The 144,179-nt window shown below is 37.2% G+C and overlaps 2 protein-coding genes across 2 annotated transcripts; both read left to right on the top strand.

The window, feature by feature from the left end:
• The first annotated feature begins 64,170 nt into the window (after positions 1-64,170).
• LOC141502159 (dynactin-associated protein-like) lies at positions 64,171-71,324 on the top strand. The gene is made up of 3 exons (XM_074206755.1): positions 64,171-64,246; positions 66,471-66,632; positions 69,909-71,324. The coding sequence occupies exons 1-3, from the start codon at positions 64,190-64,192 to the stop codon at positions 70,377-70,379; spliced, it is 690 nt and encodes a 229-aa protein (XP_074062856.1). The 5' UTR covers positions 64,171-64,189; the 3' UTR covers positions 70,380-71,324.
• An 18,553-nt stretch (positions 71,325-89,877) lies between these two features.
• Positions 89,878-124,290, top strand: MUC22 (mucin 22). The gene is made up of 6 exons (XM_074202005.1): positions 89,878-90,064; positions 92,600-97,233; positions 97,430-99,104; positions 99,188-100,180; positions 113,169-113,248; positions 123,553-124,290. The coding sequence occupies exons 1-6, from the start codon at positions 89,878-89,880 to the stop codon at positions 124,288-124,290; spliced, it is 8,307 nt and encodes a 2,768-aa protein (XP_074058106.1).
• Positions 124,291-144,179: the final 19,889 nt, after the last annotated feature.

The following is a 144,179-nucleotide window of genomic DNA, read 5'->3' as shown; positions in this document are numbered from 1 at the left end:
TCCTCATAGAGTGCAGCACCCTCACGGATGAGGACATGCAGTCCTGCTAGGGTCTCTCATGCTGTACAATCAGTTCTAAAGTTCTTCAGACTGCCAGGCTGTGTCTCAGTTTCACTTCTTTTGACCCCCTTGTGAGCACTTGCCCCATGTGAATTCTCCATAAACGTTTTTTTTGGCAAGCTTATGTCTGGTGTTCTAACAATGTGCCCAATTCATTAAAGTTGCACTCTATGTAGTAATGTTAGAATGCTAGACAGTTTAGTTGGAGAAAGGACCTCAGTGTCTGGGTGATTTAGTTTCCTGACATGGTACTGGTAGACTGTCCAGGTTTCACAGACATGTAGCAATGAGGTCAGCACAATGGCTCTGTAGACCTTCAGTTTGTCTGTTTATATTTCTCCTACTCTAGGTCCAAAGTTAGCAAGTAATATGGCAGCACATTTATTGGCAGAAAGTTTATTCTTTGGAATTCTGGTAATCAGGAATAAACTTTCTGCCAATAAATGTGCTGCCATATTACTTGCTAACTTTGGACCTAGAGTAGGAGAAATATAAACAGACAAGAGTAGAAAAATGGAACCCACAAGAAAAAGCCTAATCATATGATTATATATTTAGAAAGAAAATATTAATCAATAGTGAAGTTGTCCCTAGATTCATGACAAGGAACGTGATATTACAATAAGGACACACAGCATGGCATCAGAAGGCATGAGGTTCTTTTTTTTAAGGTTTTTTCAAGGCAAATATGGTTAAGTGACTTGCCCAAGGCTACACAGCTAGGTAATTATTAAGTGTTTGAAACCGGATTTGAACCCAGGTACCCCTGACTTCAGGGCTGGTGCTTTATCCACTGTGCCACCTAGCCGCCCCAGGCATGAGGTTCTTACTAAGTTAGCTGCCTGATCTTTAACATATCATTTGACATGGTTATATACACTTCAGTCTTTTTATTAATTGAGACTAATGTCTATCCTACTTACTTTACAATTTACTTTAGAGGATAAAATGAAATAACAAATGTGGAAGCCCTGTGAATAACCAAAGGACTATTCTATTATATAGGTAAGCCAAGTCATTAAGTTTAGAATGTAGCATGAAGGAGTTGACAAAACCTAAAAGGAGGCATTAAGAGAAAAGACCATCATAAAATAGAGAGAAAATCTTTGAATTTGTGTGCCTAGATAGACCTTATGTAATTAAATCTAAAATGTTATTAGATTTAGGGCATCACCAGGGCCATCCCCTAGAGAATTCAAGGTTTTGACCAAAATATCATGGGGAGAAAGATAGATGGAGAGTCAGACCCATCCAAGCCAACATTTTTAATACTTATGTAATCTAGTTAAGATGAATCTTTGGTTGCCATAGGACAGCATTGTAACATAATCATAAATATTGACAGAAATATTTCAGAAAGAGTCACAAAAAAGTAAAATTATTTGAATGAATATCAGAAGAAATCTTTTGTATTTACAGAGAGAAGACTTCCTTACAATTAGAACTGTCATCTTTGGGATTGTTACAAAGAACTGGAAAGCACATGGGTAGCCATTAATTGGGAAATGGCTGAACAGATTATGTTATGTGAATGTTTTGGAATATTATTGCATCAAAAGACTAAAAAAATGTCATTTTAGGAAATCCTGTTAAGACTTGCAAGAAATGATATAGATTATAGTGAGCATAACCAAAACTATTTAATAACATAACAAATAATTTTTAAATGAATAAATTTGATCAAGGAAATGGTCAAACATAACTCCAAAGGATCAATTCTGATGCCTACCACTTACCTCTTGACAGAATGGTGATGGTTTCAAAATGAAATTGTAGAGTTTTGGAGCTAGTCAATGTGTTAATTTTGCTTAATAATGTAAAATAAGACTGTATGTAGTTTCTACACTTGGAATGGCTACTTTTATTCTATGTCCCTATCCTTTCTGGAGGCCTTCAAGTAGAAGTTGGAACCTACTTGGGAAAGATGCTATAAAATGTTCCTTTCATGAATTGAGTGGACTTGACAACTTCTAGGGTCACTTTTCCCCCTGAAATACAATGATTTTATGGGAAAGATCTAAAAGCATTCTGAAAAAGACAAAAGAGAAGATAATGCTAATTATAATTCTTTTTTTCTTTCTTTTTTTTAAAGGCAAAAGGGTTAAGTGACTTACCCAAGGCCACACAGTTAGGCAATTATTAAGTGTCTAAATTCAGATTTGAACTCGGGTCCTCCTGGCTCCAGGGCCAGTGCTCTGTCTACTGTGCCATCTAGCTGCCCCCTTTTCTTCTTTCTATATCTGACAAAGAGAGGGCTTACAACAATCACCCAATATGCCATGCTCTTTGGATGCTGCACACCATGCCCAAGTGTGTCAACAAGATATTAAAGGTCTATGTGACACCCTTGATGATTTCCTCATTTATACACTCACTCTTACATAACAATGATGTATTAAATTCTTTTACTGAAATGTGTTTTCATTGTAGTTCAACTAGATGATCCAAGATACTTTCTGAAATTATCAGTATTTCTTTTTTTCTTTGGGAAAAAAAGAAACAAACATAAATGTCATCTCTTAATCATGGACAATTTTCTGAGAGGCTAAAAATGAAATATAGTTATGCCATGGCAAGACCTAACAGTGCTTTTGGTAAGCAGATGAAAACTAGCTTTAGTAGTATGGCCCCAGCCCCCAGGATACACGCATGGATGCTAAGGCTTAACTTACCTGGAGACTAGGTGTTTCTACCTACTCCTTCGCTGCTTGCTGTGTAGCACAATTAGAGTGAAGTCCTGGGAAGCTTGTCCCTAGTTCTCATTTCTTATTAGACAATTCAGGGAATACTTTCGTGTCAGTGGTAGAGACTACCCCCACTGCCTTGATTCACTGGCAATGGAACAGTCTCCTATTAATGACACATCATTAACCTGATATAAACTTCAATGGTTTAGGGACCTTGTATCAGAGTGCTCCTTTTGCTACAGGTTTGAACTGTTAGCCTGCCTATAGGTTGTGGAAGAGAGTCAGGGTATGAACCTGGGCTGTTCTCCATGGCATTTGTTTGCTTCTTATGGCTTCCATCCCTCTCTAGCAGTGACATTCTTTGGACACAGCTGCCTCCCATTTTGCTCTGCATTTTAGCCCAAAAAAGGAGAAAAAAATGATGCTCAAAATTTGTTTACTGGGAGTATCTGAAGATTCAACTTAAGAGAAAACATTGTCCTCTGTTTGACATTTAAAATTCTTTATGATCTTGTTCTATTTTGTCTTTTAAGATTTATTTCACATTAATTCTGATCACCTGTTCTGTGCTCCAAATTGGTCTCTTTGTTGTACATCATTCATGTCTCTGACCTTTTTTTGCAAAGGATGCTCTCCAACTTTTGGTAAGGTCTCTCTCCTCACCTTTTCTCTCTCCTCACCTCTAACACTGTTAACAAACCCCTCCTTGTGATACCTCTTACAATAGGTCTTTGCTAATGTCTCAATTGTTCTTACTCTCACCCTTCAATTATTTAAACTTTTTTTTTCTATTTACTTACCTGTGTACATGTTTATTTGTTTTTTCCTCCTAGCAGAATTTGAGGGAAAGGGCTGTTTTCATTCTGTAACAATGATTACTAGGTACTCAAAAATGCTTGCTGAATTGAATTGAACATGGGCTTGTAAATTTGGGGTTGGATAGAAACTCAAAAGTTACTCAAAATATAACTCCATCATTTTATACTGGAGGAAACAGAGACCCAGAGAGAGTAACAACCAGCATCCTGTCATCATCTATGAATTAGAAGCCATAAGTCCTCTATATTTAGCTGATATTTTTTTTCAGAGAAATAATTTTGACATTCTGACAGAAAGTAAGGCTATTCAGGAAAGGAATAGCTTGGAAATCCAGAAAATGATTTGCAGCTTGCATGAATTCTAGCACAACGATCAAAAGAAACTTAATAAACATACTTAAAAAAATGCAAAACCTAACGACGATAATAATAAAAAACCCTCACATGATTCTAAATTAATTTTCAAAAGGGTCCCTAGTTTGAAGGGTATTTACTGATAAAAGATCTTTCTCTATAAGCAAGGGCTTTGGGGCTGCATTTTTGATTAAAGGTATACCCCGAGGCCTTATTCTTGGCAAGAGTCAAATGAAAAAAGAAAACCCATTCCTTCTAGTTAGCTCTGCTGGCCTTTTGATAAGTTCTGCCATCTTTCTTCACCTAGGGCTAGACAAAGATAATAACTTCTCTGGAGAGCAGACTAACACAACAACCGATCTAAGTGATTAGCCCAGGGCACATTGGGACAAATAACTGCCTCTTTAATCCTTCCAACTTCTCTCTCTAGTCTGTTTAAAGCTGACTTTCTTGCCTAGTGGACTGAACCCCGATAGAGAGCAGTTACTTGTTCTCCCTTCTTTCTTCCCAAAGGCTTCAGCTAGGCTGTCAAAGAGTTCTGAGTTCATTATCTGGGGGAAAGAACAGGCTGCTTCTCAATTTCCCCAAATCCATCCCCCCTCACCCCTACTTTGGGCACAAAAGTTTTTTTTGTTTGTTTGTTTTTAGGTTTCTACCTGTCTAGTCAACAATGTGGGTATCGGGAGAAAAATGCCATAAATTTTGGCCAGAATGATCTGACTTGTTTTCTTCCTCTGTAGGTTGTTGTCCCCAAGAATTCATTCATATAACAAATACTTATTGGGCATATAAGCTGAATTATTCAGATACTTTCTATTGCCAGTAATATTTCCTCAATGAAATGCTCATAAACAAATATTTTATTCTTGTCTTATGAGGACCAAACTGCCTCAGCTAGACACATACACCTATGAAAAACTTGTTGTGAATGCAAGTCATCTCTACCAAGGAGTGCCCAGAAAGAGAAAGACATAACAGAAATAAAGGACAACTACTACTAAGTACTTGATTTGTAGAACTGTGCTTAAAAAGCACCAGAAGGGAAAAAAAACACCAGAAGAAAGAGCAGACAGTTATTCAGAGAATTTAGATTATTACAAAATGAAGCTTTCTGTCTTGAGAAAATAGATAAATCTGGTTGAGGTGATTTCCCAAATCTACAATTTTTTTCTTCAAAGTAAAACAAGATTTAGAGCTCAGTTTCTCATCCATCAGATAAGAATTCTCAGGAAAACCTCTATCATTCATTGCTTAATCCACCCTGCAGAATATCTCCCCCCACAACCGAGGGCCTTTCTGAAGAGCATACTTGTATCTAGTCTCTTTGGGCCTCACTAGCCTCAAGTGAAAAAATAATAGGATAGGAATGGATGACCCCTGGAATCCTTTCCAGCTCTAAAATATACAATTCTAGGCACCTTTCTCCCAAGACACCAGGATAAAGGCAAACAAATTACAAAGCTGAACTGCAAGCACAAGCAAAAAGGAAGGTGGTAGTAAGATTTCTGTATGCTTTCTGGGATCCCTATCACTGCTTAGTGTTGTTTTCATTTTCATTAATGTTCTCTCTACCATTTCCACTTCTTCCTCCAAAGTCCAGAAGTCTGCAAAATTTTTTTTGCTAATAGGTAGCAGTCACATAACACTTGTAAACCCATTAAGTATTATATGAATGCGACCTATTAAAAGATAAAATGAATTTACATTATTTTGAGATAGCCTTACTCTCAGAATAATAAAGGCTTGGTGTGGAATTTAAACAGAAAAAGGAAACTGGGTGCCTCAAACTTGATTGCGAAATTATTACTTTTGAACTGGGAAAATGGAAGAGACAGAAGCAGTGTGGTACAATGAAAACTCTGGAGACAGGCATCCTAGATTCAAACCCAACATTGTAAAATGAGGATGTATGGGGGCGGCTAGGTGGCCTAGTGGATAAAGCACTGGTCCTGGAGTCAGGAGTACCTGGGCTCAAATCCGGTCTCAGACACTTAATAATTACCTACCTGTGTGGCCTTGGGCAAGCCACTTAACCCTGTTTGCCTTGCAAAAAAAAAAACCCCTAAAAAAATAAAATGAGGATGTATGAAATAGCCTGTGAGATCCAGCTCTAAACCCATGTTTCTATGGATAGGATCCTATGGATAAGGATGGAAGAGCTCTAATGTGGATGGCAACAGTGGGCAATAGAAAGAACATGATGACCATGTGATCAGGAAACCTGGATATGTACCTAATTACCTGGGGAAAAATCATTTAATTTTCCCATTAAGCTTTTTCTTTGACATAAAAATAATGGGATTGAACTAAATTTCTAAGGTGACTTCTAGATCTAAAATTCTAAGATACTGCAATGATTCCAAAAACAACCCATTCAGGAATTAAAAAAAACAAACAACAATAGAAACAGAACCACAGGCTTATTCCTTCCCCTCTCTACCTCTTCTTAAATACTGATCCCGACTGAAAAACAGTCGGGAAATTGGCAGCAACTAGGAAGAAGGCATTTGGATTCAGTTCTCCCTCAGGGCAGCAGTCTTGCAAAGGGAAATAAGTGTTGGCCTTAAAAGATAAGGTTCAGACCCTGATGTAACCTTGGGACTTCCAAGTCATAGAAGAGCTTTTTAAAGAAAATATGAGGAGAATGAAACTTACAATATTGTTCTATAGAAAAAACTATCGTTAATTTAGCAGGTTATATTTATTGTGGCACACAAAGTATTTTGTTTTGTTTTGTTTTAGATTTTGGCAAGGCAAACGGGGTTAAGTGGCTTGCCCAAGGTCACACAGCTGGGTAATTATTAAGTGTCTGAGACCGGATTTGAACCCAGGTACTCCTGACTCCAGGGCTAGTGCTTTATCCACTGCACCATCAGCCGCCACAGCACACAAAGTATTGCACAGAAGTCCAGGATATCTGATACCATGTCCTGATTCAGGGCATTGTGAGGATTAAACAAATGCTTAGTAGTGATTTTAATTGCTAATTAGTGAGGCAGCAGGGTGGTGCAATGGAGTGACTCAGTTTCCTCATCTGTAAAATAATATTAAAAATACCTACTTTTCAGTGAGGTTATGTGTAAAACTTATGGCTAGTGTTACATTCTTTAAGATGGAATTAATATTTCTTAAGAAATATATTTCTGATCAGGAGTTAGCCTCAACCTTTAACCAGGGTTATAAGATACTAGTCTGCTATGTAAAGCCTATCTCCCACAGTGCTGACTTCACCTGTGTTAATATCTATCTGGTTACTATGATTTTAGTACCTTGATCAACCAATTTAGGGACATCCTGGATGGACAGAGAGAAAATCCTATTGTTGTTTGTAAACATTACTCTTCAGCATAAGTGGAATTCTTGTCCATAGGAATTTTCAGTAAATATATTAAAATTTGAGGGAATTTTATTTGTAAAACCATGTCATCTATGTGAAATCTCATTGGATGATCATCTAAAGTTTTATGGCTCTTTGTATAAGTTGTATAAAAATCCCCCAAAATGTTGGGGAAAACATTGACATTAGAAAGAATGTCATCCACAGGGCAGCTAGGTGGCATAGTGGATAAAGCACTGGCCCTGGAGTCAGGAGTACCTGGGTTCAAATCCGGGCTCAGACACTTAATAATTACCCAGCTGTGTGGCCTTGGGCAAGCCACTTAACCCCGTTTGCCTTGCCAAAAAAAAAAAAAAAAAACAAAACCTAAAAAAAGAAAAAAAAAAGAATGTCATCCACATATGGGTTTTCTGGTAAGAACCTAGAGAATTAAATTTCATTTATAAAACTAACTTTATTGTTTTATTTTAGCTAAAGGGAATTAATGGTTAACACTTAATATATTAAGTGCTAGCTAGTATTATTCCAATAGTTAAAAATAATACATTTGAGTCAAAGGATATGTGGAGGCAATTTACAGATAAGGAAATCAAAGTGATCCATAGTCATATGAAAAATTGCTTTAAATCATTACCTATTAGAGAAATGCAAATTAAAGCACCTCTGAGGTAATACCTCACACCTCTCAGACCAGCCAATATGACCAGAAAGGACAATGATCAATGTTGGAAGGGATGTGGGAAATCTGGGACACTAATACATTGTTGGTGGAGCTGTGAACCCATCCAACCTTTCTGGAGAACAATTTGGAACTATTCTCAAAAGCCAACAAAAATGTGCATACCTTTGACCCAACAATACCATTACTGGGTCTATACCCTGATGGGATCATGAAAAAAGGGTAAAAACATCACTTGTACAAAAAATATTCATAGCAGCCCTGTTTGTGGTGGCAAAGAATTGGAAACGGTGAATGTCCATCAGCTGGGGAATGGCTGAACAAACTGTGGTATGTGTATGTCATGGAACGCTATTGTGTCTTTAAAAAGTAAAAAAAAATGTCTCTGCTTTCTTTTTCTTCCTTAGTATTCATCAAAGATTTCATCTTTCCCTTGGTTTTAGGTTTCATGAAGCTATTAGGGAACCTAGTCAAGCTTGTACTTATCCTTAATTAACTTCACCATTTTCATCTCTTCTACTTTTCATCTCATCTACTTTTAAAAATCTTCATTGTTTTATATTCTGTAACCTACTGGTAGAAGGGACTGTAACAGACTTTTAAGGGAATGCTTTATATTAAAGTGTTCTTACTGTACTGCCTTAGTAAATAACCCTGTCCAAAGGCTAATTAAATTTAGCTGACTAATTTTTAACAGTTAATAATTATGAGCACATTTGTAGGAGCTAAAGAGTCACAATATATTCCTGAAACAAAGAAAAGTTAAGCAAAACTAATGAAATGAACCCTCCTTCCAGTTCATAAAGAATTCTGCCCTGCATCTTTCATCTTCCAACCAAGGAGAAGGAAACTGTGTTACATCATCTGTTCCCTAAAATTAAAATTGTTCAATGCAATTAATTTGAAATTTTAATGTTTTCATTGATACATTTAGTGAAAGCATTGTTTTAATTCATACTAGGCTTCCTATGATCCTCTGAATTTTTCAAATTCATAATTTCATGATAGTATTCCATTATGTACATATACTATATCTTTTTCAGTCATTTTTCAATTGGAAAGTTATTACACTTCAATTTTATGGAAAGGTCTGTAAACCAGATAGCCTGAATCCTACTCCCTATAAGGAAGGATAACTTTTTCAAAAGCTTGGAAAAAAAATGTGTGTGTGCACATGTGTATGTATGTGTGTACATGCCTCATGCAATTTTGGAGTAATGTTCAATTTAACTTAGCAGTTTAAAACTGGTCAGCTAGGCAATTCAAGTGGATAGAGTGCCACTCTATCCTGAGTTTTCCTGAGTTCAAATCTAGCCTCAGACAATAGCTCTGTGACCCTAGGGAAGTAACTTAACCCTGTTTGCTTCAGTTTCCTCATCTGAAAAAGGAGCTAGGGAAGGAAATAGTAAATCAGTCCAGTATTTTTCCAAGAAAAACCCTAACTGGGGTCATGAAGAGTGGTACACAACTGAAAATTATTCAATAACAATAATTTAGGTCAAATAAAATATTTTCAATTTTCCAGTTATAATAAAAAACAAAAACAAACTGTAAATCACTATGAAAGTTCACTTACTCTTACTTACAACTCCTAATTTTGCAAGCTAGTACATGCATTATGGTTTTCAGTTTATGATTTTTTTCCCTAGTGTTCTGATGATCCCTAATAATTAGTGGATACAAATAAAATTGCATGTTGGTAAAATTGCCTCAGATGGTCAGGTTTTAAGAACGCCAACTTTTAGCTTCCCTGGAGTTGACATAAATATTATGGAAGCAAAAAATTATAGTTATTTGTAGGGAAATTGTGTGTTTAATTGCCAAGTGAAACAGAGGAAAAATAGCAGTAGCACTCATCACATATCAGTTAATGTGAGTGCATTATTGTATGGTACAAAGGGGTCTAAAAGGACTTCAACAGCAAACTAGAAGCAAAACTATTGTAAAGGATACCATCTGTGAAACCTCCAAATATGAGGCTGACTTGCTCATTTCCTTTCAAAATATTCTATACATGGTAAAATGTGTTAATAGTGGATAGAAAAAAAACACAAAGTCAAAATGGACCTTGCCTGGTGAAATTGGGTTTACAATATTGAGTTTGCCTCTAAAATAAACAGATAAAAAGAGAGAAAGAGAGAGGATATTGAAAAATCAGAGCTATATCTCCTACAAATACCTGATTACACATTACGTTATTATATACAAATGATCTTTTGCTTCCATATTAGCATTCTTTATAACTGCTTAAATACCTGCCCCAAGAGTAAAATGACTTATATGGATATTTGCTTCTATGAATGTGATCATTTTAATAATAATGATACTCATATGGATAAAAGAAAAAGTTTCTTTCTTCAAAGGTCATCATTGCTTCTTTGTAACAGAACAACAAGGTGAGTTATTTTTTTCCATTTCTATTCTACTTATTAAAGAACTGCTATAAGCAACACAATGTACTAGGTACTAGCAGGGAAATGGAATTCAATAATAGAGTTCCTGCCCTCATAGAGTTCATAACCTAGTAGGAAAAGAGACAAGACATTTAAACAAAATTGAACATAATACAAATTAGAAATAGTACATTCTTAGGATTATAAAATTCTTAAGCAAGTCAGATGAGGGAGGTATAACTTATATATGGGGGATTAAGGAGAAGGCTTCATGGGGACAATGTGGAAATAAAGGATAGGTAGTTAGGATGCTAATAGAATGAGGAAGGACATTAGGAGCAAAGATGGAGAAGTCAGAAAGCACCCATGATGAGTTTGTGAGACAGCATGTGATCCATGACTTGAGTGTAGCATAAATAAAGAAGGAATTCATGAAATCTGTGAAGGAAGTTAGAGTAAGATTGCAGCCCATTTGAATGTCAGGATAAAAGCCATGATTTAATTTGGCAAGGAATAGGGAATCATCATCAGCTCTTGAAGAATGGAGATTCGATCGTGTTTGTCTATGAAGGACAATCTGGCAGTAGCATATAGGATGGAATAAAGGGTGAAGAAATTAGAGGGAGATTTATCAGGAGGTTATTCCAAAACTCTAAAAATAGAGTTGGAATAGTGAAAATCCTCCTTGGAATAGTGAAAATCAATCAACAATTATTTATTAAACATATGTACTGTAAGATAGACACTGGGGATTTAAAATACAATGAACAAAACAATCTCTACTTATAAAAAGCTTCATTCCAGTGAAGCAAGCACATTGTTGTTGTCAGTGGTTCTTGATCTAATACCAATAAAAGTAATAATAATAATGGCTAGTATTTAAATAGCAGTTAAAGCACTTTATAAATATTATTTCATTTAATCCTCACAGCAACTCTGGGAGTTAAGCATTATTATTATTATTATTATGACCCTTTTGTTGGTGAGAAAAATGAGTTGAAGTGATTTGCCTAGGGTCATGTAGCCACTAAGTGTTTTAGGTTGGATTTGAGGTTAAGGTCTTCTTGACCTTACTTCTTGCACTCTACATACTCTGCCATTTAGCTGATATCCTTGGGATATATGTACTAATAGTAGTATTACTACTGTTTTAGAGACTTTCTGAGTATAATTCCAAACTATTTTCCAAATAATTGAATCATTTCATAACTCCACCAATACTGAATTTCTGTGTATCTTTTCCAGGGGTATAAATGTTTAATATCCAGCTCTCTGAAAACCCAGAATAGACTTCTAAAATAAATATGTATTATTAAAATTTCCTTTAGCACTTTATCAATCAAGTCCTGATTTATAGCATTTTCTGATGTACCCATACTGAAAATTTAATAATCAGCTCTTTTGAGCTGGTATGAGTTGGTAAACAGCACATTATTACTTTTCTCCCACAACTACTTCAATAATTTCTATTTTCCTCTTGTTATCTTTGGCAATGTTAGCAACATGAAGTAGAACTTAGAGATCTTTTATTCTTTTATGTTTAATATTCTTATTGCACTAGTGGATATGATAGAACTAACTTTTTTTAGTTTTATGAAAGTACTAGAATGTAAACTAGTACTTCTCAAGGAAAGTATCCTCAGCAAAACTACTGGCAGTTGGTGACAGGAAGGACATGTATCTCATCCTGTTTTCCCATAATTTTTATCTCATTTATCTCCATAGACACATAGGTGTCTATGTTTTGAAAGATCTTCAATTCATACAATTTTGATATTATGAATACTGAGCCCTATTAAAAAGCTTTATCCCTATTTATTACTGATCAAAATTATGTCTAAGTAATGGTGATTACCAATCAGTGATAATGTTTGCAATCAAAGTAAGATCAATTCTTTACTGTCAAACAAATTAACTCCTTATATCTAGATATTTACCTCTAGATAACTATAAATCATAAAGTGACATATAAGTATGTTTATATATATGAATATAAACATAAACATGTCAGTTATTATTATCATTATTATTCTCATTTCTCTCATCTTTTTTTGATGGAGTTCAGATAGAGTCTTGATATTACTCCAGTTCTGGTATAGTATATTGATTAGTTCTCAATAATTTTAGTTACCAGTTCATATTTTACTAGATATTCAGTAGGTGTTTAAATTTTTCAGCCTGTTAGTCATGTTTTAAACAATTTCTACTGTTTACTTGTATAATTATTTACTACTAGGTGGCATAGTGGATAGAGCATTGACCTTGGGAGTCAGGAAGACAGGAGTTTGAATCCAGCCTTACATACTTGTCACTTACTAGATGTCTGATGTTGGGCAAATCATTTAACCCTGACTGCCTTGCATTCTGATTGTTGTCCTGATTAATATCTAATTAGTAATCTAATTAATATCAGATTAATATCTGATCACTGGATTCAGGTGACTCTGGAGGAGAAAGTGAGACTGGTACTCCAATTCAGGTACTTGTCATGTCATCACCTCTTCTGATATCATGGTCTTTTTCAAGAATGAAGGACAAAAAAACCACTAAATTTGGGCTCCTCAAAGATAATTCTTTGGTAATTTCTTAATTGTCATCATGATTTTGTCCATTTGTGTAAACAAATCTGATTGACTTGGACATTTAATTAATATTTTTGTGAACATATTATTGGCTGAACTTACGTGGATGTCACCCAAGGTGAGTTTTTAATCTCAATCTTGGGTCTTATTGGTTTTATAGATTTTATCCAGAAGACTATGTTCATTTACTTGGAGTACATGGGTATTCAAGGACCAGTCCCTCTGGATATAAAGTCTTGCCCAGTCTTATTAAGGGCTATTCATTTACCTTTGGTGTTCATCTAGCACTCAACTCTTATCTATGGCTCCAATAACCTCTTTCATGCCCAGAAGCCATACCTCAGTAAACTGTGAAGACAAATGGACTAAACCAAGTAAGAGTAGCCCATAGGCTACAAGTCAGATGGTGAATTAGGGTCTGTCTACTCTATGCATGTGAAGACATCCCCACCCCAGTAGAATGAATGGATGAGAACAATTTATCCTAACAATCATGAAGGTGGCTGAAGACAGGGCCATGGAATGCTTTAGAGCAATCAAAGATGTCAACCCAGTGAATGCCTTCCATTGCACCCCAGGCCATGGCCAATGGTCTTAATTTTTACTTTTTCATTGAATACTGATAAATGACTGTGGAAAAGAGTGAGGTTGAAGACTGTGCAACTCTGCCTCACTTAATCTATGTGATGGATTAGTCCTCTTTCGAGGACCTCTGATGTCAACGGTCCTCTTTTGAAGAACAAATGACACATTCAATTACATAATGCAATCCATGTTATTTACCTATTTGTTACTATTATTTGATGAAGTAATGTACTTAAATTAATTTTTTTAAACATTTCTCATTTACTCTGAAAATGTCTATCAATCCTTTTTTGATGAGAAAATAATCTTTCAATAGTAGTCTTAGAGCAGGGTTTTTAACTTGGGGTCTAAGAATATATTTTAATAATTGTATTTCAATATATTTGATTTACTTTGTAATTCTTTATGCTAAATTTTATACATTTAAAAAAAACTTGGGGTGGCTAGGTGTCACAGTGGATAGAGCACCAGCCCTGGAGTCAGGAGTACCTGAGGTCAAATCCGGCTTCAGACACTTAATTACCTAGCTGTGTGGCCTTGGGCAAGCCACTTAACCCCATTTGCCTTGAAAAAACCTAACCCCCCCAAAAAAAACCCAAAAAAAACTTATTCTGGGAAGAAGGCTTCCTCAAGAGGCCCATGATAGAAAAAAGTTTAAGAAGACTTTTATTTGGGTGATAGGCACTATATTTTCCATTCAGGTATTTGGATAATTTAAATTTGTTATGGTCCATCTTACGATTCTCAAACATATACAATGTCTGGTATTGTGAAAGTGGTTTTATTGTTTTTGTTGAAAACTAATAAGAATTTAAATAAAACTAATAAAATTAGTTTTAGCTTCCATAAAACATCTTGGTTGACAGGAAGGAGTCTGGAATAAGACATTTATCAAATTTCAGAGCTATTCTTCACTGGGAATGGGAAGGGGAAGCTATCTAATTTCTTCTGGTTTGAACAAGTAAAACCAGAACACCCTTTTGGAGGGAGGTGTTATTTGGTGTCAGAGTGACATTTTTCTACCTAATCTAGTAAGTAGTTCATACATACCATACCTGATGCTTTGTAATCTATCAACATTCAATAGAATCTAATCTTACCTAAATCTAAAACCATAAACTGTATCAAAAAAATTCTGGAGTTGTTTTTTGAGATATACAGAACTGAAGGTATATGGAAAACACCAGAAAAATACTGTGCATGGTCAACAACCTAAAGTCCTTTCAATGAGTTTAATCTGAAATATATGCCAGAATTTTGTAGCCATTATCATTTTCCCCCTCTCTTCTCCTTTGTCATCCTTTCTTCTGTCTTCCCTTTTCTCTCCCTCCATCTCCCTTTCCCTCCTCCAAAATGAATAATTTAACACTTTTTCAAGGAAATAAAGGAGGGGCATGAAATAAATTGTACCTTTGTGTGTTGGAGGGTGGAAGTGGAGAGGAACACTAAATTGCCTTACTAAGGAGGAAGCAACTTTGTAACCTATATTTCTTCTAAAATATATTAATTATAAATCACTATGGAACACTTCTTGAATAATTAACACAATTCTAAGCTATGCTAAATGTTTAAATTGTTACTACATTAATGATAATATCCTTATGAATAAAATGCTATAAATCAGTTAAACATTTATTTAAGCAATGTAAAACACTGAAATCTAAATTGACTGAGTTAGGGAAACCAGGGAAACATAATGAAAAATGTTTTTAATACATTTTTAGAAAATATAATTTTTCTTGCAACTAAAAAAGTTGCAAGCATACATATCATCTGTGACAGAGTAGTCTCTTTCCCATTATACTGAGTGACTTGAGGCAAGAGGTTCTTGTAATTTACCTAGTTTTTACTATTATTTGATAAAGTAATGTACTTAATTTCTAAAAGCATTTCTCATTTGCTCTGAAAATGCCTCTTTTGTCTTAAGTCACTACAACATAGTAAGTAATTAAAGGTTACTGATTGTTATCTATATTAATATTATTCTGTACAATAGGCCAAAATTATGTGTCCTGAGACATGTTTTATATTTAATATAACCATAGAATAACCACAGAAGTATAAACACTATGCTCCTTTAGCTTCAAATATGGTATATGCATCTTAGCCTTGATAATTTTTCTGATACCTCAATAGATCTGCCATCTCAATGATGTGGGTATGCCACAGAAGTAAACACAACTCTTCTCCATAAATTTGTAAATTCTCCATGGAGGCGTTCCACTCTGGATGAGAACCTCCCTAGTGTTCTTTTAACATTGCATAAATAGCAGTCACTCTCATGCTAGTCATTAGTTATTCTTCACTGTCACCACTTGACTTGCCCACTTTTTAAAAAAGAGATTTTATTGATATAGACAGCCCTTATGATAATGAATTTTTAATAAAGAAAAAAGGTTTCTCAAAGCAAATCAATTTAGAAAAAAAAGTCTAACATGAAATGCAGAGTTCTATGCTCCAGTTTTGGTACTTCTTCAAAAAAGTGTGGAGGGAATTCTCCCACATGTCTTTGGGGGCTGGATGTCAAAGCATCCACAGCCTCCTCTCATGCTGGTTCTCCAGTCTAGGCCTCTGCTCCCAGTATCTGATATATAGTCTTACATAGGGGTGATTCTCCATAAATGTTTGTTGAATTAAATAGTTAACAAAGACAAATAATTGAGGAAAGAGATTTCTTTCTTGATAACATCATCAGTTCCTCCTGGGTAAATTATCTCTAGAAGATGACTCAAATATCAATTATTCAGTCTGTCTCTCCATTGAGAGTCAGACCCACATCACCAATAGCTTATTGTACATCTCAGACTAAACCCAGGGGAATTGATGTCATCAAGAAAGAATATGGAGGGAGAAGATAAGGGGGCTTAGGAAAAAAAACCACTGGAAAAATTCAAGACTAAGTATACAGAAAGTGATCAGAGTGGTATGGTATAAAGGTTGGACATGCCCTTAGGAAACGTAGGTTAGATTACTGTCTCTGATGCTTAGTGGTTTCATGATCACACATAACTTTTCTAAACCACAATTTTCCCATCTATAAAATAAGACTAGTAATATGTTTGGAAGACTGTACTCTATACCTATTTCAGTAAAAGTATTATAGATTTTCTATAATTCCAGAATCTTGTGATCATTGGATCTTGAATTGAAGGGCACTTTATAAATATCATGTATTCCAATTTGTTTTCTTGTTCAAGAAATTAAGGTCCAGAAATGGCAAGTAATTTTCTCAAAATGACACTGTAATGCTTTAACCTTCAGATGCTTTGTATACAGCAGACACTCAATAAGCTTTTTCCTGAAATACCCCACTCTTCCTTTGAAACAGATATAGGTCATTCCACACTTACTATAACTTAAAGGAAAATGCTACCAAGTATAAAAGAATGCCAAGATTCTTTGCCACATCAGGTTCTTAGAAATGTTCTAGCTAAAAGTAGCTCTCCTCATAGTTTTTAATTGTTGTAGCCACTTCAAATTTTAGGTATATCCAACACACAGGTCCCTGGAATTTACATGAGAGGTCACTGGTCCTCTTTGAAAATAAGGGACAAATATCACAGGACGACCGTCCCTGGCATGACAGCAATTTGGCCTCTGTCATTTGTTAAAGAAGTAATCCTTCATGCTCATAATTTATGTCCTCCCTTTTGCCTCCTCACCTGAAGGATTACCTTGCTTCCTTCAAGGGCCACTCCCATATGTTTTGCCCAATTCCCCTCAGTTATTAGATCTCCTTGCTGAAATTACTTCAAATATCTTATTTAATTAGTACATATTGAAATCCCAAGTAGACAGTTAAACTTCTTGACATGTCTAACCAAAGCACCCTAAAATGAACCACACACCTGGAGACAAACTGACAACTTTCTTATGAAGAGTAATTATTTCATTAATTGCATTCAATCACTTTCTAAAATAAAATCTGAAATTGAACCCCATTTTGAGAACCATCCCATTATGTGAATAACACCTCCAAGTCCTCTTGAGTTTCTGTTGTTAAAATACTCCTCAACTTTTCTGGGGATATTTTGAGTAGCATAAAACAGCAAAATATCAAGAGAATTCACTCTGTAACAATGTTAATTGACATTTTACAATTTGATTTCAAAGCTCCGTTTTCAAAAATGCTTCTCAGATTCCGTTACAACACCTGTTGACTATCAAGGTGTTCAACTTATTTTGGTTGTTTTTCTACTTCTGAGATCACTATATTCTACCATTATCTAATTCATTTCCCTTCCTTCAGTATAGGGTTTTTCCCCTTTCAGTATTATCTTCCTTAATCTTTTTAACCCCTATATCCTACCACTACTACCATCCTTTAAAGAATCGCTCCTTTATTTTATCCTTTCCCCTTAACTTTCTTCCTCACAATCTGTCCACCTGAGTCCCTCATGTAACCTGTCTGTCCCCTTAGCAACTAGATGACAAAATTCTAGAAATAATAGCCTCTTTCCTTCCAATTACCCAAGTACCTTCTACCTAAGGAAACAATTTTATCTTGAATAGATATTTAAAATTAAGATTTACCTCAATTCTCATAAAAATGTTCTGTTTTTTTTTTTGTGACAAACAGCAGTTCCCATTTGGGATTACTCTCTGCTCTGCTGAATATTTGATTGCAAATCCCAACATCAGCAGTACAAGTTGCTAGGTCTCATTAAATATTACATAGCATTTTTTTCATCCCAGGTATCTTTTAGATGGTCAAATCTAATAGCATTTCCTGAAAAATAATGTCAAATGGAGAAAAAAATTAACCTGGAAAATACACTTGAAACTCTTACAACTATTGGAAAACTGTTTTATATGTAGTTGAGGAAAAAACTCAATTCTCTGAACTCTTTCCTGAGTAAAACAGGTTATTTACATAGACAGAAAATAATAAAATAATTCTAATTTAATTAGGGTATATATGCAACCACTAATTTAAAGATATTTATATTCATCAATGCTTTTATTCCCCAACAAACCTTATTATACATATATATATATATATATATATATATATATATATATATATATATATTCTAGGTTTTAGCAATTATCCATGGTTCTCTGGAATAAAAATTTTCTAATTTTTTAGGATACCTAGAGATTTATAATTTTTCCTCTTGCTTTCCAGTCCAGAGCCACATACCATTGATTCCTAACTAGAAAGTAAAAATAGAGGAATATTCTAAGCCAGTACTCCTGAGGATACTATGACCTTGAAATGCATAGGCTCATACATGTATCTGATTAAATAAAAAGAACACACATGAATATACCCATATACATTTTTAAGTTAAATCAATTTTGCCCTTCCTCCAAATGCACTAGTAGACCATGAGCAAGTAAAATCAAACACCACTTTAAAATCTTATTTATTCTTTTCCTTCATTTAAAAAACATTTTGTAACTAAGTAACAAAAATGACTAGAAAGATTGATAGCTATATAGAACAACTTTTATTTATTGTGAGTTTTATAATTTTCCCCTAATCTTACTTCCCTCCCCCACCCCCCACAGAAGGCAGTCTGTGTTACATTGTTTCCATGTTGTACCTTAATCCAAATTGAATGTGATGAGAGAGATCATGTTCTTAAGGAACATAAAGTATAAGAGATAACAAGCTCAGACAATAAGATAGCAGTTTTTTTCCTAAATTCAAGGGAATAGTCCTTGAAGTTTGTTCAAACTCCACGGTAAAACAGCTTTTCAAAGGGGGGAGAGAAAAAAAAAAGTGAAGCATAAGGAACTTAAAGAGATAGACAAAAAGCAATTGGGGGGAATCTAAGAAATCAAAGTGGAAAAAAAAAATAAATGATCAGGAAAGAAAAACCACCCCAAGAAAACAAGAGGAAAAGCTCTTGCAAGAAGGCAGAAGGTTTCGGTATTACGTGCCCGGCTGGAGCTCCTCCTGCAGCATCTGTTGATGGGTTTGCCCCGCCTCGCCCTCATGACCAAGCTCGCCGGCTCGGAGCTCCAGGGGCTTGGGGACCCCAGCTCCGGACACCAGCCAGCTCGCCAGCCTCTGCTCCAGAGCTCTTGCTTCTTTTCAGGCTGGGCTCTCCGCAGGACTCTGCGGGCTCCGGCACTGCTATTTATACCTCTCCAAAGGTAGCAGCTACACGTGAACTTTTGTGCCACAGGCCTCGGTGGCCGAGGATGCCCAGGCACGGGTATGGAACTCCAGATTTCACACTGACCGAGGCACTGTGGAGGCTTGGGAGCTAGCTCGTGCCACCTGAGTGAAAGTTTGTTTTTTTTTTAGAGAGACATGAATTTGTCCGTCTCGGACCCCTTTCAAATGAAATAGTGTAAAGATGAAAATGGCATAGAGGAAAGGATTTATTTTTATAAGTATATATACATGTTTTAATACCTAAGAGGAGTGAAAAAGGACTTAATTATTTTATCTGTTTATGTTTTTTAATTTAACTAAATATGGCTTTGGTTTTAACGTAACATTTAACTCTAATATAATGACATACCTTATTATTTGTGAAGGGAAAAACAGATTTTGGGTGGGAATTGGATCGTTTTAGACACAAAGTAACATGTCAGATACATATAAAATGCATACCTTTTTGCGAATGACACGGAATAATGACTCCTTTGTATGAAAAAGATTTAATATTATAAAGGGGGGAAAGATCTTTTATTCATTCAGAGAAATGAGTGGAAAGAGACACAATTTTAAGTGTCTCAAAGACTTGCAGACCCTGTTGGGGACTTCAGAGCTGCAGACTATTGTTGTACACAGCTAATTTGCATAAAGATATTTCATGAATTAAAAGGCTCCTGTGATAGGACCAATCATGGAAGATACAGCTTTAAGTGAAAGATGATTCGCCGAGAGTCAGGGAGCTGTTAAGCTGCTGCAGTTACAAGAACTAGGTCTAGGAACCTGGAAAGTAGTAAAAAGCTGTCTTTGTGAAGCGGCGGAAGTTTAGAAGCAAGGCTTTAGCCAAGTCTTTCTCGATTGGTCAAGAGAAAGAATTAACTTTATTATTTAATATGAATGTATTACTTTCCACAGTCATCTGGATTTGGAAGGGGGAAGGGAAAACTTCTAAAAGGGCTTGATTTCTTTTTTTTTTCTTTTCTTATTTAAAGATTTTATTTTGAGTTTTACAATTTTTCCCTTAATCTTACTTCCCTCCCAAGGGCTTGATTTCTGCTGCCCCTTCTTGCCGGAGGGTTTCAGCAACTTGCTTTGGTAGTCTGGTGAATTAAAGTGACAATGTCCATTGGATGGCTGTGAGGTCTGTTCTGATTGGACAAGCTAGCATCCTTGTGATTGAATAATTAATTGGTTGAGTTCACCTCTAGAGCCCAGAGTTAGTTTGATAGATTTTTCATTTCTCTGGTGTAAAGAGAAGTTAAATCACGTTAAAATCTCACCTTCTCTAAACTCCCCTTGGGTTGTTGAAAGAGCTTACAAAATGCTATGTTCATATAGAGAAGATTCACTTAGCTGGAGAATGAGCAAAATACAGAACAAGTGAAATACAATTATGTGTAATGCAATTGAAGCTTGATCCAAAATGGTGTGTTTATCCCAAGCCCATACAGTTTCCTCCTTTGTCTGCTTCCCTGAAAATTTCCTCATATATATATATATATATATATTTTTTTTTTCATCACTTCTTACATGAGGTTTCATATAATTAAAAATTATGTCTTTGTATTTATAATAGGTCACATACAGTCTCAAACTGTTCAAATTCAGTCTGGAAGTTGTTTCTTGATGCACATTTAGTAGATTATGGAGTGTATCAAGAGATAAGTTTACATATATAATATATTATATATATATATGTACATTGTGATTTACTATGCCATTTTCTTTAATGTTAATATCTGTAGAATTTATTTTGATTAATTGTTAAATAAATGGTTATGTCTGAGATCTAGAGGTATCATTTTTGTGAGTAGCTGGTAGTATATTGAAATGCTTTGCCTAGAGACTCAAAAGTTCTAATGATGAAAGCAAGAAAGTGCCAGATTCTTTAGAAAGTCGGGAATGAATACCACACATAGACTCAACTAGGGGGTATGGGGACAATGAAAGTTTATTACATGTTACTGTGGTTTAAAATTAGCAAGTACAGAAGCTTAGAAATTAAATAGTAATGAAGGCTAGATTTCTTTTTTTTACTTTTTTTAGGTTTTTGCAAGGCAATGGGGTTAAGTGACTTGCCCAAGGCCACACAACTAGGTAATTGTTAAGTGTTTGAGGCTGGATTTGAACTCAGGTACTCCTGACTCCAAGGCTAGTGCTCTATCTGCTGCTTTGCCTAGCCGCCCCAAGTCTATCTGACAAAACTAAGAGGGAAGATCAGGTCCTTTAAGGAATAAGACCAGGTATTTTGTTTCTTCATTAGTAGAGTTTTGGGGAGGGATTTGATGTAATTCCTAGTTATCTCAGTGGTTTACATCTCAGTATCCCTTTTTCATGGGTAACCTTTGGTGTGAGTTTGGAATAGTAGCCCTTGAAGTTCAACTTCAAGTATCATTATTAACATAAAAAGATTGGCAGTAGCAATATTCCTCTCTAGTAAAATATTTTCTTGTATATAGGTTCCTAGTAGCCCAATAATGGGAGCTGTTCTAAGATAACAATGGGATAGACATCAGATGCATAGAAGGAAATAACATATGGTATAACTTTTTTGTCATTTCCTTTATCAGCTCTTTTTACTAAGGAGAAAACTGAGGCAAACAAGGTAAAGTGTCTTTTGCCCAGGGTCTTGGCATTCTATCCACTGTGCTATCCAGTTGTCCCTCTGTCTTTGTAGCTCCTATATTTAACTAAGAGTGAAGAGAGGGTTACAAATTGTAGGCACTTAAATCTTCTGGAATTGTAATTCCTAAATACCCCTTAGAAGATTTTCCCAATATTTTAGGGAGCCTTCCTTCTACGACATGTTAACTTGTCAGGGTTTTGGTGTAGAGATTTGGGGCTGTCTATTTGTCAATTCTTTGCTATCCTTTCACGAACCATTTCCTTTTCTAGGTATACATTTCCTAGATAATGTATTTTATCCCACTTCTTTCATGTAACTCATCTTTAGATATTTACTTCAGTATCTTTACAATCACCTTATTTTTTCATGACCAATGTGGTCATCAGTAGAGAGTAGTTTGGAAAGAGTGATTTTCAATGAGTCTGCCTTAGAGCATTATTAAAAGAATAATGATGCTAAAAATGGTAACTGCTCTCTCTGGCATCTTGGAATTTTTAAGTGTTGTGTGAGTTCCCCTTCAAAATTTGATTGTTATCATTATTTTTGTAATTTTTAATTTGCCAAATGCCAAAAAATGTGAAATTTTTCATATCAGAAGTGCCAGAAAACCAGAATCATATAGGAAACTACAAAAATCTCTATCCTATATAGCTTTTTAAATCATATAGTAAATTTTACTTTAACTCTAAACCTGTTCTGCTTGTGTTTTCCTCTGGAATTCTTTCTATACATTTGAAAGAATGCTTTTATGACCCTCTTTTTTGTCTTTTCTTTTTCCCTTTTTATGATTAAACCATACCCTCTGCTTTCCTTTGTAACTAATAAATACAATCAAGTAAAACAAATTTAAACTTGAGAAGCTTTTATCTCCTGTGATCCTCTGTGATCAAGAATTCAGAACAGAGTACTGTGACTTCTGGCTTCCTGTGGTTGTTGTGAAATGAATATTCTGGCTCTGGGCTCCCTAGTTTCCATGGTTAAAGCTGGTTTTGGACTTCTTTGGAGTTGCTTCCTCATGTGAACTCAAAGGGTACTCCCTTCCCTTGGCCTTGGCAAATGTAGCCTCAGCTTTAGATGCCTCTGTAGCTTCCAGCTTGATTAACCTGGGCTTATCTTGGCTTTTCTAGCAGGCTGTATAGTTTTAGGTTGAATGAAGGTGCAAAACTATAGTTCTTTTTAGATATCTAGATTATAATTTGATTTGGTGCCCTATTGTGACCTTAGAGGGAATATATTGTGAAACTAATTTTTCTATGTTCTTTTTACAAATGAGAGCCATTTTAGACAATAAAATGTTCCTAAAACTGCTCTCCGAATTCTATTTATATCAATGGAAAGTCATTGAAATGAGGAAAAAATGTATATACCCTGTCTAAAAGTTGAACTTGGATTGATGTGCATAATTTGAGGAAAAAGCAAGTAGTAAAGTCATTAATTATAATTACCTCTATATTTCTTGTTTTAAATACTATTAATTACAAAAGTCCCCCCCCCAAGTCTTCATTTCTGTCTCAAATAATAGTGGAACCAGTATCTCATCTCCTTTTGGACAGGTCTTATTGCTAGTAACTTTTTCTGTATGTTGAGTTGGTATCAATCTTTCTACAATTTCTTTTTTATGTTGTTCTTTTTCAGGCTTCTGTGGCCACAAGTCTAATTCTTCTTCCTTAGAATACCCTTTCCAATAGCTGAATGTTTCTTCTACGTTGTCTTCTCTACATTAAACATCCCCAGGATTTTTTTTTAACAAATCCAGCATAATGTTGTTTTTAACTTTTTGATAATTCTAATATGGAGGTTCTCCAAATTTTTCAGTATTTTTTATAAAATGTGGCACTTAGTGCAGGCTGCTTCTTAAGATACTATAGTTGTGGTCTTACCAGAGTAGGATACAAGAAGCTTATCACCACCTGTATTCAAAATATTATATCTCTTAATTCAGCCTAAAAATTGAGCTAAAAATGTTTCTGTAGTCTCTTATTGAGTTTGCCATCTGCTAAATCTCCCAGTTCTTTTTTAGGTAAACTTTGATCAAGACACACTTTCTCCATTTACTCTAAATATATCTTAACTTATTAGTGTGAGTCATAACTCCCTAAGACTAAACATTGCAGAAAAAGTTTTAATATTTATTGGTAGAAGAAGTTTCCTTCCCCTACCCAATTATGTAGATGATCTCCTTTCTTCTCTTCTTTTCTCTTCTCTTTCCTTTTACTCCCTGCTCCTCTTGCTCCTCTTTCACCTTGTGGAAATGTGGGTACACACAGACACATAGACACACATATATACACACACACATTGAACAGATATTGTTATTCTGATCAAGAGGAAGATGGAAAAATCATCTCTTTCTAATTCTTTATGTTCTCCAAAGGGTCAAGGTGGCATTGACATATTAATGAGTATTTGAACTTTGAAATTCACCTAACTGAATTAGTAGGTTATTTCTAATCTAAGTCTGAGAGACTTTATCAAATCCTTTTTTCTGAGGCTATTCATGCACAATGATGTAAAACATATTTCCATGTTAATCATGTTAAGAAAGAAGAATTAGTACTAAAGGGGAAAATGATGAGAAAGAAAAAAATTAAAAATTAAAAATAGCATGTTTTGGTCTGCATTCAGACTCCATAGTTCTTTCTCTGGATATGAATGTCATTTTACATCACAAGTGTTTTAGAATTGTCTCTAATAACTGTTCTTCTGAGAAGAGCTAAGCCATTCACAGTTTTTCACCGAACAATATTGCTGTTACTGTGCATAATATTCTCCTGTTTCAGCTCACTTCACTCATCATTAGGACATGAGTGTTTTTCCAGACTCTTCTGAGATCCATCTGCTTATCAGTTCTTACAAAACAATAGTACTCCATCACATTCATATATCACACAACTGGTTCAACTATTCCCCAGTTGATGGGCATTCCCTCAATTTCCAACTCTTTGTCACCCCAATGAGAGCTAATATAAATATTTTTGGATATGTGAATCCTTTTCCCTTTTTGTGATCTCTTTGGGATATACAGAACTAATAGTGATATTGCTGTATCAAAGGGTATGCACAGTTTTATAACTCTTTGGGCAAAGTTTTAAATTACTCTCCAAAATGATCTGATCAGTTTACAGCTCCACCAATAGTGCATAAAGAAGTGTCTCAATTTCTCATATCCCCTCCAACAGTCATTATTTCCTTTTTCTGTCATTTTAGCCAATCTGATAGGTGTGAGATGGTACCTCAGAGTTGTTTTAGTTTGTATTTCTCTAAATCTATACTGTTTGAGAGCATTTTTTTTATATGACTATAGATAGCTGAAAACTTCCTGTTTTATCCTTTGACCATTTATCAATTGGGAATGACATGTATTCATATAAACGACTCAGTTCTCTATTTATTTTAGAAATGAGGTTTTCATCAGAAACACTTCTCTGTAAAAATTCTTCCCCAGTTTTCTACTTTCCTTCTAATGTTAGTTGCATTGGTTTTATTTGTGTAAAAATTTTTCAATTTCATTTAATCAGAATTATCCATTTTGCATTTCATAATGTTCCCTATGTCTTGTTTGGTCATAAATTCTCCTCTTCATAGGTCTGACAGATAAACTATTCTTTGCTCTTCTAATTGACTCCTTGTATTACCCTTTATGTCTAAATCTTGTACTCATTTTGACCTTATCTCAACCTTATCTTGGGTGTGACTTTGTTATAGACAATGTCCTTAATACTTCTCTAGTCTAGAAAGCCTAGGAAAAAGGACCTGGCATGACCTGTTCTTAATGAAGACATTCTGACTCTCTGTGATCCCAGCTTCTTTTCCTCTCTTTTGTTATGGTCTAGATATATGACCACATTCCAAATGCTTCACGGACCTGGAGTAGATTTTGTTTTCTGTTTTCCTGATTGAGAGGAAGGGGGAAAATAATCTTTCTAATTCTTTATATTCTCCAAAAGGTTGAGTTCTTTCTGGTGGCCAATCTATATGCTATCCTATGCATATAAATTCTCAATATACTGAGAAAATCTATCCATAGATTTTAAAGTCAATCATACATAAATAGTATTACTAAAGAAAATCTGTATTTTTTTTGCATTGACCTGGCCTGGCTACAGTGATTACTGACTGGTCTGCTCTGTCATAGATAGCTGGGTAGCATTATTCAAATCAATTTTCTTACAGACTAATCCGATTCTATTTGTCAAAGATTCTTATTAATGATCCAGCTACTAAACCTCAAATTCAATAGATTTTCTGCATAGACTTTTCAGATAATTAAGTTAATCTGAAAGTCCGACATGTCTTTGCTAACCAACACTCAGTTTTTCAACTGAAGGTCATTTAGAATTCATTTTTAAATTTTTCATGGAGCCAGTACGTTTTAGAGGAAGATAATATTCATACATTTATAAACAGTTTGCACATTATTTGAATATGTTTTAACCTATATATTTTGGAGTAGAAATGTTATATATACATATATATATGTATATATATATAATATATATACATATATATATTATATATATATATATATATATATATATCCTGTAATTAGACTTAAAGAGCATTTTTAGATTCCAGACAGATGCATATGTCTGACTTTGTAGCACCCATTGAATCTCCAATTTAGTTCACCAAACAATTCAATAAGCAATAAAATTAGTTTGTAAAGTCCTGTCTTCCAGTACTTAATGCATTGCACTATACTTTCACCTCAATCATTCTTATTATAATTAATTTTTGTTTTATATGTCTATCTATATGAGCTGATGTGGAATGGATATGAAGATCACATAGGAGTCAAAACCTTCACATGATGCCAATGTCTGTTACTTTTTGAATTGTTTGATGAATTGAAATGGAGATTCATTGGGTGTTACAAAGTCAATCATGTACATCTGTTTGTTCATTTAGAATTCATTTCTAGTTTGTTCATGGAATCAGTAAGTTTTAGAGGGGAAAAAAATACTATATCTTTAGAAATATATTGCATGTATTTCAATGCGTAGAACTTCATGGGGAGGGGAGTGTAACCAACTGGAGAAATGAGAAAAGAATTGTATGGGAGGAAGCATATGAACTGAACCACAAAGGGAGCTGAGTGGTCCAAAAAGTCAAATTTAGGAAGAAGAGAATTACATTACCAAGAGGACACAGCCCATGACAAAGTAGAAAACCAGGAGTTGGAAGATCAATTTGGTTGGAATGTAGATAGAGTTAATTTAAGGGGGGTGATGTTTAATCAGACTGAAGAGATAAGCTGTAACCAGATTGTCAAACAGAAGGTTTGACAGGTCCTGTAATATGTCCAGTTAGCACTGTTTCTGTAGCACTGCTTCAAAGAAGAAGGAGGAGGAGGAAGAGGAGGAGGAGAATCTTTAGTCATATCAATTTGGCAACTTTTCAAAGGACAAGCAAGAGAGGGAGAGGCTGGATCCAGGAAGATTACTTAAGAGGCTATTGTAACAATTCAGGAGAGATACTCCAATTTAAGGTAGAAATAACTTTTTTTTGGCACAAAAAAGTCATACTAGGGAAGAAAACCAGCTGATCATTTGGATAAATCAATGCTATCAAAAGGTGGGATAAAAGAGGGTAAAGTTTCCCTTGCTTCATCATTTTGGCATAGGTTGCCCCTATTTAACTTCTTTGGGCAGTTGACAATTGCCCCTTGAGCCACACTTTGAGACTGGAAGCATTGCCAACAATTGCCAACAAAGTTTAGCTGGCTTAGCTTGGCTGGTTTAGTTTACCAAGAAGCTGTCCTAGCTGTGCCTCAAGCTTGGGTTGGTCCTATCCTCCTCATACAAAGGCCAGGCTTTTGTTTCCTGCATTTTTAGAATTGTATTAAGTGTCTGTCATCCTCTTCTCCTTCTCTTGTATTTTTTAAAGTAAAGGAAAGGGTCTTTCATCAGAGGAAGAGTTATGTTTTCTGTCCTCTTCTCTCACCCCCCACATTTAGAGAGCTGTGCTGCTAAAACAAAGAGGAGAACTTGCCCTAGGGAGAGAGAGAGAAACCAGGGAATATTCATGGATGGGATTACAGACTAGCCAGGGGCATCTGCACAGCTACACCCTGCTTTCTGGTCAGGGAAGAGACCTGAAAAGGAAGAGCATCTACTTTTTAGCTCCAGATCTTGAGGCTCAAAATGGAGATTGTCAGAGAATTCTTCAGACCTAGAGAAAAACAAATGGTTTCAGTCTTTCTTAGTCCCATTCATTGTTCAGTCATTCAAGTTGTGTCCAACTTTTGGTGACCCTATGGAACCTGGCATAGCTGATGCTTTTGTCCTCCACTATCTCCCAAAGTCTGTCCAAGTTTATGTTCCTGCTTCCATGATACTCATCCTCTGCTGTCCCCTTCTTCTGTTTCTTGCTCAGTACCATAGTAACCACAGAATTAGAGACTCCAGGGGGCATTGGTAACAAAACTGACAGGTCCTGTAATATGTCCAGTTAGCACTGCCTCTATACAATTATAGACCAAGCAGGATTGTTGTCAACAAAGTAAAACAACAACAACTAAATTAAAAAACCCACCAAAACAAAACTTCTTTGACTTGTTTTATTTTTTTGGACAGTCATCATGTTAGAATCAAATCCTAACATGTTATGCCAGGGTATCTGAAAAACAAAAAAAAACAAAAACAAAGCCATCTAAAATTTTCATTCAGTTCTGGTCCACTTTCAGAATCCTAGGTACCTATTTAAATTTCCATGTACATTATCTAAAATGATCCTTGCCATAACTTTGTGAAATCTTGCTATGATGGATGAGGAAACAAAAGTTAAGAGAGAGGTTAGATAGCTTGACCATAATTAGCCGCAAGATTCAGACCTATGTTTCTCTTGAGTTCAGGTCCAATACACAACATTATTCAACAACAATTCTGGATGAAGATTTGCTAGATGACAGGGTGAGGTGACAGTAGGGAAGTCTCGTAAAGATTGATTTGAGGGCAGCTAGGTGGCACAGTGGATAGAGCACCAGCCCTGGAGTCAGGAGTATCTGAATTCAAATATGGCCTCAGACACTTAATACTTGCCTAGCTATGTGACCTTGGGCAAGTCACTTAACCCCATTGTCTTAGGGGAGGCTAGGTGGCATAGTGGATAAAGCACTGTCCCTGGAGTCAGGAGTACCTGGGTTCAAATCTGTTCTCAGACACTTAATAATTACCTAGCTATGTGGCCTTGGGCAAGCCACTTAACCCCGTTTGCCTTGCAAAAAAAAAAAAAGATCGATTTGAATGTGCTGTTGGCTGTGTCTTTCTGGTAGCCTCGTAACCTTTCTTTAAACTGTCCTGGCAGCTATGTATACACCTGCTACTGTTTAATACATTATCTACCTGTCTACAACTCCAGATCTATAGGGTTAACAGTCTTGGAACCCATGACACTATAGTCTATATATATTAATTTTTAAGAACAATTATTTATTATATATCTGGAAATCTAAACCCTATGTTCATGATTGAAAAGTAATTGAATTATTTGAAGGAAATACTGGAATAGAGCTGAATAAGATCTAATTATTCAAAATAAAATAGAATATAATTCTAAAAAAGAGCTATCATCTTATATAATGAGGTGATAGAAGAATATTAATAAAGAGGAATTAGATGAAGACTACAGATACACACACATATATATGTATATACATATATATATATAAAAGATTTTTAATTGTTTTCCACTTATATGCAAAGGATATGTTGAACACAATTGTGCATATACAAAATTTACCAGTTTGTTCCATGCTATGGGGTGTAGAGAGAGTAGGGAGAGGCTTAGAAAAAAACATAGAACTTATAAATTTATAATTGTATATAAATTAATTTTTAATAGAGATTTTAGGGCTCTAGGCCAATTTCCTCATTTTGCAGATGAAGAAACTGAGGCCGAGTGGTTGAGTGACTTGTCTCAAGTTACTTAGTTAATAAGTGCCAGAGGAAAGTTTTATATCCAGGTCCTCCAGCTCAAAAGAACAGTAGATACTCCAAAATGTTCAAATCCATTCATTAATCAACAAGAATCAAGTCAGTGTGGGGTGTCTTTAGGGATATTAGATGACACAGTGGATAGAACACTGGACCTAGAGTCAGGAAGATATAAATTCAAATGTGGGTTAGGATACACTTGTTGGGTGACCCTGGGCTAGTCATTTAATCTCTCTTTGCCTCAGTTTCTTCATCTGTAAAATGGGAATAATGATAGCACTTTGTTGTGATGATCAAATGCCATAGTAATTGTTTCTTTTTTAATTTTTATGTAAGGCAATGGGGTTAACTTACTTGCCCAAGGTCATACAGCTAGACAGTTATTAAGTGTCTGAGGCTGGATTTGAACTCAGGTCCTCCTGACTCAATGGCTGATGCTCTATACAGTGCACCACCTAGCTGCCCCATAATGTCATAGTAATTGTTAAGCACTCAACATAGTATCTGATATATCATAGGCACTATATAATAAAAATTATTATTTATTATTGTTGATAGTAGTAGAGGTGGTAGTAGTAGATGAAGTAGAAGATGAAGAAGGAGGAGGAGGAGGAGGAGAATGAGAAAGAGAAGGAGAAAACTCTATACTTTCTCCTTATCACTCTCTTTTTTGCCATTTGAACCATAGCATAAGGAAGCTGTGCCTTCTACATCCTAAGACTAGATTTGTTCACCAGAAGGGTAGAAGGCATTGTCTGACAACTGGTCCTAAAAAGATCTGAAGTTTATATGACTTTTACTCACCACATCTATATACTTAGGCAAAAAAAGCTGGAGCTATGGCTTGCTTAATTAATGAAAGAACTTCTTTCTTTTATTATTCTTTAAATCTACTGCATAGATAAAGCCTTTGAATTTTAATTTTCTCCATTTAAACATTTTGACTTATATGATAATTTTGAGGGATTCATGGCTGATGTGCCTACCAAAAGTTATTCTTAAGGCATCTTCACAGTCATAAGATTACCTGAAAATTGTAGCTAAAATAATTTTTTACTGTGCTTCTTAATTGTGGATTATTTAAAATGTTTAGTCCAAAAAGAGAAACATATGCTTAAAAACATCACAATAATGTTGCTTTTATTGTTTGATCATATCATTCTTCATGACTTCATTTGAGGTTTTCTTAGCAAAGACATGGGAGTGCTTTGCCATTTCCTTCTCCAGTTCTTTTTACAGATGAGAAAACTGAGGCAAACAAGGTTGATTGACTTGCCCAGGGTCACAGAGCTGTTAAGTTTCTGAGAACAGATTTGAATTCATAAAGGTGAGTCTCCTGACTCCAGACTTGGCACTTTATCCACTGTACACCTAGCTGGTTCTTCTGATGAGTAAGGTTTCCTCAATTCTTTCGGGGGAAAAAACCCCACTAGTTTCTGTTTTACCAAGCCCTCAAGGTATCATACAGCTTTTTTCCCTTTTACAGTCCCAGACATGGTGTTTTCACCCATTTTTTGCCTCTCATTCAGTTCTTTGAAGTCTGGTTTCTTGCATAATCACTTCAACTCAACCTGCTTTACTCCATAATTTCTAACAGTCTTTTAATTACCAGTTTTCTTGACCTCTTTGTATCATACCCCACACTCTAATCCTGGATACTTTTCTGTCTGGGTTTTCATAGCATGCTCTCCTAATTGTCTGACCACTCCTTAATCTCCTTTGCATATGTCCTGACTTTTCTCTTTGTTTCCCTCTCTACTTTCTTTCTTTTGGTGAATTTATTGACTCACATGGAGTCGATAGGTTTAATTATTTCTATGCTGATGTCTCTTTTTTCTAGCCCTTTCCTGAAATACAATCCAGAATCATGAATTTCTTACTGATCATTTTGAATTGGATGTCCAATTCACCTCAAACTCAACATTACCAAAACATAATTAATCATTTTTTCTCCAAAACCCATATCTCTTGGTTAAAGGCATTCACCCTCTTGTCATTTGCTCAGATATGTAGCAATAATGTCATTCTCAACTCCTTATTCTCATCTATCTCATTTATCTAATCCATTACAAACCCTTGTCTTTTCTAAAATTCCACATCCCCTATTTGTGTCTTCTTCTTTCTCCTTTTCCAGAACTTCATCTCTTCTTGCTTAATCTATTTCAATAACCTCCAAATTGGTCTCATGATTTCGCAAGTCTCTCTTTATTCCAATCAATTCTAGCAAAATGATTTTCCTAAAGTGAAAGTTTGATCATGTCACTCCCCTACTCAGTAAATTGTAGAGCTCTCTAGGCCCTCTGGAATTGAATATAAACACCTTTTGCATTTAAAGCCCTAATCTACTTTTCCAGCCTATTACACATGTTTACTCTTAGAGTACAGAACGGTCAGCCAGATTAATTCTTATGATCATTTCTCAAACTGTAGCACTCATGTTCACAACTGAACTCATAGGCTTGGAGTTGGAAGAGACTTCTGAGACCACCTAGTCCAACCCCTATATTTTATAGATAAGGAAACCAAAGCCTGAGGAAGCAAAGGGATTTGTCCACCATTACATTGATAGTAGGTTCTCAGTAGAGGTATTTGAACCCAGGTCCTTTGCCTTCAGAGCTGCTACCCCTACATCTTTTAAAGAATGGCAAAAGTAGAATTCCCAGTAAGGTGTCCACATTCTATGGAGAAGATAAACAGACAATCATTTATATACAAGACACATATAAGTTAAATTGGATGTAATCTCTTTGATAAGGCATTAACTGGGGGGGGGGAAGATCCCCCAAAAGGCCTCTTGGGGAAGATAGGCTTTGAACTGAAAAATTAAAGGAATCTAGGTTATAAAAATGGGGCAGCTAGATGCTACAGTGGATAGAGCACCCAACTTGGGGGCATCATACCCTAGAATTCTGAGGTTAAATATAACCTCAGGCCCTAACTGTGTGACCCTGGGTAAGTCATTCTGTTTACCTCAGTTTCCTCACTTGTTAAATGAGTTGCAGAAAGAAATAGTGAACCACTGCAGTATCTTTGCCAAGAAAACCTCAAATGGGCTCACAAAGAGTGAGACATGACTGAACAACAACGAAAAAGGAAGCCAAAAATAAGAAAGGATGCAGTTATGGACTTGGGGGGCAACCAGTGAAAAGGAATGGTGTGAGGAAATAGAGTGTCCCATGTGAGAAACACAAGAAGGCCAGTGTTATATAAATTGAATTATTTGGAGGGGAATAAAGTATAAGACTGGAAGGATAGGGAAAGGGTCAAATTGTGAAGCCCAAAAGAAGGTTTTATATGTGATTGAAATAAAACCTACTGTAGTTTATTGAGAAGAGGAGTGACATGGTCAGATTTATGCTTTAGGAAAGTTACTCTGGCAACTGTGTAGAGGACAGATTGGGCAGAAATAATACTAATTACAATGAATAATAGCAGTATATAAAGTCTTTTATGTGCCAGACACTTTGCTAAAATCTAGCAAAGGGGGCAATTAGATGTTGTAGTAGATAGAACTCTGGCTGTGCAGTCAGGAGTTCATATATGGTCTCAGACACTTACTAGCTGTGTGACCCTGAGTAAGTTACTTCACCTTGCTTGCCTCAAGTTCCTCATCTATAAAATGGACTGGAAAAAGGAATGGCAGTATCTTTGCCAAGAAAGCCCAAATAATGCCACGAATTGAACTTGCTGAAGCAACTGAATAATAACAAAATACTTTTAAAAAGTTACTTAGCATTGAGGTGAAATTGCCCAGGAGCACATAGCCAGTATGGATCTGAGGTGGGATTTGAACTCAGGTCTTTCTGGATCCAGTCAGGTCTCAATTCATTATGCCATTCTGTCTCTTCTGACTCTTCATGACCCCATTTGGGTTTTTCTTGGCCCAGATAATAGACAGGTTTGTCATTTCCTTCTCCAACTCAGATAGGGTTAAGTGACTTGCTCAGTGTCTCACAGCTAGCCAGTTTTAAATTCAGGAAGATGGGTCTTTCTGACTTCAGGGCCAGCTCTCTAGCCTCTCTGCCACTTTGTTGTACCTATTCTGTCTCTATCAAGAGAGAAAAGTGTCTCAAATAAAAAGAAATTAATTATATAGAGTGGGAGTTCCCAAATTATAGTACAGAAGTAGGCAGAACCAGAGTGAGAGATATTGTGAGTAGTTGAGGTAGATGGGAATGAGTGAGCAGCTATCTGGAGCTGAGGAACATGGGGATTTTGTATCCCTGGGATGATACTGAAGAGAGTTCTTTGTCATGAAAACCCAGGGAGGGGGTGGTATACAGGAGGAGAGGATGATCAATAGTGTCAAAGGCTGAAGAGATGTCAAGAGAGATAAGGCCATTGCTTTTGGCACTTAGAGAGATCAATGTTTTGGAGAGTACAGTTTTAGTTAAACGATCAAGTCAGAAGGCAGACAACACAGATTTGGGAAGTGGGTAGGAGAGAAAATGAAAGCAAGAATTTTATATTCCTTTTTCTGGAAATTTGACAGTGGAAGAGATGAGACTGGTGAGATGAGGTTCATTCAAGGCCTTTTAAGAATGGAAGAGATTGGATAAATTTTGTAGGAAGAAAAGAGCTAGGGGTGAGGTGTGTGGGAGGATTAATGTAAAAGCAAACTTATGTTGGAGGGGATGAAAGGGGTTCTGAGCGATAGCACATATGGAGAGGAGTGGACGTGGAGAAGAGAAGGATCACCTATATTTAGGAGGGAGAGAATGGAATTAATGGTCAGTAGTTTTTGAGATTTATTAAATAGTTCTGTTTTTTAATCTCATGAAAACAAAGGTACAGGTGGTAGGAAGGGTGATTTTTGTTAGAAATTAGTTAATCTGGGACAGTTAGGTGGCATACTGTATAGAGCACCAGCCCTGAAGTCAGGAGGATCTGAGTTCAAATCCAACATCAGACACTTAAGTACTTACTTAACTGTGTGACCTTGGGCAAGTCACTTAACCCCATTGCCTTGCAAAAATTAAACAAAAAGAAATTAGTTACTCTGGGGCTCAGCCCACAAGGAATCAATGAAAGTTATTGACAAACTCCTTCAACATCCACCGAGGATGTGACAAACCAAAGAGGAGAGAATATTTGATAAACCTTAGACCCTCTTATCTAAGACAGTATAGAGTTTTCTCCCTTATAGTCTAAATTTTCACATTCCCAAGCTTCATTTTAGTGCTTGCCTGTGGGTAAAGATATTTTGTTAAGGATAGGAAGAGAGAACTCAGAATGGTCTCTATTTTTCCAATAAATCATGAGATGAAGGTCTTTGCTGAGAAGAAGGAAAAGGGATAATTGGGAGAACAAGACAGAATGATAATTTTGGAAGAACTGCTATTGCTGGTGAATAAATCAATTAGGAAAGAGTCAAAGGATTGTTTTGGGTCATTAAGGGCTTAGTTGACAGTAAATGACATAATATTTATATATTTGATAATACTTGTAGAGAACCTAGTCAGCATGATTGTGTGACTTCCACCAACAGTTAACATCATCTAAGTAAGAATTGATGAGTTGGATGAAGAGGATAATTCAGATTTTGGGACTGTCAATGAGTAGGGAATGGACCATAGAGACAAAATATTTAAGCATTTGATTGACTGGTTATTTATAAGATGGATGAAGGAGGAAAGTTACTTCCCCAACTGCTAATATGCATCCTTCTTCCCTAATTATTTTGTATTTATTTTAGGTTTAACAAACACACACACACACACACACACACACACACACACACACACACAGAATCTGAAAGTTATAAGCTCCTTGAGAGCAGGGATTACTGCATTTGGTGTTTGTAATCCTAGAACCTCGGGCACTGGCTGGTACAAGACAGGCTCTTAATAAATGCATGTTGATTGATTAATTAGAAAGGTACCAAGAGATGGAAAAGTAGGTAGTCAGAGTGAGGAAAAAGGATGGGCTTAAGAGGTTATGGTTAAATGGATGAGTTTCAAAGTTCTCAATCATCAAACACTTTGGGATGATGGTAAAGGCAAGGGCATGACCATTCCCATCTGTGAACACTTATGCTGGATATTATTAAAGGAGAGGAAGGAACATTTCAAATATGGACTTGATTCTTTGATTCTTGAAGTTGCTTCGCATTCTGGAATATTTGATCTGTGATAATAATCTTAGTCATTAAAGAATGGTTTAGGTTGCTTCCTAGAGAAATTCATTCACTTTCCAAATTTGTGATTTGGAATTTCACAATACTATAAATTTTTTGTTAGGTAAAGATATTTTAATTTTAATTCAATATATCAAATCAGAACATTAATTGTTTTTAAACTAGAAAGTTTTACTACCCTTCATATATATTTGTGGGATAGACTCTTGAGCTAATTCTAGCAAGATAAACTATAAAAAGGATAACTGTTTAGGGTAAGTAATGCTGCATTAGATAGAGCACAGACTCTGGACTCAGGAGGACCTGAGTTCAATTATGACCTCAGATACTTGATACTTATTAGTTGTATGATCTTGGGCTAGTCATTTAACCCCATTGCCCTACAAAAACCAAAAGAAAAAAAAGAGAAAGAGAAAAAGAAAAAAAAGGATAACTACAGTCCTATATTTTGATTTAAAAAAATTAGCTGTACAAATGCAGTATAGGGTAAAAGCATAGTCACAGTCAGTGATTCATTTGGAAAAAGACTTGGGGAGTTGAGTGGACTAAAGGCTCAGTATGATTCAGTAGCATACCTCAGCAAGCAAGAAAGCTTAATGTTCTTTTAGGCCACATTAATAGAATCTTTGAAATGTCCAGAACAATGGAAGTGGCCATCCCAATTTTACTCAGGCCTGGACAGACTGTAGCTGGAGTATTGTCTTCAGGACTGGGAGAAGTCATAGTTTAGGGAAACCTGTAAAATCAGAAGACTGGAAGAAATAACCACGAATGTTTAGCTGGGAGACAGAAGAGCTAATAGGTGTTTACGTGAATTTGAAGGGCCTTCTGTGAAAGAAGGCTTAGATTTGTTTTGCTTGGCTCCAGAAGGAATGACTGAGAATAATGAGAAAAAGTTGAAGAGAGACAAATTTCAACCTTCCAGCTAATCAGAATCGTTCAATTGTGGAACGGGAGGTGGGCCACCATAGAAAACTGAATTCTCTCTTCAAGTGAAGGCTAGATTAGTTCTGGGATGGGGAAATCATGAAGCTGATTTCTATTTAGGGATGGGTAGGGCAATTAGGTGGCTCCATAGTGCATAGGAGCACCAGGCCTGGAGTCAAGAAAACTTATCTTCCTGAGTTCAAATCTGGTCTTAGACATATACCAGCTGTATGACCCTGGGAAAATCACTTAACCACAACTGCCTCAATTTTCTCATCTGTAAAGTGAACTGCAGAAGGAAATGGTCAACCATTCTAGTATCTTTGTCAAAAAATACCAAATGGGATGTACTGGGGCAAAAGGTGTATACTATATAATGGACTACTGTGCCAATATTTAGGGTCCCAGATGCAAGATTTAAAATACAGTATCCATCTTTATCAAGATTAAGGATTTTCTTTGTTCATCCTTAGAAATTTAAGCCTATCCTGGATATTTTTTCCTGGATCCAACACAAAGGGTAGGAAAATGAGCATTGACGAGCCATCTAGTATGTGCCAGTCATTTCACTGAGCAAGTTTGCAAATATTATCTTATTTGATCCTCATAATAACCCACTTGCAATAAAAGTAGAAATGAAAAATATGACTTTTGCTTCATTTCTTGTATTTTCTTTGCTTTACAGATTAAAAACAGTTCCATGTATACATCATGAATTTATAAAGCCAGTTATTATTAAATAGTTCTTGACTGTTTTCAGAATTGTGATCAATTCAGCAAAGTGCAGGAGCTGCATTGGACAATTCAAAAGACAAAAGACATAGTATAGAGGTACTGTTCCCTTATGGGAGAAGCCAATTAGAAGGTTGGTTGAAAATAATATATTAGCCAAGTAAGGGAAGTCATCACAAGTAAAAAATATTATTACAAAAAGGATGTGAGGGGAAATATGCAAATTTGATGGATTGTAACTTTGTTCCTGTTGCAAGGGGTACCCCTGGAAAGTGACATTTAGGTCTCTTCTGGCTCTAGAACTCTATATGTGGAAATGCCTGACTAATTTAATTTATTTTATACTATTAGTGAGTCATTTTTGACAATTTCTTAAGATAATGGTAAATATAGATTTTTTCCAAATATTCAGTCATATATATATATATTTATACACACATATACACATACACATGCATAACTATATACACCTACATGTACAATACATACACACATATATATCTATGTACACCTATATATGAATACATACATACATACATATGGATATGCACATGAGTATGGACATATATATGCATGAGTATGCATTCATACCCACATACACATGTGTGCACACATGTATGTCTTTAAATTGTATGTGTATGCATCCATATGTGTGAAAATGTATATATGTGTGTATACATACACACACACACACACACACACATGAATGATTGTTTGACTGGATTCAGAAATTTGAAAATAAAGGTTAAAGGACCTTTTTCCCCCTGCTTCATCCTAGCTGTTTTGACAACTTGTTGCCGGATAGAAGGTTAGCTGGTGGTTTGCAACAGAATTCAGCTTCCTCAAAAACATAGAATGAATCCACACAGTTCTGTGATACAGAAGAGTAAGGTTATACATTTTATTTTACATATCATTGCAAATGATTAGGCAATAAAATAAGGAGAATTGGCCAACTAAATTTCTTGGGGGAGGGGGTCTTAGAAATCCTTAAGAAATATAGCTGGGGGCTCCTGGCTTTTCTCCTTATTGGCCCCTTCTCTGAACCTGGGAGCCAGAGTTTAATCTTTCGTAGGAAGTTTGTTTCCTCCAGATTACAAGTGATACATCTCAATCTAGGGGCTCAGCAGAATATCATCCCCTATTGGAATCTGGGAGCTGGAACCCTGGGATGCTACCTCAGCCTATTCTTGGATGCTCCTACTACTTCCCCTCAGATGAGACCTGCTAAGCAGGGCAGCTCTATGTCCCTTTTTCAGCTGGAAGTAGCTTCAGAAAAAAATAGACCTCCACTCCCAACTCCCAAATGAATTTGGTCCTAAATTTGAGTGGAAAAATTTAGGGCAGAGAAATATCGTTTATAATTAATCTGCTCCCTCTATACTGATCATATATCTTTCTCTACCTTCATGCCACTGTTAAAGTAATTGAGATGAGGTCAATGAATTTTTATGAAAATACCTTGTCTGTCCCTGCCTATCAACAAAACAACAGTTAAATTGTTTATCTTTCAGTGAAGTTAGCCTGCTCTTGGGGAGCGTGATTCTGTCTCTCATGCTCCTATACCTTCCATATTGCTCATTCTTTCATGATATCATATGTCATTGATGTTGCTGATCCCCTTCATAAGGTTCTGCCTATAAGGGGCTGAGACATTTCCCATAACTTAAACCCAAGTTTTTCTGGGAAAGACCTTAGAGGTGGGTTTGGGAAAGACTAAGAGATTTAAATTCCAGTAGTGTCTTTGTGTCCCACCATGGGGCTACTTACCTTGATAACAATGGGATGGGAATGAAGCTGACAGAACACGTGAGGTGAGCATGATATTTTCCTTAATATTTCCCCTACTCACAGGTTATTCCAGGCAAGCACAGATAATAGTTCCCTTTAATATTTCATCTTCATCAATACCAGGTGGTGTCACTGTTAACAAGATGTACATGCCTGGTGTTAGCCCACTCCTGGCCAGTGTCATGTACAGAGTGGTCCAGATGATTTCCTATCTGAAAAAAGTAAAGATCAGTGAAGATCATGATTTCAATAGTGTATACAGTCTTTCCCATCTCCACAAATCACAGATAACAATCACTTGATGCCTTGAAGTTACATGATTATATGAATTTTTTAAAAAACAATTTTTAAAAACAAAATTCATTACCTGGAAACCAACCGTATCCCTCCTTCTACTTAACTAATGCAGATAGTCCAGTACCCTATGCCTAGTGGCTTTCAAGCCTACTAGAATTTGACAGATCTTGCTTTCTTCAATTATAGCATTATGCATGTATATATGTATTCACATATAGCATACATGTATATATGTACTGCATATACATACATGATAATGCAGATGTACCTACCTACCTTTCCTACCAATTCTCTTTTCTAAGTACTAGAGAAGAAGCCCAAGTTCTAGCGATCTTAGCAGTTTTGAAAGGTATTAGGCTTAGGGCATTGAACTCTCTCTCTCTCTCTCTCTCTCTCTCTCTCTCTCTCTCTAAATATATAAATACAGATATAGATTATAAATATAGATAGATACAGATATAGATTTAGATATATGCATGCATACACTCATAAGCACACATTCATACAAATGCTGCCAAGAGCAGCTGGGGCAGGGAGATCTGAGAGAGACCCAAATGTGTTACTACAATTCACTACAAAATGTCACAGGTTAAGTTCTTTGGAGAATCAGCAAGATATTAAGTGAAGTTAAGCAAAGAAAAAACAGCTGCGAGCTGGGATGTTGACAACAGCAGAGATAATTAAGAAAGGGAAAAATGGAAAGAGAAAGGAAACAGCCACAAGATGGTGACTGGTCAGCAGTGGTCCAGCATGGAGATAGGGGTGTGTGGAACTCTGACTGGAAGCTAGCCTACCTCCTGTGCAGGGAGGAGTCAGGGGGAGGGTCAAAAAGTGACCCACCTGGATGTGACTGGAGACAGGCATATACCTGAAAGGCTAAGAGCCAGACACTTGGAGGAGGGGTAGAGGGAAGGGGGCTGGGGAAGCTCTCTCTTATTTCTCTTATCAAAGGAGAAGGAATAAGAGGGCTGCAGAAAATGTCAGACAAGCACAGATCCCTTAATATCATAGAAAAGACTAGACAAATATTTTTCTAACATTTCTCCTTCAACATATGTAGAAATATATATATGAATAGAAAATATTTATAGTTCATATTAAATATTAATATTTATTCATTTTAAAATTCATGATTTAATTATTTATTTTTAGCATTCCTTGTTGACCAGTTAAAGGAAGGATCTTAACCATGCAACAGATTTTTTCTCTTCTTGTTTTGGAAGTGGTCATTCTTGGCGTCTTCTCATCTCTCTCTCTTAATAACTGAATGAGTGATGCCTCAGTCAAACTGTGGCCTTTGGGCAGCAAGATGACACTGTAGATAGAGCACTGATCTTGGAGTCAGGAGGATGGAGAGTTTAAATGTGGCCTCAGATACTTGCCACTTATTAGCTGTGAGACCTTGGGCAAGTCATTTAACCCTTATCGCTTCACATCCAGGGCCATCTCTAGTTGTCCTGATTCTTATTTGAACACTGGATAGAGATGACTCTGGAGGAGAAAGTGGGGCTGGTGACTTAGCACAGCATCCCCTCACTCAAATCCAATATATGTGATTGTCAAGGCATTACCATTCTGATGTCTTGATCTTCTTTGAAACTGAAGGACAGGGATTGAATCTAATTTACAACTAAATATTCATTTATTTCTTTTTTACTACCACCCACCACAACCCTTTATGCAATATTTTGAAGTCTGCAAGAAATTAGAAAATATTTAACTGATTTTTGTATGACAATAATGATAATGATGATAATAATAACACTTAGTCACTTTAAAGCCTTTGCATATCTACAATCTGACAGTGGAAACATGCATGCTGAGCTAGGGTCTACATGGTCTCATTGGGATTCAAATAGAGCATTTGACCTTAAACCAAATCATTCAGGCTCTCACTGCTAGGCCAATAATAGGCTCCAGCTCAAACTGGGCCAAGTTGGTCATTGTTTGGAGTTTTTCTTGTCTCAGAGCAAGTATAAATAGCAATTGTTTCTGTTCTGGGCAGAAATTTGGGAGGATCTTCCCTTCCCAAATTGATTTTTTTTTTTGAATAGGCAAATGATCATATTTTGACTCGGTTTTCAGCTGGCCTTTAATCAATGAAAGACTGGTGCCTCAGACAAACAGACCTGGGAAAGACCTTAGCTTAAAAAATGCTAAAGTCTGCCACTGCATCCAGGACCATTTCCAGTTGTCTTGACCTATGTCTTGCACCTGGACTCAGATAACTCTGGAGGAGAGAGTAAAGATGTTGACTTTGCAGAGCTCTGTCTCACCTAAATCCAATTCCCTTGCAAGTCAAGGCATAACCATCCCGATGTGGTCATTGGTCCTCTTGAAGAGCAAAGGACACACATCAACCGGGATACAGCTGAGCTATTGCTAATTGTCCCTGGAGAACAGATAGCATCCCTAAACTCAAGGGATAGTTCGTAATTGCCCTTCAGCACGTCTAGAATGGAAGAAGGGTGAAGATTTTCATAAGGACTTGTTGCTCTCTGCTGCCATCTCTAGGTTGAGAAGGAAGATTAGGAGGAAACTGGTAAAGACTGGGCAGCTAAGTGGCACAATAGAAAGTGCAGAACTTGAAGTCAAAAGGACCTGAGTTCAAATCCTGCCTCAGACATTAACTTGCTGTGCCTTTTGCCCTTGGTCCATTTAAGGCCAGGTTTGCTTAAGGTCTGCTTTGTCCTATACTTTACATGAGAAGGAGGATCCATTCTGCCTGAGAACTTAATTACTTATTATCAGCACCTGGCCTGCCTGGCGTTCTTAATTATTGTAAGTTCTAATTGTTTCAATGAAGTCATACATTCCTGGGGCAACTTTTGATATCCAGAGTCACCTTAAACAGAATTAATTAACCACTGAGAACATTTCCCCCTTTCCTTTCTTTTTCTCTATATAAAGAACAAATTATAAAATCTTTTTTGCTTTTTGAACATTTCCCAGCTCTGAGCCCACTGTGTCATTGCAAGTTTCAAGAAACAGTCTCTTTGGCGAGGAGATAGCTTGCCTTTCAGAATTCTTTTCTCGGACATCATTATATTTACCACCAGATACCAAATCACCAGCGAAATATTGGCTCACTATGCATAAATCAAAAGGATCTTTGTGTTTAGTCTGCACAGCAGGGCTGGCAGTTCATCACCAGCCCACTCTTAGTCACATAGAATTCTTTTTTTAGGATTTTGCAAGGCAATGGGGTTAAGTGGCTTGCCCAAGGCCACATAGGTAATTATTAAGTGTCTGAGGTGGGATTTGAACTCAGGTGCTACTGACTCCAGCATCAGTGCTCTATCCACTGCGCCACCTAGCCACCCCAGTCACATATAATTCTAACTGCTAACTTGAAGACTCTCCCCTTAAAATTCTTTTAATATGTGAAGCCTAAGGACTTCTCCCTTGAAATCCTAGTTCTTCCCTATGACCTGCTTGCTCCCTGGTAATGTGCACAGGTCTAGCCATACTTTACCTAGGAGGTTTGCTCATCTTGCTTGTACCTCTGACTCTCAGGGTCCTAGAAGTAATTCTGGTGTGGGAGAAACAAACAAAAGAATAAACAAACAACTAAATAAATAAGTGTATAGTTGAATTTAAAAGAAAGGCTTATACCCACAAGTACAACTCCTTAAACCCCTTCTTCCTCTGCTACACAGAGTAGTCATGTGGTATCATTAATTCTTAAATGTGAAACATTTGCTTCATGAAAGATGAAAGCAGAAATGCTCCAACAGTCTGCTCTCCTAACCAGTACAGTGTCTGTGGGATAAGACAAATGAATTAGGAAACTCATGCTTCTGGTGTAGTTCAAGACTGTACTACATAGTAGGAACTTAATAAAACAAAATAAAACAAAACAAAAGCTATCAACAGACTGACTAAACAGTCTATGCCGCTTGCCGCTTACTTATTTTCTGTGAGCTTGTCTGTTCTCTTGATGGCCAGTTCATTTCTCTGCTATTCTATGACTGCTGAAGCAGTTGTAAACTCATTGACCAATAGTTAAGATAGTTCAATATCTAGTCAGATATTCTCTTAGTGAAAATTAATTTCTTTTCAATCCTGAAATCTTCAAAACTAATTAGATTTCTTCTTAAAAGAGGTTTCATGACATTACTTGACTGTAAATTGGATCAGAATTGTTTCCCTATAGAAAACCTACAGCTTTGGGAAGATGGAATTTCCTCCTTAAACTATAGAAGGAAATGAAAAGACAACAAAATCAAACCTCAGGGAAAAAGTTTAGAATTCCCCTCACTTAATTGTAGATGGTTCTAGAAAGCAGCAGCCTGTTCCCCAAACAACTTTTACCCTTAAAGTATAGGATGCTGCTTTGTCCAATTAAATGCCAGTTACAATAGTTTGCTCCAATCAGATCATACTCCTTCATTGAATGCAGGTACTGCCCTCTGATCCCTAAGCAACCACCCTTTCGGTGGAAAGCAGTTCCCTTTAATGCTGGCATCTGCAAGATTATTCAAATGTCCTTTTTATAGACTTTGAGGGGAAATCCTTCTTGAATTATATGAGGAAGGGAAAATAAAGAACATAGCAAAGATTTGGGGGGAGAATTTCTCCTCTCAACTATAGATACAGATGGTGCTAGAAAACAAAACTACCTTTTCCCAATCTGTTCTTATCTCATCTTAGGGTATAGGATGTTGCCTTCTCCAATCAACTACCAGTATCAAGTTTTGCTCCAATAAGGACAACAGTCTTTTCATCAAATTAAGATATCTGACTGTATGTAGTTGGTTTTAATTAACCTTTAAGTGAAAAGCAGTTCCCTATAATTCTGGAATCCGTAAAACTATTCAGATTCAATTCCTATAGGCTTCGACATGATTTACCCTCTTGAGTTATAAAGAAAAATAAAGGACAATGTTGTCACTCCTAGGGGAGAAGGGCTCCCCATTTTGGACATAGATGATGCTGGAGAACAAGCTTCCTTTTCCCAACCAGCTCTTCTCCTAGAGCATAGGATGTTGCCTTCTCCAATCAACTACTAGTATCAGGTTTTGCCCCAACCAGTACAAAATTCTTCATCAAAGCAAGAGTCCTCTCCCTACTCCAGCACTTGTTTTTAGCCAACCCACTATTGACAGGGAGTTCTCTACAATCCTGTGATCTGCAAAGCTATTCAGATTTGCTTCTGTATAGGAAGTCTTTAACTTTGAGATTTTCCCTCTTAAATGATAAGGGAAATAAAGAGTCAAACTTCTGGGGATTTTCTCCTCTTAATTGTAGATGGTGTTAGAGAACAAGCCTTTCTGTTTCAACTGGCTTTTATTCTAGAGCATAGGATGTTGTGTTCTCCTATGAAATTACAGTGTTAAAGTTTTGCTTCAATCAAGTTAAGTTTTTTCATCAAATAAAGAATCAGCCTGTCCTCCTGAGGTTGGCTTTAATTAATGGCCTTTCAGTGAAAAGCTGTTCCCTAAAATCCTGGAATTTATAAAACTATTCAGATTCAATTCCTATAACCTTTGAAGTGATTTAGTCTCTTGAACCATAGAGAAAAATAAAGGACAATATTGTTAAACTCCTCCCTGAAGGAGGAGGGCTCCCTAAATTTTATGTAGATGGTTCTGGAGAGCAAGGTTTCCTTCCCAACTAATTTTTATCCTAGGGTATAGGATGTTGTCTTCTTCAATCAACTATTAGTATCAAGTTTTGCACCAATCAGGATAAAATCCTTTATCAAAGCAGGAGCCAGGCTGATCCAAAACATTTAATTTTAGTTAACTCACTTGCAATGAAAAGTAGTTCTCTCTTATCCTGGACTCTGCAAAGTTATTAAGTAAAGGGCAACACAGTAAATCTTGAGGGAATGTAGATTCGCCACTTTCTGTTGTAGGTAGTGCTAAGAAGCAAGGATTCCTTTTCCCAACCAGCTCTTATCTGTAAGCACAGGATGTTGACTTCTCTAATCAACTACCAGTATCATATTTTGCTCCAATCAGTACAAAATTCTTCATCAAAGCAAGAACCCCACCCCCACCCCCAGCATTTGTTTTTGGCTAGCTCTCCATCAAAGGCAGTTCACTACAATCCTGTGATCTGCAAAACTATTATATTTGCTTCTCTTTAGGAAACTTATAACTTTGAGGAGATTTTTCATCTTGAACTATAAGGGAAATAAGGAACAAGGTAGGCCAGTTTCTGGGGATTTTCTAGAGCATAGGATGTTGTGTTGTTTAATACTGAAACTACAGTATAAAATTCAATCTGTTCAGGCCTTTTCATTAAATAATGAATTGGTCTGTCCTCATATAGCTGGTTTTAACTAATATTCTTTCAGAAAAAACAGTTCCCAACAATTCTGGAAAATGTAAAATTATTCAATTCAATTCCTCAAGCCTTTAAAGTGATTTAGCATCTTAAATTATAGAAGAAAATAAAGGACAATATTGTCAACTCTTGGGGGGGGAGGAGGGCTCTATGTTTTTAACATGGATTGTGCTGGAGAGTAAGGTTTCCTTTTCCCAACTAGCTCTTTTCCTAGAAAGCATAGATGTTGCTTTCTTCAACCAACTACCCAGTAAAAAAAGTTTTGCTCGAATCAGGACAAAACAGTTCATCAAAACAAAAGTCCTCCTGACTCATAGGCATTTAATTTTAGATAACACACTTTCTTTTTTTTGGTAATTTTATTCTTTTTTTTATTTATTTATTCTTATTGTGTACAAATAATTTTTTATACATTACTAAAATATTCTTGTTTTTTTTTTAGGTTTTTGCAAGGCAAATGGGTTTAAGTCGCTTGCCCAAGGCCACACAGCTAGGTAATTATTAAGTGTCTGAGACCGGATTTGAACCCAGGTAATCCTGATTCCAAGGCCGGTGCTTTATCCACTACGCCACCTAGCTGCCCCTAAAATATTCTTGTTTAAGAGTAAACATAATACCCCCTCCACCCAAAAAATAAAGACCTGCATGAGTGATAAAGGGGAGAGAAAAAAAAATTAAAATTAAAAATTTTAAAATAATAATAATGATAATAATAAAAATAATGATGATGATGATGATGATGATAATAATAATAATAATAATAATAATAATAATAATAAGTATGGCTAGGTGGTGCAGTGGAAAGCACCAGCCCTGAAGCCAGGAGCACCTGAACCCAAATCCGACCCCAGACACCCAACAATCACCCAGCTGTGTGACCCCATGCAAGCCACCCCAACCCCATTGCCCTGCAACCTCCCCCCAAAAAAGACCCAAAACAAAATAAAATAGTAATAATAATAGTAGGGGCTACTAGGCGGCAGACAGAGCACTGGCCCTTGAGCCAGGAGCACTCAGGTCCAAATCTGGCCTCAGACACCCAAAAATTACCCAGCTGTGCGGCCCCAGGCAGGCCACCCAGCCCCGTTTGCCCTGCAACCTCCCCAAAATAATAATAATAATAATAATAATAATAATAATAATAATAAATAATAATAAATGTGCTTCAGTCTGTGTTCCAACACCTCCAGCTCTGTTGCCGGTGGATCACATTCTTTATGATAAGTCCATCACAAAAATTACTTTTATATTTTTCCACCATTGTGATTGCTGATCGCAACTCCCTCCATTCGTACTTCTCTACTACCATGTACTCTATTTTCTCTCTCCTTTCACTCTGTCTCTGCTATAGGGTAGCTGAGTGGCACAGCAGACAGATCCCCCGCCCTGGGGCCAAGAAGCCCCAAGCCCACATACCAGCCCTTAAGCCCAACATCCACCTGGTCTTATGGTCCCAAACAGGCCATCCAATTCCAGCCCTTTGCAAGGAGTAAAAAAGAAAATGTGTTGTCTGACCACTCTCCCCCCACGATCCATCCTCTCCTCCATCACTCACTTCCCCCACTTCCCCCTATCTCCCTTCTCTCCTTCTTACTCTAGATGTCTATACCCCATTGAGTATTGAGTATATATGCTGTTTCCTCTCCTAGCCACCTCTGATGAAAGCAAAGATTCCTTCATTCCCCCTTGCCTTCCTCCTTCCATGTCATTGCAATAGCTCATTGTAATAAAGAAAAATCTTATTATATGAAATACTTAGCCTATTCCTCCTCTCCTTTTTCTTTCTCCCATCACATTTCCCTTTAATCTTTTGACTCCATTTTTACTCCACAATATATCTTCAAATTCAGCTTTCTCCTGTGCTTCATCTATAAAAAACTCCTTCTACCTGCTCTATTAAATGAGAAGGTTCATATGAATATTATCAGTATCATTTTTCTATACAGAAATATATGTAATTCATCATCATCATTAAGTCCCTCATATTTTCCCCTTCTCCTCCACTCTCTATGCTTCACCTGAGTCCTGTATTTGAAGATCAAACCATCTGTTCAGCTCTGGCCATTCCAACAGGAACATTTTAAATTCCCCTGGTTCATTGAAATCCCATCTGTTTTGAACACCCGAAGAGGGTGTTCAATTTTGCTGGGTAATTGATTCTTGGTTGCATTCTAAGCTCTTTTGCCTTCCGGAATATTATATTACAAGTCCTATGAGCCTTTTTTTAGGTTTTTTTTTTTTTTTGCAAGACAAATGGGGTTATGTGGCTTGCTCAAGGCCACACAGCTAGGTAATTATTAAGTGTCTGAGGCAGGATTTGAACTCAGGTGCTCCTGACTCCAAGTCTGGTGCTTTATCCACTAAGCCACCTAGCCACGCCCCCCCCCATGAGCTTTTAATGTAGTTGCTGGTAAGTCCTGTGTGATCCTGACTGCAGCTCCACGATATTTGAATTGTGTCCTTCTGGCTGCTTGTAATATTTTCTCTTTGACCTGGGAGCTCTGGAACTTGGCTATAATATTCCTGGGGGTTTTTTTTTGGATCTCTTTGTCTGAGAGATCTGTGGATTCTCTCCATTTCTATTTTGCCCTCTGCTTCTAGGATATCAGGGCAATTTTCCTGTAGTAATTCTTTGAAAATGATGTCAAGGCTCTTTTCCTGGTCATGAATTTCAGGTATTCCAATAATTTTAAAATTATCTTTCCTAAATCTGTTTTCCATAGCTGTTGTTATTTTCAATGAGATGTTCCACATTTTCTTCTAATTTTTCATTATTTTGGTTTTGAAGTATTGTGTCCTGATTTCTCCTAAAATCAGCAACCTCCCTCATTCTTTGTCTGAAGGATTTGTTTTCCTCAGGGAGCTTTCTTATCTCTTTTTCCATCTAGTCAGTTCTGCTTTTTAAAGCATTCTTCTCCTCAATAACTTTTTGAACTGTTTTATCCATTTGACATACGCTGGTTTTTTACATGTTATTTTCTTCAGCATTTTATTTGGATCTCCTTGACTAAGCTGCTGACCTCTTTTTCATGTTTTTCCTGCATCTCTCTCTCATTTCTTTTCCCAATTTCTATCTCCCTCACTTGATTTTCAAAGTCTTTTTTGAGCTCTGTCATAGCCTGAGCCCAATTTCTGTTTTTCTTGGAGTCTTTAGATGCAGCAGCTTATACTTCCTCATCTTCAGATTGAGTGTTTCGATCTTTCTTGGGATCACAGGCAAAGAATTTCTCAATGGTGTTCCTCTTTTTTCTCTGCTTACTCATTTCTCCAGCCTGTGCCTGCTTTTGGGGTGCTTCCTGAGCTTTTGAATATTAGTGGGATACCTCCCCACAAGGAGCTCCATGTGTGAGGTTCTTTCTTCCCTCCTGGTCTGTGAATGACCACAAGCGCACCCCTCTGCCATGGGGCTGAGGTGGGGGGGCCCTGCTGTTCTATGGGGGGCCTAGACTGCTATCAGGATCTGAATGTGGTCAGAACCCCAGAGTCCTGTTCCAGGGACAGAGGACAGAGCTTGGCAATCTCTCTCCACTCCCCTTCCTAAGTTCAGCACTCATGCCCTGAGGGCTTCCCGCCCCCCCGCTGATCCCCCAAGTTGTGCCTGGTGCTCCTCAGGGTGTAGATCAGGAAAGTTCCTTTGCTCTGGCCGGCCACCCCTCCAACCCCGTGGAGCAGAGCCTTTCCGCTCTTTTCCAGGTTACCTTGGGTTGGAGAACTGCCTCACTGGGTCCCTCTGTGGATTCTGTCTCTCAAAAATGTATTTAGAGTCCTTAGTTTATAAATTTTGATCGAGAGCACCTAAGAATCGGTCCTCTCCTGTCGCCATCTTGCTAGTTGACACACTTTCAAGGAAAAGTAGTTCCCTATAATCCTGGACTATTGAGAAAAGGGCTACATAGCAAACTCTTTGGGAGATGTGTGTTTGCCATTTTTCATTGTACATAATGCTGGAGATTAGTAAGGATTCCTTTTCCTAATTAGCTCCTATCCTACGGCACAAGATGTTGCCTTTCCCAATCAACTACTAGTGTCAAGTTTTGCTCCAATCAGTACAAAAGTCTTCATCAAAGCAGGAGCCTGCCTGCGCCCTAACATTTGACCCATAACATTTGATTTTAGTTAACACTGGATGAAAAGTAATTCTGTACAATACTGTGATCGACAAAACTATTTAGGTTTGTTTCTCTGTAGGAAGTCAATAACTTTCAAGAGATGATCCATGTTGAATTATAAGCATAATAGAGAACAACATGGTCCAACTTCTGGGGATTTTCTACTCTGTTAATTGCAGATGGTGTTTGAGAACAAGGCTTGCTTTTCCTAACCAGCTTTTATCCTAGAGTATGGGATGCTGCATTCTCCGATGAAATCATAGTATATAAGTTTTGTTCTAATCAGGATAGGTCTTTTCATCAAATAAAGAATCAATCTGTCCTAGTGAGGTTGGCTTTAACTAACAGACTTTCATTATAGAGCAGTTCCCTACAATCCTGGAAACTATGAAACTATTCAGATTTAATTCCTATAGGACTCCAGAGGATTTACCCTCTCGAGTATAGAGGACAATATTGTCAACCTTAGAGGAGGAGGGCTCCCTATATTGAAGGTAGATGGCACACTGGAGAGCAATTTCTTTTCCCAACCAGCTCTTATCCACCAGCACAGGATGTTGCTTTGTCCAATCAACTTGTGGTATCAAGGTTTAGCTCCAATTGGATGCTTCATGGAGTAAAGAACCTGCCTGTCCCAAAGCAGGTAGTAAAAAGAATTCTTTTCAATTCTGGAACCTGTAAAATTATTCAGATTTACTTCCCTTTAGGAAGCAACTCTGAAGGCAGTTCTCTATGGAAAATAAAGGACTACAAAGTCAAGCCTTGGAGTAGTAGAGAGGAAAAGGGAAGTGGCATGGGGGGGGGGGAGGAGGGAAGAAATCTTCTCTCTTGGGGGCCAGAAAGTAAGGGGTCCTTTTTCTCAATTAGTTTTTATCCTGGAATTATAAGGATGTTGCCTTTTCCAATCAACTATCAGTTTTAATATTTTTCCCCCCACTGGTCAAATCTATCAAACATAGCCTCTTCTTAAATAATTTCTTTTAGTTGAGATGCTTTCAGTGGAAAGCAATTCCCTTCAACCTTGCAATCTGCAAAACTTTCCAGATTTATTTACTATAGACTTTGGCAGGAATTTCACCTTTTGAACTATAGAGGGAATGAATAGATAACAAAGTCAAAACTTTGGGCTAAAGTGTAGAAATCAAGCGGTAAGGGAGTGGTCTTAAACCAATCTTATCCTAGCACATAGGATGTTGTTTTCTCCAATCAACCTTCAGTATCAAAGCTGCCCTCCAATCAAATCATATCCTGTATCAAATCAGCATTTATTAGCTCTGCTCTTACCATCTTCTTTTCTGATTTCTCATCTCCATCAGTTTGGGGGTTCTATCTAATCAGCATTACTTTGTTTTATTGGCTTCTCTGAGTTTTCCTTCTCTATTGGCTTTGCAAGCTGTGACTTTTCATCAACTTTCTTGCCTAAAATCAGGGACTTTATTTTACATTGAGTAAAAACAAAACTTACTTTTCTTCCAGTTTTGTCAAAGATAATACATATAAAAATGTCACATTTTCCACAAACTTTTCTCAATGTCCTCCAAGCAATCTTATTCAAATCAGCTTCTGGAAATAAAACCTGGCAGCCATCTTTAATATCAAGACATTTTTGCCTGTGGGCTGTTTTCATTCAAGTCCTCTCAGCACTTTTTTCTGAGGATCTCTTTTTCTCTATGGTCTTGAGAAGTATTTGTGTTTCTTCTTAAGCTGTTTTTCTCTGGTCTGTTCTTTTTACTGAGATGACTGACAGGACCAGAGCAACCAACCCAAAACAAACCATGATAGTAAGTGAAAGAAAAAGGATTGGTCAGCATTTGCAGACTTTGTGGCCACAGACTACTACTGTTGCCTGATTTTCCCCCTTCATTTTAAATAACTAACCCTAAATCTTACTCTACTCTTCCTCCACCTCTTCCCAGAACTGAGACAAAGGAAAGTAAAATTCATTTATTAAATAAGATGATGATGATGATGTTGGTATTTGTTCTTCTTTCTCGAAGAAGAGCATGACATTATGGAAGTGATGCCATGACAAGCAAATGAATAAGATTTGAGTGAGGGGCTGCTGTGCTCAGTCACCAGCCTCACTTTGTCCTCCAGAGCCAACTGGGTCCAGTAGCCAGATTGAATCAGGACAACTTAGAGATGGCCCTGGATATGAGGCAATGACTTGCCCAAAGTGATACAACTAGTGAGTGTCAAGTGTCTGAGACTGGATTTGAACTCCTCTCTTCCTGACTCAAAGCCAGTGTTCTATCCACTGAACTATCTAGCTGCCCCCATTTGTCAAATGATAAACCAGCAACATTATTTATTCCCCTGTATCATAATATCAGATTCCAATATTGGGGAGTAGAAGATACCAGCCTCATTCCCTCTGTGAGACTGTGGAAAATGTGTTTCGTCACCTGTACACTAGAATTCTGGTTGGTCATTGTAATGATCAGAGTTCTTAAGTCTTTCTCAGTTCTTTGTCTTACAATGTTGTGGTCTTGTAGATTGTACCCTAGTTGTACTCCCTTAACTCTCCATTGGTTCATATAAAACCTTCTAAGTATTTTTGCTACTGTTTAGTCATTTTTATAGTACAATACTATCTTTTACATTGACATGCCATAATTTGTTCAGTAGCCTATACTGATGGGTACCCCCTTAATTGCCAGTTCTTTTTTTTAAGGAATTTGTTTATTTTGAGTTTTACAATTTTCCCCCTAATCTTACTTCCCTCCTCCCACCCCCCACAGAAGGCAATTTGCCAGTATTTACATTGTTTCCATGGTATACATTGATCCAAATTGAATGTGATGAGAGAGAAATCACATCTTTAAGGAAGAAACAAAAAGTATAAGAGATACCAAGATCAGACAATAAGATAACAGTTTTTTTTTCTAAATTAAAGGTAATAGTCCTTGGTCTTTGTTCAAACTCCAAAATTCTTTCTCTGGATACAGATGGTATTCTCCATTGCAGACAGCCCAATATTGTCCCTGATTGTTGCACTGATGGAATGAGTGAGTCCATCAAGGTTGATCATCACCCCCATGTTGCTATTAGGGTATGTAGTGTTTTTCTAGTTCTGCTCATCTCACCCAGCATCAGTTCATGTAAATCCCTCCAGGCTTCCCTGAATTCCCATCCCTCCTGGTTTCTAATAGAACAATAGTGTTCCAAGACATCCACATACCACAGTTTGCTAAGCCATTCCCCAGTTGAAGGACATTTACTTGATTTCCAATTCTTTGCCACCACAAACAGGGATGCTATGAATATTTTTGTACAAGTGATGTTTTTACCCTTTTTCATCATCTCTTCAGGGAATAGACCCAGTAATGGTATTACTGGATCAAAGGGTAGGCACATTTTGTTGCCCTTTGGGCATAGTTCCAAATTTCTCTCCAGAAAGGTTGGATGAGTTCACAACTCCACCAACAATGTAATAGTGTCCCAGATTTCCCACAACCCTTCCAACAATGATCATTATCCTTTCTGGTTATATTGACCAGTTTGAGAGATGTGAGGTGGTACCTCAGAGAAGATTTAATTTGTATTTCTCTAATAAGTACTGATTTAGAGCAATTTTTCATATGACTATGGATTGTATTGATCTCATCTGTAAATTGCCTTTGCATATCCATTGATCATTTTTCAATTGGAGAATGGCTTTTTTATGAAAATTTGACTCAGTTCTCTATATATTTCAGAAATGAGTCATTTGTCAGAGTCATTAGTTGTAAAGATTGTTTCTCAGTTTTCTACATTTCTTTTGATCATGGTTACAGTGGTTTTGTCTGTGCAAAAGCTTTTTAATTCAATGTAATTGAAATCATCTAGTTTGCTTTTAGTGATATTCTCCATCTCTTCCTTAGTCATAAACTGCTCCCCTTTCCATAGATCTGACAGGTAAAGTATTCCTTGATCTTCTAGTTTGCTTATAGTATTGTTTTTTTTATGTCTAAATCCTGTATCCATTTGGATCTTATCTTGGTATAGTGTGTGAGGTATTGGTCTAAACTAAGTTTCTTCCATACTAACTTCCAATTTTCCCAGCAGTTTTTATCAAAAAGAGAGTTTTTATCCCAATAGCTAGACTCTTTGGGTTTATCAAACAGTAGATTACTATAATCATTTCCTGCTATTGCACCTAGTTTATTGCACTGATCTACCACTCTATTTCTTAGTCAATACCAGACAATTTTCATAACTGATGCTTTATAATATAATTTTAGATCTGGTAAGGCTAAGCCATCTTCTTTTGCACTTTTTTTCATTAAATTCCTGGAAATTCTTGACTTTTTATTTCTCCATATAAATTTACTTAGAACTTTTTCTAACTCATTAAAGTAAATTTTTGGAATTTTGATTGGTAGGGCACTAAACAGGTAGTTTAGTTTTGGTAGAACTGAGCAATTGATGTTTGCCCAGTTATTTAAATCTCATTTAATTTGTATGAGAATTGTTTTATAATTGTTTTCACAAACTTTCTGAGTCTGCCTTGGCAAATAGACTCCCAGGTATTTTATATTGTCTCAGGTTACTTTGAATGGGATTTCCCTGTCTAGCTCTCCCTGCTGTATCTTGCTAGTCATATATAGAAAAGCTGAGGATTTATGAGGGTGTATTTTATATCCTGCAAATTTGCTAAAATTGCTAATTGTTTCCAGTAGTTTTTTGGATGATTTCTTGGGATTCTCTAGGTATACCATCATGTCATCTGCAAAGAGTGAGAGTTTTGTCTCTTCCTTCCCAATTCTAATTCCTTCAGTTTCTTTTTCTTCTCTAATTGCTAAGGCTAACATTTCTAATACAATACTGAATAGTAGTGGTGATAATGGGCATCCTTGTTTCACACCTGATCTTATTGGGAATGCTTCTAGCCTCTCTCCATTGAATATAAAGCTTGTTGAGGGTTTCAGATAGATAAAATCCTTATTATTCTAAGGAACAGTCCATTTATTCCTATACTCTTTAGTGTTTTTTTGTAGGAATTAGTGCTGTATTTTGTCAAAAGCCTTTTCAGCATCTATTGATATAATCATATAATTTCTGATAGGTATGTTGTTGATATAAATAATTATACTCACAGTTTTCCTAATATTGAACCAGCCCTGCATTCCTGGGATGAATCCTACTTGGTCAAAATGTATTATCCTAGTGATAACTTGTAAGTGTTTTGCTAAGATTTTATTGAAGATTTTTGCATCTATAATCATCAGCGAGATAGGTCTATAATTTTCTTTCTCTGTTTTAATTCTTCGTGGTTTAGGCATCAGCACCATATTGGTTTCATAGAAAGAGTCAGGTAGAGTTCCATCTTTCCCTATTTTTCCAAAGAGTTTACATAGAATTGGAACCAATTGTTCCTTAAATGTTTGGTTGAATTCACTTGTGAATCCATCAGGCCCTGGAGAGTTTTCCTTAGGAAGTTCAATGATAGCTTGCTGAATTTCTTTTTCTGAGATAGGGTTGTTTAGGTGTTTAATCTCCTCTTCATTTAACCTGGGCAACTTATATTTTTGTAAATATTCATCTATTTCACTTAGATTATCAAATTTATTGGCATAGAGTTGGGCAAAATAATTAGGAATTATCACTTTAATTTCCTCCTCATTGGTGGTGAATTCACCTTTTTTCTTCCTTTTTTTTAATCAAATTGACCAAGGTTTTATCAATGTTATTGTTTTTTTCATAATACCAACTTTTGGTTTTATTTATTAATTCAATAGTGTTTTTGCTTTCAATTTTATTAATTTCTCCTTTAATTTTTAAAATTTCTAATTTGATATTTAATTGAGGATTTTTAATTTGTTCTTTCTCTAATTTTTTTGAGTTGCATATTTAGTTCATTGATTTCCTCTTTCTTTAATGCATTCATGTATACATTTAAAGGTATAATATATCCCCTGAGAGCTGCTTTGAGTGAATCCTATAGGTTTTGATATGTTGTTTCATTATTGTCATTATCTAGGATAAAATAATTAATTCTTTGTATAATTTGTTGTTTGATCCACTCATTCTTTATAATGAGGTTATTCAGTATCCCATTAGTTCTGGGTCTATATCTTCCTGGCCTAATGTTGCATATCATTTTTATTGCATTGTGATCTGAGAAAGATATATTCACTATTTCTGTCTTTCTGCAGTTGATAATTACGTTTTTATGCCCTAGTACATGGTCAATTTTTGTACAAGTGCCATGTACTGCAGAGGAAAAAAATACATTCCTTTCTATTCCCATTCAAATTCCTCTATAAGTTTGTCATAATCTAGTTTTTCTAACAATTTATTTACCTCCTTAACTTCTTTCTTGTTTATTTTATGATTCGATTTATCTAGATCTGAGAGTAGGTTTGAGGTCTCCGACTAGTAGAGTTTTGCTGTCTATGTCTTCCTGTTCTTTCAGCTTCTGCTCTAAGAATTTGGATGCTATCCCATTGGGTGCATATATATTCAGTATTGAAATAACTTTATTATCTATGGTACCTTTTAGGAGGGTATAGTTTCCTTATCTCTTTTAATGCTATCTATTTTTGCAGCTGCTTTGTCTGAGATAAGGATTGATAACCCAACTTTTTTTACTTCAGCTGAAGCAAAATATAATTTGTTCAACCTTTTACTTTTACTCTATATGTATCTCTCGGCTTCAAATTAGTTTCTTGTAAACAGTATATTGGAGGATCTGGTTTTTAATCCACTCTGCTATTTGCTTACGTTTTAAGGGAGAGTTCATCCCATTCACATTCAAAATTATAATTATTAACTCTTTATTGTCCTCCATGCTATCTTCCCTCTTTTTGTATTCCCCCTCTGTTTTCCCCCCTTTATCCATATTCCCCAGTATTTTCTTTCTGAATACCACTCCCTTTGGTGTGTTTGCCCTCCTATATCCACCCCCCTTCCCTTTTCTTTCCCGTTTCCCTTTTTCCTTCCCTTCCTTCTGTTAGTTCCCCCTTTTTCTCCATCTCCCTGTTCCCCCTCCCCTTTTCCCCTTTTCCCCTTTTAATACTTGAAAGATAAGATGTTTTTTCAGCTGAGTACATGTGTAAGTTAATTTTAAGCCAAGTCTGATGAGAAGAAAATTCAAGTGTTTCTCAGCTCCTCCCTTCTTTCCCTCTATTACCATAGATATTTTGTACCTCTTAGTATAATAAGATTTGCCCCATTCAATTCCCCTCCCTCCTCCTGTCTCCTTCCTGTCCCCCTTTTTAAGGAGGTAGTATTTTTAAATCATTCTATCTGAGTCACAGAAAATTGTGAGTATCCATCACTTCTAGTTAAGTATATTCTATCAAATAGAGTTACAATTCTTGAGAATGATTACATTCTTTCTCCCAAGTAGGGTAATACTAGTTTCATCCCATTGGATAGCAGTCTCATGGATAGGTCATGAATGTCCATCACTTCTGGCTAGGTATATTTTCTCTGTTAGAGTTACCGGTGTCAAGAGTTATGAGAGTCTTTTTCCCCATGCTGGAATATAGCCAGTTTCATCTCATTGGATAGCAGGTTTTTTTTTTCTTTATCTCCCCTATTTTTTTTTTTTTTTACTTTTTCATGTGTCTCTTAAACCTCTTGTTTGATGTCCAAATTTTCTATTTAGCTCTAGTCTTTTCATCAGGAATTTTTGGAATTCTTCCATTTTGTTAAATGTCCATCTTTTCCCCTGAAAAAGTAGGCTCAGCTTTGCGGGATAGTGGATTCTTGGCTGTATTCCAAGCTCCCTTGCTCTTTGGAATATCTTGTTCCAGGCCTTTCTATCCCTTAATGTTGATGCAGCAAGGTCCTGCATAATCCTTACTGTGGCTCCTTGGTATTTAAATTGTTTCTTTCTGGCTGCTTGCACAATTTTCTCTTTTATCTCTTAGTTCTGGAATTTGGCCACAACATTCCTTGGTGTTTTCATTTTAGGATCTCTTTCCAGAGGGGATCGATGTATTCTTTCAATAACTATTTTGCCCTCTGGTTCCATGATATCAGGGCAATTTTCCATCACTAGATCTTGTAATATTAAGTCCAGGCTTTTTTTCCTCTCTTCAATGTTTTCAGGAAGACCAATAATTCTCAGGTTGACCCTCCTCGATCTATTCTTGAGGTTATTGCTTTTGCTCATGAGGTATTTTACATTTTCTTCTTTTTTTTCTACTTTTTGGTTTCATTTAACATGATCTTGCTGGTTCATGAAGTCATTATCCTCAAACTCCATTCTTTTTGTTGAGAGAGGAGTTTTCTTCATTAACGTTTTTCAATTCCTTTTCCAATTGGTCAATTCTATTTTTGAAAGAGCTTTCCATTTGATCAATTGAGGTTTTGAGAGAATTATTTTCTTTTTGCATTTGCCCAATTGAGGATCTGAGAGAATTATTCTCATTTTGTATTTGTCCAATTGTATTTTCCAATGATTTGTTTCCTTGTTGCAAGGTATTAATCTTCTCTTGGGTTTCTTTTCCGAAATTTTCCAAATGATTTTTAAACTCCTTCCTGATTTCTTCAAGGAAGTCTTTCTGTGGTGGAGACCAGGTAATATTCTCCTCAGAGGTTTTAGGTCTCTCTGTGTTAGGGTCTTTTTCCTTCCAAGAATTTTTCTATGGATCCACCTTTCTGCTGGTCTTTCTTCATTTTGCTAAGACCTTGAGTTGGGGAGGGGCTGGTTCACAGAGATTTGGTGTTGGGATCCCTAGAGGCTGAGTGCAATATCTCCAACTGGCCAGTAGGGGGTGCTAGAAGATTTGCTCACTGATTGTAATTTCTCCAGCTAGCAGTAGGGGGTGCTGGTTGCTTTCTCTGGAGTGTCTGTGACCTTGATTGAGGCCTTCTACCATACTCTAGAGGGAGCGATTGAAGCTGTTAAATTCTTTTGCCTTCACTCAATGGTGGGTTCTGGGTTGAGGTCATACCTCTCCCTATTGTCAGCTGGGCTGGTTCTCCTGCTCACATACCTGTGCCTGGGGCAGAGGTAGTCTGTAATTATGTTTGTTCTGGGAAGAGGCTTCATTCGAAATGGAGGCATGGACTCGGAGTTACTCGGGACCAGAGGAGCCCAGGGATGATGGCTGCAGCTCTCCTGCACCGGAACTCTCCTCCCAACCCTGTTGGCAGGCTCCAGATGCCAAGCTCCAGATTGTCAGTACCCACACCAATGCCTCTTCTGCTCCCTAGTTTAACCAAGCCCCTATGGTCGACCAGGCTCTAGCCCCCAGCTCTAGTGGCTGATCTGCCCTCTGTGCCTGGACTCACCCACAACTGTGAAAGACAAATCCTGAGGTAGATATTCTTTCTCTTGGCTTTTCTTTCTGAGTTTTGTTGATAGGATTTCTGTTAAGAGGTTTGTTTCATATCGTATATGGGGAAAGATCAGGAGATTTTATAACTGTGCCTGTCTTCTCCCTGCCATCTTGGCCGGAAGCCCCACTAGTTCTTTTCTTCTCCCCAAAGAACTGCTATAAACATTTTGGTACATGGGGACTTTTGACCTCTTTCCTTGATCTATTTGGGGTATAGACCTAGTAGTGGTATGACTGGGTCAAAGTGCATGCACAATTTGTAGTATACTTCTAAATTATTTTTCTATTCCTTATAATCTTTACAAGGTCAAATCTAATTATAATTTTGAATACAGCATTTCCTTTTTCATCTTATGTTTATTGATCACTTTTGTTTTCACAAGATTTTCATTTGCAAACATACTTCTTCCTTTCTCTTATTTACTAATCTCTTATGACAAAGATTTAAAAAGATAAAAAACTAAAATATCAATTGATTCTAATGGCTCATAAAATATTTTATTTGTGACCTCCAGTTCTTCAAGTAAAGAAGAGGATTTCATAGGGTCACAAAATTAGAGCTGGAAGGAACCTTAGAAGCAACTAAGTCTGAGTTCTTCAACTTACAGATGAGGAAATAGGCAAAGATAAGTGAAGACCATGTGACTAATGTCTGGCAGGATTCAGACTCAGGTCTAGTACTCTGTCTAATGTACCACCTAGGAAATTGTGTTAGCAGAGTGTCCCTTATTCAGCAAAATCCCACATCTGTGTATTGTCTCCACATGTGCAGTAAGACAATGTGACATAATAGCTAGAGAGTTGGTATTGAAGCCAGGAAGACCTGAGTTCAAGTCAACTCTGACTCATCCTCAATGTGATTTCAGCTTTTCAGTGCTCTCTTAGGAACTTTCTAAGACTATGACTTGCAGAGAAGATGAGGAACTTCATTGATAGAGGGAGTATACTCACCTGGGTGTTCCCTAAATCAGTGAAATCTCAGCTCCAGTTCCTATCCTTTTAAAGCATTAACACCCTTCCTTAACAATGTTGTTATTCAGTAAGTCAGCATATTTGGAACTAATTATGTTGTTATGCAGAAATTGCTACCTAAAATATTTGAGATGCTGAATGTCTATTTAGACTGATTCATAAATATATATACATACACACACACACACACACACACACACACACACACACACGGTGTCCCACAAGTCTTAGTGCAGTGGGATGCCCTGTATTATCAAAGATAGAAGGAAGAAATATAATAGATTCATAACTTCCTCTGAAACTTTTCCTTGAGCATCGTATTATCCAATGTAGGAAACAGAGGGTTATTAATCTACCTAGGCAGCTAGGTGGCACTATGGAGAGAATGGTGGACCTTGGACAACTCTATTTGTCTCAATTTCCTCAACTGTAAAGTGGGAATAATAATGGCCCCCACCTCCCAGAATGGGGAGGATCAAATGAGATAGTATGTGTAAAATGCTCTAGCATAGAGCTGGAGCACATGTGTAAAAGCTAGCTAATATCTCTCAAGGATGCTGGACAGAAAGTGTTAGAATCAATGTATCTTTTTTTTATAAGACCGAAGCAGTTGGCTAGGTTTAGTGAGGCAGAGTCCATCCCCAGGGATAGCAGTGGTGGGGGGAGTTCTTGGGTCTGCAGCCTGCCAGGCTGGGGGCAGCATGAGTTACTTACCGGAGTAGGGCAGAATTGGGCTCCAGCCTGAGGGAGGCAGTATCATTACTCCTGCTCCAGACACATCTGGATGTGACAATCCCTGCTACCTATCTCAGGGACTGGAGATCACAGGGCGGGGGGGGGGGGGGTGTTTGGAGGGAGTGCTGCAGCAGCTGGCCATGGAGTGGATGGGTGTTTGCTACAGAGCCCAGGAGCAATGGTAGCAGGGAGCAGCACAGACCTCCTTGGTGGTAGAGGAGGCAGATGTGGGTGCCAACCAAAGAAGGGTTGGCATAGACAACAACAAAGGCAGTGCCAATGTAGCTCTTGCTATAATACACAACTGATTGACTCCTCTGAATAGCTACTCAGTGATATTTAGGCCATCCTTCCTGTTGATCCTAGTGATCATGAAGCAAAAGTGTCTAACCAACCTCCTAAGAAGGAAAGTCACAGGCTACTAGTGGGGCAAAGATTTGGTATTGAACATACTCCTCACTCCTGCTCCCCCCCCCCCCCGCATCCTTCACACCATGGGGGAGGGGGAGGTCCTGTTGGCAGGCTATGAAACTTTAAGTAGTATGGGAAATTCTCAGTATTGACCTTGACAATAAACAGGCTGCCTGTAATGGTCTTTTTCTCTAAATGATAAAAAAAAAAAATAATACAGATAACCTTAAGGTCATCTAATGACCTGGAGGATATTCTTGGTGCCATGATGCCATGGTCATTTCTTTTTTTTGTTTTACTCTTGCAAGGCAATGGGGTTAAGTGACTTGCTCAAGTGCCTGCCTCAGAAATTTAATTTGGTTCTGTCTAAGCATATTAATTAACCTTGTTACCTCAGTTTTCCCATATGGAAAATGGGAACAGTACTAGCACCTACCTCACAAGATTTGTTCAAATTTTAAATAAAAATCATTTTAGAAACCATATACATATAAACTATTATCATACAGCTAGGCAATTATTAAGTGTCTAAGTCTGACTTTGAACTCAAGTCCTCCTGACTCCAGATCCAGTGCTCTATTCACTGCATCACCTAGCTGCCCTGGGCTTTAAACTTATACTGTAGCTTATATTTTATATATACAGATATTTGGTCTGGTGCTATCGAGGCAAGCCCAGGTAGGATTCTAAATTCAATAAATCTAGGAGATCTTTTTTGGGGGGGTAAATTAATTAAATGTTTGACCAAATTTAGAAGGCTAATTTTTAAGTTGGTAATTTGACCTTCAAATGATATTGTAAATGTCCAAATGACTCTTCACAGGAAAAAACATTTCCTATCCCTGGTTTAGACTTTCTTTCTCTTTCTTTCTTTCTTTCTTTCTTTCTTTCTTTCTTTCTTTCTTTCTTTCTTTCTTTCTTTCTTTCTTTTTGATTTTTACATGGCAATAGGACTAAGTGACTTGCTCAAGGTCACATAACTATTAAGTATCAAGTGTCTGAGACTGGATTTGAATTGATTCTCCTGACCCCAAGGCTAATGCTTGATCTACTGAAACACCTAGCTGCCCCCCCACCCCTTAGTCTTTATGAAGGAAAGAAGCAAGGTCTAATATTCATTTGCATTTGCACAAGCTTTCTAATCTTCATTCTCCCATATTCAGTTTATCTGATTTTTTTTCCTTTTGCTTTGTTTTTGCTTTTAGGGTTTTTGTTGTTTTATGTTTTAGTTTTTCTCCTTTAGTGCTTCCTATAACAGACTTCTTGAATCTTGCTGTGATTGTTTGGTAATATCCCTAAAGACATTTCAGTAATATATGCAATTGGGAAACATTAAATCAAATAAATAAAAACATAATGGAATATAGACTAATATGTGCCTTTCTAATTTAGTAGGCAGCTGGCAGAGTTCCTTATGTATGGTTTGGTAACCCTGCTTGTATTTGACATCACTGCTTTAAGACCTTACCATAAAGGGGTGAAGTGTGGTGGGGGCAGGATTCTAAACAACTCCCACCCTTTCTCCTATGGGTTAGGTTAGTTCTGCTTAAAAGGTATTTTATAATATAAAATATATCCTTCTGTTAGAATTGGTTCAGTGGACAAAGGCTTAGGCCAAGGTCATTGAGATATGAACTAGCTAGGACACAAGGAATGGAGCTCTTTTCTTGGTGTATACTCACAATCTGCCTCATGAGTTGGGGTTTGGGAAACTGCTAAAATGGATCAATTATTTATCCTGAACAAAAATCTCTCCTTGGCTCTGAATGTCCTTTGCCTGCTATGGCTAAGTAAACCAAAACCTGTTAACTTTGAGATGTATTAGCAGGTCTCCTTTGATCCATTTTTTGATGTGTATAGAAAATGCCTGCCTTAATTAACTAACTTGGTTCTACAAAGCATATTAATTAACCTTGTTGCTTCAGTTTTCTCATATGGAAAATGGGAACAGTACTAACACTGTTTCACAAGGTTTGTTGAAAATTTAAATATAAATTATATATGTAAATAAGATATTATTATTATTATTGTCATATTTTATAATTTTTGCTTATTTAGGTGGACTCATGGAGGGTCAGTCTTATTTTCCCTGAGATGTTAAATTTATTTAGATTTTATTTTTTTTTTTTGGTAAATTAGTTTAGTTTGGACATCCTGTTTGGAAGGTGTGGTATGCAAAGGGAAATAATTATTATTCAGTTTAATCCACTCTTGGATTTATACATCATAGCTAACTACATTAATTATAACCAGTATTTCCATGTCTATGCACAGCTATAAAAGGAATGGACAAAATGGTAAATATATTCCTGAGTACTGGCGTGCAATATTAGTAGTTCCAGGATGGAAGGGAAATACAGAAAACATTCTTGGACTCCTGAACGACCTGAAATTCAACCTGTGAGTAGCAGCAGCAATGGTCTGCAATCCCTAATGCCTATTTTCAGTCATCATGTAAAAGCTAACATTCTGAATGGAAAAATCTATATTTATTTAAATCATTTATTCAGTATTTATAAGTGAGATGGAAAGATTATTTCTAAGAACGTTTCCATCTCTAACACTCTATTCTTTTAACTGTTTATTGAAGAAAGATGCATGCTATCAGAAGAGAGATTATAGATGGTTTGTTGTCTCTTTTGTTTTTTAAAAGTTAATTTATTTCTTGAAAGTCTTCAGGCAAAAGTCATTTTCATCCAGAAATCATAGCCTAAGAAAATGGAACTGGGAAAATCTGAATAAAAGCAGAAATTTTGGAATCTGAGGACTTGGCTTTCAAAACTACCTATCATAGTGTGATCTCGGACAATTCCCTTAACCAACTGCCTCATCTGTAAAAAATGAGGAGGCTGATGATGACACCTGAGCTCCCTTCAAACTTTATATCACTGACACTATGATCCCATAAAATAACACCAGACCATAGAAGAAAAGTTATAATTAATAATGCAATTCAAGCTACAGTTATCATTTTATTTTAAAAATTAAATTAATTTAAACATTTTTATTTTCAGTTCCAAATTTTAATGTCCATTTTAAAAAAAAACAAGTGAAATGCCTCTGGCCCAGAGTTTCTTCCATTGGGAGAAATAGCTTAGAGAGTTCTGCAAATTCTATATTCACCAAAAGCAGGAGAGATCCTAAGGAGCGAAAGTCCCAATTGAGGAGAGTTAATATGAAAGGAAAATAGATTATTGTACTTTAGAATTACCCCAGCAGGTGGCTTCCATACTCTTTCTAGTTCTAGTGCCTATGATTTGACTTCTGTGGAATACATTAAGGAGGCTTTGGAAAAGTAACATTTGAATATCTGAATTCATCCAGATCTCACTTGGTATATCTGATTTTCCAAGTTCATTAGCCTCTGACAAGTGGAAAGCAATTGAAGTCTAGAAAAATAAATGAGTGAATAAATAAGTAAATGAATTAACAAACAGACAGACAAACAAACACCTGGGAGGTTAGCAGAAGTGGCTGTTTAAGGGAATAGATTTAGGGTGAGTTGAGTTATATTCAGAACTAGGCAGAATAGGATCTGGCATTCAGTCCTCACTGTGTATAATTGTGGGTAACCTTAGAGTTTAGTTTCCCCTTGTGTGAATGAGGAGTTAGACTAAATGATATTTGAGCTGCCTTCTAACTCAAAATGTATTATTTTATGTATAATGTTGATTTATTTACTTTGGATAAAAATCAGAAAAGGTTATCAGTTCAATTTTTTGAGTGTCCTGCTTTTGTTTTTCTAATGTTCATGACTTTTAATCTTTATATTTTGAAAGAAAACATCATAATTAATGAGCTTAATATAAAGTTTTCAAAATAGTATTAGTTGGGCAATTTTTTAAAATAAGAACTACCCTTCTATGGATGTCAATTGAACACATTGGTGGTTTTTTTTGAGGTGTTTTTTTTTTACCCCATCAAGTTCTTTCCCCCACCCCTAGGAAACTAGGTTATCTGGAAGGAGTGAGTAGTGCTTCAATGAGGGATTAACCTAGAGCTAAATTCTGAGTGGCATTGGTAATGGTGGCAGATATACTACTGCTTCCTCAGCCATTCCTTCTCCAATTCCTTTTACAGATAATGAACTGAGGCAAACAGGCTAGATCTGAACTCAGGAAGATGAGTTTCCTGATTTCAAGCACTGGACCACCTAGCTATCTTAAAATCTTAGGTACAATTTCAGTTATTACTACTCTGGTTATTAAATCAACAGCATTGTTATTATTCATGAAAAATAACAAATAGTCACTTCAAAGTTTTCAGAATATTTTATTTAATTTTACTTTATTCTTTAAATGAGACATTTATTTTTATCCCCAATTTATAGATGAGGAAATGGAGGCTGAGGAAAGGTTAAGTAAATTGGCCATGAGAGTCACATAGGTAGTAGGTTTTTGAAACAGGATCTGAACATATGTCTTTCTGATTCCAAGTCTTTCCATTACATCAGAGGTATCACCCTCTGACCCTGATGCCCCATAGGGCCTGGAATGAGCCCAAACATTTCTATTTGAGATTGATACCACAGTACTATGCTGTTTCAACTATATCTACAAGATTATTGGATTTTGAGGAGTCTTCTTTTAATATCTTCTTATTATATTCTTATTATTCTTTACAGTCCTTTCAGAATCCCAGTGGGCATGAACCTTTTCAACCTTCACAAGCAGTATTTCACTCACTACCTCATGTTCAAAGTGAAATACAATCCAGACCATCAGTTATCTGTACCAACCCAGGAGTTCTTGGGCATTCAGTACCCTCAACTACAGTATGTCATCAGGTAAAGTCTTAGGCAATACTGCTTCCTTAGGTGGTTGGACTTGCTTGGATGGTTGGATCCCAATGGTCCAAGTGCTCTTGATTCATTCATTTCATTCATTTAAAGGCCTTACCTACCTGGTCTTGACATAAGATGTGAAGATGTGTATATGTGTGTGTGTGTGTGTGTGTGTGTGTGTGTGTGTGAATTTATACAAGGATCTAGTAGCTAAGGGTGGGTCACCCAACTTCTTCTTAGTGTAAGCAGGATTCTCAGGACTGACCTTTCCTTCTCCTTTCTTAACCCTGAGTTTTTGGGAAGTCTAACTTGCTAACCCTACTATTTTGCCCATCACTAAAAAGATAGTGAATGGATAGAAAAGAATGATACACATCTATGCCATTTTTCTTTCCATGCCTTTAAGATAAAATGTAATTACTTCAGTCAGATATCTTGTTTGGCATTATTCCCCATCACTCACTCTCTATTCCTATCAAACTGACTTGCTGCCTAGTCTCTGTTTGTGATGTCCTGTCTCTCTGTTCTTTTGTTTGTATTCTCCCATGATTGGAAGACATTCCCTTCCTTATTACTGCCCCATGGACTCCATCATTTCCTTCAAAGCCAGCTCAGGGACCACCTCATAAACAAAGTCTTTTTGAATCTTACCAAAGATGAGCATTTTCTCTTTTTAAAATTATTCTGAATGTAATAATAGCTAATTTGTTTTTATTTGCCTGTCTACAGTTGTATCACCCTCAAAAATACAAGCTTTTGGAATGCAGGATTTGATTGATTTTTGTCTTCCAATAAACATTACTGTTGCCTGAGACCTAGCTCATAATAGACACCTTTTAAATTTCTAAGTTGTTGAATGTTTTTTGAATGAATCAAACTATGACCTCTTCGAGGTACACCATCTTTGTGATGATTTTTTTCAATCCTCCTAAGTTTTCCTTTTTTTCATATGGGCCAAACTCCACAATTTCTCTTGATTTTTTCCTATATCCAACAAAGGTATGCTACTAGTAAAAGAAAAATGGGTCTTAATTCTCCCTGTAATAACAAGGAAGTTATTAGTCCCTTCTTTAGATGTAATATCACAGAATTTCAAACATAGTTCCCATGTAAGTGGTATAATGTTTTTTTCCCCTTATTAATTCCTGAATGTTTCAGGTTAGACTTGAGGATTTTCACCTGGAAGGATTCAGGAGTAGTAAGTGAACTTCTCACCCCTTTGATCTTATGATCTTCTAAGCCATCCCTACCTAGTCTGGAGGAGTTCCACCCATCAGATCTCCTTAGCAATATGAGTCAGCACAGGATCCCATCTGGTCAATGGACTGAAGGTTGTAAGCATTTGTTCTAAAAGGAATCTCAGATGATCACACTTCCCCTGGGATGAGGAGAATGACACAATCCTGGAGTAGAAAGAGCTTTCAACGTGTCATCCAGTCCAGGGTGGTTCAGAAAGGAGAGTAATAAACTTAGCAGAGCTCATACCCAACTCTACCTTAGATGGTCTTGGGCAAGTCCCTCTCTGATTTTCAGTTTTCTCAACTGCAAAATAAAGGTTAGACTAAATGACATCTAATGTCCCTTCTAGCCTTAGCCCTGTGGTCAATATCCCTATCAAGTGGTTATCCATTCCCCACTTGAAGACTTCTAAGATGAACTGTCTACTAGAGCAGCTCTTTTTTATTTTGGAACAGCTTTGATTGTTGGGAATGTTTTGCTTTACACTAAGTCAGAATCTGTTTTGTCCTCTGAAACCAGTTTAATTCCTTTCCCACATGAGAGTCTTTTAGTTCCTTGAATGTAAGTATCATGCCCCTCCTGAATCTTCTCTTCTCCAGGCTAAAGATCTTGAGTTCCTTCAGTCAGTCTTAGTGTGTCCTGATCTCAAGTACTCTCACTGTCTTGGTCGCCCTCCTTTGGAATTCCATGCTCCCAGAATCCATAATTTCTTCACTGTCTCCCCATCAAGACAGATTGAGACACTTCCTTTGCTTAGTAGTCAACCTTTATAAGTTGTTGGGGCAGAAGAACTAATAACTCTATGGTCAACCTGGTAATGAGTATCTCTGATGAGAGATGTGGTCTGGACTTGAAATCTTTCTAGCTTAGTAGGATCTAGACTGTGTGTTCTACCACTGTCATCTTGAAGAACCCAGAATCCTCTTTAAACCATCATGAGCCATTAAAGTAGCTTATAAAAGCTCCTCTAAAAATAGGGTGTCCATAAATGCACCACTTCTAATATTCTAGACACTATGCCTCTCAATACCACCTAAGAGAGGATTCATTTTTTTAAACTACCTTGTCACACATTTCTTTATTTTGATCTTATAGCTTATTAAAATCTCTGGACCTTTTTGCACAAACTCTCATATAGCCAGATCTCTCTCTCTTGTATTGTCCTAGAGAAATTGCTTTTTTGCTTCTAGGTGTATGTTTTTACATTTATCTTTTTTTAAAAATATTTCTTCTTAGATTCAGGCCCTCATAGTATTCTGCTGAAATTCAATTTATTTCAACAAAAATTGATCAAAGGTCTACTTTGTGGAAGGCACTATGTTGGGTGCTAAAGATAGAAAAAAATATAGTAGTCACTGCCCTCAAGGAATTTATAATGTAATCCAGGCAATCCCATGTTATAATATGAACCATAAAATGATTATATGCCAATAGTTTCATTTAATGTAGAGTATGATAAAAGCAATGGAGAAATCCAGATAAAATGCTCTAGAAAAACTTGTGGAGGGAACACTTCTAGCTGGAGTGGAGGTGGAATGTTTGAGGGAGGACTTCATGTAGTAGTTAATACCTGAGTGGAACCTGGAGGAAATAGGATTCTGAATGGAAGAAATGAAGGAATACTCTCCAGGCATGGGAGACAGCCTATGTGAATTCATGGAGAATGGAGAGAACATGCTGATTTGGATGCAATACTTTTGCTGTGGCATACAGTTTGTAAAGAACATAATGTGAAATGAGGTTATATTGAGTCATATTGTGGAAAGCTTTATATGCCTGGCTTATATACCTTGTATTTCATCTGAGGATTCACAGAGAATAACCAAAGAGGTTTTTTTTATCTTGACTTTGCTTCCTAATGGGTTAGCTCTCCCTTCCACTTCTGTTTTGCCTGAAAATTTGATAAATGTACTATTTGTGCTTAATCTAAATTACTTGGTAAAATGTTAAAGAGCAGAGGACCCAGCTAACTCTTGTAGAGACTCCTCCATGGGGGAGAAGATTCATTAGAGCTAACCATTTTAACTTCTTTCCTTGCAGGGCAAAGAATACCAGTGGTCACTATGGAAAATATTTTTGGTCTGTCTTTTGGCATGTGTAATTACAACAACAATAGGAGTGCTGATACTGAGTCTGGTGAAGAATAATAATGACAACCCCTCAATTGTCATTCAATTACCACAAAGTACCACAGGTAAAACAACTGCAGCTTCCAAAACCACCACTTTAATAGCCACAACACCTAAAATGACAACCACAGCTTCCAAAACTACCACTGTAATGGCAACAACACCTAAAACCATAACCACAGCTTCCAAAACCACCACTATAATGGCAACAACACCTAAAACCACAACCACAGCTTCCAAAACCACCACTATAACAGCAACACCATCCACCATCTCTGGAATTTCATCCGAGACCACTCAGCCTCTATCTCAAGTAGGTCCTAAGACAACTAAAGCTACCATGGCTACTAGTTCTGGGACTGAAATGCAAACAAGTAGGTAAACAATAACCTCCCCATAATGCCTACCCCTCCTCATAATGCCTAACCTCTTCAATCTTTGTTTACAGCTAGAGGAAGCTAGGTGCATGGTGGAGAGAGCACTGAACTTGGAGTCAGGAAGACCTGTATTCATATCTAGCCTCAGATGCTTTACTAGCTATTTGAGCATCACTTAACTTTTATCTGCTTCACTTTTCTCAACTATAAAATGGAAATAACAACAGCATCTATCTCCCGGGGATGTTGTGAGGATCAAAAGTGTATGATATAATATTTGTAAACTGTTTTGCATAGTCCTGTAGAAAGGACTACATAGAAACTTGATAAATGCTGATTTTCTTCTCCAATATAGCCTCTGCCATCATAAACTGAGGTGGGACTCTTTCTGCCACCACCACCATCACAGCGGTGACTATGATGACAGCTGTTACTACCAACTTAAAGATTGGACTTAAAGATATTGCCATTACCACAAATAATACTTTACATATTATGGTAGGGACAAAAGTCTCTACCAAAACATGACTAATATCACTAAATTGGGAATTTGTTTTGGCCAGTGGTGCTTATGTAATACAGGGGGCCTCCTCCTTCCCTTCCTTCCTTCCTTCCTTCCTTTCTCCCTCTTTCCTTCCCTCCCTTCTTTCCTCCTTTCCTTCCTTCCACTTAAATCGATGCTATCAGCATAGCTACAGTGTATACAACAATAGCCAGGACAACCACAGTATAAGATAGTTTGTTCATATGGAATGATTGAAGGAAAAAAATGGATTGCCCTTTGTTCCACTGGTATTCTCTTTATATTAGGAGAACCCTGAGTAAGGTCCCTCAGTATGTTGGGTAAATCAATTCCTTTTGCAAATATGGTATGTGATTAAGTTACATAGGATAATCAACAATGAATGGGTTGCATTCTAAATCCTGAAAGAAAACATTCGCATTATTGAAATCAGATACTCTTTTATGTTTCATTTTATTTATTCTTTTAGTCATAAACATTAATATTGACTTATATTTGTAAACAACAAAATATCTGTGTTTTGATAGCTATTGTGCAAAAGAGAGAGTTTCTGAATTCCTTGTAGGAATTTTTGAGAGTGCAAATAAAGCAATACTTATTTATATTCTTTCTGGCATGATGGTACTTGACTACAGTAACAGATGACATTTGTATGTTTACAAAGGGGCTTTATTATTTATAACATTCTTTATGTATGTTACTTTACAAAATGCTTCAAGTGGATGCTTGTATGTTATTCTAAATAAAATTAATTTTTCCCTACAAAATGCTCTATTAGTAATGTATATAATGAGTATACTTATTAGTTCAAAGATCTTAAATTTCATTGATATGAATATTCTGTCCAGAGAGTCAAATCCCAGATCTTCTAACAATTGATTTAGATGTTCTTTCAGAGTTGCTAAATCTGAACTTTTCATGATTCCCACAACCAAACATCTTTTTTTATAGTTTGTTAGGCTGATTATTAAACAATACACATAAACCACCTCCACGCATATACTAGAAGCCTTTTCAGAACTTATGTTAGCAAAACCTTTGATGAACCCAGGGTCTTTATCATGTTCCAGGGAGGGCTTAGAATATGGCTCCTGTGGAAGTCAGTAATTTTGAAAATAATACTTTTTTGATAAAGACTTTTCTATATATTATTACTTAGGTTAATATTCAACCACAAATAGCCCTGGTCAGTTTTCCAGGAATAAATGTTTAAGGATGTGTATTGATTTGTGAATGACTATAACTAGATGATAGGCAGAGTGATGCAGTATAGAAAGTACTGGATCTGATTTGAAATGTCTGTGACTATCCTAATCATGACCTCTCTGGGCTTTTTACTCTTTTTTAAAAATAAAGGTATTAGAACAGATAATCCCTAAGAGCTAGAATACCTTGCATATAATTATATGCTATTAAATTATAAAGGTGGTGTTAAAGTGGCCAGAGGGTTAAATTAGGTGTAAGTGAATGAGCATGAGTAAGGCATGAGCAAGAATCAACCATAGGTATGATGGCTTTGTGGGGAACCAATGACAAAAAACACACCACAACCCCTAGAGGTACTGTGAACCCTCTTAGGTTAAGCCTAAGAGGGTATTCTGGTGGAGAGTGTCCATCAAGTCCTTGCGCTGTTAGGCGGAGGCAGGGATGGGGAGCAGCCAAAGGGCACCTTCACTGTAGAAAGTCTGCACAAGATTTCAGGGATAGATGGTTCTGGGGAGGGACCATCTCATTTGAAATGAGAAGCTGAGAACTTCCAAGAGAAACAGTAATGAAAAAAGGAATACTAGAAGGGAGAACAAGGGCTGCTGTTGCTACAGTTACAAGAGCATGAACTGAATGTAGGATGTTTGACTGGTAAAATCCTCTGGATGTCTAAAAGAAGGTTAATATATATATATATATATATATATATATATATATATATATATATATATATATTTCATTGCTCCTAATCTTTCTATTTGGTGTTCTGTTTTCCCTCAAATTATTGCCTTCTTCCCCAAATTATCTTGCATTTATTTATATTTTTATCTATTTCCCCAGTGTAAACTTTTTTAGAAGGTAAGAACGGAGACTGAAACCCAGGTCCTCAGATTCTATATCCAGAACTTGAGATTCAAATTCCACTAATTGGGTGAGGAATGTGGAGTTCAGTTGTTTGGAAAGTAAGCATTTGTACTTCCCAAGAGGCTTGAGTAACTGCTTTGGTGGACTGGAAGCTAAGGTTCCACAGATTGTATAGGGTCACAAGATTTTACCAGTTATCATTTTAGAACCCTAAAATATATTCAGAATCCTGAAACCAACAGCTATCTCATTTCTCCTCCTTCCAAAGAAAACTAAATCCCTCCAAAGAAATCTAAACACTCCAAAGAAACATAAACATCCCTGAATCATGGTTACCTAATATCTCTAATATACAAATGTGAAAGTAGGTGAAATGTTTAAGGAGCAGTGTGAGAATTCTGGAAAATAATTTGAAATTACATACAGAAAAGTTGGTTAACAATACATCCCCTTTGTTCTATTGATAACACTTCTAGACCTATAACCAAATTGAGACTAAAGAAAGAAGGAAAGGTTCCTATATGTACAAAGATATATATAGCAGTTCTCTGTGGTGACAAAAAACTGGAAATCAAGAGAATGCCCAACAATTAAGGAATGGCTGAACATATGGATACATACATATATATATATATATATATATATATATATATATATATATATATACTATATATATGCATTTATATATGTACATATATGTATGTATATATACACTATATATGCATTTATATATATGTACATATATATATATATATATATATATATATATATATATATATATATCACACATATACATATATGGCTAGTAAGTGTCAAATGCCTGAGGATGGATTTGAACTCAAGTCAAACTGACTCCAAGGCCAGTGCTCTATCTGGTATACAACCTAGCTGTATCCTATATATGTAACACATATACTTTTAAAGACTTTTATGGGGGTTGGAGCCAATATGGCAGCATGAGAACAGGCTTTCCCAGGTGCTCTCTCCAAAATATTTCAAAAATCTTAAAATTATGACTCTATCTAAATTTTCAGAAGACAGAACCCACAGAGACCCAGAGAGGCAATTCTCCAGCCCAAAGTAACCTGGGAGACTGTGGGAAGGCTCTTTTCCACAGGGTGGGAGGGGACAGCAGTACAGCCAGGATCAACATGCCACAGTGAAAGTACTCCAGACTTCTGGGAACAGCTTGCAGGTGCCTGGGTCCCTGGGAGCACTGACTCCTGGCAGCAGAAGCAGTTTCCTGAACTGCCAACCCAGGGAACACAAGCACAACTTGGAAGATCAATGAGAAACTTCTGCCAGAGTGAGTGCAGAGCCCAGGCCAGTGGGTCTTCAGTGTAGCAGCTCTCAGCATAGCCCAGGTCCCAGGAAATGGAAGCAGGCACTCAGAGTCACCTGGCAGCTACTCCCAGAATGCTCAGCCTACAGAAAGACAGGGGTTGGGGGGGAGACTGTAGAGATCTCTCCTCTGTCCCTGGGAAAGGACTCTTGTGCTTTGTCCATATTCAAACCCCAGTCACTGTCTGGGCCCCTATTCTACCATAATGGAGCAGGGATACTTCTCACAGTTCTAGGTCAGAGGGGAAGGCTTGTGGTCATCCACAGACCAGGAGAGCAGTCAGAGCCTCTCATAAGATCTTGAAGGAACTGAGGTCCTTGTGGGGGTGTCCCAATAACACTAAAAAGCTCAGGAAGCACCCCCAAACCAGGGTACAGACTAGGGAAATAAACAGAAAAAAAGAACCTGACTATAGACTTCGGACCCATGGAAGTTCAAAACACACACTCAGAAGATGACAAAGTCCACGATTCTGAATCCAAAGCCTTCAAGAAAATTAAGAGTTGGGCTCAGGTTATGTCAGACCTCAAAAACAATTTTGAAAATCAAGTAGGAGAAGTAAAGGAAACATTGGGAAGAGAAATGAGAGAGATGCATGAAAAACATGAAAACCAAGTGAACAGCTTGGTGAAGGAGATACAAAAATTGCTGAACAAAACAACATGTTAAAAACAAGTTTAGGTCAAATGGACAAAGTAAACCAAAAAGTCAATGAGGAGAAGAATACCTTAAAAGGTAGAATTGATCAGATGAAAAAGGAGATAAGAAAGCTCTCTGAGGAAAACAAATCTTTCAAATGTAGAATGAGCTAAAGGAAGCTGTTGACTTTGTGAGGAACCAAAAAACAATAAAACAAAACCAAAAGAATGAAAATCTTGAAGAAAATATGAAATATCTCATTGGAAAAACAACTGACCTGGAGAACAGATCCAGTAGAGACAATTTAAAAATTATTGGGATACCTGACAGTTATGATCAGGAAAAGAGCCTTGACTTTATTTTATAAGAATTTCTACAGGAAAATTGCCCTGATAGCTTTGAAGCAGAGAGCAAAATAAAAATTGAAGGAATCTACTGATCTCCTCCTGAAAGAGATTCAAAAAATAACCCCCAGGAATATTATATACAAATTCGAGAACTCCCAAGTCAAAGAGAAAATATTACAAGCAACTAGAATGAAGCAATTCAAATACCATGGAGCTACAGCTGGGATCACATAGGATTTAGCAGCATCCACGTTAAGGGCTTGTAAATGGCTTGAAATATAATATTCTGGAAGGCAAAAGAGTTTGGAATGCAACTGAAAATCAACTACCCAGAAAAACTGAACATACTCTTCCAAGGGAAAAGATGGACTTTCAATAAAACAGGGGAATTTCAAATGTTCCTGTTGAAACAACCAGAGCTGAAGAGAAAGTTTGATTTTCAAGTACAGGACTCAGGTGAAGCATAGAAAGGATGGATGAGAAGGGTAAATTATGAGGGACTTAATGATGTTGAACTACATATATTCCTGCATGGAAAGATGATACTGATAATAGTCATATGAACTTTCTCATTTATTAGAGCAATTAGAAGGAGCTTTTATCGACAAAACACAGGAGCTGAAATTGAAGGTATAACATATTCTAAAAATGGAGCTGATGGGTGAAAAGGAAATGTATTGTGAGAAAGGGAATGTAGAGGTAGGATAGACTAAGATATTTCATTTAAAAGAGTAAAGAAATAGCTTTTGTAATGGTATGGAAGGGGGCAAGGTGAGGGGAAATGAGGGAGCCTTCATTCTCATCAGAAATGACTCAGAGAGGAAACAACATACTTAATAGGGTATAGAAATCTAGAGGAAAAAGGAGAGAAAGGGGATTGGAGAAAGGGGACAGTGAGAGGGAAGAGGGATGTAGGTGACAGAGGAGAGGGTAGATCATAGAAGAGGATAATCAGATATAACATTTTCTTTTTTACTTTTTTGCAAGGTGGTTGGATTGGGTGACATGCCTGGGATCCCACAGCTGGGTAGTTGCTGGGTCTTTTGGGGTGGAATGTGGGCTTGGGACCTCCTGCCCCCAGGGCTGGTGATCTACTGTGCCACTCTGCTGCCCCATAACATACTTTTGAAGAGGGACAGAGTGAAAGGAGAAAGAAAATGTAATGAATGTTAGTGGGGAGGAATGGATGGAGGGAATTATAACCATCAATAGCAACTGTGGAAAAATATGGAAGTAACTTTTCTGATGGACACATGATAAAGAATGTGATACACACTGCAGAGTCAGAGCTGATGCTATTGGAACACAGAATGAAGCACATTTTTTTTCCTCTTACTTTCACTTTATTTCTTGTGAGGTTTTTAAAATTTTTGTGTGTGGGGGTAGGGGAAGATTATATTTACTCTTAGAGCAAGACTATTTTGGTAATTTTTAAATGAAAAATGTAAATTAAAAATTTTTTAAAGACTTTTATGGGGGTGGCTAGGTGGCACAGTAGATAGAGCACCAGCCCTGAAGTCAGGAGTACCTGAGTTCAAATAGGTCTCAGACACTTAATAATTACCTAGCTGTGTGGTCTTGGGCAAGCCACTTAACCCCACTGCCTTGCAAAAACTAAAAAAAAGACTTTTATGAACTGATGAAAAATGAAATAGGCAGAACCAAGAAGAAAATTAATATAAAAATAATCAATATGATGATCACTCATAATTCCTGAGTCCCCTTGATAAAGCATGTTATCCACCCCCTGACAGAGATGTGATGGATTCAAAGTAAAGAATCATATACACACATATACATATATATATATATATATATATATATATATATGCATTTGTATACCCACATATAACTATATATTTAATGTAGGTAAATGTGTGACCTATGAGTGTTTGTTTTGCTTGATTGGGCATATTTATTTTAAAAGGAATTTATTTTTATTTTTTTCAATAGGGTGGTGGTTTAAGGGAAAGAAAATAGAATATTGTTAATTAAAAATCTTTAAAAAGAAATAAAACCATTTTTTAAAAACTTGCTATTTTTAAAAGACTTCGTTTTCATATAGAAAAAAGCACTAGATGCAGCTTTGTGATCTTTGCTAAATTCTGTATGTATCAGTTTCCTCACTTATTAAATGAGAGGCTTGGTTCTTTTTACATCTTATCTCCATTATGCCTTTGCTATAAAATATTTGAGACCATGATAGGTTCTCTGGAATACAAATGAGAAATACGCACTGAGTTCTTTGGTGTTTTGTTCCTTGTCCAATTTGGTTTTGTATTTCTGTTCTCATTAGTGTTAAACTTCTGGAATTATGGCATTTAGATCTTACCAAGCTGCTTCAGGAGTTTTTCATTACTTCTGCTGGGTCAAGTTCAAGACCCAGTATTTTTGATGGAGGTTGAGATCAATTGGGTGGTGGTTCTAATATATGACAGTTCAAAAAATGGGTGGCCGGTGACTCAGTTTTGATTTGTCACAATTACTGACTGTCTCTGTCTAGATGTTGTTTTTTTTAACCTTTCCTAGTGTTCGTGATGTTTGCTGGGACCTAGCCCTTTGGGGGAATTAAAGCTTATTAAAAAATACCTTCTCCATTCTTGGGAGGTTTTGAGAAACCTTCAAGTAGGAAAAAAAAACCCAAACCTCTAAGTGTTTATAACTCAAAATACTGTCTACTTTTTCTCTTAAACTCTGTATTTCACATGCTATTTTGGGTCTAACTATAGTAGGGAGAATGTCAGTATTGGGAATTAATCTATATTTAGAGAAGGAACTACTCACTCTTTAAGAAGGAAGGTAGGTTCAGAGCAGTCTATAAGCACATCAATTGTAACAAATGTGCATTATCTAGTAAAACAAATTTCCTCATTGAGTTTGTTAAAGAAAAAAGTCTCATTTTGTACTTTAAATACATTGCTTGTCAGTAGGTGGAGAACTTGCTTTGTCACTGTCCTCTGGGATCATGCATGATCATTATATTGATGATAAAACTTAAAATACTTTCAAAGCTATTTGTCTTTACAATACTGCTGTTGTAAAAATTGTATTGTATAACCCTACCTATTGCTAACTGCACCAGTAATAGATAGTTCTAAGTTCCAAAATACCACCAGAAAGCAAGCGGTCAATGAATCCATGTACAACCAAGAGTTCAAATTCAAAAACCTTGACTTCACACTATCAAGAACAGACCTACTAAGTATAGAACACTGGGAAAAGCACAAGGATGGTATAAAGTCTGAAAAAACATGGTTCCTGCTTCATGTAGCATGATTATAATCTATCCAAGGAACAAGAGACCTGCACTGTAAAAGCACAATATTATGTCAGTACATAAGGTCATATCAAAACCAAACCAAACCAAAGAGTTAGTTAAGGTTTGAAAGGAAAGACAACCAATCACCAACTGGGAGGTTCAGAAAGGCTTCTTGGAGATGTGGACTTTAAAGGATGGTAGGGAATACAATAGGAGAAATGAGGAGGGGAAGACCTTAAGAAATTGCCTGAGAAAAGAGTTGGAGGGGGGAAGGGCATTGTGAGGTCATTGTGGAGAGTGATGTTATCTACTTTAGTTGAAGCATAGAGTACATGCAGGGGAGCAATGTGAAATAAGCCTGAAAAGGTGAGATGGTACTAGTTTGGGGTCTAAGTAAAGGAGTCTGAATTTTACTTGGACACAAAAATGGAACTACTAAAGCTAATTTTTTTTTAGTTTAATGTTGTATTTTGCCCTGATTGCATTTAAAACTATTTTTCACATTTTAAAAAAAATTTTGAGTTCCAAATTGTTTCCCTCCCTCTCTCCTCTCCCCTCCTTCCCCCATCATCATTGAGAAGGAAAACAACTTGATATAGGTTACACATGTGCAATAATGCAAAAACATATTTCTGTGTTAGAAAATACAGAACAAAAAACTCAGGAAAAATAAATAAAAAGTGCAGTTTGATCTACATTTAGACTCCAATAGTTCTTTCTCTGGAGATGATAGAATTTTTCATCATAAATCCTTCAGAATTGTCTTGAATCATTGTATTTCTGAGAATTTCTAAGTCATTTACAGTTGATCATCATACAATGCTGCTATTTTATGAATACAATGTTCTCTTGGTTTTTCTCACTTCACTCTGTATCACCCTTAAATAAAAGTCTTTTCCAGCTTTTCTGAGAGCAGTATCCTGCACAATAGAATTTCACAACAATTATTTACAACAACTTATTCAGCCATTCCCACATTAATTTTTGTCCAGAGGAGTGGTGAGCATATCTAAAAGATTGTTCTGACTGTGTATGAAGAATGTCCATAAGCTAGAGTGGGGAAAGAGGGGGAGACAAGAAGACCTGTTAGGAGGTTATTACCAAAACCCAGTCAGATGGTATAAGTAAAATAGGAATAGACAGGAAGAAAATGAATTTGAGAATTGCTGTCAAGTTGGACTTGGCATGATATGGTCAGTTATTGAATTATAATTTTTGGAAGATCAAAGGACAAACTGATTTAGCTAAAAGATATAATATGTTCTATTTTAGACATGTTGAATTTGAGGTGCAGTAGTATGTCAGGGGGGGAATTATCCTGGAGATGCACACTTGTAACTTTAAAGGGAGACTGGAGAAACATTTGGAAATCAACTGCCTAGGATTCTCTTGGGATAACCAGTCATCTCTCTGCATCCCTTTAATTTTACAGATCAAGAAACTAAGACTCATAGGCTTAAGTGACTTGCCCAAGATCACATAGTAAATTTCAGAGATGGGATTTGAACTGAAGTTCTCTAGCTGGAGGAATTAGGATATTTACTTGATGGGAGGGAAAGAAATTTTGAAGAATGGGGAAAAGGAGCTAATGATATTTATGTTTCTTATAGCTTATAGTTTACTCACAAGGAGGAACCAAGAAGTTTAATGATATAGTAAAGTTTACATGAGTCCAGTGGCAAAGCCACAGCTTGGATTCACAGCTTGAGCCTCCTTTCTTACCTTAATGGAATGGTCATAGTTCTGGGGCCACATTTTGTGTGTGGAAACTATAGGATGTCATTTGATGTCAAGGCTGCTTAGAATAGTAGAATGTTAGATTTGGAAGGGATCTAAAAGATCAGTTATTATCCTTTTACTAATGGGGAAACTGAGCAGAGTCATAATGAGGAATAATTTTACTTGGGACAACTTCAAATTTGGTGAGGGAGTATATATACCTACATATATTGCCATGCCCAGATAAGAGGCTGTCCTTCCTTCAGAAACTCAAGTCTACCTCCTAATAAGGGGTAGGGGAGATGCAGGCAGGTACCAGGAAAGGGTCCTGGAGAGGGGCAACCTGAAGACATTTTGTTTTTTTTTTGAGGGAGGTTAGTGGACTGTGTAGTCAAAATTTGACCCCTCTGGGAGAAAATATACCCCGGATGTTGGCAACCTGAGGCAAAGCCTTAACTAGATAGATATGGATTATCTTATAGGACCAAAGTTAATCATATCTGTGAAATTAAGACTCTGAGTATCCATTCAGCTGTGTAGATGGTATATGTAGAGGAAAGAGGGAAGACTTGGGAGTTAGAAGATCTCTGTTAAGATCCCATCTAATATCCAAGGACATCAGCTTCTGGGATAAGAACTCATTTTGTGACAAAAATTGTTGGGAAAAACTGGAAAACAGTATGGCAAAAATTTGGCATAGACCCACATCACACACCCTATACCAAATAAGATCAAAATGGGTACAGGATTTTGACATAAAGGGCAATACCATAGATAAATTAATAGACCAAGAAATACTCTATTAGATCTATGGAAAGGGGGATAAATTTATGACCAAATAAGAATTAGAATGTATTATAAACTGCAAAATGAATGATTTTGACTATATTAAATTAAAAAGGTTTTGCACTAATAAAATCAATGCTGTCAAAATTAGAAGGAAAGCAGGAAGCTGGGAAACAATCTTCACAACTTTGGTTAAAAGGTCTCATTTCTAAAATCCAAAGAATGTTGCACCAAATTTATATGGTTTCAAGTCATTCCCCAATTGATAAATGGGCAAAGGATATGAACAGTTTTCAAATAATGAAATCAAAGCAATATATAATCACATGAAAAAATGCTCCAAATCATTATTGATTAGAGAAATGCAAATTAAAATGACAATGAGGTATCACCTCACACCTAACAGATTGATCAAGATGAGAAAAAAGGGAAAATGATCAATGTTGGAGAAGTTGTGGGAGGATTGGGACATTGAGGCATAGCTGGTGGAGTTGTGAATGGATCCAGCCTTTCTGGAGAGCAATATGGGACTATGCCCAAAATGCAATAAACTGTTTTTACCCTTTGACCCAGCAATTCCAATTCTAGGTCTATATCCAGAAGAAATTATAAAAAAAGGAAAAAGTCCCACATGTTCCAAAATATTCATAGCAGCTCTTTTTGTTGTAGCAAAGAATTGGAAATTGAGGGGATGCCCATCAATTGGGGAATGAATAAACAAATTATGGTGCATGAATACTATGGAATATTAATGTTCCATAAGAAATCATAAATGATTAGACTATAGAGAAGCATGGAATGACTTACAGGACCAGATGTTGAGTGAAGGGAAGCTGAACCAAGAGAATAATAAACACATTAACAAAAACTTTGTGCGATGATCAACCTTGATGGAAGCAGCTCCTTTTAGCAGTTCAGAGAGCTAGGACATCTGTTTTAGATCAGCTATGGACAATGTTATCCCAATCCAGAGGAATAAAAGCAAAAAAAAAGAAAACAAAAAAAACCCTTAAGATTCTGGTAAACATTTTATAAAAATTATCTCTTATGTATCCCTTTCTCTTAATCCTAATTCCTCATACCCCAAATGATTTATCTGTAAACATGTTTATCAAAAATATGTATGCACAATGCTAATCTAACTGTTCACTGCCACGGGAAGGGAAGATGGAAGGAAATTTTTTAACTTAAAGATACATATGTGCATATGGATAAAAAATAAACTAATAAATAAAAATAAATCCCATCTGAAACTGTGTGGCCCATGATAAATCACAACCTCCCTGAGCCTCTGTTTCCTCATCTGTTAAATGAAGAGCTGGGATTAGATAATATCTGGGGTCTCTTCTAGGTCTATTTCAGTGATCCTATAGATCTCCCATTCCTTACTCCCTTTATAAAATCATGTCTTCCTAATTATAAGAAACTATTTTTCTCCTATTTTTCCCGATAGTTTTTATTTGTGCATCAATTTTAGTTTCAAATATGTCATTTTGTTTCTCTACCTAGTAATTTATGTCTTATAATACAGATTTAAAAAAGCAAAAAGGGAGAAAAAACTAGCAGGTAAAGCAAAATAATACTTTCTTGTCATCACCAACAATAGGGTTTCACAACACTAGTCCCTGACCTCTTCAACTATGTTTTTTTTTTCTTCCTATAGTATAGCTTGGTCATTACAATGACCTAGAATTCAATTTTGATGTTGCTGCTTATGTTTACAACATTGTAACCATTATGTATATAGATTTCCCACTTCTCTGTATTCTGAAATAATTCATAATAATACTTTAATTTTATCCATATCCTAATTTTTCATAGTTTTCTTACAATGAAGTAATATTCTCTTAGTTGTCTATCAAAATTATTTTTTCCATTCTCCAGTTAATTAAGTCTAAACAAAACCATTTTCAAAGATTTAGGTTATTCAAACTCTATTCTTAATTAAAACTTTGCAGGCTGGTCAGTCAACATATTCATCAGTAATTATACTGTCAGGCACAAATTGTCACTTTAAACGTGTGACGTATTAATACTTGGATTAATACAAATTAGTATTATGAATACAGTGTTATATAGCAGGAAAAACAGTTTCGTAATTTGATTGAAATGCCATATATGACTTCTCTTGAAGTTTTTACTTGACCTTTGAAGTTTTTACAATATAGTGAAGGAGCTATTCATATATCTACATTTTATAGAAATGCCTTAAATAAGTGTTTTGTAAAAATGAGGTAATAAGTAAATTTGCATTATTAATGTGAATTTTTATTAAAATGAATGAAAAAAAGGCTAGGGACTAAATCTGTGATTTCACTGATATAGGGAATTCTCAGATGAGAAAGCTCGTCATCAGTTCAGGTTAACTTCTTTCCCACAATTTAGAGTGTTAGAGAATTGCTCATAATATTGAGAATTAAAGTGATTTGACCAGGTCAGATAAGCAGTCTATGTCACTTGGATATTTTGTCTTTCAGGACAGCTCTCTTTATTTACTCTAGTAAGTCCCAATTATGTATATAAATTGAATGAGCATTCCTAAAGGGCAGCTAGGTGTTGCCATAGTGCAAAGAGTGGACTGGAGTCAACTGTGTGACCCTGAGCAAGTCAACAAACACTGTTTGCCTCGGTTTCCTCATTTGTAAAATGAGTTAGAGAAGGGAATGGCAAACCATTCCAGTCTCTTTGCCAAGAAAATCCTGTGAGGTCACAAAGAATCAGACATGATTAAACAACAAAACCAACAAGCTCCTTCATTTTTGTCTTTTAATAACCAGCTTCTAATACAATTCATAACATAGATGAGATACTTAAAAGTAGATGTGGTTGTTGGAAATTCAAACTTGACTTGCAGTTTCAATTCTAGCACTAGCAACTGAGCAAATAATTTAACTAATTTGAACCTCTAATTTGAACTTTAAGATGAGGGAAGGGGAATGTCCTTTCCAGCTAAAAATGTATGTTTCTATGAAAAAGATCAGTATTTAAGCAATATATTTTTAGATGAAAGATTGAGACAGGGTTGTTGGTTGGAAGCTTTTTCAGTGGTTTTGATATGAAAAGTGGTTTTAGAAATAATCTCTTTGTGGTGGCAAGGACTGGAAATTTCAGGGATGTCTATCAGTTGGGGAATGTCTGAAAAAATTTTGGTAAAGGATTATGATGGAATTCTTGTTTTTTAAGAAATGATTAGAAAAGCATGATTAGCCCTTCGTGAAATCATGAAGAACAAATTGAGCAGAACGAAGAGAACATTGTGTACAGTAATGAGAATATTGTTTTAAGAATAATTTTGAGTGATTAAGTCATTTTGACTATTATAAATACCAAAATTAACTAAAAAGGACACATGAAGGCCTAATGGTCCCTCATGGGCTTGTGCTCTGTATTAATGATCCATGGTAAATATCCAACAAAGGCAAACAGATGTTTTCTGAGATTAATTGTCGAACCTAAATTCTACTCTTTTATTCCCATAGTTCTTCCCTTCCAACTCCAATTCTGATGCCACCTCTTGCATTAAATTTTCCCTAAACACCCAGCTTGTAGTGAGATCTCCCTGTTGAAATTTCTCTGAGCAATTAGAAATTTTTTTCCTTCTCAATGATCATATATTGTCCTGTTTTTGAGCTATTTGAGAACATCATTTCTGTTTTCTGCTAGAGGGCAGTAAGTTAGAGGGCAGGATTTTAATTCAGGATTGTATCTCTGACACTTAACCCACTTCTTTGAACATAATAGTTCATTAATAAATTTCAGGTTGAATGATTATTGAAACACCCTCACCCTTCCTTAGCAGAGTTGTCAGTTGGTCAACACATTCGTCACTAATTATGTTACTAAGCAGAAATTTCCTCTTAAAATATTTCAGATATTAAATGCTTAGACTAACTTGGATAACACAAGTATGTTATACAGCAGGAAAATATCATAAGTGGATAATTATGAAATATTTATGAAATACCATATTTGACTTCACCTAAACTTGGTTCCTGGTCTTGAGGATTTTCTAATCCTCTGGAAGACGCAGACTAATATAGTTTTTCCTCTCTAACAGGTTTACTCTGAGAATAAGCACATCTATTTTTATGAAGGAGAAACATAAGTTCTCATAATCCTTAAAGGAAAGAAAGAGCTATAGGGAGAAAAACTTATAGGGAGAAAAACTTGGGCTTGTGTCCCACTGTAGAGATTTACTAGCTTAGTGATCCCAAGCAAGTTACTTCATATTTCAATCTCAGTTTTCTCATCAGTGAAATGGGGATACTTCAGTGGACAATAACATGGGGACACATACCTCACAAAGTTCCTTTAGAGATCAAATGAGATAATCATTCAAAGTATTTTGCAAAGATTGGAGCATTATGTAAAAGTTATATTTTAATTGTTTTTGTGTGTTTTACTTTTTTAGTAGGCTTTGAAAGTTGACACATTTCCCATTCAAAGCTGGATTGCTCTGGGTTTTAATTTTGCACAATTAATTTACTCTCGATGTCCCTTTCTAAAGGTGTAACCTTCAATAGGTAATAATTAATGTTTAACTGAATCCACCCCTGGAAGAATGTATCATAACTAACTTAACATTAATTATATCTAATATTTCCCAATCTTGAGGAAGGTATAAAAGGCACTGAACTAAATGGCAAATATTCCTGGGCCCAGGTTTGTTATATTTATGACCACAAAATGGAAGGAAAATACAGGAAACATCTTGCAGATATCGAACAACCTGAAACCCAGCCAGTGAGCAGAAGCTGCAATGATATAATGGTAATACCTGATATCTCAGTTTTCAACTTTGATGCAAAATCTTATATTCTGAATGGGAAATCTATTTTTATTGCAATTATCTATATAGTGTAATAAGAACTGAGCATTAGAATGCCTGAGTTCTAGTACCAGTTGTACCACCAACTATTATGTGGGGTCAAGTTTCTGAACCTCACATAGCTTTATCTCTTAAGTGAGTGAGCTAGGATTGAAGGATCTCTAAGGTGATTCTATACAATTCTAACATTTTATAGTTCATAAAAGAGAAAATATATATTTCTGAGTGAAGCAACCAAAGGGTTTGTTCAGTCTCTATGCATCATTGATTGGCAAGTCCTGGGTATATTTTTTTACAGGTTCAAGAAGGAAGCTGTCTTTTAAACAATGGAATCATTTAGATAATGTTCATTTAAGTTGTTTATTGTTTGAGATTCTGGCAAAATATATTCCCACATTTATGAGTTGTTGGGTGCCATGGCTATATGGACTTGGGTGACAGCCAGAATGGCAGAGCAGATAAGAGAGCCAAGAAAACCTGAGTTCCAGTCCTGTTTCTTATCCATACTAATTATGTGATTCTGGACTCATTACTTTACCTTGTCAGTAAAGCCTTCAGGTCACTTGATAAGATTCTAAGTTGCAGAAAAGATGATGTTCTACTTATATAGAAGCAATATTTTCATCTGGATGTTTCTTATAGCACTGAAATTATAGTTGCAGTCCTCATTCCCATCATGGTTACATAAGGATATCTGAACAAATAGTGCTTGATTACAGTAATAAAGATATATTCATCCATGAAGTGAGTACTACAAGTTAGATGACATTAAATAAATATCTTTGGAGAACATTTCCCCCTTTGGAAGCAATAGTTTAGATCCATCACTGCAGATTCAACATTTGTCACAGAAGGAAAATCATAATCAAAGAGGGAAAGTCACCTTGGGGAAACATGATGCATTCCAAAAGAGAGAGAAAATAAGACATACTGTTGGGTTTCTCCATAGAATGGCAGGATACTCTAAGACTTTCTGGCTCTGGGACTCTATGATTTGATTTTTTAGAATGAACTATATCCAATAAGTCAGGGAGGCTATAGAAAACCAGTCTGGCAAGTGAGCTTGAATTCTTATAGATATGTAGCTGTTTTTCCAAGTTTTATAATCCTCAGGCAATTTAAAGGGAATTAAAGATTAGTAATGAAATGAACACTTTAGGGAGGCCAGCCAAGAGTGTCTGTTAAGGATTATGGATGGATTGAGACCTTGGGCTGTTTAGGGGAGAGCACTTGGCTCCAAATCCTCATCATGTTACTTACTACTTGGGCAACCATACTTGAAGAATGCTACTTTTTTTTTTAGGTTTTTTTTTGCAAGGCAAACGGGGTTAAGTGGCTTGCCCAAGGCCACACAGCTAGGTAATCATTAAATGTCTGAGGCTGAATTTAAACTCAGGTACTGCTGACTCCAGTGCCAGTGCTCTATCCACTGCGCCACCTAGCCACCCCAAGGATGCTACTTCTAAGCCTTAGTTTTCCCTTTTGTGAAATGAGGGACCTGTACTAGGATAAAAAGTTTTCCATAGGGGTGGCTAGGTGGCATAGTGGATAGAGCACCGGCCCTGGAGTCAGGAGTACCTGTGTTCAAATCTGGGCTCAGACACTTAATGATTACCTAGCTGTGTGGCCTTGGGCAAGTCACTTAACCCCGTTTGCCTTGCAAAAAAAAAGTTTTCCGATCATCATAGACTTAAAATCAATAACAAAATCATGATTGCTTCATGCTTCTATTTTGCTGAATATTTCAGATTCTTTTTCATTGTTCATAATACTTCTTCCTTTTTTGGGGGGGAGGTGAACTGGGGAACAAATCTTATAATAAGCGAGCCTTCTTGTTGTTCAATCATTTCAGTTGTGTCTGACTCTGTGACCCCATTAGAAGTTTTCTTGGCAAAGGTACTGAAATAGTTTGCCATTTCCTTCTCCCGTTGATTTTACAGATAAGGAAACTGAGGCAAACAGCTTTAAGTGACTTGCTAAGAGTCACCCAGCTGGTAAGTGCCTGAGAACAGATTTGAACTCAGGTCTTCCTGACTCCAGGTCTGGCGCTCTATCCAATACACCATGACAAATGTATCCAGCACTATTGGATTTCTGTGAGTCTGATACTGTTGTTTTCTCTTTGCAGTCCTTCCCAAATCCCATTGGCCCTACAGCTTGCCTCCCAGTTGGTACGATTCATTCGCTACATCATGATATAAACCCCAGACTGTCCACAGTCTGTAGCAATTCAGGAGTACTTGGACATTCGGCATCCCCAACTGCAGAACTGCTGTGCCATCAGGTAAACTAGGACAATACTGTTTCCTTAGGTAGTTGTCATGTTTTCCCGACTGTTCAAATGTTGTTGATTAGAATATCTTGAGGCTGCACCTATATCATCTTGACATAAAAAGTAAAATCATATGTGAATTTGCATTAAGATTTAGTAGATGTGGGTGAATGCTTCAGCCTCTTCTTAATGTGAACAGGATTCCTCAACTGGATCTCTTCTTTCAGGGTTGTACTGGAGCTGTCTTGAGAGCCAATTGTTAAATTTTTATTGTGAATCTTTATACCTTAGAATTTGGCAGATGCTACAAATCAGAGCCTGATTTATTGTTTTACTAATTGCATAAGCTCTAAGGTTAAAAAATTTAGATAGAAAATTGTTAATATTATAGACCAAATTTAAAAGTAGTTTAGGCACACAACTTTTTTTTTTTTCCAGAGAATCTTCTGTTAAGCTTTTACTGGCACATTTATGCCTCCTTTCCTTAGTCCTTCTTAACAATAAGCTTTGGGTAAGTCTGGCTTGCCATCACACTTAGAAGATGTTTGAAAAGAGGTTAAGATTTCTTCTTCTGTGCTTCATCCTGATCTCAGCATTTACTTATTGCTAAGGACCAAATCCAGTCTTTTCATCAGTATATTTCATTTGTCCCATAGTCTGGCTCCCACATCCCTTGCTACTCACTATGACCTATCATTACCCTCAACTATGAATGCTCTCTCTTTACAACACCACATCTCTTGTCCCTGCATTTTTGTATAAGTGCTATCCCTTGTTAGGAATGTTCCCTTTTTTTGGACTCCCTAACTTTCTTTAAAGATCTTCTCAGGTTATCATCACTTCCAATATTTCCCTTTGCAGTTGCCTCTAGGTTTTTTAAAAAAGCATTTTCTCCTCCTTAAAATTGCTTTGTATTACTATACTTTATATATAATTTGTATTGACTTCTTTGTAAATACATCTCTAAGTAATATAAGGTCTTTGAGAGCAGGGATTATTTAATTTTTGTCTTTGCAAAAACATAGTGCCAAGCATTGGATAAATGCTTCTTGAGCTGTTGAATTATGTGGGAAGAATCAAACAATATGACCTCTCTTGAGACATTATCTCTAAGATAACTTATAAGCTATCCTAATCCTGTTCTTCCTCAGGACTAGCTGAAAACTGTACATTCCTATGGTTTCCTTGAGAACTGTAAATAGCTATGAATGTGCTATTATAGAAAAGTCAGAAACCTAGTCAAAAAGATCAGTTCTTAGTTTTGTCTGTGATATCAAGCTTCTTCTTTAGATATAATAAATCACAAAATTATAAACATCACTAATATAGTGTTATTGTTCTTGTTTTTTTTAAATTCTGAGCCTTCCTGTAATATCCCAGGTTAATTGCCTCAGAAACCCTTCAGGCTAGCTTTAATGGTAATCAGAAATACTTCTCAATATCTTTTGACAAGTAGTCATCCAATCTATATGTGAAGATTTCTAATAATGAGGAACTTACTAAAACTACCCATTCTCTTTTGGATAGCCATAATGACCATATTTCCCCATGTATAAGATGCACCCTTTTCCAAAAAATTTGGGCTCTAAAAACTGAGAATGTCTTATAGAGTGGCTGTTGATTATTTTACTTGCATTTCCTGCTTTTTTTGCTATTATTGTCTTTGTGACCACTGTTTAGTATTGCTTAGGTTATGTTTTGGCACGTTCTGACCAGGAATGCCTGAGAAAAGATTTTCGCATAGTTCTGAATTCAAGTTTAAAATGATCCAGTTTGCAAAAGTGATTGGAAATCGTGATACTGAATATCAGTTTGGTCCTCCTCCAAACGGGAAAACAATCCCAGACTGGCCATGGGAAGAAGAAACCCTATTGAAAATATCAAGACAGAAGAAGGCCACTAGAGGCAAGTCAGCCAAATGGTCTGATGTACAAGGGGAACTGAAGAAATGCATTGAAGTGCAAAGGGCAAATGGAATTCCTGTGTCCACAGAGATGGTTCAGCATGAGGCCAGAAGAACTGCTGATGAAAAAGAAGTGACTGATTTCAGAAGAAGATACAATGGATGCTTCATTTTCATGAAATGGAATGGACTAAGCATGCATCCATGCACCAGACTTGCCCAAAGGATGCCTAAAAGCTATGAGCAGAAGGTCCTTGAATTTCATGGTGAAAAAAATTTTAAGTTCAATAACTTTATGCAATACATTTTTTTGCAAATTCAGACCCCCAAATTAAGGTGCATCTATTTCATGGGGAAATATGGTATTAGGAAATTTTTATTAATGCAGAGTCAAAGTCTATGTTTTGGCAATCCTCCATTATCCACTGCTCTGAGTTTTGCTCTCTGGGGCTCTGCTGCACCCATTTTTTCCCTTCTTCTGTAGGGACACTTCTTCAAATGTTTGAAGACAACTGTCAGATTCCTTTTCATTCTTCTCCAGGATAAATCTAAGAAACTTTTTGTATGGCAGGGTGACAAGTTCCCTTAATGTCTTGGTCACCCTTCTGGGGGGGGGGTCCAGCTTCTCAATACTTCAAGCATCTTCACTCATCTTCAGTATAGGTTCTTCCCTGATCAACATAGAAAGAAATTCTTCTTTGGGTTAATAAACAATCCTTAGTAATTATCATGGGAAAATAATGCATAATGATTTGAGCAATCTGGTAAAAAGACTCTATGAACTTTTCTATGCTCATCCTCAGATCCAGCCTGGTAAGTGGGTTTCATTATTGTTCAGTCATTCAGTTTTCTGTCTCTTTATCTCATTTCTTGGCAAAGATATTGGAGTGGTTTGCCATTTCCTTCTCCAACATATTTTTACATATGAGGAAACTGAGAAAACATGATTAAGTGACTTGCCCAAGATCACACAAATAGTGTCTGAAGCCAGATTTGAACTCAGAAAGATGTCTTCCTGACTTCAGGCCCAGAGAGCTATCATTGCACCACCTAGCTGCTCACCACCCAAAATAGTGGAATCTTTTCTTAACTGTCTTAGCACACTATTAATTCTTGATGCAATTATAGTCCACTAAAAAATTATAGACATTTTTCCCAAAAAATTTGTCTAGGCATACATTCAAATATTTTATTTATATAGTTGAATTTTTGAACCTAAGTCAATTTTTACATTTTCAGTTGCATTTTTTCTTTGATTTATTCAAGAATTCTAACCTGTTGATATTCACTTCAACTCAAAATTAAGGGTTTACTTACAAGGCACTGTGCAAGGTACTTGAGAAATAAAGTTAAAAAATTATTGTAAGCTCAAAGAGCTTACAATCTAATAGCAAGCAAATATATGTAGCTTTATGAGATAATGTGATTATTTTTAAAATAGAATGATATGAAGTATCCTTTTTGGAGACTTTTAAGCTGTGTGACACTGGGTGAGTCATTTGACTTCTCTCAACCTCAGTTTGCTCATCTGTGAAAAGGAAATAATAATAAAACCTAATTCATTGAAACATTGTGAGGAACAAATGACTCACCTTTGCAAACCTTAAAACACTATGTAAATACTATTATTGTTGCTGTAACAATAATCGTTATTCTTTTCCTCATCATCATAACCACATATTATTATTATTATTATTATTATTATTATTATTATTATTATTATCAACAAGCAGCAGCAATAGTTGTATGAGTTGTAGTAATAGCAACAATAGCAGCAGTAGTAGCAATAGTAATAGTGGTGATAGCGGTAGTAGGAGCAGTAGTAGAGTAGTAGTAGTTGTGGTAGAAGAGAATTAGTAACAGTAGTAGAGGAAGATGAGGAGGAGGAGAGTAGTAATATTACTAGTAGAAGAGTAGTAGTAGCAGTAGTAGTAGCAGTAGTAGTAGTAATAGTAGTAGTAGTAGTGGTGGTGGTGGTGGTGTTGGTGGTGGTGGTAAAAGAGAAATCCATACAAATGATCCTAGGAAAATTTAGGATTCAAAAGAATTTTAGTTTAATATTGAGTTGAGAGAAGAGATTAGGGTTCATAAAGGAGGTAAAACATGAGAAAGGCAATGTAAATATACAGAGACTTTGGAGAATGATGTGCGAAGTCACTTAGACTGAAATGAAGGGTATATTTAAGGGACCATAGTGAAATACAACTGTACGGGTAGGAGAAACATTGTGGAAGGCATTACAAATATGGCTGAAGAGTTAGTATTTAATTTTAGAGGTAGGAATGATAACAGGATTGTTGTTAAATCCAATGTAATGGATTATCTATCATTCTCAGTTGTATCTTCTATTGTTTCAAAAATATACCATGTACTTGATACAAATCACTGATTTAAAAAATAATTCTTATTGCACAGCATGTTGACAACATTCCCCATAGAAAGTATAAGAATTAGAGGCTAATTAGGTTGTTTACTTTCCTTTCAGGGGAAAAAAAGTGACTGGTCACTACTGAAAATATTTTTGGCATGTCTTTTAGCCTGTGTAATTACAACAACAATAGGAGTGCTGATATTGAGTCTTGTGAAGAGTATAAATGCTAGAAATCCAGAGATTATCATTAAGTTTCCAGAAAGCACAACAAGTACAAGTAAAACTACAACTACAACTGAAAGCAGCACAGCCTCCTCTGCCACTAGTCCTGAGACCACTACTGGCATAACCACACTTAAAACAAAGTCCACAACAACTTTTTCAGATCCAACTGAAAGCACAATAGCCACTTCTGGCACTAGTCCTGAGACCACTACCAGCACAACCACAGATACAACTGAATCCTCAACAGCTTCCACAGTAACAACTGAAAGCACCACAACCACCTCTGTCACTACTACTGAGATTACAACTGGAACAACAACAGCTCCAATTGAGCCCTCAACAAATTCCACAGTTACAACTGAAAGCACCACAGCCACCTCTGCCAATAGTCCTGAGACAACTACTGGCACAATCACAGTTACAACAGAGTCCTCTATAGCTTCCTCAGTTACAACTGGAAGCAGCACAATCACCTCTGCTACTAGTCCTGAGACCACTACTGGCACAACCACAGCTACACCTCAGGCCACAACTACTTCAGCTCCAACTGAAAGCACTACAGCCACCTCTTCCACTAGTCCTGAGACCACTACTGGCACAACCACAGCTCCAACTGCATCCTCAACAGCTTCCTCAGCTCCAACTGAAAGCACCACAGCCACCTCTGCCACTAGTCCTGAGACCACTACTGGCATAACCACACCTACAACTCAGTCCACAGCAACTTCTTCAGCTCCAATGGAAAGCACCACAGCCACCTCTGCCACTAGTCCTGAGACCACTACTGGCACAACCACAGCTAAAACTGATTCCTCAACAGCTTCCTCAGCTGCAACTGAAAGCACCACAGCCACCTATGCCACTGCTCCTGAGATTACAACTGGAACGAACATAGCTACAATTGAGTCCTCAACAACTTCCACAGTTATAAGTGAAAGCACCACAGCCACCTCTGCCAATAGTCCTGAGACCACTACTGGCAAAACCACAGCTCCAACTGACTCCTCGACAGCTTCCTCAGGTCCAACTGAAAGCACTACAGCCACCTCTTCCACTAGTCCTGAGACCACTACTGGCACAACCACAGCTCCAACTGAGTCCTCGACAGCTTTCTCAGCTTCAGCTGAAAGCACCACAGCCACCTCTGTCACTAGTGTTGAGACCACTACTGGCATAACCACACTTACAACTCAGTCCACAGCAACTTCTTCAGCTCCAACAAAAAGCACCACAGCCACCTCTGCCACTAGGCCTGAGACCACTACTGGCATAACCACACTTACAACTCAGTCCACAGCAACTTCTTCAGCTCCAATGGAAAGCACCACAGCCACCTCTGCCACTAGTCCTGAGACCACTACTGGAAAAATCACAGCTCCAACTGAGTCCTCTACAGCTTCCTCAGCTCCAACTGAAAGCACCATAGCCACCTCTGCCACTAGTCCTGAGACCACTGCTGCTACAACTCAGCCCGCAACAACTTCTTCAGCTCCAACTGAAAGCACCACAGTCACCTCTGCCACTAGTCCTGAGACCACTACTGGCAAAACCACAGCTCCAACTGAGTCCTCAACAGCTTCCTCAGCTCCAACTGAAAGCACCACAGCAACTTCTGCCACTAGTGTTGAGACCACTACTGGCACAACAACAGTTACAGCTCAATCCACAGCAACTTCTTCAGCTCCAACAGAAAGCACCACAGCCACCTTTGCCACTAGTGTTGAGACCACTACTGGCACAGACACAGTTACAACTGAGTCCATAACTTCTTCAGCTGCAACTGAAAGCACCACAGCCCTTTCTGCCACTAGTCCTGAGACTACTACTGGTACAACCACAGCTCCAACTGAGTCCTCAACAGCTTCCTCAGCTCCAACTGAAAGCACCGCAGCCACTTCTGCCACTACTCCTGAGACTACTACTGGCACAACCACAGGTACAACTGAGTCCTCAACAGCTTCTTCAGCTCCAACTGTAAGCACCACAGCCACCTCTGACACTAGTCCTGAGATCACTACTGGCATAGCCACAGCTTCAACTCAGTCCTTGACAGCTTCCTCAGCTCCAACTGAAAGCACCACAGCCACCTCTGCCAATAGTCCTGAGACCACTACTGGCACAACCACAGCTCCAACTGAGTCCTCAACAGCTTCCTCAGCTCCAACTGAAAGCACCACAGCCACTTCTGCCACTAGTGTTGAGACCACTACTGGCACAACAACAGTTACAGCTCAATCCACAGCAACTTCTTCAGCTCCAACAGAAAGCACCACAGCCACCTTTGCCACTAGTGTTGAGACCACTACTGGCACAGACACAGTTACAACTGAGTCCATAACTTCTTCAGCTGCAACTGAAAGCACCACAGCCCTTTCTGCCACTAGTCCTGAGACTACTACTGGTACAACCACAGCTCCAACTGAGTCCTCAACAGCTTCCTCAGCTCCAACTGAAAGCACCACAGCCACTTCTGCCACTACTCCTGAGACTACTACTGGCACAACCACAGGTACAACTGAGTCCTCAACAGCTTCTTCAGCTCCAACTGTAAGCACCACAGCCACCTCTGACACTAGTCCTGAGATCACTACTGGCATAGCCACAGCTCCAACTCAGTCCTCGACAGCTTCCTCAGCTCCAACTGAAAGCACCACAGCCACCTCTGCCAATAGTCCTGAGACCACTACTGGCACAACCACAGCTATAACTGAGTCCTCGACAGCTTCTATAGTTCCAACTGAAAGCACCACAGCCACCTCTGTCACTGCTCCTCAGATTACAACTGGAACGACCATAGCTCCAACTGAGTCCTCAACAACTTCCACAGTTACAACTGAAAGCACCACAGTCACCTCTGCCAATATTCCTGAGACAACTACTGGCACAACCACAGCTACAACTGAGTCCTCAACAGCTTCCTCAGTTACAACTGGAGGCAGCACAATCACCTCTGCTACTAGTCCTGAGACCACTACTGGCACAACCACAGCTACAACTCAGGCCACAACATCTACTTCAGCACCAACTGAAAGCACTACAGCCACCTCTTCCACTAGTCCTGAGACCACTACTGGCACAACCACAGCTCCAACTGAGTCCTCAACAGCTTCCTCAGCTCCAACTGAAAGCACCACAGCCACTTCTGCCACTAGTGTTGAGACCACTACTGGCACAACAACAGTTACAGCTCAATCCACAGCAACTTCTTCAGCTCCAACAGAAAGCACCACAGCCACCTTTGCCACTAATGTTGAGACCACTACTGGCACAGACACAGTTACAACTGAGTCCATAACTTCTTCAGCTGCAACTGAAAGCACCACAGCCCTTTCTGCCACTAGTCCTGAGACTACTACTGGTACAACCACAGCTCCAACTGAGTCCTCAACAGCTTCCTCAGCTCCAACTGAAAGCACCACAGCCACTTCTGCCACTACTCCTGAGACTACTACTGGCACAACCACAGGTACAACTGAGTCCTCAACAGCTTCTTCAGCTCCAACTGTAAGCACCACAGCCACCTCTGACACTAGTCCTGAGACCACTACTGGCACAACCACAGCTCCAACTGAATCCTCAACAGCTTCCTCAGCTCCAACTGAAAGCACCACAGCCACTTCTGCCACTAGTGTTGAGACCACTACTGGCACAACAACAGTTACAGCTCAATCCACAGCAACTTCTTCAGCTCCAACAGAAAGCACCACAGCCACCTTTGCCACTAGTGTTGAGACCACTACTGGCACAGACACAGTTACAACTGAGTCCATAACTTCTTCAGCTGCAACTGAAAGCACCACAGCCCTTTCTGCCACTAGTCCTGAGACTACTACTGGTACAACCACAGCTCCAACTGAGTCCTCAACAGCTTCCTCAGCTCCAACTGAAAGCACCACAGCCACTTCTGCCACTACTCCTGAGACTACTACTGGCACAACCACAGGTTCAACTGAGTCCTCAACAGCTTCTTCAGCTCCAACTGTAAGCACCACAGCCACCTCTGACACTAGTCCTGAGATCACTACTGGCATAGCCACAGCTCCAACTCAGTCCTCGACAGCTTCCTCAGCTCCAACTGAAAGCACCACAGCCACCTCTGCCAATAGTCCTGAGACCACTACTGGCACAACCACAGCTATAACTGAGTCCTCGACAGCTTCTATAGCTCCAACTGAAAGCACCACAGCCACCTCTGTCACTGCTCCTCAGATTACAACTGGAACAACCATAGCTCCAACTGAGTCCTCAACAACTTCCACAGTTACAACTGAAAGCACCACAGTCACCTCTGCCAATATTCCTGAGACAACTACTGTCCTGAGACCACTGGACTCACCTCTGCTACTAGTCCTGACAACCACAGCTACAACTCAGGCCACAACATCTACTTCAGCACCAACTGAAAGCACTACAGCCACCTCTTCCACTAGTCCTGAGACCACTACTGGCACAACCACAGCTCCAACTGAGTCCTCAACAGCTTCCTCAGCTCCAACTGAAAGCACCACAGCCACTTCTGCCACTAGTGTTGAGACCACTACTGGCACAACAACAGTTACAGCTCAATCCACAGCAGCTTCTATCAGCTTCAACTGAAAGCACCACAGCCACTTCTTGCCACTCGTGTTGAGACCACTACTGGCACAGACAACAGTTACAACTCAATCCACAGAAACTTCTTCAGCTCCAACTGAAAGCACCACATCCCTTTCTGCCACTAGTCCTGAGACCACTACTGGCACAACCACAGCTATAATTGAGTCCTCGACAGCTTCTATCAGCTCCAACTGAAAGCACCACAGCAACTTCTGCCACTAGTCCTGAGACTACTACTGGCACAACCACAGGTACAACTGAGTCCTCAACAGCTTCTTCAGCTCCAACTGTAAGCACCACAGCCACCTCTGACACTAGTCCTGAGACCACTACTGGCACAACCACAGCTCCAACTGAATCCTCAACAGCTTCCTCAGCTCCAACTGAAAGCACCACAGCCACTTCTGCCACTAGTCCTGAGACCACTACTGGCACAACAACAGTTACAGCTCAATCCACAGCAACTTCTTCAGCTCCAACTGAAAGCACCACAGCCACCTTTGCCACTAGTGTTGAGACCACTACTGGCACAGACACAGTTACAACTGAGTCCATAACTTCTTCAGCTGCAACTGAAAGCACCACAGCCCTTTCTGCCACTAGTCCTGAGACTACTACTGGTACAACCACAGCTCCAACTGAGTCCTCAACAGCTTCCTCAGCTCCAACTGAAAGCACCACAGCCACTTCTGCCACTACTCCTGAGACTACTACTGGTACAACCACAGCTCCAACTGAGTCCTCAACAGCTTCTTCAGCTCCAACTGTAAGCACCACAGCCACCTCTGACACTAGTCCTGAGATCACTACTGGCATAGCCACAGCTCCAACTCAGTCCTCGACAGCTTCCTCAGCTCCAACTGAAAGCACCACAGCCACCTCTGCCAATAATCCTGAGACCACTACTGGCACAACCACAGCTATAACTGAGTCCTCGACAGCTTCTATAGCTCCAACTGAAAGCACCACAGCCACCTCTGTCACTGCTCCTCAGATTACAACTGGAACAACCATAGCTCCAACTGAGTCCTCAACAACTTCCACAGTTACAACTGAAAGCACCACAGGCACCTCTGCCAATATTCCTGAGACAACTACTGGCACAACCACAGCTACAACTGAGTCCTCAACAGCTTCCTCAGTTACAACTGGAGGCAGCACAATCACCTCTGCTACTAGTCCTGAGACCACTACTGGCACAACCACAGCTACAACTCAGGCCACAACATCTACTTCAGCACCAACTGAAAGCACTACAGCCACCTCTTCCACTAGTCCTGAGACCACTACTGGCACAACCACAGCTCCAACTGAGTCCTCAACAGCTTCCTCAGCTGCAACTGAAAGCACCACAGCCACTTCTGCCACTAGTGTTGAGACCACTACTGGCACAACAACAACTACAGCTCAATCCACAGCAACTTCTTCAGCTCCAACTGAAAGCACCACAGCCCTTTCTGCCACTAGTCCTGAATCCACTACTGGTACAACCACAGCTCCAACTGAGTCCTCAACAGCTTCCTCAGTTACAACTGGAGGCAGCACAATCACCTCTGCTACTAGTCCTGAGACCACTATTGGCACAACCACAGCTACAACTCAGGCCACAACATCTATTTCAGCACCAACTGAAAGCACTACAGCCACCTCTTCCACTAGTCCTGAGACCACTACTGGTACAACCACAGCTCCAACTGAGTCCTCAACAGCTTCCTCAGCTGCAACTGAAAGCACCACAGCAACTTCTGCCACTAGTCCTGAGACTACTACTGGCACAAACACAGCTATAACCGAGTCCTCAACAGCTTCTATAGCTTCAACTGAAAGCACCACAGCCACTTCTTCCACTAGTGTTGAGGCACCACATCCCTTTCTGCCACTAATCCTGAGACCACTACTGGCACAACCACAGCTATAACTGAGTCCTCGACAGCTTCTATAGCTCCAACTGAAAGCACCACAGCCACCTCTGTCACTGCTCCTCAGATTACAACTGGAACGACCATAGCTCCAACTGAGTCCTCAACAACTTCCACAGTTACAACTGAAAGCACCACAGCCACCTCTGCCAATATTCCTGAGACAACTACTGGCACAACCACAGCTCCAACTGAGTCCTCAACAGCTTCATCAGCTACAACTGAAAGCACCACAGCCACTTCTGCCACTAGTGTTGAGACCACTACTGGCACAACAACAACTACAGCTCAATCCACAGCAACTTCTTCAGCTCCAACTGAAAGCACTGCAGCCACCTCTGCCACTAGTGTTGAAACCACTACTGGCACAACCACAGCTCCAACTCAGTCCACAGCAACTTCTTCAGCTCCAACAGAAAGTACCACAGCCACCTCTGCCACTAGTCCTGAGACCACTACTGGCACAACAACAGTTACAGCTCAATCCACAGCAACTTCTTCAGCTCCAACTGAAAGCACCACAGCCCTTTCTGCCACTAGTCCTGAGACCACTACTGGTACAACCACAGCTCCAACTGAGTCCTCAACAGCTTCCTCAGCTGCAACTGAAAGCACCACAGCAACTTCTGCCACTAGTCCTGAGACTACTACTGGCACAACCACAGCTATAACCGAGTCCTCAACAGCTTCTATAGCTTCAACTGAAAGCACCACAGCCACTTCTTCCACTAGTGTTGAGACCACTACTGGCACAACAACAGTTACAACTCAATCCACAGAAACTTCTTCAGCTCCAACTGAAAGCACCACATCCCTTTCTGCCACTAGTCCTGAGACCACTACTGGCATAACCACACTTACAACTCAGTTCACAGCAACTTCTTCAGCTCCAATGGAAAGCACCACAGCCACCTCTATCACTAGTTCTGAGACCAATATCAGCACAACCAGAGCTACAATTCCATCCACATTAGCTCTGACTGAAAGCACTACAGTCACCCCTACTAGTCCTTAGAGTTTCACAAGCTCAAGCATACCTATTATGGAGTATACAATTACTATCACAGCTATGGTGAAAAGTGCTAGTCACCCCTATAACTATTCCTGAGACCACCAGTAACATGATCTAAGCTACACAATTATCATTGAAACCACAAAACACTATAGCTACTCTTTTTTTGAGAGTTCTTACTACTACAATTGCTATTGAGATTTCTTCATTAATACTCTTCCCTCCCCCACATAGCTACATCTGAGATCATTATAACTATTGACCTACAACTCTATCTGAGAACACTATAGCGACTATTAACTATAACTCCTCAGTTACTATTGAGGCAAACAGTAATTATCATCTTTACCTGAGCACACTGCAAATACCACTATAGTTACATCCTAGACCACTAAATCAATAAGCACAACTGCCTAAGGCCACAATCAAGAGCACCACAACAATACTCTTAAGACCATTGCAAGAATAAGAATGATTGCAATATAATTACAATTATCCCTACAGTCACACCTGAGACTACTCATGGGTGCTTGCATAGCTACAGTTGGGACCATTACAGTAATAGAAGCAATTGTAGTAACTGACACTGTAAAATCATTGACTTAAAATTGAAAGGTACAACTTTCTTATTTTAGATGAAGAAACTGAGACTCAATGAGGTTAAGTGATTTGCCGAGACTTCCAGGTGTGTCTGATGCCGATATGAGCATATGTCTTTCTGACATGAATTCTAGGCCTCTGTCTCTAACCTGTACCTGGGACCATTAGAGACACATAACAATTGTACCTAAGAGTCAAAGAAATACCACCACTCTCACTACCACCATCCCAACCACCACCCTGGAACATGAGCCATTATAGTTACCACTACAAAAGCTTTACCTTTACAGCCACAACCATCACCTGGACTTTACCAAAGACCACAATAGAGACCACCAAATCAACACCTGGCCATAAAAGCACAAGTATTTTGATCTCCATAGTAATGGTAAGACTATAGTAACCATCGTTGTCATCAAAGCTGTATTGTAGAATATAACTGTTTACTAAGCTATACTTGGGACTATTAGAGATACTAACACCACCACAGCTTCAACTGCGACTATGAGGGTGACCACCACTAAAATGAAAGGCATGCTAAGAGTGAAGGACAACCAGTAGATAGTTCTTTATTCCACTGGTAATGTGTGGAGAATTTGAGGAATAACTTTCCACACCCCCATTGCAAATTTATGATAGGAAATAGAGAAGCATTGCATTGCAAAACATCACCAAATATGAATGACTAATAATCTCCATTCATGGAGGGAGAAAATGTCCAAATTGATGAATTCAAATATATATATATATATATACACATATATATATGTGTATATATATATATATATATATATATATATATATATATATTTGTTCTTTTGGATAGTTGGAGAAAATAATTTTAGTTGTAAATTATATTTTTAAACAACACAATATCATTGCTGCTGTTCAAAAGAAAGGGTTTCTGATTTCCAGTATTATGGTGATGTCTGAAATGAATACTACAATGCTTTTATCTATTTCTTCTGTTGTATTTGGATACCACATATGCTATTCTTATTAAACTGGATTTTTCTTACAAAATTCTGTATTAATGATGTCCCAGAGGTTAATATTTCAATAATTTTAATTTTTATTGTTGTGAATCCACTGAAACAGATTCAAGATTTCACCTCTTCTAAAACTGAGATAAAAGGTTTTTGGTATATCTGTACAATTCACGATTTCATATTCAACGAGAGGATTTGGGGCTGGTCGTTGAACAACACACATAAAGTTTATCTCCAGGATGATGTTTGAAGATTTTCAGTTTACTCATACTTCAGGCAAAAGTCTTTGATGGATCCAAGGTTTCTGTCATGTTATACCACAATGAAGCATCACAGTAGGGCTCTGATGGAAATTCAGAATGTTTTAAATTGTACTCCTTATTGAAAACTTCTTTGTGTATTAATATTCAGACTAGGACATAACTTTATATACATATATACACATTTATATGCAAAATATCTATATTAGCAATACATATACATACACACACACGCACGCATATATATATATATATATATATCCTTTGAGGTGGGGGAATGGAGAAAGAGGTAGAGAGAAAGAGACAGTGAAAGAGGGAGATAGAGAGACAGTAAAAGAGGAGAGAAAGAATAGAGAGAAAAAGAGAGAAAGGTAAGGAAAGAAGAGATAGGGAGGAAGGGAAAAGGAGAAGGGGAGAAAGAGAGAGAGAGAAAGGAAAGGGAAAAAGAGAGAGGAGGGAAAGATAAAAGAGAGGAAGAGAACTAGAAGATAGTATAAAGAGAAAAAAGAGGGGGGAAGGGAGACAGGGAAGGAAGAGAAAGAAGGAGGTAGGGACAGGGAGAATGAGGAAAGTGAGAGAAGAGAAGAGAAAGAAACAAAGCTCCAGTTATTACTTAGCAGTAAACTGGGAAAAGTTTGGATTACTTTGTGAATGATTTTATCTAAGTGAGAAGGAGTAGGAGTAGGTAAGAATTTGGAACCAGTGGGCCAGAGTTCAAATCTCAGTTTTACTTCTTGGGAATGTGATCCTGTATAGGTCCTTTTTGTTTTTAAACCTCTCCAGGTCACAATTTTCTTATTTCTAACATGAGGAAGTTGTATTAGATAATACCAAAGGATCCCTTTTAGCTCTAAATCCAAGATTCTTTGATATTAAAAAATTAATATGAAATTAAATGGCCAGGAGATAAACCTCAATGAATGCCTGGGATGAGTTAGGAGGCATGAGCCAGAAATGCCTCTAAGGATGTCTCTCTGGAAAACCATCAACCCCTAAGAGCTCCCAAGGGTTTTCAGGTTAGGGTGGAAGTTCTCCGCTCAGGAAAGTCAGTGTTCTGTTGCCAGTTGTAAAAGACTTTTAAGAGAAAAATGAAATTGAAATAAAAATGGTTTTAGTTCTTGAAGAGCTTGCTCAGTTGAGTGGAGGCATGGTTGGCAATGAGGGCAGTCAATGATTACTTTCACTGGATAAGGACTCTGAATATGGTCTGTAGGATGATTCTGGAGAAGATCTTTTAAGCTGGAAGTGTCACAGGGAGCTGCTGTAAGGAACTGTAGCACAGAAGCCAGTAAGGAAGAGAAGAATCCCAGCAGGAAGGAAAAACAACATTGAGGGGAGTGGCACAAAGTAGCACATGAATGGTATCTCCATTCATGGCCTAGTAGAATCCTTGCGAAGTCTACAGAATGCTGTAGTTCAAGTAGATGTTTGAACTTGACTGAACTTTCCAATGTTCTCTTCTTCAAATTATTTTGTTTTAACTTTTGTTGCATTTACTTATTACTTGTAAACTTGTAATTACATGTTTTATTTTTAGATGTTACATGAACAGCTAGGTAGTACAGTGGATAAAGTGACAAGTCTGAAGTCAGGAAGACTACTTTTCATGAGTTCAAATGTGGTCTCAGACACTTCCTAGATGTGTGACCCTAGGCAAGTCACTTAACCCTATTTGCTTCAGTTTCCTTATCTGTAAAATGAGCTGGAAGAAGAAATGACCACCACTCTAGTATCTTTGCCAAGGAAATTGCATGAAGAGTCAGACACAGATGAAATAATTGAACACCATAACAGCAGCAGCAACAGTAGTAGCAACAGTAACAGTAATAGGAGCAGCCAAAACATTTATACTTTCCTGTTGAGGGGCAGCCTCAGCAGCATCAGCAATAGCAACAACTTTTAATTTCTTCAGTAACGTGAAAGCCCCCTGAGGACAGAATTATTGTAACCTAAACACCTGATGCATTGCATATTGTAGATTGTATTAACCACATTCTTGTTTAATTAAAAAATATTTTAAATCAAATCAATTATGTCTTGGACAGGAAGCTGTCTTCTCATCATATTCCCTCACACACTCCATGTCTACAATTATTTCAAAATTATATCTTGGCTGGTATAATCATTTTCAAGGTGATCTCAAGTTCATAGAATCATAGGATTCAGAGCTAGAAGGGACTCAGTCATCATTAGTCTATCCCTTGCCCTTATTTAGCATGTGAGGAAATGGAGGTCCAAAGGGATTAAGGAATTTGCTGGAGGTCACAAAGAACTAATATTTGCTGTCTCTGTGACTTAAGGAAAATTTCTTTGGGTGAATCTAAAATGAAGAGCTTATTTTAGGTTAACTTTAAGCTCTCTACTAACTCTAAAATCCTACAACCTCAGTTTGACTGCTCAGCAAGAGAAAAAAGGGAGTGTATCAGTCACACAGGATTTTTGGTTCAAACAGAATTTGCTGTATCCATATCCTCAAAGTGATACTAGTAAATATAGAATGTAGAATTAGCTTCATTGTATGATATTATATCTATTTTTATTAAAATGGAAGTCTGCCTTTGTCCTTATTATTCCTGTCTCACATGAAGAAATGGCCCTTCTCCTTGCCAAGCCAACTACATAAACAATATTATTCATCTTGTCTTGTCCAGCAAATTGCTCCTTCTGTCTTCCGCTTTTTCTTACATCTTCAATATCTCCTTATATATCTAGTCTCTACCTCCCCACTGTTTATAAACATGATCATATTTCCTCCATTTTTTTAAAAAAGGCCTCACTTGATTCTTTCATTCATACAATTGACCTAGATTTCTTCTGAATTTTTTGATTAAACTCCTCAAGAAGGTCATCTACATAGGTACTCACACTCTCTTAACTCTATAGTCTGGCTTCTGATCTCACCTTTCAACTGAAACTACTCTCTCCAAAGTTAATGATGAGCTCCTCATTGCCAAATTTAATGAGCTTTTCTCAGTCTTCATTCTTGTTGACTTCTCTGCAGCCTTTGGCAACATTAATCACCCCTTTTCTCCTTGATATTCTCTTCTGTCTATGTTTTCATAACACCACTCTCTCCAAGATCTCCTATTTATCCATCCACTCTTCTGTCTCCTTTGACGGATCTTTATCCAGGTCATGTATGTCTTACAGGGCTCTGTTCTGGAACTTGTCTTCTTCCTTTATACTACTTCACTTAGTAATCTCATCAGGTCCCATGGATTTAATTATCATTTCTATGCTGGTGCTTTACAAATCTACTTATCCAGCCCAAAGCTATCTACTGATCTCCAGTCTAGCATCTCCAATGACCTTTCAGTCATCTCAAATTGAATGTCTAGCAGTCATCTTAGATCCATTATATCCAAAACTAAATTCATTACCTTTTTCCTTAAACATCCCCACTTTCCAAATTTCTCTATTGTTGTCTAAGGTACCATCTACCTCCTAGGTCCCAGGCTCAAAACCTAGGTGTCATCCTTGATTCCTCACTATCTCTCAGCCTCATAACCGAATCAGTTGCCAAGACTTCTTCATTTCATCTTTGTAATATTTCTCAAGTACACCCCATTTTTTCTCTAATTTTGTCCTCTTGGTATATAGTTTCTCATCACCTCGTACCTGTACTATTGCAATAACCTTCTGGTTGATCTTGAAACCATAGGTCTCTTCTCCATTCAGAAACCAACATAACTTTCATAAAGTACCAGTATGACCATGTCACACTCATACCCAATAAACCAGTTAACTCCCTATTACTTCATGCTGTCTCCCCATTAGATTGTGAGTCTCTTGAGAATGAGGATTGGTTTTTGTCTTTTGTTGTATCCTCAGCATTTTGCAGTGTTGAGGTGCTTAATAAATGCTTATTGGTTGACTGACTATAGCAGGTAGAGAAGGTAGCCATATGAGCCTGTCTTTCATATGGTGTAGAAACATTCATGGACTTTGTTTTGTACTTTGACCCTTAACTACACTAATTTTGCATTGTTGTCCAGATCATGACTAATTTTCCAGGAATTATGTATTTGGGTCCTCTCAGGCTGCTTCAGGAGTTCTTCCTGAAGCACATAGACCTTTTCAGAGTTTTAAACAAGTGGTTGGTGATTTAAATATATGATAGTTTAGAAATTGGGTGGTATGTGACTTAGCTTTGATTTGTCACAATTATTGTCATTGATTCAGTGTTTTTACCTTTCCTCATCTTACTGATGCTTACCATTGTCTAACCCTTTTGGGGAGTTAAAGCTTATTAATGGATACCTTCTCATTCTTGGAGTTTAATTTTTAAAGAAGCCTTGGAATAGGAAAAATCTCTGATTGTTTGTGATTCAAAATTTTGTTAGTCCCTTGTCCACTTTCTGTCCAAAGCTCTACACTATTTATTGGATGTTCATTTCTGATGGCTAAGTAAACCAGGTAGAAGTCCAGGACTGGGTACTAATCTGTCCTTAACAGTTACTCATCCTTTTTTTAATAAGGAACGTAAAACTGTGGTAATTTATCAGCCCCCAATAATGTCTGTAGTCAGTAAATCATGGTGGATCGTGTGGGAGTACCAGAAACTGAGAGGTCATTGAATCCATGTCAGACAACATATTAAGCAGATCCAGAATCCTACATCACCACACAAAACATTTATTAATCACCTACTTTACAAGACACTGTGCTAGGCACCAGGAGATAACAATTCTAAATAGAACATGGTCTATGACTTTGTGCAGCTTACTGTGTAGGAGAATAAGAGAACATAGCTAAGACATAATATGTCAGATCATTATAATATGACAAAACAAAACAAAACACAAAAGTTAACTTAAGGACTGAAGGGGAAGAATATCATGAACTGGAAGGATCAGAAAAGGCTTTATGGGGGTGGCTAGGTGGCACAGTGGATAGAGCACCAGGCCCTGGAGCCAGGAGTACCTGAGTTCAAATCTAGCCTCAGACACTTAATAATAATCTAGCTGTGTGGCCTTGGGCAAGCCATTTAACACCACTGTCTTGCAAAAACCTAAAAAGAAAAAAAAAGAAAAGAAAAAAGGAAAAAGAAAAGGCTTTATGGAGAGATAAACTTTAAAGAGTTGTTGAGCAAAGTGAAGGAAGGAGGGTATTTCAAGCTTAGGAGCAAAGAGATGGAGACAGGAGAATGTATTACATGCTCAGTTTGGGAAATGGATACAAGGGTAACCAAGTTTAGCTGAAACATAAAGTATATGGAGGGCAGTAATATGAAATAAGCCTGGAAAGGTAAAATATCTCCTCCTCCCCCTCATACACATATCTCTTCCCACTTTGTGAAGAAATTTGAACACCAAGCAAGAGTTTGAAAATTACTCAGAAGTCAAAAGGATGCTATTGGTATTTTTTAATTTTTTGAGCAAAGAAATAAGAACCAGATTTGGGCATAAGAAAAATTATACTGAATATGGTTTGAAGGATGACTGGGAGTTGGTAGTATGAAGAGAAAAAATAAGGAAAGAGACCTGCTAGGAAACTGTTGACAATAGAGGAAGTAGTAATGAGATCCTTTAAGGATCTTTAAGGGGTTGGTGGAAGTGACACTGGAGAATTATCAGTTTTTCATGGAACAGTGGGTAGAGTACCAGCCCTTAGTCAGAAGGACCCAAGTTCAAATCCAACCTCAGACATTTACTAGTTATTTAATCCTGAGCAAATCATTTACCCTGATTGTCACCCATTCACAGCTATCTCCCATTGTTCTCATTTATATCTATATATATATATATATATATATATACATATATATATATATATATATGTATGTATGTATGTATGTATATATATATATCTCTGCATCCAGATGTCTCTGGAGGAGAAAGTGAGGCTGATGACTTAGCACATCACACCTTCACTAAAATCCAATTGACTACATGCTATTACATCACCTCCCTGATGTCATGGTCTTCTTTGAAAATGAAGGACAAACATCATGATCATGATCATGATCATCATCATCCAGTTCTGCATAAAGTTCATGGCAAAGCTGTAGTTTGGATTCAACTTCTGTGGATCTTAACTTGAATGAAATGGGCTTTAGTGCTCTGTTATTTGCATGATGCCATTTTATATCAGCACTCTGTAGAATGATGGAATGTTACAATTAGAAGATCAGCTAATTTATCTCCCTCATTTTACAAATGAAAAAACTGAGTAAAGCCCTAACAAGGAATCCTTTTATCAAAGGCAACCATAAGGGAAAAGAGAGCAAGTGAAATTACAGAGGACAGTCCTACCATTAGATGCAGCCATACCAGGAAAGGGGACTATCTGTCCTGGCCCTCAGACAACTCACCCTATACTCCTATAGGGATCATAGGAGTCAGGCTCTTAAAGAAGGGCAACATAACGATAGGAAATCAGAAGTTTAGCTCAGAGATGATGTTTGTCTTTCATTCTTGAAGAAGACCCTGTCATCAGGGAGGTGATACTATGACAAGCACAAGGATTGAATTTGAATGAGGGGTGTTGTACTAAGTCACCAGTGTCACTTTCTCCTCTAGAGCCATCTAGGTCCAGTGGCCAGATAGAATTTTAAGTCCCACCTGAAGTTGCCATGGAAGTGCCAGACCAAATGATTACATGGGTCTTATATGGCCAATGGACCAGATATTCCTGCCTGTGATTTATGGTATAAACAGAATTTGATATAGATGAATTTCTATCCCAAAATGATTGTACCCCTCCACTGTAGATTAGGATGATCTAGCACATGAAGGAAATGACCAACAAGAGTGGTCTGGAAAGAAATAGATTCCTTGTTCCAGATTGGTGGAGGTAGCTGAACCTCCTCATTTAAATGTTCATTAATCAGGGCATTCCCTGTCAGGGGTATTCCCTTTCAAAAAAGGCATTCATTATCTCTTCTAGTTGTTTTTGATTATAGAAAGAAACTTCTATCAATTTATTGATTATTATCTACTGAAAAACTGTCAGGTTTTTCTCTTTCATCACATAGGGATATTAGAAGATGAAGGAGAGAAATCTAGGCAGAGAGGATAATTAGAGTGGATATGGGTGGAGGGGCAAGAAAAGGTCTGTCTTAGGGGGCAGCTAAGTAGCACAATGGATAAAGCACCAGCCCTGGAGTCAGGAGGACCTGAGTTCAAATCCAACCTCAGACACATAATACTTATGAAGCTGTGTGACCTTGGGCAAATCATTTAACCTTGTCTTCTTAAATAAAAATTTTAAAATAAGAAATGATCTGTCTTGTTGGAGGAATGAGATTAGTGATTGTGAGTCAAAATTTCCAAACTGGTAAAATCATTAACCAGAGGAACTTATGATCAGTCAACTCAGCTGGTTTCAGTCCATCTCAGGAATAGTAAACTAATCCTTAGTCTTCCCCTAGACACCATCCTATTTTTGTCTTGCTTCTCCATGATATTTTCTGAGAATTTACCTCAGTTGTGGAGTAGGAGAAAGATGTCTGGATTTAGAGATGAGTTATGGCTCCAGGGTTGTATCATTCAGCTGTCCTGTTATAGGTCTAACATTGAATGAGTCTCACTCCAATATTCTCTTCTGCAAAAGGAGAAATGTGAATTAAATGATTTTCAAGGCCCTTTTCACCTCTCAATCTATATTCATGGGATACAAACGAGCTTCTTCTAAACTTCCTTAACTCTCTGATAATCACTGAAACCTAGTCTTCTGAAGACACATCACTTGGCATCATCTCCAAGACTAATGTCTCCTCTCACATCCCTGATACTTAAAGTTAACAAACCACCACTCAGCAATCATTTCTCTTCTATTAAAGTTATTCTAGTTTGCTCAGATCATTGTTGATTTCCTTCATGAAACTACGGAACAATCTTTGTCCACCCAAATGAATTCAGAACTCAATCTCAGAATCTTCTCCAGTCCAACCCTTGTCTCATCTTCCTTATATTTTATGACCTCTGTCTTCAATCTACTTAACTGTGCCTTGAAATATCCATACTTTAGGACATCACTCCTCATGGAACCTTCCTCCCATCTCCCTACACAGACAGATATCCTTTAGTTCAATTTAGTTTGCCCCAAGAGTTAGAATTCCTACTTGCACTCCAGGTTGGGACACAAGTTGGGCATTAAAGAATTATGATTTTCAAAGAATTGGAAGGGAGAAAGCATACTCAAGTAGAATCACGAAGGAAAGAATAAGGCTTAATTCATAAATAATGCAGAACAAGTAGACATAGACAGACAAAACAACAGCAGAGTCAAACTGTATATGGAGTGACCCATTGGTGGGGACTCTTGAGACTCTATGAATCATGGACTTTTTGGAACTACAATTTGAGAGATGTGGGCAAAGTTAGTACTAGAACACAGTTATTTCTTACCTAGCTTCTTCCCACTTTTTATTGCTCTGAATAAGTTTTCACTGGCTTAATGTCAAACTCAGTATCTTTCTACAAGCAAATAAAGTATTGTTATGCTTTAGGATGCTTACTAATTAGAGATAATGATGACTTCCCATCCAAGACCTTAAAGTAGATCTGGACTTTGCATGGCTTAAAATATCTTCCTATTCCTTATATTCTCTAAGATGTCATTTCATTCCATCTAAAACTTGAAACAAATTATCATTCTTTTTAAATAACTTTTGTTTGACATCACCTTTATTTTTTAATATATCCCTCCCTATTCTCTACCATAGGAACCATTCCTTGTGACAAAGATTAAAAAGAGGAAAAACAAAACCTTTTCCTAAAATCAAACCAGAATTACACATATTAGTCATGTGCAATGCTAAATTCATTGTTCTATTCCAATAGTACCTCACATGTATAAAGAAGGAAGGTTATATAATACTCAGTTTCTTTTGTTGTGGTGGTTTCCATTTATATGGTTTTGCTCATTATGGTTATTATTTTCCTGGAAATACTTACTTCATTCTATATGTGCATGTGATTTTCTTTTTCTTAAAAATGTCTTTGATATATTATGGGTTTTTATCTTATTCATTTTCAGTTATATCCTACCCTTTTCCTCTAATTAAAGAGTCATCTTTTGTTGCAAAAAATAAAAATGAAGAAAAAAAGTTCAGCAAAACTAATCAAAATATTAACTGAATCTGATAATATATGAAAATTTCCAATCCAAATATTCAATGTTACTCTTGTTCATTATAATTATATGGATAAAGAATTTAAGTATTGAAACTCCAACAAACTTTATTATCCAATCAACCAATCTAATTATGTTGTATAAATGAATAAACTTCTACTTGAAACATGTTTTAGTTCTGATACCAACTGTGTGAAATACAAGGAGAAAATTACTTCCTTTGAGTCTCAGTTTCTAAATCTGTAAAATGAGGGAGCTGGTGTCTTTAAGGTCCTTTGTTGTTCTTGAATAGTTCTATAAAAAAAGATTTTTAAAAAAACTATTTTTCTAGGTGAAGGATACATTGAAGAAAGATATTGGTGGCACATTGTGGCAGGAGTCATGGGAAGTGGCTTTGGAAATAAATTTTTAAAAGAATCTGAGATATTTGGGATGCATCTAGTGCTTAAATAAGGAGTTTTAGGGGTTTTCATTAGTAAATGGAAATATTCATATTCAACAGCTGCAGATATTTCCTTGGAATAGTGGCTGAAGCTAAATGATTATTATTCTTTTTTGTCCTTTTCAAGCTTGAGCTCCATTGCTACTCCCTCCATGAAGTCTTCCCTTTTGTACCATTCTTCACTGATCACATCCTTCACTGAATTAGTGTTGCTCTTATCCATGTCTTTTTTCTCCTTCTAGAAGGTAAACTCCTAAACTGCAGGTTGTTATTTAATTTTTGTTTCCCTATCACCCTCTGTTTTCCACAAAATAGACCATTCTTCAAAATTGGTTGAATTGGATTATTGAAATACTACCACACTTCCTTAACTGGGTTGTTATTCAAGTTAAGACATTCATCACTAGTTATGTTACTATAAAGAAATTTTTACTTAATTATACTATTAGTAATAATTTACCTTTATTGAGTGACTTAAGATTTGTAAAATACCATATATATATATATATATATATATATATTACATAATTTAACCCTCATAATAACCCTTACAGGGAGGTTTTATTATCTCCATTTTGCAAATAAGGAAACTGAGACTGAGAGTTTATTCAGGGCCACCTGAATGAGTGTTCAAACTTTTTGAACTTGGCCTTACCACTATACTATTCATAACACTACCCATCTACTATTTAATATTTTAAAATATTTACCATACTTAAATATTTTATGTCTGATATTTATAGATATTTGTGATCATACTCAGACTAACATGACATGAAAAATGTTACAGATTCATAATTCATAAATAGTACTTGAAATAACATATCTGGCTTCCTCTAAATATGATTACAATCCTTGAGGATCTTCTAATCCAAAGCAATAGGTGGATGAGTTTAACATCTATCTCATAGAATTATCATGAAGGAAGTGTTAGAAAAAAAGTGAATCTTTTATATGAATTCTCATAGTAGATAAAAAAGTAGATGTGGAGTCAGGAAGACATGGATTTGAATCTCTTCTCAGATACTTCCTAGCAAGGATCGTGAGTAAATCACTCAAGTCTCAGTTTACAAATCTGAAAGAAAGGACTAGAAGTAGCACCTGTCTTAATAGATTATTGCAAAGTTCACTTTTGTATATAAATCTCTTGAAAACACTGAAGTACCATATAAATATTTATTATTATTATGAAAATTATCTGAATCTCATCTTCTTATCGGGCTTAATTAGAAACAGTTCCATCCTGCTATTCTTCTTTTATATTTAATGATTATTAATGGACTATGGTACAGGTAGGTAAAAGAACTGGTGTTGTTTTGTTTTTACAATTGATTGTTGTTGTTGTTGTTGCTATTTTACCATTAGGCAGACTTGTAAAAGACCAATCACCTTTCCCATTAGATTTTTGTATTGCTTTGTATTTTAGCTATCAAATAAATTGTTCAGAATGTACCATTCGGAAGGTGTAGCCCACAATGGAAAAAAGATTATTATTCAACTTGATCTACCCCTGGATAGATGCATCATAGTTAACAATAATTACAACTAGTATTTCCTAACCTGCAAGAAGGTATAAAAGGAACTGAGTAAAATGGCAAATTTCTTTGACCCAAGTTTTTGATACTGGTAGCTCCAGAATGGAAGAGAAATATAGGAAACGTCTTGTGGACATTGAACAACCTGAAACCCAGCCAGTGAGTATTGCCTGCAATGATTCCATGCCATTCAAAGTCTGATACCTGAGTTTTCAACCTTTGGTTTAAAAAAAGCTGACATTGTAATTGGGGAAAAATATACATTTAATGCAATTTGTACTAAATGTATATAGTGTGGTGGAAATAACTGAACTGGATAATAGGAAGCCTGGGTTCTAATCTCAGTTCTGATAGCAAATAATTCTGAGATTATGAGCATGTTACTCAAACTCTCTAGGATTCATCTCTAAAAAGAAGAAGCTGGAACTAGGAAAATTAACCTTCTATGACTATTTTTGCTACTAATTAGAAAAGATTCATGCCTGTGGAGAATTTAAATGGTTTGTCAGTCTCAGAGATTTCTATGTATCTTGGTTGGCTTGTTCTTAATATATTTTAAAGGTTCAAAAAGGAAGCAGTTTTTTAAATAACTTGCTCATTAAATAGAGTTAATTTTTAATTATTTTTGTCCTAGTCTTTAAGTAATTGAAAATGTCTGATCAAATAGTCCTCAATTACAGAAATAAAGATTCATTCATTAATGGAGTACATGCCACATATGATCAGATCAAAAGGCTATGGAAATGTCTGGAGAGAAATTTAATAAAAATATTTATTCTGTAAGTCTTATAGTTTTGATTAATAGCTACAAATTCTACTTCTGCCACATAGAAAAGATGACAAGAGAGAAAGTACTCTCAGGGACAGGCTGCATTCCAAAATGGAGCTAAGAGAGTTGATATGAAAGTAAGACAGATTGTACAATAAGGTTTTCTCAGCAGGTGATTTCCAGTGTCTTTCTAGCTCTGGAACTCTATAATTTGACTTCTTTAGGATGAGACAGAGTCCAATAGAGGATGAAGATCTTAGAAAACCAATCTGGTGAGTGAATTGGAGTTTTCACAGCTGGGCTGCTGATTTTACAAGTTAATCAGCCTGAGGTAAGTTGAAGGGACTCGGAGATTAGCAAAAGTCAACACTTTAGGCTAGCCAAGGGTGCTTACTAAGAAGATTGGTTGAATTAAGACCCTGTGTTATTCAGTAATAGCAGGAAGAGCACCTGTACTAAATCTTCACAGTGCTATATTATTATTTTCTTCAATTAAAAATAGCCAAAACATTTTTATTTAAAGTTTTGAGTTCTAAATTCTATTCCTCCCTACCTCCTTCACTGTCCTCTCCCTGAGATGTAAACAATCAGATATAGGGTATGTATGTGCAATTATATAAAAGATTTTCATATTAGCCATTTTGTACAAGGAGACTTGAATGGAAGAAAAAAAATGAAAGGAAAAACGTGAAAAATTGAATGCTTCTGTTTTTATTCAATCAATACCAGTTCTTTCTTTAGTGGCAGATAGTATGATTCATCCTTAGTCCTTTGGAATTATCATGGATCACTGTATTGCTGAGAATAACTAAGTTATTTACAATTCTTCATCAAATAATATTGCTGTAACCAAACTGATAGTTTGATTGTTATGGCAGTGAAGAAATAGATTACTTCAGTTAGAACTGTCATTTTTATTATATCTACACAGCCTACCCATGAGCAATTAATATTTTTCCAATTGTTTAGATCTGAGTATATTTTTATGAAAAGTGTTTTATAGTTGGGTTCATATGGTTCTTGAGTTTATCATAGCAGGTAGACTTCCAAGTATTCCTGGTTTTGTTCATTTCGCTATACAATTCATGTAAGTCTTTCTAGGTTTTTTCTAGGATTTTTTCATGTAAGTCACTAACCCTGATTGACTCATATCCAGGGCCACGTCTAGTTGTTTTCTGATTCATATCTGGCCACTGGACTCAGATGGCTCTGGAGGAAAAAATGAGGCTGATGATTTAGCACAGTAACCCCTCACTCAAATCCAATTTATGTAGTTGTCATGCCACCTTCCTAATGTTGAGGTCTTCTTCAAAAATGAAAGGCAAACATCATTATACCACAGTTATTCCTCAACTGATGGGCATCTCTTTGATTTCCAATTCTTAGCCACCACAAAAAGAGCTGATACAAATTTTTTATATAAATAGGTTCCTTTCTCCTTTTTTTTTCAGATGTCTTTGTGATATAGACCTAGCAGTAGTATTGGTGTATCAAAGGATGTGCACAGTTTTATAGTCCTTTGGGCATAGTTGGAAACTGTTCTCCGGAATGGTTGGATCACCTCAGTAACAGTGCACTAGTGTCTCAATTTTCCCATATCCCCTTCAGCATCCAACATTTTCCTTTTTTTGTCATATTAGTCAATCTGGTAGGTGTGAGGTGGTATCTCAGAGTTGTTTTAATTTGCATTTCTCTGATCAATGGTGATTTAGAACATTTTTAAAAATAAGACTATTGATGACTTTGATTTTTTTGTGTAATTATTTTAGCCAGTATTGGATTTTTTTGGTGGTTGTTACTTTATATTTTGAGATCTGGTACAACAAGATCACTTTCACTTTTTTTTTCATATCACCAAAGCATATTAAACCAAATATCCAAGGATATTTCCTTATTATAATCTAAAAAAGTAGATATTTCTTTTACCTTGATATTCTTGAGATTTCTTGTTCTTTCAGATGAATTTCATTATAATTTTTCTGGCTCTATAAAATAATTTTTGATTGATTTTTATGTCACTGAAAAAATAGATTACTTTGGTAAAACTATCATTTTTATCATGTTGAGACAGACTACCTGTGAGAGATTAATATTTTTCCAGTTGTTTAGAACTGACTTTATTTGTAATGAAAAGTGATTTATCGTTGTGTTCATACAGTTCTTGAGTTTGTTTTGGCAAGTAGACTCCCAAGAATTTTATATTTCCTTTAGTTATTTTATTTTTTAATTTTTTTAATTTTTAATTTTTTTAGGTTTTTGCAAAGCAAATGGGGTTAAGTGGTTTGCCCAAGGCCACACAGCTAAGTAATTTATTAAGTGTCTGAGGCTGGATTTGAACTCAGGTATTCCTGACTCCAGGGCCAGTGCTCTATCTAGTATGCCACCTAGCCGCCCCTTTCTATAGTTATTTTGAATGTATTTCTCTTTCTACCTCTTGTTGATGGGCTTTGTTGGTAATATATAGAAATGCTAATGATCTATGTGGGCTTATTTTGTATCCTGCAACTTTGCTAAAGTTGTTAAATTATTTCAACTACTTTTTTCCAAGTGTAACATCTTATCATCTGTAAAGAATTATAGTTTTATTTCCTCAATATCTATTCTAATTCCTTCAATTTCTTTTTCTTCTCATTGCTAAATTGCTAGCCAATATTAAATAATAGAGGTAATAATGGGCAACCTTGCTTTATCTCTGTTCATATTGGGAAAACTTCTAGCTTATTCCCATAATGCTTGCTGATGATTTAGATAAATTTTATCATTTTAAGGTAAACTCCATTTATTGCTCTGCTCTCTAGCATTTTTAATAGGAATGGGTGCTATAGTTTGTTAAAGGTTTATTGATATTGTCAATTATATTGATTCCTAATTATTTAACCAGTGCTGCACTCCTGGTTTAAAATGTATCTGGTCAATAATAGTAGGAAATGACCTGGTGCTGAACACATTTCTAACTACTTGGGCAACTTCTTTGCCTTTTTTGAAATAATGAACTGACAAGATGATCTTTGAAATTCTTGCCAGTTAAGATTTTATGATACTGCAAATAACCCCAATTTTTGGTATCTTGGATAAAAATAGAAAACTCTATCATAGCTCTATTTTCTGAGTGTTCTACTTTTGTTTCTGTCTTCCTAATTATTCATAATCCTTCTCCATATTTAGAAAAAAAGTCTCACAGTCAATGAGGCCAGTATACAACTGTTCAGAACTGTATGAGTTGAATTGTTAGAGTTCATAGGAGGCACTACACTATCCAGATAATGATAGAGTCCAATGGCTTGTTAGCTCTTCTATAGGCAGAGTGTCAGGCAAAGGTGAGTGATGGGTCAGTTGCTCATGAAACAGGGATCAGAGGTCTTCAAGAGCAGGATCTAGATGAAGAACTCATGAAGTAGTTATGACAGAAAATGATTTTGGGTATTGGTGATGATGAAAGGTACACTGTTCACTTTCCCTTTTCTCTCCTGGGCCTATTTTTAAGCCTGTTGAGTATGGTGGGTAGGTTCTCAGGGACATTGTTATGCCATGGACTCCACTTTCTTGGACATACTCTAAAATTCTTCTTAGATTATTCTTCAGAGCATATTAACCAAAATATCCAAAGATATTTTCTTATTAAATCTAAAAAAGTAGATTTTTCTTTTTATCAATTGTACTGTCAAAATCTCAGTGTCTAGAGTCAAGCTTGTCCCCATCACAGCATTATCATCATTGTAATCTTAATAGATGTTTATTAATTTATCAAATGCTTGTCTTATTCCATAAATTAAAAATTAAATTAAAAAATAACCCAGAAAGAACAAAAAAGATATATATTTTTATTATATGTTAAAGTTCTTAAAGACTACACATACACACACACACACACACACTCTTTTCATCATCAAAACAAGCTTATAAATGAGTACTACCATTGTTATTTTTCTCATTTTACAAATGAAGAAGCTATATCTGAAGAAGGGTGGTGTAGTCTGCTCATAGGTCACGTGCAGTTAATAAATCTGTCAAAATTTGAACTCAAGTCTTCCTGACTCCAAGTCTATCCACTGTACCATAATAAATATATACAGAATTATTAGATCCATGTGAGCTTACTATTGTTCTTCTCTTTGCAGACCTTTTTGAATCCCAATGGCCAAGCAACTTGCTGCCACCCATGTGTGTTTCACTCACTACATCATGGTCATGGAGATGCAGATCCCAGACCATCAGTTTTATGTACCAAGGGAGTTCTTGGGCAGTCAGCATCCTCAACTACAGAACTGCTTTATCATCAGGTAAAATCTTAAGTGATACTAGCTCCTCAAGTGGATGGGATCTATCCACAGCTGTCCAATTATTCTTGATTAAATGATTTAACGGCCACATTTATTTCATCTGACACAAAAAGTGAAAATGTGTGTGAATAATAAATAAGAATGGATGACCCAGTCTCCTTCCTAGATTGAGCAGAACTCCTAGGCCTACCCTACCTTTGGTCCTCCTTTCCTAATCCTGAGTTTTTGAGAAGTACAGCTTGCCACCTAGTTTGCCTATCACTGAGAGAAGATAGCTAAAAGGCGAACAGTTCAAAAATTTTGCTACTTTTGTAGCTCCTCTTGTGACTAAGTTTGTCACGCATGGTTCCTTTCCTTGTATTTAGGATAAAAGGAAAACTCTTCAGAGGTTTAAAATGCTCAGTGATATGACTACAATGTCCCTTTCCATCTGTTCTGCCTCAATGCTTTTCATTTACTCTCTAATGCCATAAACCAGTTTGTTGACTGCTCCCTATTTGTGATATTATATATCCTGTTTCTGACCTTCATGGGAATGCATTCCCTTCATAACTGCTCCCTCATAGGTTCCTTAACTTTCTTCAAAGCACAACTGAAGGGGTCATCTCATGCACTATTTCTTCCAAAAAGTTTGCAGTCTCTCTCTTAAAATTGTTCTGTATTATTTTGGATGTACTTTCTATTTTATCTTCCCAGTAGATGCAAGGTCCTTGAGGGTAGAAACTGTTCCTCTGCACTGCCAGTCTTAGTTCATGGATTGGCTTGTAGTCAACATTGATTAATTGTTTCTTGAGTTGCTGAATTTTGTGGAATTAAGCAATTAATATGACCTCTCAAGTGACTCCATCTCCAAGATGATTTGTAAACTATCCAAAGTCTGTTTTCATTAAGTATAGCCTGAAAAGCCATGTCCCCATGGATTCCTTGAGTTCCCATGGTTTTCTTCATCATAGAAAAAAGCTACTACAATGGAGAAGGCAGGAACTCTACTAAAGAAGCCATATGTTGTTCCATCTTTGATGAAAAGTATAAAATCATTTGTAAAACAAATCAGGATTATGATTTCATTGATAAAGTCAAAACAACTAGGAAATTTCTTCTAGAAATGTAGTGCAAAACATCCTCTCCAACTTACAGTCTTAGAGAGTTGTTGAGGAACAAAGGGATTCAATGACTTGCTCCTGGTCACACATCTAGTAGGTGTTTAAGACCAGATTTGAAACCAGGTCATCCTTATTCAAAGGCTCAAGCTCTATCCATTACTGTAGGATGTTCTCTGCTTTTTCTAAAGTCTACATTCAAGACATGATAAATTGCTACATTTCATATAAGTTTCTAGCATTGGTGATATAATTTTTCTACCGCTCATTCCCCTAGGCACTATATATTACCTGAGAAACCAGTCAAGGTGTTGCCCCATATTTTATCAACTGTTGCTTCTATCATATCTGACTCTTTGTGACCCATTTTGGGATTTTTCTTGGCAAAGGTACTAGAGTTGTTTGCAGTTTCCTTCTCCAGTTCATTTAACAGGTGAGGAAACTTTAGCAAACAGGGTTAGGTGACTTGCCCAGGGTCACACATCTAGTTCAGTGTCTGAAGGCTGAACTTGGACTTAGATTTTCCTGAATCTAGATCCAGTGCTATATCCATTCTGTTACTTAGCTGCCCTTCTATTTTGTCAACTAGCCCAAGGTTTTTATATCAGAATGAACTCAGGAGCAGTAATTGAACATGAAACTTCTTGTTATTCTAGGACATCTCTAGACCCCAGAAGTCCCAACTACCAAAATTTCTGTCCAGTAGCCTCAGTACTCACAGGATTCTATCTGGTCAGTTGCAGTGAAGGCTGCAATCAGTCAGTAAACTATTTATTAAGTGCCTACTATGTGACAGATGCTGTGCTAAGGGTTGTTTAAGTTAAGAGTACATTTGTGTTCTAAAGGGGTATCTTATATCATCTCACTAACCTTGTGATGATGAGAAAGATTCCATAAGCATAGAATGAAAAGAAATTTTGGAGGTCATTTAGTATGATGCTAAACTTACAGCTTTAGGACATGAGTTCTTATCCTGGTACTGACATTCAATACCAGTATGGCTTTGGACAGAATCTCATACTCCCTTGCTCTCAGTTTCAGTCTGTACAAAAGGAAGTGGTTTGACCAGCTATCCTCTGAAGTCCTTTTCAATTTGAGATCTTTGACTTGATATGAGCAGGAATCCTTCCCACAACATCCTTGACAAAATAGCCATTCAGGCCCTCTTAATGCATGAGCAATCTCTTTCTATGCACCTTCCAACAACTGATCCTTCAAGCTCTGTCATCATGGCCTGAATGACATGTTCATCTCTCTCCTACATAAAAGCCTTTCAGAGACATGAAAGCAATAGCATGTTCCTTCTGAGTCTTTTCTTCTCCAAACTAAACAACTCAATTAGACATTGCATAGCATGATCGGAATCTCTTGTTGTCTTGGCCATCTCTTCTAGAATGGTTTTGACTTCTCAACAGTTCTAGGAACCGTGATTTCTTCAGTGTTGGTTCTTCAGACTGACACTCCACAAACATAGACAGAAATTCCTCTATGATTTCATAATCATGTTAAATAAGGCAAAACCATAGACTCTACTGTCAAAGAACAAATATTCTAAAGGAGAGATGAAGATGAAAAAACTACATATATATACATATATATATATATATATACATATATAGTGAATATAGGAAGTAATCTTAGAGGGAAGGGGGTGGATGGAAGAGGAAGCTGAGGGAAGGTCTCTTGCCAAATTGCTGAGACTTGAAAGGAAACTGTGGAAATTCAGAGGTGGAGGAGAAAAGAGAGCATTCCAGTATGAGGAACAGTCAATGAAAATATTTGGAGTGAGAAGATGGGGTGTCATCTTTGAAGAGCATCGAAGTCAGTATCAAAGGTTGACACAGCTAGGTGGTGAAGTGGATAGAGCACTGGGTTTGGAGTCAGAAAGACTCCCCTTCCTGAGTTCAAATCCAGCCTCAAGAGCCTTATTAGTGGTGTGACCCTGGGCAAGTCACTAAATCTTGTTTGCCTCAGTTTCTTCATCTGTAGCATAAGTTGGAGAAGGAAAAGGAAAAACACTCTAGCATTTCTATCAAGAAAAATCCCAAATGATATTATGAAAGAATGGACACAACTGAAATGACTCAAGTACAAAAACAAAGTATTCATTGAGTTGTAGAGAATGTGACAGGGAATAAAGTATAAAAAGTCTAGAAGGTGGAGAAAGACCAAGTTGTGAAGAGTTTTAAAAGCCAAACAGAAGATTTCATATTTGATCTTGAGAACAATAAGGAGACACTAAAGTTTGTTGGATAAAGTAGTGGAATGGAGATGACATGGTCAGATCTTATTTTTGGACAATTACTTCGGTACCTGAGTAGAGGGGAGATTAGAATAGGAAGAGACTGGTGTCAGGGAGACCAACCAGCAGGAAGTATGTTAAGGAGGAGTCAATATAATGAATAAAGATAGGGATGTATGTGAAGGCTGGTGTGATGGTAGCTATGGCAACATACTCAATAACTGGATTGAATAAAAGTGAAGAATATACAATGATATTAAAATTGCTAACTTATGGACTAGGAGTATGATGATACCCTTGATAGTAAGAGAGTTTTGGGGGAAAGATAAAAAGTAGTGCTTTGGATATATTGAGTTTGAAATGTATGCCGGACATCTTATTGAATTGCTAGGAAAACTAATCACTCTGGTGATCAACTGCTAAGCTTCATCATGCTTATCCTCAGTCATCAGACCTGGGCTTTAAGCTTTTCTAACTTAGTAGGATCCTACAGAATTTGCATTCTGGTAATAGAATCTCAACAATTCAGTTAACTTCTTGATACTTTGAGACATCAAATAACTTAGAAGTGCCCTGTCCAAAAGAAAAAATCAGTGGCAGTGGAGTTACTCAGGAGATTGTGCTCCATGCTTGGAGCTTGAGTTCAAATCCAATCTCAGGCACTAAGCAGCTGCATGACCCTGGGCAAGTCATTTAACTTCTGTTTGCCTTAGTTTTCTCAAATGAAAAATGGAGATAATAATAGTATCTTAGTCTCAGGTTGTGTGAAGATCAAAAAAGATACTGTTTGTTAAGTGTTTATCACAGTACACTTAGTAGTCATGTAGTTGGCCTGAAATAAATAAATAAATTTTCTTTCCTCTTCCCTAGCCAACCGCCCCCCCCCCACATACACATAAACACTTCCTGGAGATTAGCTCTCTATCCACCATAGCAATGATGTCAACCTCAAATAGAAATGAAGATACAAAATCATTCATAAAGATCTCTGTGAGTCACATCATTGACTTTGAAAACCACACATTTATAGATTTCTTTTTGATTATTACTTGAACACATTAAAATCAGATTGTTATTGCTCAGTCATTTTCAGTTATGCCCAACTCTTCATGATCTCATTTGGGGTTTTCTTGACAAAGACTCTGGAGTAGTTTACCATTTCCTTCTCAAGATCATTTTACAGATGAGGAAACTGAGGCAAAAAGATTAAGTGAATTGTCCAGGGTCACACCGCTTGAAAGTGTCTGAGACAATTTTTGGCACTTTATTCACTGTGCCAAGCTAGTTAAAACTTACATTTTAATCTGGTTCTAGTCACTTAGGAGTCTTGCTGCCCATATTCATCCTGTAGCTGTGTTTGACACTTCAGCAATATGTCATACATCATAACTCTTTGTAGCCTGTGGATAGTCAATTCAGTTCAATTCACCACACAACTGTTAAGTACCAGGCACTACATTAGGTGATGAAGATGCAAATAGAATGAATGAAACAATACCTTTTCAGGGGGGTTAAGTGCTAACAAGGGAAGAAGAACATAGACAAACGAAGGAATAAACTTAAACAGTTTCCAAGTGTTTAAGTACAAGGCAGTCAGAATAAGGAATGAGGAGTTTAGAGCATCAGGAAAGGTTGCATGTTGTAACTCTGATGGTGCTCGCACTGCATCTCGTAGGATGAGACAGATTCTAGGATTGAGAAGTGAAAAGGCAGTGCATTTCAGATATTGAAACAGTCAGTGAAAAGTCTGATGGATGATGGTGTTTTGTGTGTGAGGAAAACAAGAAGGGCCAGCTTGACTGGGTTGCAGAATAAGGAAAGGTGAATTCTGTACATTGAAGTTTGAAAGATAGGTTGAAACATTGCAAAAAAAAAAAGGTTGAAGCACTGTAAAAAGGTCAGAAAGTCAGATAACTTATATCTTAAAGAAATAGGAAGTACAGGAGTATACTGAGCAGAGGAGTGACATGATCACATCCAGGAAAATCCATTTGACAGCACATCACAAGGCCCTGTTGATCTTCAATATAGATTTCCCTCTAGGTTAACCAATTTATTTTCATTCTTTTCAGGGAAGAGAAAATCACTGGACACTGTTGAAACTATTCTTAGCCTGCCTTTTGGCCTGTGTAATATCAACAACAATTGGAGTGCTGATACTGAGTCTGGTGAGGAGTTCCAATGCAAAAAATCCTGAAATTATTATCCAGTTCCCACAAAGTAATACAACAATTAAAGAGACTGTGACAACTGCTCTTAAGACCACCTCAGATGCCACCACAACTATGACTAACTCTGCACCTGAGACCACCTCAGAGGCAATCACAATACCCACCACCATCAAAAGTACCACTCCCAAGAACACCTCAGATGCTACCCCAACAGAAACTACCATCAATATAAGTGCTACTGGTTCTACCTCAGATGCAAAAATAACTACAACCATCACAACCACAATTACTGAGACTGCCTCAGAGGCCACAACAGCTGCAACCAGCATCAGGACAAGTGTTCCTAAGGCCACCTTAGAAGCCACCAAAAGTGCTCCTGACAATACATTAGATGTCCACAAAACAGCCACCATCATCACAAATACTGTTCTGGAGATTACATCAGAAGAAACCACAACACCAGACACCATCAGCAAAATTGACACCACATCAGATGCTACCATAATAGTCTCAAATATCACAACTACTGTTCATGAGACCATCTCAGAGCCTATCATAATACCCAACACAACCATAGTTGCTGAATCTACCTCAGAAGATACCATATCACCCACCATTATCACAACCACTTCTTCTTAGACTACAGTTATGGAGACCAACTCAGAAGCCACCACAATAACAACCAGCATCAATACAAGTGCTTCTAAGGCCACCACGGATGACATCGCAACAGCTACCACCAGCATCACAACCTGTTCTTCTGACATCATCACAGTGGACACCACAGTAGCCACCAAAAGCATCACTTTTTCTGAGACCACCTCAGAGTGCCTCACCATACCCACCACCATCACAATCACTGTTACTAAGACCACCTCAGAGGACATTACAACAGCCACCACCACTAGTTCAAGTGCTCCTGAAACTATCTCAGAGGACAAAGAAATACCAAGCAGCAGCATCACAAAACCTTCTTCTGGGACTACTTCAAAAGACACCCAAACAACCATATTCTTAACAATCACTGCTCCTGAGAATACCTCAGATGACACTCCCAAAGTTACCACCAGTACTCCTGAGTCCTCCTCAGAGGCAACCAAAACAATCACCATCATCCCAAGTACTGCATCTGAGAGTAAATCAAAATTCAGTACAACAGCTACCACCAGCACCACTATCTCAGAGACCAACACAAATATTACCACCATCAACACAAGTGCAACAGTTACCACCATCACAGCTACTGCTCCTGAGACCAACTCTGAGGCAAGTACAACATCCAAGATGTTCACAAGTACTGTTCCTGAAACCACCACAGAGGCCATTATAATAGCAACCAGCACCACACCCTCTCTTCCCGAGACCACCCTAGAGCCCATTCCAACAGTCACCATTATCACAACCTCTCCTGCAGAGACCACCATAGAGGTCACCACAACAGCTAGCACCATCATTACCTCTGTTCCTGCTACCACCACAGTGGTCTCCCCAACAGCCACCACTAACACAAGTACTGTTTCTGAGACAATCTCAGAGCCCACCACAACAGCCCCCACTATCACAACTTCTCCTCCTGATAGCACCACAGAGCCCACCACAGCCATCACCACTATCAAAACTACTGCTCCTGCGAGAACCTCTGAGGCATCCACAACATCCACTACCATCACAAGCACTGCTCCTGGTACCACCATAAAACATACCACAACAGCTCCGACGATCACAATTTCTTTTCCTGTGACCATCTCAAATGCTACCATAACTTTCAGCACCACTGCTCCTGATACCACTACAGAGGTTATCACAGCAGCCACCACTATCACAAACTCTACTCCTGAGACCACTTCAGAGGCCAACATATCTAGCAGTACCACTGCTCTTAAAATTACCATAGAGCTCACCACAGTAGGTAGCAGTATCACAGCCATTGCTCCTGAGACCACTTCTGAGGCAAACACAACATCCACTACCATCAAAAGTATTGCTCCTGATACCACCACAGAGCCCATCACAACAGCCACTCTTATCACAACCTCCTTTACTGTGACAATCTCAAATGACACCACAACTGCTCCCAATACCACCACAGAGTCCACCACAATAGGCAGCAAAAACACAACCATTACTCCTGAGACCACCATCCAAGATGACCTCAAGTACTCTTCCTGAAACCACAACAGAACCCACTACAACAGCAACCAGTACCACAGCCTCTCCTTCTGAGACCACCACAGAAGTCACTACAGCAGCTAGTGCCATCATGACCTCTGTTCCTGCTACCACCACAATGGTCTCCACAACAGCTACCACCATCACAAGTACTGTTTTTGAGACAATCTCAGAGCCCACCACAACAGTCCCCATTATCACAACTTTTCCTCCTGACACTACCACAGAGCCTACTATAACAATCACTGCTATCACAACTTCTTTTCCTGTGACCATCTCAGATGCCACCACAACTATTAGCAACACTACTCCTGATACCACCATAGAGTCCACCACAATAGGTAGCAGCATCACAACTATTTTTCCTGAAACCACCTCTGAGACAAGTATTACATCCATCTGTGACTATCATGAGCACTATTTCTGAAACCAACACAGAGCCTAATACAACAGCAGCCAGCACCATAGGCTCTCCTCCTGAGACTACAACAAAGGTCAGCACAGCAGCTAGCACCCTCATGACCTCTTCTCCTGCTACTTCCCCAGAGCCCATGACAACAGCCACCACTAGCCCAACCTCTTTTCCTGTGACCATATCAGATGCCACCACAACTATCAGCACCACTACTCCTGATAGCACTATAGAGCCCAACACAATAGGCAATAACAACACAACCATTGCTCCTGAGACCACCACAGAGGTCACTAAAGCAACTAGCACCATCATGACCTCTGCTCCTGATACCACCACAGAAGTCCCTATAATAACCACCACCATCACAAATACTGTTTCTGAGACAACCTCAGAGCCCACCACAACAACTCCCATTATCACAATTTCTCCTCCTGATACCACCATACCACCATTGATCTTACCATAATAGCCACTACCATCACAACTACTTCTCCTGAGACCAACTCTGAGGCAACCACAATATCTACTACTCTTACACTGTTCATGAGATCATCACAGAGCCCACCACAACAGCCTCTGCTATCACAACCTCTCCTCCTAAAACCACCTCAGAGACCACCCTAAAAGCCACCACTATCACAAACTCTGCTCCTGATACCAACACAGAGTTTACCACAACAACCACCAACATTACAGCCTCTTCTCCTGAGATCACCACAGAAGCCATCACAACAGCTACTATCATCAAGACTTTTCCTGAGACTACCTCAGATGACACCACAACTATCAGCACCTGTACTTCTGGTACCACCTCAGAGTCTACCACAACATTCACTACCATCACAAACACTGATCCTGGCACCACCATAGAACCCACCACAACAGTCCCCACTTTCCCTGTGACCATTTCAAATGCCACCACAACCATCAGCACCACTGCTCCTGATACCATCACAGAGGTTACCACAGCAGCCTCCACTATCACAGCCTCTGCTTCTGAGACCACTTCAGAGGCCAACACATCTAGCAGTACCACTGCTCTTGAAATTACCACAGAGCTAACCACAGTAGGTAGCAGCATCACAACCATTGCTCCTGAGACCACTTCTGAGGCTAGTATAATATCCAAAGCTATCACAAGCACAGTTCCTGAAACCACCCCAGAACTTACTGTAACAGCCATCTCTATTACAACCTCTCCTCCTGATACCACAACAGAGATCACAACGGCTAATATCATGGCCTCTTCTCTTGATGCCACCACAGAAATTCCCACAACTACCACCATCACAAGTACTGTTTCTGAGACAACCTCAGAGCCCACCAGAAAATCCCCCACTATCAAAACTCTTCCTGATACCATCCCAGAGCTTACTACTGCTCCTGAAAGAATCTTTGAGGCAAACACAACATCCACTACCATCAAAAGCACTGATCCTGGTACCACCACAGAGCCTACCACAATAGCCACTCCTATCACAGCCTCTCCTCCTGAAACCACTCCAGAGGCCACCCCAACAGCCACCACTATCACAAGCTCTGCCCCTAATACCACCACAGAGGCCACCACAACAGCTACTACCATCATAACTTCTACTCTTGAGACTACCTCAGATGCCACCACAACTCTCAGCACTACTGCTTATGATATCACCTGAGAGTCTACCACAATTGGCACTACCATCACCAAGATTGCTCCTGAGACCACCTCTGAGGCAACCACAACATCCACTACCATCATAAGCACTGCTCCTGATACCACCACAGAGCCCACCATAACAGCTCCCACTATCACAACTTCTCCTAATACCACTACCACCACCACCACCATCACAACTACTGTTCCTGAGAGAACCTTTGAGGCAACCACAACATTCACTACTATCACAAATACTGCTTGTGGTACCATCACTACAATAGCTACCCCTATCACAAACTCTTTTCCTGTGACTATCTCAAATGTTACCACAACTACCAGCACCACTACTCCTGATACCACCACAGAGGTCACCACAATAGCTAGCACCATCATGACCTCTGTTCTTGATACCACCACACAAGTCCCCACAATGACCACCACTATCACAAATACTTTTTCTGACACAACCTCCAAGCCCACCACAATAGCCCCCCTATCAAAACTTCTCCTCCTGATACCACCACAGATCCCATCACCACCATCACCACCATCACAACTACTGCTCCTGAGAGAACCTCTGAGGCAGACGCAACATCCACTACCATCACAAGCACTGCTCCTAGTACCACCCCAGAGTCCAACACAACAGTCACCACAATCACAATCTCTGCCCTTAAGACCATCTCAGATGCTCTTACAACTATCAGCACCACAGCTCCTGACACCCCATCAGAGGCCACTCCAACTGCCACCACCATCATGACTTCTCCTGAGACCACTTCATATTTCACTACAATTAGCAGCACCACTGCTCATGATACCACTATAGAGTACCACAACACCCACCACCATGACTTCTCCTGAGACCATTTTAGATGCCAGCACAACTATAGTACCTCTCTTCCTGATACTGTCAGAGAGCCTATCACAATTATAGCTCCTGAGACCATCTCTGAGACAACCACAGCATCCATTGTCATCACTCTTACTCAAAAATACTCTTCCTGAGACCATCACAGAGTCCACCAAAATGCTTACCACTATTACAATTACTGTTACTGAGATCACTTTAGAAATCATCACAACAGCAACCACCATAAGTTCAAAGGGTCCTGACACCATCTCAGAGGCAAACATAACAGTTACAAGCAACATCACAAAACACATTTTCTGAGACCACTGCTGAGGTCACAACTATCACTAACTCAAGTACTGCTCCCTAGACCTGTTCAGTGACCATCACATTAGTTCCCACCTTTACAGGTCCTGATCTGATTTCACCTCTTAAATTACTGCAACACTAACTACGACTTTTACATCCACTGTTTCTTAACTTTCCTCTGGGGTTAGCACCGATGCCACTGATCTCTCTATTTCAGAAGATTCTATAAGAGGTATCATCACCATTACAATTCTTCCTAATTCCATAAATCAACAAACATTTATTAAGAATCTACTTTTTCAGATACAGTGTTGGGGGAGTGCCAACAAAGAAAGAGGTAGTAAAAACTAGAAGAGAAATAGATGAACTGTGAATCCCCCAAAACTAAGAATTATAAATAAAATTAAAAACTCATTCTTTTAAATGAATAATAAAATTGATAAACATCTAAATCTGATTAAAAATACAGAAAAAAGATTGATTAAAATAACAAATGAACAAATGAAAACAAAATGATCAGAATCTATTATTTATAGGTATACATTAACAAATCTGAGAGCATAAAAGAAATGAAAGAATACCTTCAAAAGCAAAAATACTCAAAAAGATAAGACCCAAATAGAGAAATTGAATAAAGAAATCTTATGAAAGAGTAGATCCTGTTGTAAAGGGGAGTTGGGAGAAGAAAACCTGATTCTGATGGATTTCTAAAAAAATTCTATTCAACTTTTTTTTAGGTGTTTGCAAGGCAAATGGGGTTAAGTGGCTTGCCCAAGGCCACACAGCTAGCTAATTATTAAACATCTGAGACTGGATTTGAACCCAGGTTCTCCTGACTCCAGGGCCAGTGCTTTATCTACTATGCCACCTAGCTGCCCCTTCTATTCAGCTTTTAAAGAAAAATCATCATCATCATCATCATCATCATCATCATCATCATCATCATCATCATCATCATTGAACAAATTATTCTTAAAAAAGAGAAAGAATTCATCCAGTCATGTTCCTTTCATGAGAAAACCATATTCCTAAATTTTTAAAAATAAGTCTGTCAAATAGACTAATTATTTATCCAATAAAATTATATCATGATTTTTACTAGGGTTGAAAGAATGGTTCAACCTTAGGAAATAGTAAACATAATTAATTAGGTTAAAAACTAAAACATCCAAGCTACATGATCACCCCAATTGAAACAGTGATACAGGGGGTGAGAGCACTGCATTTGAAGTCAGGAAGATCTGAGTTCAATTTATCCCTCAGATACTTTTTGGCTTCCTGATCCTAAGCAAGATATTTTGAAGCAGGGAAACTGGGTAGAAAGAAATATTGTAATATTTTCTTTTCTTCTTTATTGAGATAAACTATATATCTTTTCTTTTTCTTTATACTTTTCTAGATACAGATACAGATAGATACAGATGCAGATGCAGATGCAGATGCAGATGCAGATGCTGATACAGATGCAGATGCAGATGCAGGTGCAAATACAGATGCAGATGCAGATGCAGATACAGATACATTATACAATTCTTCCTTCCAAGCAAATCCCTGTAAGCAAGGAACACACCTAACAGATATACTGTTAAAACAGTTAATCTTTTGAATCTGTTAAATCTTCCATATATTGATGCTTTACTAATCTGCTATATAACTCTATCTAAACTAGTGTCTCCAAATTATATCAACAGATTCTCCTAGTTATAAATCATAAATTCCTTGCGGTTATCTTGACTTAATAATGACCCTAACTCCCAGTTAAGCTGTAGCCTTCAACTAAGGTACTATAAATTCTTAACCTTAATTTAATAATTTAATATTCATCTTTAAATTTTAGCTCCTCCAGACATGTGCAGGAATGCAATCTTATGGCATACATTAAGTTGCTCCTTAATTCTTCCTAGTACCACCCTAATCCCTCCACTGACTACTTCCTGCACAGGTGGGCTACACTCCCTATAAGTTTTTCTCACACTTTCCAAACTGCTGATTTAGCTGACCTTAGCTAATCAATCCCCCTGTTTACTTATATTCCTCTTCTTCTCCTCTCCCCCTTTCACATTCCTAACTGTCCTTGATGTTCTCACCAACCCAGCTTGTTACTATTTTTTTATTTGAACTTACTATCTTCTTAAAAACTCACTTTCTTTTACCTTGCTAAAGAACATTGCGAATTAACTTGTAACTTTTTGCAGTAATCTATGAATTTAAGCCTTTTTTAACCTTCCTGAGTCAGAGAACCTTGTGATTTCATCCTTACAAGCTTCTTTCCCAGCAATTCTCCCTGATACAACTTAACCTCTCTTGTTCTCAGTTTCCTCATTTGTAAAATAAAAAAATAAAAATACATCTCTCAGTTCTTTTGAGGATCAAATATAATAATTTATGAACAATTCTTTGTAAACCCTAAAGCCCTATATAAATTCTAGCTGGCTAACAGATATGATCCTACAAAATATAGGCAGAGAAGCTGAGTCTTGTCCTTGAAGACCAAAAGACATCTCTATGTTAGAGATAAATTACAGTGATTTCAATTATGGTTGAACAGGCCAAAATGACCTTGGAATGTACAATCATAGGTCAGGCACAAATAGTCCATGTGAACACCTGGAGAATTCATTCTAAACTTATGCACCTCATGTTTCCTTTGAGCTGCTTCCATTCTGCTTTGCTCATAGAACACAGCACTCTCTGATGAGGGTACACTATACCAGGCCGTCCTGTGCCAATGTTTCTCATTCCAAAGTTGTTAAAGGAGACCTTCAGATCTGTGCATTCTACCCACCCCTCATGAGGACTTGCCCTGCATGAGTTCTTCATAAAATTGTCTTTTGGGCAAGCATTTGGTTGGCATTTGAACAATGTGACCAGCCCATCATAATTGTGTTCTTCAAAAGAACCCTCATCAGTCCTTACAAGCTTCCTTCCCAGCAATTCTCCCTGCTACAATTTAACCTCTCTTGTTCTCAGTTTCCTCATGTTTGAATGCTTGGCAGTTTAGCTTGAGAAATGACCTCAGTGTCTGTTAGCTTCTCCTTCCAGGTGATCTCCAGAATCTTCCTAAGATAGTTTAAATGGAAATGATTTAATTTTCTGGCATGATGCTGTTAGACTGTCTAGCTTTCACAGGCAAACAACAATGAGGTCAGTACAACAGCTCTGTAGATCTTCAGTTTGACAGTCAGTCTAATAATACCACTTCTCTTCCACACTTCCTTCAGAGCCTCCCAAATACATAGCTAGCTCTGGTCAATGTATGTGTCAACCTCGCTATCAATCTGTACCTTACTGAAAAGTACTTTGCCAAATTGAGTGAACTTATCCACCGTATTCAGAACTTCTCCATTTGCTGTAACTGATGGCTGATGAGCACCTGTGTTTTCTAAATGTTAATTGCTTAGCCAAAATTAGCACAAGTAATAGAGAATAGATCCATATATTGTTGCATCTCAACTTCAGAGGCTGCATTGAGTAGCACAAACATCTGCAAACAGAAAATCATACACCAGTACTCCCTTCACTTTGGTCTTGGTTTGTCACCTTTTCAAGTTGAAAAATTTACTATCAGTGTGGTAGTGATCTTGAAGTTGTATTCATCTTCAGTAAAGGTATTTGAAAACTGGCTGAAAACATCATGCTAATGGAACAAGAATGTAATTTTGTTTCTACTGGTAACTGATAATATCATGAATTGATGTACAATACTGATATACTTCTCTGAACAAATTCTGACAAAAGTTTCCAAGTCAGAGAAGCATATTTACATCATATAACTAAAACCAAAAACAAGCATGCAATGGGGACATACTATGAAACTCATCTAATGGAGATTGTTTCAGCTCTGGTACTCATACCTTATTAGTCTTTTCAGTTGCTTCTGCATCTCTAATTGGAGGAACAAAAAATCCTCCCATAGCTTTCCTTTCAGGGGCTTCAAAATCCCAGCTATTTCTTCAGTTGCCTCTACCTACTATTTTGACTCAACCATCATCATCATCATTCCCCTTGCAGGTACTTTCTGATGACTTCTTCCTTTTCAGCTTTATTTTATGTGTTGTCCTTCCCCATTAGATTTATGAATTGCTTAGGAGTAAGAGGAAACATCATCTCCTTTTGTTCCCCCATTTTCTCTTTCTCCATTTCTCTCACTTCTTCCTTTCCTCTTTTTCTTCTCTTCCTCCTCCTCTCCTACCACAAATGGTACCTCTGTCCTCTTGGATCATATCCTTACATGTGGATCTTTGTCTATAGGAATATAATTTTTGATTGCTTATATTTTATGAGATATTTTAGGGTTTGAGGGCTAGATTTTTTTAATTTTAAGTTTTTAAATTGTTTTCAAAAATTTGGAACAATTTATTTATTTTTTAAGGTTTTTGCAAGGCAATGGGGTTTAGTGGCTTGCCGAAGGCCACACAGCCAGGTAATTATTAATGTCTGAGGTCAGATTTGAACCCAGGTCCTCCTGACTCCAGGGCCAGTGCTCTATCCACTGTGCCACCTAGCCACCCTTGGGACAATTTATTCTTTTCCTGTGCAGTTTCCATTTATGATTTTTTGCAATACAGCTCTGAAAAAAATAGGCTTTAAAAAAGCCCATTGTGTTGTAAATGCAGCTGAGTGACTACACAAATTAATCTAGCTTTCATTGAATGGCCAAGTAATTCCCAGTCCAAACCTCAGTAGCTCATTATTTAGGTTTAGATAGTTTAGAAAGAGTATAAATAACAATTATTTTCTGTGCTAGACAGAAACTCAGAGGGTCTTCTCTTCCCAGATAGATGTTTTTTTGTTATGGCAAATTGGGTTGGCTTTTTTGTCTCAGTTTTTAACCTGTCCCTTGCAAGTTGTGACATCACCTTCCTGATGTGGTAAAGGACCCCAAAACCCTCTTAATCCCTGAATGATCATTACCTCAGACAAATAGAATCTTGGGGAAGACAGTAATTAAGAAAAGTCAGAGTTACCCATTACAAGCCTGGGCAGGGTCATCTCTAGTCACCTTAACTTATGTCCTGCCACTAGATTTCCATGTCACTGAAGGAGAGAGTGAGGCTAATGGCTTTATACCGCTCTGTCTCATTTAAATCCAGTATACTGTCAAGTCAGGATATCACTTTTGAGAAGTCATTGTCTTCTGAAGAACAAAGAAATAATAACACTTGAGAGCTGAGACTATATTTTAATTAACTTATTTAATAATTAAACTTTATTTATTTTTATCCCAATATTAAACACAGTGCCTGGCACATAGAAGACATTTAATAAGTCTATGTAGTATTGTATTATTCACATGAACCTTCCCAAATAAATATTGGAGTAGAGCAAGGATGTTCACTCTCTCCATTATTATTTGATAAATTAGAAATATTAATAATAGCAATAAGACCAGAGAAAGAAATAAAATATGCAAAAAAGGGAGGGAAACTATCCTATTTGCTAATGATATTTTAGTTACTTAGAAACCTAGATAATCAGTGAAGGCACTAATTGAGACAATTAAGAGATTCAGCAAACTTGCTGACTACAAATAAATCCTCAAAATATTTTAATATAAAAGTAATAAAATCCAAGAAGTAATAAGAGGAAAGGAAATTCTATTCTAACTATAAAACAATAGATTTAGACAATAAAAAATATGCAAATTATCTCATGGTTAATCTACAAAACTTAAAATTCATGTTTAAATTAAATTATCAAGTGTTCCTTAAAGAAATGGGCTTCATCAGAGACTTCTGAGACAGAGCCAAGATAATGATGCAAAGCTAACATCCTCCTCCTGGAGCTTTTCCCTATACAACACTTAATGAAACCTCTACACACATATTAAAGCTACAGATCCCATAAAAAAATGATTGAAACAAGTTTTCCACTGTAGACAACATGGAGGAACTTCAGTGAAGGACTGTCTCTTTAGAGCGGAAAAGGGGAAGGAAAACCCAACTAGGTAGGAGAACAGGAAAGGTGGTAAGAGGTTTTTAGCCACAGTGCAGATCAGGTCCTGGTGAACAGACAGAAGCATAGATCCTGGTAGCTGAATAGCAAGGAAGCAGAGAGGATCCCAACCACAGACAAAGTCTGGGTTGGGAGCACTCCACTGAATAGGTAGAGCCTGGACATAGAGGAGGAAACAATCCTCTGCATTGGCAATGCCTGGGGTGCATAGGCAACATCTTGGCCAACAATAAGCCAGGGATGAGACCCCAACTCCAGTACAAAAAACATTGGTCTGTACTCTATATATCCCAGAGCAGAGTTTGATCAATCAAAATGAGCAAAAATCTAAGAGTACGAACTATAGAAAGCTACTATGCAGATAGTGATGAAAAAAATGTGACCTTAAAAGAAAAGAGCAGTGATGAATTACCCACAGGGTAAATGTCAAAGCAGTCTATGAATTAGACTCAAATCCAAATACTCATAAAAGAGTTTTTAAAAGAGTTTAAAAATCAAAGAAGAGAGGGAGAAGAAAAATGGGAAAAAGAAATGAGAGCCATGCAAGTAAATTATGAAAAACTGGCCAAAGAAATCAACAACTTTAAAAATAAAAACAACCATATGGAAAATGAATATAATCCTTCAAAAAATAAAATTGGTCAACTGGAAAAGGAATGTATCTCATCTAAAACTCAAATAGACTAACTGGAAAGGGATTACAACACATCAAAAAATAAAATTAGTCAACCTGGAAAAAGAAACAAAAAAGCTAATTAAAGAAAATAAAACTCTAAAAGTTAGAATTAGACAAATAGAAACAAATGAATCTATGAGACATCAAGATTCCATGAAACAAAGTCAAAAGGCTGAAAAAACTGAAGAAAATGTAAAGTACCTTTTAGGAAAAATCAATGACCTAGAAAATGGATCAAAGAGAGATGATTCATGAATTATTGGTCTACCAGAAATCCTAGATTAAAAAAAAAAGAGCCTGGGAAATATATTTCAGGAAATAATCAGGGAAAACTGTCCAAAAATGCTAGATCAAGAGCATAAAATACCCCTTGAAATAACACTCTAGGAATAGACCCCAGAATAAACTCCAAGTACTATCATAGTGAAATTTCAGGATTTTCAAATAAACGAGAAAATACTACAAGTCAAAAAGAAGCAATTTAAATACAAAGGAAGCACAATTAGAACCACACAGGATTTCCATCATTTGTTTATTTCACAATGTTGCTGTTAATGTGTACATTGTTCTCTTGGTTCTACTCCCTTCACTCGGCATCAGATCCTGTAACTCATTCCATGCTTCTCTGGAGTTGGACCATTTATGGTTTTTTTATAGAACAATAGTATTCCATAGTAATCATGTACCATAACTTGTCTAGTCATTCCCCAATTGATGGGAATCCCCTCAATTTCCAATTCTTTGCCACTACACAAAGGGCTGCTATGAATATCTTAGAACATGTAGGATTTTTCCCTTTTTTAACATAATTTTTATAATTTTATAATTTTTATAATTATATATTTAAAAATTTTTCTTTATAATTTCTTTCAGATATAGACCCCCAGAGTTGGAATTGCCAGGTCAAAGTGTATGAACAGTTTTATTGCTCTTTGGGCATAGTTCCATATTGTTCTCCAGAAAGGCTGAATCTGTTCACCAGTAACACATCAGTGTCCCAGTTCCTCTGAAAACCTCTCCAACATTGATTATTTTCCCTTTTTCTCATCCTGGCTAATCTAATAGGTGTGAGATGATAACTCAAAGTTGTTTTAATTTTGCATTTCTCTAATCAATAGTGATTTGGAACATTTTTTTTTCATATGATTATACTTAGCTTTAATTTCTTCATTTGAAAACTGTCTGTTCATATCCTTTGACCATTTATCAAATGGGGAATGACATGTGATCTTATAAATTTGATGAAATTCTCTATATATTTTAGAAATGAGACATTTATCAAAACTCCTGGTTGTGAAGATTGTTTCCCAGCTTTCTGTTTTCCATCTAATTTTAGTAGCATTGATTTTATTTGATATAGTCAAAATCATTCATTTTGCAGTTCATAATATGCTCTAATTCTTGTTTGGTCATAAATTTATCCCCTTTCCATAGTTCTGATAGAGTATTTCTTGGTCTATTAATTTATCTGTGCTATCACTCTTTGTTTAAATCCTTTAACTATTTTACCCTATTTTGGTATAGGGTGTGAGATGTGAATCTATGCCTAGTTTTTTCCATACTATTTTCCAATTTTCCCAACAACTTTTATCAAACAGTGTACTGTTGTCTTTGGGTTTGTCAAATAGTAGATTGCTGTAGTCATTTATTATGACTTCTTTTGAACTTATTCTTAATCCACTGATCCATTACTCTATTTCTTAACCAGTACTAGGCAGTTTTGATGGCTGCTGTTTTATAACATAATTTTAGACCTAGTAGAGCTAGGCTACCTTCCTTTACATTTTTCCCCATCAATTCCAATGCTATTCTTGCCCTTTTGTTGTCCCAGATGAATTTTGTTACTACTTTTTCTAATTCAGTAAAGTAGTTATTTGGTGGTTTGATTGGTATGGAACCAGATAAGTAATTTAGTTGGGTAGAATTGTCATTTTTATTGTATTAGCTCAATCTATTCATGAGCAACTGACAATTTTCCAATTATTCAGATTTGACTTTATTTGGTGAAAAGTGCTTTATAATTGTGTTCATACAATTTCTGGATTTCTCTTGGGAGGTAGATTCTCAAGTATTTAATGTTGTCTATAGTTATTTTTAAATGGAATTTCCTCTTTATATCTCTTGCTCTTGGGCTCTGTTGTTCATATATAGAAATGCTGATTGCTTATGTGGGCTTATTTTATATCCTGTTACTTTACTGAATTTATTAATTGTTTCAAGAAGATTTTTAGAAGATTTTATTGATTTCTCTAAGTATACCATCATATCATCTGGAAAGTGTGAAAGTTTTTCTTCCTCATTGCCCATTCTGATTCCTTCGATTTCTTTTTTCTTCTACTACTATATTGAATAGTAATAGTGATAATGGGCATCATTGTTTCACCCCTGATTTTATTGGAAATGCTTGAAGTTTATTCCCATTACATATAATATTTGTTGATGGTTTTAGATGGATACTATTTATTATTTTAAGAAAAATTCTATTTATTCCTAAATTTTCTAGTGCTTTTAATAGAAATGGATGGTGTATTTTATCAAAGGCTTTTCCAACATTTATTAAGATAATCGTATGATTTCTGTTGGTTTTGCTATTGATATGTTTAATTATGCTGAGTGTTTTCCTAAAAAAGAACCATCCCTGTCTACCTGGTATACATCCTACCTGATCATGGTGTATTATCATAGTGATAACTTTCTGTAGTCTCATACCTAAAATTTTATTTAAGATTTTTGCATCAATATTCATAAGGGAGATTAGTCTATAATTTTCTTCAACTGTTTTGGTTCTTTTTGGTTTAGATATAAGTATCATGTTGGTGTCATAAAAGTTGCTTGGCAGAACTCCTTTCTCTCCTATTTTTAAAAATAGTTTATGTAGAATAGGAATTAATTGTTCCTTAAATGTTTAGTAGAATTCACTTGTAAATCCATCTGGACCTTAGAGAGTTTATTGATGGTTTCTTCAATTTCTTTTTTTGAAATGGGTTTATTTTTAGGCTTTTTCAAGGCAAATGGGGTTAAGTGGCTTGCCCAAGGCCACAGAGCTAGGTAATTATTAAGTGTCTGATGCCAGATTTGAACTCAGGTACTCCTAACTCCAGGGCCAGTGCTCTATCCACTGTGCCACCCAGCCGCCCTGAAATGGGGTTAAGTAATTTATTTTCTCTTCCATTAATTTGGCCAGTTTCTATTTTTGTAAATATTCATCCATTTCACTTAGGTTATTCAATTTATTGGCATACAGTCAAGCAAAGTAGCTTCTAATTATCTCTTTAATTTCTTTGCAATGGTGGTTAATTCACCCTTTTCATTTTTCATACTGGTAATTTGGTTATCTTCTTTCTTTTTGTAAAATCAGATTAACCAAAAGTTTGTCTATTTATTATTGGATTATTCATAAAATCAGCACTTAGTTTTATTCATGAGATCAGTGGCTTTCTTACTTTCAATTTCATTAATGTCTCCTTTGATTTCCAGAATTTCTAATTTGGTATTTAATTAGGATCTTTAATTTGTTCTTTTTCTAGCTTTTTAGTTACCCAATTCATTGATCTCCTCTTTATTTTATTCATATAGGCATTTGAAGATATAAGGTTTCCCCTCAAAACCTCCCTGGCTGCATCCCCAAAATTTTGGTATTATGTCTCATTAGTATCATTTTCTTAGATATAATTATTGATTATTTCTATTATTTGCTGTTTGATTCACCCATTATTTAAGATAGTTATTTAATTTCCAATTAGTTCTTGGTTTATCTTTCCATGACCCTTTATTACATGTAATTTTTATTACATCATGCTCTGAGAAGTGTGTATTCATTATTTCTGCTTTTGATTATAAGGTTCTTTATACCCTAGTACATTGTCAATTTGGATGTAGGTGCCATGTACTCTGAGAAAAGTATATTCTTTTCTATCCTCATTAGTTTTCTTCAGAGGTCTATCATATCTAAGTTTTCTAAGATTTCATTCACCTTCTTAACTTCTTTCTTGTTTATTTTGTTATTAGATTTATCTAGTTCTGATATAGGGAGATTGAGGTCTCCAATTATTAAAGTTTTGTTGTTTATGTCTCCTTGTAATTCACTTAACTTTTCCTCTAGGAATTGGATGATATACCACTTGATACATATATATTTAGACACATATGATATAGCTTCATTACCAATGATGCCTTTTAAGAAGATGTAGTTTCCTTCCTTACCCCTTTAAATGAGATTGATTTTTTTGCCTTTGTTTTATCTGAGATTAGGATCACTACCCCAGATTTTTTTACTTCAACTGAGGCATAATATATTTTGCTCCAACCTTTTACCTTTACCCTGTGTGTATCTCTCTGCTTCAAATGTAAACAACATATCATAGGATTCTGGTTTTTAATCCATTCCATTATCTGTTTCAATTTCATGGGACAGTTCATTCCATTCACATTTACAGTTAGGATTAACAATTCTATATTTCCCTCCATGCTTTCTCTCTCCATTTATATTTTTCTCTTCCCTTTTCTCTTATTTCTCCTCACCAAAATTTTTCTCCCTTTCCCCTCTGACTTTTTTTATTTAACTTTCACTTTATCACTTATACCTTCCCTTCCCTTTTATCAGTCCCATCTTCCCTTATATTTCCCTTCCCAGTCCCCCCATTCCTTGTAGATTAAGTTAGATTTTTCTATTGAATAGAATTTACTCAGCATTCATATTCTTCCTTCTTTCCATGTAAAATTATAAATCTTTGTGCCTCTTCCCTTGGTGTTATTTATTGCTAATACTATTAATCAGATATCATCAATCACAGTTTGATTATTTGATTGCTAGATAAGCTCATATTGTCATAAAGATATCACAAGTTGTTTGATTGATTGCTTGACAAGCAGCTTTGACTCAAATTGCTGCAAATAATAATTCTAATCACTTTTTATCTTACCCCATTTTCAACTATCTTTGAAGTACACAATCCTCCTCAGGAGCCAAAGTATCATCCAAAGCCATATAATTTCTTGAACTATTTGCGCCTCTCCCCCTGGGCCCATTTTCTCTCTCACGTTACCTCCCCTCCTCCCTCCTCCATCTGGGATCAGGGTACTTAACCTCTTGTTAAGTGAATCAAGGCCTATTCTCTCTCCCACTTTGCTCCTCCCCTCCTTTACCAAGTGTACTTATGCCCTTGTTAAGTGAAGCATTGGTTAAGTCAAACTCTGATCCAATTAACTGCAAGAATCTTAAAGATCTCTATGTACTAGGAGGCTCTGAAAGTCTCACCGGAGAACTTTACAAATGATTATAACTGACAGAAACACTGATTCAGGACCTCAAAGTTTATGATGCCTAAAGGGCTCTAAGTACTGGGAGACTCTGGAGGTCTTACCTGAAAACTTTACGAATGATTTTAAAATACAGAGAACTGACTCAGGTCCTCACAATTTATGATACCCTCATTAGACAAGGTGCTAAGCACAGTAGAATTATAATGGGTCAAAGGAAAATGAGACACTTAAGTTTAAAGTTAACACCCCTGCTTTTCTTCAGGGCTTTTTGTCTCAAACATAGTGATGTCATCTTGGACCTCTTCAACTGAGAGATAAGACCCAGTTACGCCTATATCCTTTAGGTTCATTCTCTTCAATTATAGTTGACACTTTAATTATCTTAAGAAAAGTAAAGTTCTTAAGAATTAGAGGTGTTATATCTTCCCCTTTAAGACTGTATACAATTTGATCGTCTTGACCAACATTTGTTTTGGGCTTTTTTTTTGTTCTTTTTTCCCTTCCCCTTTTCATTTGTCTTTTGAGTTGTGTTTTTCATTTGTCTTTTGAGTTGTGTTTTTAGCAATTGATTTCTCTGTTCAGTTCTGGTCTTTATGTGAGGAAATTCTGGACGTCTTCTATTTTGTTGTACATCCATCTTTTTCCCTGACAATATATGCTGAATTTTTCAGGGTAGTACATTATGGGTTTTAATCCCAGGTTCTTTGCTTTCTGAAATATGCTATTTCAGGTCTTCCCATCCTTCAATATTGAGGATGATAGGTCCTGTGTGAGTCTTATTGTGTTTCCTTTGTATTTGAATTGTTTTCTTTTTGCTGCTTACAATATTCTCTCCTTTATTTGAGAGTTCCAGAATTTGGCTATTACAGCCCTTGGAGTTTTTATCCTGGGAGTCTCTTTCTTCTGTGGATTCCCTCAATGGTTATATTGTTATCTTGTTCTAGTAGATTTGGACAGTTTTCCCTTATAATTTCCTTCATGTTTTCCAGTATCTCTACTTGATCCACATTTTCTGGGAGTCTGATATTCATAGATTGTCTCTCCTGGATCTATTTTCCAGGTCATTTGTTTTCCCTAAAAAAAGGTACTTTACATTGTCTTCTTTCAGTTTGGTGGAATCTTGTAGTCTCAGAGATTCATTGATTTCTATTTGTTCAATTGTAATTTTTAGGGTTTAATTTTCATTGATTACCTTCTCTGTTTCCTTTTCCAATTAGTTATTTTTACTTTTAATGGGGTTGATTTCTTTGGTCAATTTTTCTTAATTTTCCTGCCAGACTTTCATTTCTTTTTTCCCCATTTAAATTCTTCCTCTCTTCTTTGGTTTTTAAATTCTTTTTTTAAGCTCTTTGATGAGATTTTGTATTTGAGTCCAATTTATAGACTGTTATGATATTTTCCCTGTGAGTGATTTTTTTGCTTAAAGATTTTATTTATTTTGAGTTTTACAATTTTCCCCCTAATCTTACTTCCCTCCCTCCACCCCCCACAGAAGGCAATTTGTCAGTCTTTACATTGTTTCCATGGTATACATCAATCCAAATTGAATGAGATGAGAGAAAAATCATATCCTTATGGAAGAAACATAAAGTATAAGAGATAGCAAGATCAGACAATATCAGGTTGTTTTTTTTCTAAATTAAAGGTAATAGACCTTGGTCTTTATTCAAACTCCACAGCTCTTTCTCTGGATACAGATGGTATTCTCCATTTCAGACAGCCCCAAATTGTCCCTGATTGTTGCACTGATGGAATGAGTGAGTCCATCAAGGTAGATCATCGCCCCCATGTTGCTGTTAGAGTGTACAGTGTTTTTCTGGTTCTGCCCATCTATGAGTGATTTTTTAAATTTTTTTATTTTAATCCATTTGTGTATACATATTTCCAGGCTACAAAATTTCCCTCTACCCTTCCTTCCCACCCCACTCCCCTCAGTAGGGAACATTCAGGTTAGTATTTTACATGCATATTTTATTAAACATATTTACAAATTAGTAATTTTTGGCATGAAGAATTAGGAATAAAGGAAAGAGATATATAAGAGACAATTTTCATAAAGTGTTTATAAGATTCAGTAGGAGTATTTTTTCTGTGTGTTTTGTTTTGTTTTATTTTTCTTCCTCTTGTTGGAGGTAATATAGACCATTACCAGTCTAATACAGTTGTTACAGCTCTCTGGACTGTCAGAGGAGTTGTTTCGAGGTTGTTCAATTCATAATGTTGTTGATGTGTACATTGTTCTCTTGGCTCTACTCCTTTTGATCAGCATCAGATCCCATAAGTCATTCCATGCTTCACTAGAGTCTGAATATTTATGGTTTATTATAGAACAATAATATTCCATAGTATTCATGTACCATAACTTGTTTAGCCATTCTCCAATTCATGTGCATCCCCTCAATTTCCAATTCTTTGCAGTGAGTAACTTTTCATTGTTTTTTTTTTCTAGGTTTTTGCAAGGTAAATGGGGTCAAGTGGCTTGCCCAAGGCCACACAGCTAGGTAATTATTAAGTATCTGAGGCTGGATTTGAACTCAGGTACTCCTGACTCCAGAGCCGGTGCTCTATCCACTGTGTCACCTAGCCGCCCCTTTTCATCGCTTTCTTCAGCAGTTCAGAGAGCTAGTACAACTATAGCTATGGACCATGTTATCCCCATCCAGAGGAAGAAAAACAAAACAAAATAAAACACACAGACACAGACACAGACACACACACATACACACACACACACAAAACAACCACGACGATGACCACAGTGACAATGACAAAGATGACAACAACCCTCCTGAATCTGATGAATACTTTATGAAAATTATCTCTTATGTCTCTCTTTCCCTTAATCCCAATTCCTCATACTGAAAATAACTAATACTAATCTGCAAACATGTGTATCAAAATTTGTATATACGGTGCTAACCTGACTGTTCGATACTGAGGGGGTGGGGGGGGGAGGAAGGAAAGATGAAAGGAAATTTTGTAACTTGAAAATATGCATGTGCAAATGGATGAAAATAAATAAATGTTTAAAAAACTACACAAAACTTATCAGTTTCAATAGTAAAGGATTAGAGGACTTGGAATTTGATGTTTTGGAGGGCAAAGGACCTTGGGTTTACCACCCTGCAAAATTCTGCATATTCTGTCAGGGGAAAAAATGGTATTCAATGAAATAAAGGAGTTCCAAAATTTATTGATAAAAAAGAAACAATGAAAGAGAGGATTCAATCTTTGAATACAAGACTCAAGA

The sequence above is a fragment of the Macrotis lagotis genome, chromosome X (assembly GCF_037893015.1).
Source record: "Macrotis lagotis isolate mMagLag1 chromosome X, bilby.v1.9.chrom.fasta, whole genome shotgun sequence".
In the NCBI taxonomy this organism is placed as follows: Eukaryota; Metazoa; Chordata; class Mammalia; order Peramelemorphia; family Peramelidae; genus Macrotis; species Macrotis lagotis.
Note: the sequence above shows the minus strand (reverse complement) of the source record. Positions and strands in the feature narration are given on the sequence as shown.

Bases quoted from the DNA above. Each gene is read 5' to 3' on its own strand.
- LOC141502159 (XM_074206755.1), top strand. From the start codon at position 64,190: ATGGAAGGGAAATACAGAAAACATTCTTGGACTCCTGAACGACCTGAA. The intron at 64,247-66,470 runs GTGAGTAGCAGC...TATTCTTTACAG, and splicing joins AACGACCTGAAATTCAACCT to TCCTTTCAGAATCCCAGTGG. The intron at 66,633-69,908 runs GTAAAGTCTTAG...CTTTCCTTGCAG, and splicing joins CAACTACAGTATGTCATCAG to GGCAAAGAATACCAGTGGTC.
- MUC22 (XM_074202005.1), top strand. From the start codon at position 89,878: ATGCCTGAGAAAAGATTTTCGCATAGTTCTGAATTCAAGTTTAAAATG. The intron at 97,234-97,429 runs GCTTCTATCAGC...AGTCCTCGACAG, and splicing joins TTACAGCTCAATCCACAGCA to CTTCTATCAGCTCCAACTGA. The intron at 113,249-123,552 runs GTGAGTATTGCC...CATTCTTTTCAG, and splicing joins AACAACCTGAAACCCAGCCA to GGAAGAGAAAATCACTGGAC.